The sequence below is a fragment of the Mus caroli genome, unplaced genomic scaffold, assembly GCF_978045245.1.
Source record: "Mus caroli unplaced genomic scaffold, Mus_caroli_1 scaffold_7, whole genome shotgun sequence".
Lineage (NCBI taxonomy): Eukaryota > Metazoa > Chordata > Mammalia > Rodentia > Muridae > Mus > Mus caroli.
The window spans coordinates 21,616,231-21,760,409 of NW_028227262.1; the positions used below are offsets into that span (position 1 = coordinate 21,616,231).

General features: G+C 45.4%; 1 protein-coding gene and 1 long non-coding RNA gene across 15 annotated transcripts; one reads left to right on the forward strand and one right to left on the reverse strand.

Annotated features, from left to right (window-relative positions):
* Positions 1–25,053: 25,053 nt before the first annotated feature.
* Parp11 (poly(ADP-ribose) polymerase family member 11) lies at positions 25,054–79,290 on the reverse strand. 11 transcript variants are annotated; one of them, XM_029478423.2, is made up of 10 exons: positions 77,044–77,161; positions 70,968–71,029; positions 56,469–56,589; positions 50,699–50,827; positions 49,962–50,082; positions 47,269–47,344; positions 43,633–43,705; positions 43,420–43,550; positions 29,643–29,794; positions 25,054–27,866 (listed from the first exon to the last, which is right to left on the reverse strand). In XM_029478423.2, the coding sequence occupies exons 4-10, from the start codon at positions 50,822–50,824 to the stop codon at positions 27,550–27,552; spliced, it is 996 nt and encodes a 331-aa protein (XP_029334283.1). In that variant the 5' UTR covers positions 50,825–50,827; positions 56,469–56,589; positions 70,968–71,029; positions 77,044–77,161; the 3' UTR covers positions 25,054–27,549. The 11 variants fall into 11 exon arrangements, with proteins under 11 accessions (XP_029334283.1, XP_021020244.1, XP_029334284.1 ...); XM_021164585.3 differs by lacking the exon at positions 77,044–77,161 and adding an exon at positions 72,373–72,563; XM_029478424.2 differs by lacking the exons at positions 70,968–71,029; positions 77,044–77,161 and adding an exon at positions 79,178–79,290.
* Positions 65,899–70,053, forward strand: LOC115031304 (uncharacterized). Of its 4 annotated transcripts, none has more exons than XR_003836922.2 (4): positions 65,899–66,214; positions 66,530–66,618; positions 67,110–68,360; positions 68,872–70,053. It is a non-coding gene; the product is annotated as an uncharacterized LOC115031304 (long non-coding RNA). The 4 variants fall into 4 exon arrangements; XR_015047561.1 differs by having other exon boundaries at positions 65,904–66,082; positions 66,164–66,214; positions 67,110–70,053; XR_015047560.1 differs by having other exon boundaries at positions 65,906–66,214; positions 68,267–70,053.
* Positions 79,291–144,179: the final 64,889 nt, after the last annotated feature.

Below are 144,179 nucleotides of genomic sequence, written 5' to 3' on the forward strand. Positions count from 1 at the left end.
TTGCCTGGTTACAGGATATGGCTGGTTCAGGCTCTGCATTCCCCATTATTATGTGTTTTTGCCCTAACAGATTCCCAGAGGTTTCCACTGCCCTAGGTGTCAATCTTGCCCCTGTAATGCCCCCCATCCCAGTCCTCTCTACCACTATTCTTTCCCTCCATCCTCCCCTCAACCTGATCCTTCCCATTCCTATCCCAACGTGCCCCTAGTCTATCCACAATATCTACTCTATTTCCCCTTCCCAGGGAGATTCATGTGCCCACCCCCCATAGAGCCCTCCTTGTTACTTAGCCTCTCTGGATCTGCAGATTGTAGCATGGTTATCCTTCACTTTACAGATAATATCCACTTATAAGTGAGCACAGACCATATTTGGCTTTCTGGGTCAGGGTTACCTTAGGATGACTTTTTTTCTAGTTCTATCCATTTGATAAATGGACATTCTGACCGCACTTATTGGCTATCTACTCAGTACGATTAGGAAAGAGGAGATTAAAGGTTGAAAGGGGAGCTGGGGAGATGACTTAGTGAGTGGCATGCTGGTCATGAAAGCATGAGAGCCTGACTCTGAATGCCCAGCTTCCGTGTAAGAGCAGGCATGACAGCACACATCTGCAGCTTCCGTGTAAGAGCAGACATGGCAGTACATGTCTGCAGCTCTGCTGTTGGATAGTGGAGACTGGTGGATCCTGGGAGCTCACTGGCCAGCCAGCCTACAGAAATGGCAAACCCCAGGTTCACTAGGAGAGCCTGTCTCAAAAAGGAAAAATGAAGTGTAGCAACAGAGGAAGACACCCAGTGTTGACCTCTGGTTTCCACATATGCAAAAGCAGTTAACCCCTCCACACACACACACACATACACATGCACACACCACACACAGAAGTTGAGAAACATTCTTCCTCTCCTAGAGGGCCTTGGGGGTGCAAGAAAGACTGTGCATAGATGAGAGGTAGCACAGCCACACGATTGTAAACTGAGATGGAACAACTTTTCTCCTTTTCTTTCTTGAACTTCCAGGCATTGAAGTGTGCCTGACATTGGGTGAATTAAATATTCTACACTTGATCTTAGTCAAAAGGCTGAGGAGTGATGAATTAAATATTCTAGACATGATAATTATAGAAAACAGAAGCTGAAAGCCCTGTGAAACAGGAGAAAATTTCATTGCATAGGGCAAAATGAATATGAACTTTTAAAAAAATGTTTGATCCCACAGGATACAATGATACATGCAGACACGTGATATTAGATACCCATTGAAGTGAAGATGTATAACATGTCTGATATACATGTTATCATATATATATATATGTGTGTGTGTGTGTGTGTGTGTGTGTGTGTGTATAGTCAACCATGTGATTCTTCTCTGATGACTACAGACTCAAGTTGTCTTGTGGATTCTATGTATTCACAGTCTGATATTAACACTTGTAATCACATGAGGAAGGACTTCAGTGTTAGATGTAGGCATAAGTAGATAACATGGGAGAGCATGAGTCACAGTTGAGATACTCAGCTATTAAATTCCCCAGAGGCAGGAGGAGCAAGCAAACCTGAAGGGTCTTGAGCTCAAGATATGGCCCTCTCAGAACTGAAGCAGCATGTGCCCTCTAGTGAGTGCAATGGTGTGCTTACAAATAGGATTAGCACATAGCGCCTGTGAGCCAGGATCTTCCCTATGCCCAACTCCTGGGTCTTTATCTCTTTAATACACAGGACTGTACTCAGAGATGCCTAAACAGGTTACCATTACAAGTATCGCACACAAAACACTCTATTCCTTCCTTCTTTGTCAATTCTTTGAACTATTTTCTTTTGGTCCCTTCTTTCAGCACTTCTGGTAAGAATGCTACAGTTGGGTTATTATTACGTGTTGTCCTCTATTCTGATACTCAGGGAGCCTGCCAGGCCCCAGACCTGGTGTTGAAACTATGTTGTGAGTCCTCTTTGCAGCTTTGGAGAAGACGTTTTTGACTGTTGAAGAAACTAGGGTGGAGAGAAGCCACCCAGGCAGCTATTGCAACAGATAAGACTGAAACCCAGGTTGCCTGGCTTTGGGTCCATACTCCCAACCTTAATGCCCAGAGCACAGGCCTTATCCTTAAAGATCGTCAATGTCGGATGAATATATGCCCAGAGTTGGTTATCTTTGCAAAGTGGGTGTTCTCTCCTGCCACATCAACCCTCAACCATGGGAGATGACAGGGGCAGTGCCAGTAAAGGTGAGAGAGACAGACCTACAGCCACCAGCAGCCTGAGGAGTTCCCTTCCCATCATGTCTCCAAGATGGCCCAGGGTGAAGCAGAGCCACTGCGTTTATTAAGCATTTAGACAGAAGTACCGGAGGGGCCCAAGCGTACTCTCCGATGGCTGTATGTGTTCCTGTGGCTTCCTGAGCTGCATTCCTTAAAGGGTATCATCTATAAGGTTGAAAGACGAAGCAAAATATAAAGCAAAACAATTTTTTAATGTAAAATATATGAAAAAATTGCTTTTTTTTTACTTTATGTGCATGGGTGTCTTGCCTGCATGTATGTTTGTGTACCACATTCATGCAGTGCCCAAGGAGACCAGAAGAAGAGGGTGTTAGATGCCCTGAAACTGGAATTACAGATGGTTGTGAGCCATGTAAATGTTGGAAGTCAAATCTGGATCCTCTGGAAGATCATTCAGTGCTCTTAACCCCTGAATCATTTCTCCAGCCTCTTCCTTTTTTTAATCTTTTTTTTTTTTTTAAGATTTATTTATTGATTATATCTGTCTTCAGACACACCAGAAGAGGGCGTCAGATCTCATTTCGGGTGGTTGTGAGCCACCATGTGGTTGCTGGGATTTGAACTCTGGACCTTCAGAAGAGCAGTCGGGTGCTCTTACCCACTGAGCCATCTCACCAGCCCCCCTTTTTTTTTAATCTTAAAAATGTCCTTTGTGAATGGAATTGTTAAGGTGGTTTTATGGGGCACACTGGATTTAGGCTAGAGAGAGGAGCACTAACATGGGAAGACACAAGATTACACACAGTCTGCCCACAGAAGCACAGGCCACTTGTTGTCTTCGGCATCCTTGCTTGAGATACTGTTATATAGACACATTAAAAATCACACGTCAGCTGGAGAGATGGCTCAGCAGTTAAGGGCACTCACTGACTGCTCTTCCAGAGGTCCTGAGTTCAATTCCCAGCTCACAACCATCTGTAATGGGATCCAATGCCCTCTTCTGGTGTGTCTGAAGACAGTATCAGTATACTCATATACATTAAATGAATAAATAAAATCTAAAAAAAAGAAAAAGAATTTTGAAAAAAAAATCACACGTTATCTCTGTGGGCAATTTTGGCTTTCTTAGTTGTGTTGAATACTCAGTAAGGCAGGCAAACTAGATCCCAGGGCAAGGGGCTTCTTTTCTATCTCATGTTCCCATAGTTTCTTTCTATTCTGCTACAGGGAAGGGATGAGTAGGAGCAAAATCAGCCTGCATTGCCATTTCCCCTCCCCACTGCCTACCCTGAGGAATAATGGGATAATATTCTCAGGCTTTGTCATACCAAACTTCAACTGAAGATTGCCTCAGTGTTATTGGAACCAAGAAAATGATACACAAATTACAGCCTCCTTTTCCAATGAAAGACACCACACCTTTAGGGAGAGAACTGACTACTTTCTATAAAAAGAAACCTCGTGTTTGGAGGAAGGCAGGAGATTCACGGGGAGAACTCATCACAGAAGGCCCTGGGCACCGTGCACTTAGAGTTGAAGTATTGCCAGTTCTGATATAGCATCTAAAAACCCTAGAGCCTTCGTCCTCTGTGACCCGGGTCTGATCGAAATCTCCCCACGAGGGGAGGAGGGGTTGGTTAATGATTTAAGGTAAGAACAAACAGAAATGGAAGAAGAGGAAATGTCTTGTCAGAGTGTGGTGATGACAGAGCGCTCCCACTCCCAGCTGCACATATCCCAGAAAGGGGATGAAAATTAACTCTTCAAACAGATGAAAAGCAGGGACCGAGTGCCACTGAAGCTTCTGGAACCCGGCAATGTGCACCCTAGTAGTCAATGGGGGACCACTTTGCACCCTGCAGGCTGCAAGCGGTAACCAGGAGACAGGCATGGGCTCCAGGATACCACAGCAGGTTTTTTTAGAAAGACACATTTGGGGTGTGTGTGTGTGTGTGTGTGTGTGTGTGTGTGTGTGCACCACAGAGAAGGTGTTGGATCCCCTTGTGCCTGGTGTGGGCACTGGAATGGAACTCTGGTCCCCTGCACTCTTCTAAGCACTGAGGTATCTCTCCAGCCCCGGGACTGAGTTCATTGTAGGAGGAATGCTCAGCTCTTCACACATCAATTTATGTCTCTTTTATTCTAGTTAGCAGAGCTTACAAGTCCCTTGGAGATTTATGTGCCTGGGTTCTTCTCTTACCACTCCTCATGTGTATAGATATTCCTGCATGAGAGCACACACAGGTGCTGGGCTCTGGGAAGAGGTAGATTTACATTATGATTAACTTGTTAACCTTGGACTTACCACATTCTCAGCTTTCGTTTGCTTGCTGTGACTGAGTGATGATGTTCATGCATGGCCAGGGTAAGGGGCGATCATTGGTGAGAGACGAGTGCTCACTATCCCATCAGTACAGAATTCATCTTCAGGTATGATTTTTAAAATATGCACTTCCACGGAAAAGCAACATGGTTTGACAACAGCATAAGGTGAGCAGGGAACGTCAATGTCTGAGCAGGCAGAGACCTTCTGGATTGCCCTAGGTAGGGAGGTGCTTAGAGGTGAGAAAAGGAAGGTGAGGTAGGAGGGCTCAGGTGGACAATACTCATCGGCTCATTCACTCTAAATAACCTTTGAGTCTACTATGTACAAAGTTACGGGCTTGTGAGGAAGAGAAGGTATGAAACCACCTTGAAGAAGTCTCTTGGAAAAGCTTACCTAAGGACAAGCACGGGTGTAACCGGGGGGGGGGGGGGGGGAGAGGAACAACAAGAGTGCCTTCTGCTGCACACGGCCCTGGCAGGCTGCCTCAGCACCAGCCTGCTTTTTTGCTGTTGAAGTTACCCAAGCGATTACAAGGTTTCCTGTGGCCATCAATTTTGGGTTTAAAGATACAGTAGGCATTTCTTTCTGGAGTCTAACTAAAACATCTTGTTTTGCAAAATGCTCTTCCATCGTCCATCATCTATGGTCCCCATGTTTTCCATAAGTGTAGTCAACTGCAGTATGGGAAATAGTAAGATGGGATATTGGAACTAGATAAAATATTTCACAAATAATTCATGAATTTTAAAGTGTCAACATCCCTGAGGTGGCCAAGGAAGCCTCACAATGTGCTGTTCTGCCTTGCCTGGGATGTGTGAGTGAATCCCCATCATATATACCACCTACACATAAGTCACCTGGTAATTGTCCTGATTATAAGATTGACTCACAGTATCACAGCATTTTTGTTTAAGCAGTTTTTTTCTTTATTGGTGTGTGTGTGTGTGTGTATGTGTGTGTGCATTTGTACATGTGTGCGTGTACTGTGTGTGTGCACCTGTGTGTGTGTGTGCATGTGTTCTCTATCTGTATGTGCATGTGTGTGTGCCCTCCACACACGCACATGTAGGTCTCATGTAGCCAGACCTGGTTTGAAACTTCCTATGTGGTTCAGGATGGCCTTGACCTCTCATCCTTCCATCTTTATCTCCCAGGTGCTGGGATTATATGTGTGCACTACCACATTGTTCAAAGGACTTTGATATTACAATAATAGTGACCCCAAAGTGCAGCCAACGAGAAGCTCTAAATGGCTTCAAGGAAAAGGTGGAAGGTTCCTGATGTGCCATGAGGAAGAGGGAAATGGTCACAGGTAAAGTGGACAGTAGGAATGAGACTCCTATCTATGGAACCATAAAGAAAGAAAAAGAAGTTTGAAGTAGAAATGTCTGGTTTCTTTGGAGACTCAGTTGCGTCACATGATGTTTTTCTGGAAACTTTATTATAAGATGTTTTTGCTGAAATCAACAAATGGAAGATGTTTTTCTGAGAACAGACATGTGGTGTTTTTCTGGAAGCTGCCTGGAAAATGGGCATGTGATCTTTTACTGGAGTGAATGCTTGAGAGAACATACGATGTTTGGAAAGGGTATAAGTGTAACCCAACAGAGAGTGGATGACACTGTGTAGTATTGGTTCACCTTGCCACTCTTTGCTGGTCATTGTTTGTGGTGACTCTGTAGAGAGAAATGCACTAAAGAACTTCTGGTGATGTTTTGGCAGCTTCTTGCCACTTCCACAGACTCAGGCCCATTGACAGAGCTTTGTGGTTTCTTCTGGATCAAATTGCTGTTGCAGATTTGTGTATGTTGTTTACAAGTGGATCTAGCTACCAACCCTGACTTGTATGGACTGACAACACAGATTGGATTCACCCCAAAGAACTATTTCTAAACAGGTCCACATCCTCCTTTGCCCTATTAACCTTTCCTTTCCACTACCTCTGATGGGTGGTGGGGCTAGAAGGGAGGTTAAAGCATTCATGTACACTTATTAAAGTAGGTTTTGAAAAATAAAACCCTACAAAAGTTCATGGTGTTGTTTCTCAATGACAAGCAACTGTCACAGTAATGCAGTATGTACAACAGAGGAGGAAAAGACATCAAGCTTGTAGGCTGCAGACATGAGCAAGAGACATGTTCCCACTGATGGTGGTCAGGTTGCCTTTGATCTGTCTCCGGAACCCACCAAGTGTCCCAGGACACGTACCCTGAGGGGAAGACCGTGGTTAATGGTGACTTCTCTAGTATTCTTGAATGTGGTCACCACTGGCCATCATTTTCTGTGTAATCACCTACTGTAAAGGACCCCAGGCCTTAGCACAACGGAAGCCATGTTAGAGACATGGAAGCAGACCTGAGAGTCCAGCACACAGACCCCCATTACCTGCCAAAATGAGAACAAAAACCTTATCCATCATAGTCCAAGATTCTGGGAAAGTCCTACATATACTAACCTTGTCTTTGGCTTCTGTAGCTCTGCTCATTGCTAACTGTTCTTGCTCATTGAAGTGTGCCTATCAGAATATGGGTTTTGTGCATAAAGAGCCAAGAACACAATTTGGGCAAGTTTCCTGGTAGTCCACTTATAAAAATCATTTTTCAATTTTAAGGTTTCTTTCTGGCCTTGGCTCCTGGAATGATGACTTTGAGACTACGTAGTTATTATGAAATGCCTAGGCTGTAAACTCTGGCTTATTTCCTGACTAGCTACCACTGGCTAGTCACTTCTCCTTCAGTCACTGCCTGCTCTTTTTTTCCTCATCTCCTCAGTGTCTCTAAATTTACCTCTGTCTCTTTGGTCATCTCCTGTCTCATCTCTCATCTTGTCACTTTTTTCTTTTATCTCTTACCATTTCCCAGAATTCTCACTCTTCCTGCCAATGTTCCACCTCCTGCCTCAGCTCATTGGTCATTGGCTTTTTTATTGACAGGTGGTGCTTATAAGAGATTCTTTCTACATCTACTGGCTAGTATATAAAGACTTCCTATTGTCTTTAAGAGTTCATGTGTTCCTTTGGAAATCAATTTGGCAGTTTCTCAGAAAGTTGAGAATAGTTCTACCTCAAGGCCCAGCTATACCACTCCTGGGCATATACCCAAAAGATGCTCCACCATACCACAAGGACACTTGCTCAACTATGTTCATAACAGCTTTACTCATAGTATCCAGAAACTGGAAACAACCTAGATGTCCCTCAACCAAAGAATGGATACAGAAAATGTGGCACATTTACAGAATTGAATACTACTCACCTCTTAAAGACAAAGACATCACAAAATTTGCAAACAAGTAGATGGAATTAGAAAATATCCTGAGTGAGGTAACCCAGCCCCAGAAAGACATTCATGGTGTGTACTCACTTATAAGCAGATATTAGCCATAAAGTATAGGATACTCAAGCTACAATCCATAAACCCAAAGAAGCTAAGCAAGGGCCCAAGGGAAGATGCTTGACTCTCACTCTGTAGGGGATATAAGACAGACATTGGAGGTGGATGGATTGAGGTAAACTGAGTGAGGTGGGGAGAGAAACATGAATGAAGATCAGGTGTGGGGAGAGCTGGGGCATGCGAGAGGGCTGGGAGAGAGAACAGAAATTGGTGGGGGGCATCTTTGGGACTAGCTGGAGACCTGGGATGGGGAAGGCTCCTAGGAATGTATGGGGGTGACTCTAGGGGGATATGGAGAATGAAGAGGCCACTTCATGTAATGAGATGGGACTTCCAGTGGAAGGAGGGGGACACCAACCCACCCATAAAACCTGCAACCCAAAATTTGTACTGCCTACAAGATGGGCAGGGATAAAGATGGAGCAGAGATTGAGGTCAAGCCATGACTGGCCCAACTTGAGACCTACCCCATGGGAGAGAGCCCAGCCCGCTACTATTAATGATACTCTACTTTGCTTGCAGTCAGAGCCTAGCATAACTGAGAGGTTTCATCCAGAAGCTGATGGGACATAGAGACACACAGCCAAACATTAGGCACAGTCAGGGAGACCTATGGAAGAGTGGGAGAAAGGACTGAGGGAACCAGAAGGGTCAAGGATAGCACAGCAAGACCTACAGAGTCAACTAACCTGGGCCCATGGGGGTCACAGAGACTAAACCACCAACCACGCCTTTTGTTTTCTATATTCAACAGTGCGTGGACATCCTGGCTTGCTGGCCAGAGAGACTGCCCTTCCCAAAGCTGATTCCTGGAAACACAAAGCTTCCCTGAACTTGCCTTCAAGAGCAAGCTGAGCAATGTCAGAGCCCCATTTCAGTTACCCCCTTTAACTGCCATTCAGTTAGACAACACCTCTCCTGTCCAAAACCATCACAGGACCAGAAGCCACTTTTCTACCCCAGAGCTTGAATAAAATTCAAACTACCCAATCTCATATTTGCACGAAGTCCTTTAGCTTGTCCTTCTCACCCGTACCATCCCTTCTGTCCCCAGAAGACTGCAATAAAGGCCACAAATTCACATGTATGGAATCTTCTCTTGACATGTGGTGATTTTTAAAACTTCTTTCAATGCCTTTGGCCCCTCTGAGTCTGACATATCAACATGCTGATAGAATCAGACTATGAGTTCTATGGTCTGCTGTGTACTGCTATAGCAAATGCCTGGGGCTGAGTGGGTTTTAAGTATAGGTCTTTGTTCTCCAGAGTCCCAAAGGCAAGATGTTAGCAAACTCTGATGGGGGTCTTTTTTGCTGTATCCTACCTCACATAAAGGAGAGCAGGAGGCGTGAACCCGTGGGGAGCAGGTGTGGCGGCAGTCCCAAAGGCGCCAGGGACTGCAGCTAAGTCGTATGACTTGCACCTGACTTCCTCATATTAACCACAAACATCGTGAGAGCTGCGCAGGTGTACCAGGTTACTGGCGAAGCCATTTTGGTGGAGATATGCCCCTGCTGCCCTGATTAGCTGAAGCTGCATACCTGGTGAGGTGATGTGGCCTGCTGTGAGTGGATGGGAACTGATAGTATATAAGAGTGAGAGGCCCAGGGCTCGGGGTCTTTCGCCTACACAGTCAATGCGCAGCCCAATAAACGTGTGCAGAAGGATCCTATTGTGGTGTCTTTCTTGCTGGCGAGTCAGGCGTCCCACATGAACCCATTCTCAAAAGGCCTTTTTAGGGGCATAGGGCTTTAACCTGGTGACCTGAATACCTCCCTTGAGGTGCCACCTCCCATCACTGTTGCAGATTAAGCTTTTGACACATGGACTTTAGAGGGAACAATCAAAATATAGAATTGAGTAAAATTTCACAGTGGTTTACTATCCCTTAAGTAATTTGAATACAATGTCTTGGGTGGTTGTCATTTTAATTTATAATATGTTGTCGGACAAGAGTACCAGTTGCTAGTGTTGTGATTATAAAAAGATAAAAGGGTATAAGAATACATTCTATGGGGGTGTGGTGAGGTGTAGGGGAAGGGGATGTCTTGGTGGGCCCATGCCAAGGCATCCCTTCCCCCTGAGGGACCAGCCACACAATAGTATAGCATAGAATAGAGTTTATTTAGGGCACGGGGAGGGGAGTTAAGAGAATAGTAGAGGCAGAGAAAGGCAGAGAGAGGGAGAAAGTAGAGAAGTAGAGGCTGGCCATGACCACGTGGAGAGAGGGGGGAAGGGAATGGAGAGAGCTGGGGCAAGTGGGAAACAAGAGTAAGAGAAACAAGAGAGACAAGAGAGGCAAAAGAGTAAGGAGGGAGGAGGGGCCAAGCAGCCCCTTTTATAGTGGGCCAGGCCTACCTGGCTGTTGCCAGGTAACTGTGGGGAGGAGCACACCTGACTGTGGCAGTGGAGTCCAGATAGAATACCAACAGCTAGGGGTAGTAATTTCAAGGCAAGAAACGCTTTGCTGTCAGACATAGTGGCACACACCTTTAATCCCAGTACCCAGGAGACAGAAGCAGGAGGATCTCTGAGTTCAAGGCCAGTCTGGTCTACACAGTGAGTTCTGGAACAACCAGGGCTACAAAGAGAAACTCTGAAGACAAAGAAAAAAAAAGAAAGAAAGAAAGAGGGGGGAGGGAGGGAGGGAGAAAGGAAGGAAGGAAGGAAGGAAGGAAGGAAGGAAGGAAGGAAGGAAGGAAGGAAGGAAGGAAGGAAGGGCAAAGAAAAGCTATGCCTTTAAAATATTTACCATTAAGCACCTTTACAGTCTAACGCATTCCCCTCCTGGAAGCCCTGTTTCATAGACTTTAGCCTTCAATCAGTATTAAGGTCACTGGCTTAGCTGTTCCTTGACAGATGCTACGCAGACATGTGGATATCTTCTGTCTTTAAGAACTCCATGAAAATAAATGGCTTGTTGAGAACAAAGAATGTTTACATGGCATGTAAACAGATCATTCTTTCGCTGTCATCAGCACAGAGGGTGTCTGCAGAGTCTGTGCATCTCTATTTGTCAAAAATCCCATCCTCCTCTTTCGCACGTCTTTCTTATTTTTCACATTGTGCTGTCGGAGCCTAATTCCCATCTGAGGCTCTCTCCAGGCACTTCGCTTGTAAGGTGAAAGAGCTTTACTCTAATCCCCTTGTCTTCTCTGGCAGCAGAATTCAAGAGTGTCTTGTTTGTACCACAGTTCTCTCCGGAGACCAAACAGACACTAGAACCCTCACAGAAAGTAAGTCCCATTTTGTAGATGTGGAGACAGTGACCCAGGTTACAGATCTTGGTTGAAATCATACGCTGGAGCACAGGCAAGTGATCAGAATCAGGGCAAAAATGCTCTTTATGGCCTAAATATTAGTGCCATTCCCAATTTTCTATGTTGAAAACCTACTTCCCCATGAGGCTGGGGAGGTCATGAGGTCATGAAAAGTATTCATGAGTGACATCAGTGCCCTTATAGGAGACAGAGGTTAGTTTGTCCTTCGTAGCAGGCACGCAATGGAGAATCTGGGTGCAGACTCTCACCAGACACTAGTCCTTACAGGACCATTTCTCAGCCTCCCGCACCAAGTCTATCAAATGGTGGAGAGACAGATGAATCTTTTTGGTTTGGGGATGACCATTGACTTTGAAGCCCCTGATGTGATTCCTAAAGAGGCTTTAGCCTGGGTGTCTTTCCAAATAATACACTGTAACAGAGTAGAATAATCACTCAATAACACTTTCAGGTAGTTCTGGGTTACTCTGACCCCAAACGCAGGGCATTCCCCAATGCCTATTTGTCCAATGGTACAATCACTTTTATGTCCTATTTGGTGTACCAATTTCTGGATGACACAAAGGCATGAAATATGGCTGATGGTAGAGCAATAGAATTAAGGTGAAAAAGTTCTTCAAGATGGAATCATGAGTTAATCCAACTCAGATAAAATTTAATAAGAACACTCTCTTCTCATGTGGAAGGAATTTGGACCTTCTCTTGCATATAGTAATTTGGACCTCATTTTCCCTAACATTCTACAACAAGCATACTGCCACTGAAAATGTCAACTCAGAGTATTTGGTCAGGGCATTCCATCAGACCCCTACCCTCCTGGAAGAGAACGGTATGAAGCCCTTAAGCACCCCTCCCCTCTGGAAGGGAGAGGCTTAATTACATTCCTCAGACCACTGGGGGGATGGACCACCATTTGCCACCTGTGGGTGGGGGTCGGGGAGGCCCAGAGTGCATAGACACATCCCATGATTGTTGGCCACCTGCAGACAAGGGAAGTCCTTGCTACCTCATTCCCTTAAGACCAATCAGTTTAAAAGTCACCCTGTTCTGCCAATCACATTGTGCCTAATGGCTGCTACTCTGAAAACTGCATAAATAATTGCCAAATGTGCTGCAATGGGGTCATTCTCTCTCATCTTCATGTGTAGGACTACTCCCACACGTTGGAACAATAAATTCCTCTTGCATTTTGCATTGATTCTCAGCTCCTCATCATTCACTCAGGGAGTCCCCAGTAAGCTAAGGCTCACCAGAGGCTTACACCATGACTTCAAATATTCCTCAGGAAGATGATTTTCATGAGACTGTGCCATATACGGATTATAAGATATTTAACATCTCCCTTTCTGGAGGCTAGTGAATCTCCAGGGACTTACCCATGTGCTGTGCTACAATAATCATTCTTTGTCTAAACAAAAATAAATTCAGTCCAATGTAAAAGCCTTTGTTTAGACTTAAAAATGCAAATTGGAGCTAGAGCGATGGTTCAGCAGTTAAGAGCACTGGAACTTTGGTTCCTAGTATATCTTGTAAGGTGGATCACAACTGCCTGTGACTCCTGCTTCTGGATATTTGCTACCTTTTCCAAGCCTCCACAGGTACACACACACACACACACACACACACACAATTTTAATTAAAAAATACAATGGTATAATTACATATTGTGTGTTTGTGGGTTTCCTTTTTCAATTTTTGAAGAAAATAAATCTGGGATTTTGTTGTTATTGTTTTCATGTGCAAGAGTGCCCAGCTGGGAAGCTAGTATTGTGCTCAGCTGAAGGGATGTTAGTCCCACACTGATCTCACACTGATCCTGGCTATTGCAGATCTGTAGCACAATGTCTGCACTAATGCCACCTTCCACAGGATAGGTAGATAGATCTTAGGACAGTTTCAAAAGCAAAAAGCTTGGCATTCATCAGATGATGGATGGCTGGTAAATGTGAGATTTCGCCCTGAAGAAGAGATTTAGACCTGAGGTCATGAGATTTTAGGTTCTAACCACAAGAAGGATTTCTGGGGGGACACGAAGCTGTGAGTGATGGCTGATAGCTGAGTAATAAAGATGGGACCATCCCTGAAAGCTTTATGAGGCAGATGGCTGACCTACAGCAGTTAGGACCCTTCACAGCTAGCAATGGTCCAGTGGGCTCCAATATACAACCTGCTTCTGGCTGGGAAGCATGAGGCTTGAAGGGCTGGAGTGATCACCAACTGCTCCCACCCCCTCTGTACACTCTTCGAAGCTGCTGTTCTTCACCTGGTCCTTGGTCTTTTACCACTTCTCCCTCCCTGTTTCCCTCTTTTCCTCCCTCCCTCCCCAACCCCCTCCTCCGACATTAGTGTTAAACACACTTGGTTATCCCATCCAATTTTATTTACTCTGAGTTTTCACACACATGTAGTGAATGTTGAACACACCCACCTGCCTTTGTTCACCACCCCACCCCCTTTTCTTCTTAGCTTCTTTTGAAGCTAAAGAGTTCTGGAGAGTTACGGTTCTACATCCATGTCATACATACATATTGAATATATATGTAAAACCTAAAACCAGAAACGAGAGAAAACATACACTATTGAGCCTTTCTGGCTTTTCTGTTCTATTCAATTATCAGGTTGAGGTGGAGGAGTTTTTAAAATGCAATATATCAAAGTCATAGCTCTCGTTCTGTTCTTTTGCTCGGGATTCTGGTTGAATGTGTCAGAGAACCAAACCAGCTAGCTTGGGCAAGAGAGTCTCAGTATGACTCTGAGGTTGCCCTAGAAATATGTAGCCCAGGTTAACCTTGAACTCATAAACCTCCTGTCTCAGCCTCTAGAGAGCTGGGATAACAGGCCTACTGCACAGCCCTCATCCTAGACAGAATAATGTATTGAGTCACTACTACCAGAACACTGCAAGGTTGACGCAGCCTCGGGAATACCTAGAACCAGCAAGAAGCAGGTCGCGGTGTGTCCCAGCGGGGAAGCAGAAGGTCACAGTGGGTCCCTTCCAGCTTCCCGACCAGCTCAGTTGCTGAGGCCAGCCTTTTGCACACGACCTTTTAATAATGATATCCTTGTCTCAGCCTCCCTCGCCTGTTTCCCAGGGACAATGATGGTGTCCCTAGGAGCCTAATATGGTATCCCCATGGCAGTTTCTTTTTTCCCCAGGAAACAATGTCAATTACAACTTCTGCTGTGTTGACCACACATTTAGGGACACTGTCTCAAAATCCAAATACCTTGGTGGCTGTTTTCTGCTTGTGGTCACCTAATCTTCCAGAGAGATAGCTCTCCATCATGGACACAGTGGGAGTAAGTGTGTGACAGTCCCCCCACCCCTTAATCCTTAGATTAGAATAGACTTCTTCAACTCATCTGGCAAGAGAGAGAACCTGTCTTCTCTAAGACCACCCAGAAGCCTACTCTGTAAGCTCTCCCCATCCCCATCGCCGAACCCTTTAGGCTTGTGTATTTTGTATGCTAGTGTTTTGACTGCTCTGCTTCTTTGCTGCCTGAGTCTGACCCTAAGCCAGAATGTCTATCAGCGATAGCCTCTTTGCAGAGTTAATATCTCATTCCCTCCATGAATCACCACAGGAGTCAAGAGGGAAGAAGCTATGTGTCAGAGAAACTTAGAGCTGTCTTAGAGGGACCGTGAAGCCTGCTCCTCATCTCACAGAGGTGGAACCAGGGCTCAGGCAAGGGTGTGAGCTGGCAGTTTGATAGAAGAGCTAGTATTAGATTCCAACTTGAGCAAAGTATTTGTAAAACTAACTGTGCAAGTGCTTGAGGCACTGGATAGTTGCCATAGAGAAACAGCCCAAGAGGATTTTCCAGAACGGTGACATCAAGGCCCTGACCTGGATGGTACGAGCATCTAGGTGCTGTGGGAAAAGGTGGTTTCCTGTCACTGCTGGCCATGTGAAGATGCAAAGGTTGTCCGTACTCCTCATATCTGTGACCTTGCCTGCCTGCTGTCTACTCTCTAGAATGGGTGAGATGCATGGATGCCGGATGCCAGAAGTGTGGACAGGACATCCACCAGACAGTTTCTGCTGCCTGGCCTTTCTCTAGCTTAGTGTTTCTCTCTTGTGTGCCCACATCCATACTGTCTTAAGGAATATATGGGTGGGAGATCTGAAACCACAGCTTCTCCAAACCATCTGGGCCTTTAACCATGACTCTACAGAGGCCCTGTTCTTGGACTAACCCAATGAGCAGCTAGCAAATATCAGACCCCATGCCATGGGTTTTGCACCCTCAAACACCCCCAGGATCTCCCTTGGCAATACTACAGAGTAAGGGAACAGCAGTTCTGAGAATCAGGTCAGCTTCTGCATGGCTGCTAAGTCATAAATCAGGGTAAGTAGGGTGGACATATGCCAGAAGCTGACTAGGGTACCTGGATTTTCTAACACAAAATTGTAATGAAGTGTAGCCACCATGGCTACAGAGCAAAGAAGATGCCACATACACGCAAGATCACAGCAAGAGAATGAAGATACAGGAAGGGGAGGGGAGAGACTGTGCTTGGTTCTGATATCGATATACCAGACACTCAGTTCTTCACTGTCCTTCATCATGGCAAATTACCTGACCTTGTCTCCATTTTGTAGGAACAATATACACATTACAGCTTTAAGTGCTTTAGCTTGCCCACCTTCAACAGCTCAGGCCTCAAGAGGAACTTTATGGGAAGCAGGGGAGGCTGACATGTCATAGGCTCCAGTTTTGAGGTAAAGAGCAGGTAAAGTTCCACCTGAGGGCCCAGGTGCTCTGAGTGCCCAGGTGCTCTGAGGGCCCAGGTACTCTGAGTTCCCAGGTGCTCTGAGCTACTGAGTCGGAAACTGAGACCTGGTTATCTAATTTGCACTAGGAGGATGGTAAAGCTTGCAGGCTCTTTAAGTGAAGGCCATATGTGCCAACCAGGGGTAGCAGATAGGCAGTGCTGGAAAGAAGATTAACAGATTAAGGTTAGGGGGTACAGGGAAATAAGGTTTCTTGGAGGGCAGGGGACTCACCGACAACAACCAGTGTTCACCAGCTCAGAGAGTGCCAGAAATATTTTTCTGGACTCAGTCACATCTCACCTGAGGAAAACACACAAGCGAACTCGTTATTTAGTATGTGAGGTGGTTTAAGAAAACTCTCCAGATTGACAACTATGAGGCTGGGTTATTATTAGGGCGGGCCTCAATTTCCCCAGTAATTGCTGTAAATGGAATAAATTCACAGCTTGGCCCAAACAAACAAGGCTTTGCATCTTGACGGCAGAAAATGGACTAGATGGTTTCTGGAGAGTTCGTTCATCTTCCCTAAAATTTAAGTATGAAAATGGACTTTTGCTGACCCAGTCCTCAAGTAAGATGCTGCCACCTAGTGGTTGCTGCTCCCATCCCACAGCTCTGTGAAGACCAGTGGTCCTCAACCTACTGGATGCTGTGACCCTTTAAAACTGTTCCTCACGTTGTAGTGACCCACAACTATAAAATTATTCCATTGCTACTTCGCAACTGTAATGTTGCAACTGTTATGAATCATACTGTAAATATCTGATATACAGGATAATTGATATGTGACCTCCTAAGGGGTTTTGACCCACAGGTAGAACACTGCTGGTGTAGACAGTGACCTGCAAGAAAGTGTCCCAGGATGCCTTCTTTAATGTTTCACATGGATAAAGTGAACCCAAACAGTAAAGCCAGCCAGAAAATGTAATCGTGTCAATTTGTGTGCCTAATTAAGATGTCCTTTTTGGGTTGGAGAGATGTCTCAGTGGTTAAGAGTCCTTGCTACTCTATAGGGGGAGCTATCAAATTGGGTAGTTCACAACCCCTGCAATTCCACCTCCAGCTGGTCAGATGGTCTCTTCTGGCCTGTGGAGCACCTGGATATGGATGGCATACACAAGCCCCATCTCTCTCTCTCTCTCTCTCTCTCTCTCTCTCTCTCTCTCTCTCTCTCTCTCTCTCTCTCACACACACACACACACACACACACACACACACACATACACACACACATACAGGCATGGGCACGTGTGCGTGTACACACACGTATATGCACAAAATTTAAAAAAAACTAATTGAAAAAATTTCTTTCTTGAAAAATAAAGGGTTCTTTTGAGAAGACAGTAACAAGAGTAGGCAAGATATCACAATTGGCCTCTGTCATCATGCTGGTTAGGGGCTTTGTTTTTATTAACAACACAAACTAGAGTCACCTGGGAAGAGGAAACGCCAATTGGAAAGTTGCTTCCATTACTTTGGCCTGTAGGCAAGTCAGTGGGACATTTTCTTGATAAATGGTGATTAGGAACCAGCCCATTGTGGGTATTGCCACCCACGGGCAGGTGGTCTAACCTTGGAACAAGCCAGTAAGCAGCACTCCTCCAAGGCCTCTGCTTCAATTCCTGCCTCCAGGTTCCTGCCTGCCTGCCTGCCTGCCTGCGTGCCTGGAGTTCCTAGCCTGACTTCTCTGTGATGGAGTATGACCAGAGACTTGTAAGATGAAACAAACCCTTTCCTCCCTGAGTTTCTTTTGAGCGATGTATTATCACAGTAACAGGAAGCAAAGGTGGACTTGGGTCTGAGCATTGAAACACACAAGGAAAGAGACTACAGATCCAGGAAGGGATCCGCTTTAACTACGCAGTGTGGTCCTCAGCAGGCAGGACCTTCTGTCCTGAGGAAAATCCAGACACAGGACTCTCTGTGGAAAGCCAAGCAAGGCATAGGAACTAGTGACTACACACCCTCTGATTCTTGCCTACTTTACTGGAGTTACTTCCAAGTAGAACTCCTACTGACGTGTTCTGTATTTCGTGCCGTATTAGTCTGTGGAAGATAGAGTGCTTTGTGGAATGAATGAACATACTCACTTAGGACTCCATGTCGGGAGAAAAACAGCTGAAATAAAAGATATGTAGGGAAAGAAAAACCAAGACAAAAACAAAAAATCCCTGACATTTGGACATGGCCTGGCCCTCATGGCTAAGCTCAACCAGACACCCTTAACCAAAAAGGACCCAGTCAGACAAGGTTACTGAGTCCATGAGGAGTGGGGACAAGGCAAGGCCACTATTTGACTTTGTCTAAGCAGACAAAAATGAGGTCACTGTGCCACCCACTGAATGCAGATATTAAATATCCACTCAACAATGACAGCTCATCTGGAGTCAGTCTTCAGAGATGATGTTTAAGGCATACCAAACCCTACTCTCTGATAGTATCCAATCTAACTCCAATCTCAGCTCCTCAGACCAGCCACAAATAACAGGACCCACGTACAAGACCCATCCCCAAAGCTTCAGCATTCTCTTCCCTGGAACAACCACAGTGCTCTTGCTGTGTGGCCTCTTTGCTGTGGTTACTAGGAAGACTGACTGGGTTGGCTTAGAGTCGATCCTGGTGGGATCTGGCAACAAGACACAAGACAAGCAAATGTGAAAGTGGGCATACAAAGCCTGCCCCTGACTCCAAGCACAGTCTGACTCCCATGGGAACCCTGGCTGTTGGAGGGCTGATGGAGGTGCAGCCCCCTTCCTGAAGAGGAGCGTCTATGACAATGTCTCCCAATGACATATCCTAAGCCCTTCCAAGTGCTGTGCCACCTCATTTGCCGAGCCACCCTCTGGGGTTAGCACTGCACATGCCACTGCCATGCTGCACAGAGACAGAAGCTCGGGAGGCTCAGTGTCCTCCCCAAGGCCAAGCAGCTGGAGGGTGGTACTGCCAGGAATCCACCTACGCATGACTCCTGAGTCTCGGCTTTGATAAACAGTTTGCAATGCAGAAGCAAGGCGTGTTTGTCGGAAGCAGAAAGGCATGACTGATGGCAGGAGACTGATCCCAGACTCATCATCATCTTGATAGATCCCTTCTGCTGTCCCCAGGTGCTCCTCAGTGCTCGTCCACCTTCCCTGGAGAGCGAGTCCCCAGGCCAGGTTCATGTTGCTTTTAACAAACTCTCAAACATTTGATTTTACTAATAAAGACTCAGATGGGTGGAAGCCTGCTAGCTAAGAGAGGCAGAAAAAGCACCCAGCTGACCTTCCTCCTCAGCCAACAAATGGAAAAGCAAGCCCTCCTCACTTTCTCAAAACTCCTTTAAGCTGAACGCCCCTCCACCTCTACTTCCTGTGTGTCAATCAGTCCTCCTGACTCTCTTGCTCTCTACGGTTTTTTCTTAATAATCCTATGTTTACTTCCTATCAACTGGTTGCTTGTTCTGCCTCTTGACCTATGGTTGTTGGCTTTGTTTAATCTTTTTTTTTTTTTTTGGCTTTATTTAATCTTGTTTACAATCAACAGAGAGCTCTGGGATTAAAGGTGTGCTAAGGCTGAACCACACCACAACTAGAACTAAGTTTTTCCAGTAAGTGACACAATCTCAGGGTTCACAGATCTCCTACAGGTTCAGAGCTTTGGGGTCAAGAAATGTTGAGGGTTTTGAGTCAAACACCTTCTGACTGCCTTCCCATCTCCACAGCCAAATGTCACTCCTCAGGGAGACTTTCTCTTACTCCCTGGGACTCAGCTTCTTAGAGCCTGTGGCTGTGACTCTAGATAGGGCTGCATGACTGAGTGTGAGGGTCGGGGCCGTATAAATGAATGTGACAGTCATGGAAAATTTGGTAGAAGGTTTCCAAACATGCAAGGACCAAAAAATAAGTTCAAAATCAGATGCATGACAAACCTGCTTTGGATGCTCTGGACAGTGCTCACCTGTGCTGAAACATCCGGTGTCACCGTATCTCCTGTCCTGCACACGCTGCACCATACTTTGTGACGTGCAATCAGATGTACTACGAAATGCTAGCGAGCGCTCACTGCCTGACGTACAGGCTCACACTTGAGGTATACATCACGGTGCTCTCTCTTTCTCTCTCCTTTTTAAGTGATGTCACCTGTATGGGGGTTGTGCCTGTGTATATGCATAGGTACCATGCGTGTGCTGGCGGCCTCAGAGGCCAGAGGCTGGAATTGAGAAAGCTGTGAGCTGCCATGTGAGTGCTGGAAACCAAACCCAGGTCCTCTGGAAGAGCACTCAGTGTTCTTACCGACAAAGCCATCTATCTCTCCAGCCCCCTTTTCGGGATCCCTTCTCCTCTCCCGTGGACCCCATTATGTCGCACAAAGCGTCCCCGTATTGTATTTACAGAACCATGAACTTTAAGTGTTTTCATACCGCCATTGTTCAGCACGTAGGGCTCAGAGTGCTGTGTCTCTGGATTGTGTTCTGTTGGAAGGCTTAATTTTAAATTTTGTTGTTTGAGTTACTGAGTTCATTAAAAGAAATCATTAAATGCATTTTGGCTTTGGATTCAGACAGAATTGCGAGCAGTTTCTGAAATGGTCCTAAACAGACTTCTGCCACTTTGTGCTACCCATCCATGAAAAGTGGAATTCCCAGCACTGATGCTTGTAAAATCAAAATTAAAATAGTGATCAACTGAATACTGCTGAAGGTGCTCCATAGCCTGTAGTATTTCGTATTCAGCCCAGATTCAGGTCCCTGTGAAGGAGTGAATGAATGAACAAATGAATGAATGAATGCATTTTGTTAGTATGTATATTTGTTTTGTCTTCAATTAGTGGTAAAACTGTATGTATACCACAGAATTACTTTAAAATAAATTTATGATTATCAGTACATGTTTGGTTTATCATATATCTAGATACTTGGGGTTGCCTAAAATTTTGGGGGTGGGTAAGAAAGAGAAGTGAGCAGACAGTTTTACAAGTCCTCCCCGGGGCTAGAGAGCTGGCTTGGCCTGGTGTTAGGAGCGTGTGCAGAGGACCTGGGCTCAGTTGCCAGCACCTGAGTCTGACTGTGTAATTCCAGCTCCAAGAGACCTGACACTGGCGCCACCTTCTGGTCTCATTGGGGAACCTTCACAGTTAACACACAATGTTTTTAAAAAGATCTCTCTGAGACAGGTTAAACACTACCTTTGTCCTAGGCTTTCTAGGTGGTCAGTGACTTTCCTCTTGATGCATGCTAACATGCATGCAGAAACCAGGTTCAACTGGTTCCCTGCCTGGCACTGCACAGGTAGGAACCCAGAGTTATGAACCTGAAGGGCATGGGAGGACTCTTGAGCGGCAGGTCTGAAATCAAGAGCCAGGGCACTCTCTCCTTCCTATTCCAGTACTTGTGGGAAATTCTGTCCCTATCCAAATCAAAATGCACTTAATGACTTTTGAATGAACCCAAGGCAGTAGCTCAAACCGCAGTATTTAAAACCAAGTATTCCTACCCTGCATGCTTCATGATGCCTCCAGCTGTAATATCTCCAGCTGGAAAACTCTCCTGTCAGAGAGACCGCACCTAGCCAAAGCCAGCTGTGGGCACAGATCCTTAGCCTTTTCCTGTTGGATTTTTCATTAAATTCACCTTGGCCCTCTGGTGAGTTCCCCAAGGTCACACTGAGTCAAACAGTAAAGCCAGAAATAAAATTCAGATCAGCTGGCTTCCCAAATGGTACCTGATCTAAGTGGAGGAAACGGCTTTGCTGCCAACTCTTAATCAAGTACAGGCTTATTATGTTTGTGGCTTCCCTGGTATTTAAGAGACAATACGGCATAATAAGACCCACAGGAAAAGGTATTTCTAAAAAGAGATGGAAAAATACAAGGCGTGCCATCTGGATATATAATTAACACTGCAAAGCAGCTTGAACTCAATTCTGGATTGGGACTCTCTTCAGTTACACCGCCACAGTGAAGTCAGCATAAACCAGGCAAGAAGCAGCCTGCTGTCTCATGGATCACAGAGGGCACGGCAGACCTCGGAAGCTGCAGGAAATACTAATGTCTTTGGCGTACAACCTGTGTTCTGCTCTCACGAGAAGCCACTTGAAAAGGAGCAAGACCAATGCTAAATTCCAAGTTACACACCGCACAGCAAGAGCTAACTGAAAGCCAAGTCCTTATCGCCTGCGGTGATGAAGAGCGAGAGCCAGACAATTAAAGCAGAGAGAAAGGATTGTGCAACCTTACAGCAGGAGACTTAGATCAGTCACAGGGAGAGGCTGCTGTTCGGTGTTAGGAAACCCTTAGGCACTTCCTACCTGGTGGAGCAAGCACAGGTCAGTAAGGAAAAGGCAGGGCAGAGGGAGAGACCCACTTAGAGTCCCCGGAGCTCTGAGACCTTCCAGCAGGTTGGGAGAGAAGGGAAACAAACTACGTTACGAAAAAGTAAAGATAAAAGACGACCTGTGAGATCCTAGCTGCCTCTACTACTCACAATAAAGCTGACCTGAGTTCAGTTCCCAGACCCCACATCAGGTGGCTCATTACTCCTGAAACCCCAAAGGAGTCTAATGCCCTCGTCTGGCCCCAAGGGCACCTGAATACATGTGGCATATATTCAACACAGGCACATAAGTAAAAATCTCTCTCTCTCTCTCTCTCTCTCTCTCTCTCTCTCTCTCTGTGTGTGTATGTGTGTGTCTGTCTCTGTCTCTCCATCTCTGTCTTTCCTTGTCTGTCTCTGTCTGTCTCTCTCTCTCTGTCTCTGTCTGTCTCTCTCTCTCTCTCTCTCTCTCTCTCTCTCTCTCTCTCTCTCTGACACACACACACACACACTACTAGTTTGCTGAAGTACCCACAAAAACTATTTTGGTCAGACATGGTGGTTGACACCTGGTCAACACTCAAAGAATGTTTTGCTTTCTTTTCTATCTTTCATGACCTTTCAAGTTTTCTCTAGCTAAAAGTATAATTTCACTAAGAAGTCACCACTGTATTAAGCAAAGTATTTGTGTGTGTGTGTGTGTGTGTGTGTGTGTGTGTGCATGTTAAGGTGTGCATGCACACACATGCATACAGCTGGAGGCCGGCCAGAGGCACACTTCATGGTGTTTTCCTCCATCGCTCTCCACTTTACTGTTTAAGACAGGGTCTCTTATTGAATGTAGTGCTCACTGACTCAGCCAAAGCAGCTGCCCAGTGTCAGGTCCAAAGGAAACTCAATTTCCCCAATTCTGGTAGTTAAGACAAAAGCCAGCATTCCTCAGGAAACTTGTGAAGCTGGTTTCCCTCTATCAAAAGGAGCCATGTCCCCTTCCTGGGCAAAAGGGACAAATAGCTACCTGCGGTGCCTATTAGCATACAAAATCACAGCTGACCTCCAGCATTGCAAGTACCCATTACCCATTTCAGAGCCATGCTGGCACTCTGGCCCTTCTCACCTCCTCCCCTACCCTGGAATCCTCCAGCTCTGGAGCCTCTCTCCCCACATCTCCTCATTCTCCTTCTAACCCTGCTAATCTGGCTAAGCTTCCTCTTTTGCCTGCACTGTCTTCATCTCTCAGTTTCCCCCAGTCCTGCATCTCCAGCTCTCTGCTCTGCTCTGCTCTGCTCTGCTCTCACGGCCAAGTTCAGTCCACTGCTTTCTCTCTCTGCTCTGGACTCTTCCAGATGCCTCTGGCTGTTCTCTCTCAGACCTACAGTAAAAGCCTTCCCCTTAACCATACCACGGAGTGGCCATGTTCTCAGTTTATAGAACCAGCAAATCCCAGGGATCCTCCTGCCTCTGCTTGCTCAGTACTGGGACCACAGGCATGGACCACCATGCCTGGCTTTTCATGTAGGTCCCAGGAGTCTAAATTCAGGTCTTCCTGGTTGTGCAGTGAGTACCTTATCAACTGAACCATCTCTGCAGTTCCCCAAAATATTTGATTTGTTTTTATTTTTATTGTGTGTGTGCATGCATGTGCTCACATGTGTGTGTGTGGGTGTGTGGGGGGGTTATGAATACAGAAGTACAGATGCCCATGGGTACCAACTGCTCTTGGAGCTGGAGCTACGATGGCTGTGAGCCACTCAGAGTTGGTGTGAGGACCCAAACTCAGGTCCTCTGGAAGACTCGTAGGGATTCTTAACCACGGAGCCATCTCTCCAGGCTCCCAAAAGTATTTTTAATATTAATAAAAAGCAGATTGGGCAAGGTGGCATATACTGTAATCTGACGACCTGCGAGTTAGCTAACTAGCCTGGGCTGTATACAAAGTTTGAGGCCTGCATAGATTATCTCAGAGACATTATCTCAAAAAACAAAAAAAAGAAAAAGAAAGAAAGAAAGAAACGAAATAAAGATGAGTGAGTTCCAGGACAGCCAGGACTATACAGAGAAACCCTGTCTCAAAAACAAAACAAAACAAAACAAAACAAAAACAAAAACAAACAAACAAAAAAAAAACGAAATAAAGATGAATAAGCAAGATCCGCTTTCTCCGAGGAGAGAAGGAAATGTGAAGAGAGGCACACCACCAGGGACAGAATAAGATCACTTCTCAGTTGATCTCAGAGGGTCCCTTCAGACCCACTGAGTCAGAAACACCCATGAAGATGGTACACTTAACTACCACCAACCAAAACTCAACGTAATTTTATCACGTGAAGCTTACTACCATTGAACATTCAGACAGACAGAGACACGCTCTTAGGGATGTCTGTCATGGTCACAGGCGAGGTCTATCATGCTGCCCTTTGCTCTGTTTAGCAAAGCTGATCTTAGACTGCTGGGAGTGCCAGCGAGTGGGAGTGGCTGGCATTCCCCTACAACTGATCCTCTGAGCCAGGAACCTTTAAGGGAAGGGCAATGTATCCACCAGGCCTGGATCTAGTCATAATTCCTGACAGAGCAGAGGACATATCTTCATCCCCAGGTTTCTTGATCAGCTATTGCTCACAACGACCAAAACTAAGACCAAGAAGTGCCCCCAGAGCAACGTCTACTGAGAACTCCCTGAGAGTCTAAGAAGTTTGAGAGGAAAATTCAGGTTGAAACCAAGACCCAGAAACCAGAAGCACACACATAGCACACACAGGCAGCCAAGACCTGATACAGAAAACTTTAATCAACAATTGTAGAAACAATACACTCAGACATTGAATATCAGAATTCACCATCACCACCTCCACCACCAGTCTAGAAATGAAATAATCCACTAATCTCAAACATTCCTGGTGGGAGATAAAAGATTCAGGAAAACATTTTCCCATAAACACATTTATTTTTACCCAAAGGCTAGACTCCCCGCAGAGAAAAGACAAGTTTGTACTCAATGGAGTTTATTCAGCCAGCCTGTGGCACAGCTCGCCACTCGGCATGAGCTCCCTTTGCTCTCCCTCCCACTCCGTGGGATGAGCAGAGGGAGCGATGTTCTTCTATACATGGAACAGACAAAACAGTACAACGTTAACACGAGTGACGTTTACGTTATTGTATTTTAAAACACGTACGGAGATCACTTGTTCCTTGTGGAGGGGGTTGGCAGTCTGTTTCAACAACAGCGGCACAATGCTTCCTTATGGTGGCCTCTCTGACACACACACCCCCCTCCCTCATGCAAGCCAGCACGGGAGAGTGAATGCACGCACTGCCTGCGTTCTCAGTCACCTTGACACAGACACACAAGTCTAGAAGGAAACAACCTCAACTACAACAGTCATTCCATTCAAGTATTGAGAGAAGTGTGCATGGAACTAAGGGGGGTCGGGGGGGGCAGAGGAGGGCGGGCAGACAGCCATGTAAGAGGGACTTTAACACATTGCATGCCAGTTCGGTCTACAGAGAGACAGCCAGGGCTACACAGAGAAACCCTGTCTGGAAAAACAAACAAACACGTACACACACACAAACAAACAAAAACAAAACCAGGAGAAAAGAACTAGAAGAGAGACTGTTCAGCCTAAACTCCCAATGCCTCTAACACTGATTCTTGAAAGCGGCCAGACAACCTAGCCGCTCTGCCTTCAGGCACTGCTGCAGGGACCACTGTTGGCTTTGAAATGTGTCCTTTCTAGCCTTTCTTAAACCAATGGTGGACCTCCACATTTGAGTCAGGGAATCATTCCTGCCACAGTGTGCCAAAGCACTGTGCATACGCTTTCCCGAGAGCCACTCTTGTACTTCCCACTGTGTGATAACACATTCTGGGCCATAAAGGAGAATCTGATGGTTTACAAAGCTGAATGAATTGCTATCCTTACAAAAGCCACTATCCATAATCCTGTTTCACACACATATTCTTTCTAGATGCTTCCCAATTTGAGTGACCGAAGAGAACAATACAGGCACCAGAAGCTAACCTGTGCTCATGTCCTCGCACCCAAAGCTGGATGGGGATAGCAGAGACAAGATTCAGTATTAAGAGTTAGGAAAAGGTTCTGGGTGATGTGACTGGAGGAATGACCTTCCCCACAAGGAATCATGGGAAAAGCAGCGCTGGGGGGGAGACAATCATACAGGCAGCTCCCTGCCTGACACTTGAACACTTAGCATCGTGCCTGAGTGCTATCTCATCTCTGCTAGAAAAACCACTGGGCAGTTAGCTGGTACAGATCACTTCCTCTTCGGGACAGAACAGCAGGCAAGCAGACAGGTACACAAAGCCACGAGCACAACTCTCAGTTGTACATAGCTGCTCGGGGGTTGGAAGTTGTCAATCACTACTCTAAAGAAGAAATCCGACTTCTTCCCAGCATCTCATGTTCTTCACAATCATTCAAAAAGAGAATGACACCAACTATTAACACGTGTGGTTCTTAGGAATCACCATGGAACTATGGTGTCTCAGGGGTTGTGGGAGGACCGATAAAGCCTCTGAGAAGTGATCACTGCAGGGCTTGGAAAACAAAGGAAATAAATAAGCTGGGGCAGGGACGACAGACTGCTGGAAGCTGAACTGTGAGCTAGTGACCCTTAGCAGCAGTGCTCAGCTCAACTGTGAGAGATGGGTGAGAATAGTGTGCACTGCTCTGGGGCTACAGACCACCTTCCTCCAGCAGTGGGAAGCAGGCTCTGCCCTGTCTCTCTTCTGCTGGCTTACCTACCAGCACAGCAGACAATGTCCTTGTTTCTTACTTCGCTGAGCACCAGGGGCTGTTTCGGGATTTTTAATTCCCTCTTCAGAAGACCAACAAAGTCACATGCTCATTGATGGATAATAATGCCAAAATTCAATTTATAAAGGTCCACTTCTCCTAATAGGGTACAAAAACTAAAATCATTTGACCTGGTCACATGCATGTGCACTCTGAAGGCTGTCTGATCATGGTAATGAGACTCAACCTATTCTGTTCTGAGAAGAGCTCTTTCTCCTGTATGTTAAGATGGCAACAGCATCGGTCTTTAACAAAACCGGAACAGACAGAAACAGAACAACATATAACCAACCTGACAGCCAGTACTTCTTTATAGACTGAGGCCGCTTTCTTTTCTGTATCTATTTCAAAAGAATCCAATATTTATATTAGTGGCTGGGAGACAGAGGACCAAATCCTCCTGTAATGAGAGAGCAACGCTCTGACCGCTGAGCCTGGGAGGCAGGGTCAGTGGAAGTCTATCAGGTACTCAGGGTAGATCTGGTTGGCATCAAAAACCACAAAGATCTTTGGGTTCCAGGTGTCATCCACACAGCTGTCATACAAATTCACATAGCTCCCGTCTTTGGAAGGAGGTCTCATGTATTTCGAGTCTCCATTTATGTAATCACCAATTAGCACTCGAGCAAGAAACATGGATTTATAGGTTCTGAACAGATGTCGCTGCTGCAAGCTGACCCCATGAATCTGGAATGTGTTCCCGTGCTTGATGTCATCTTTGCAGAAACGACTGGAGTACGCAGCATCTCTAGCGAAATAGGTTCCTTCAACAGAAAGGGCCAAGGTTACTTTGGGGGAAAACATGAAACTCGGGGAGGCAACATTCTGTTAGGGGAACAGCATTCTGACAAACATGAGTCACACCACAGGGGCAGATGTGGGACTTCCTCCTCTGCAAACTGAAGAAGAGGACATAATCTCCCCACCACCACCCCATGGAGGCAGCTGTGGGTGTACCAGGCCTCACCAGTGCCCTCCTGTGCCCCATGAGAAACAAGGTGCCACACTTGTGTTTCCAGAAGAGACCTTGCTAGGAAATCTAGTAAATAAGACAGAAAACCACTCCCTGGTGAGAAGCGTGGCGGTGAGAATGTCACCTGGCAGCCCTCTGCCTGAGCTGTGTCCTTCCTCAGCCCCTCTCCACACCCCTCACCCATCACCCAGCTAAGTTCTGTACAATGCCTCTCTACCCAAGAAGCCACTGGCTACGACATGGGGCAATCCAGAAGTAATTCTAGAACCGGGAGTCAACTGAAGAGTGAACTTCCGAGACCGTATAAAGCTACTGCTGTGGTTCGGATCTTCAGTCTCCCTGGGACCCACGGGTTAAAAGGGTTGGTTTTCTGGGATCATGGTGCTTAAGGGAGGTGTGGGGACTTTAAAAGATGGAGCCAAAAGAGGATATGCTCTTAAAGGGGGAATACAGATTACAGGCCTTCTACACAGTCTTTTCATGGTCCAGCTGCCAGGAGGCATGGCTCGTTCACCTTATACCACACACTCCCTGCTGTGATGGTCTGCTTCAAGACAGGCTCCACAGAGCCAGTGCAGCATGGGCTAAAACTTCTCAACTGTTTGTCAAAGTAAAGCTCTCCTATGCTGCCTCGGGTGTTTTGTTATATAACAGAAAGCTGGCAGGCACATGGATTCCTGCCCGAGCAATCAAGAACATTGTCAGTCATTGTCACAGACACACAAGAAAGCAGCCACCACTCTGAGAGTGACTGACAGGGTCAAGCAAGCACTTCATTCTAAGAAAAACAAAAAAACAAAAAAAAAAAACAAAACCTGGACATAAATTGCACAGCCTCATAACCACTCAATATTGATGGAACTGGTGTCAGACCAGCTTAAGTGAGCAGCTTTTCAGAACTTACTCTTAAATTAACTCACTGTTTCAAACCCTAATCCTATGTGGCAGTCAGCTCTTTCACTGAAGATAAGGCACAAAGGACAGGCTGGGGGAGCAAATGCCTGTCCCTTGCCCTTCTCACCCTTCCCCTATCTGCTTCAGTCATGGCCACAATGCAGAGAACTGAGATTTGCACTGTGCTAGAAAGAAGAGGGAGCTTCACCCACTCCCCGTGCACACTGGTATTCCCGCCCATTCCTCTTACCTATCGTCTTCTAACAAGCAAAGCCAACCGAAAAAAAAACTATCAAAACTGCTAGCAGCTATGCTAGAGTGTAATTAATGTGTTTCTATCACTCTATGCATTTACTGTAGAGTAGCTCAGTTGTAGGCTCATCCACGGGAAGGGCTGACTCAGCACTACAGATACTGTAAGGCTTCTCTAACACGTGGCACCCCACCTGGATGACTAGAGCTATTGAATATGGCAGATGTGCACCTCTCTCGCCCACCGTGTATGTGCAGCAAGTGCTTTTCTGTGGCTCAGAAATGCTGTTGTTTGTCTAGAACCCTTAGTCTGGTAACTTTTAGCTTCATTACTGGAAACTCTGAATCGTAAAGCAACCAATTTTCTCCAGAGAGGGAACTCTCCCCTCTGACTGAACCTGGACTGAGACTCGGATATTACCTTTTCCAAAGACAGCCCCGTGCACACCATTGATTCTCCAGTCAAAGTTGTGAATGCAAATTGCTTCCACAAATTCACTGCTGGTGCCATGAAATAGCATTTGCTCATTGATCTGAGGGACACCTCTCTTTTTCTTGAGCTGAGCCTTTTTCCTAAAATCATAAAACATCCAGATACAAAAGCACAGAAAATATACCAGTGAGCAATATTTATTTATGTAAAATGTTAAAGGCAAAGAGCAATAGAAAGGAAGAGACAAAAATATAAATCATATAAATGAGTGGACAGAGGAATTCTAGCAGAGAAACTATTTCAAATGCTCTTGGATACATAAAAACCATCTCACCAAATATGATAGCTATGAGCTAGGTATGGTACGTAATGCCTGCAATCCAAAGGTCCAAGATACAGAGACTGGAGGACCAAGAATTCAAAGCTATCTTTTGCTTTTAAAAAATGATTTTGAAGTTAGTCTAGGTTGCATGAGTTTTTAAAAATGTATAGCTAGCATTGTGATTGAAGGCTGAAACTTGTATTTAAAGAAGAGTGGGTATGGAGCTCAGTGGTAGAATGACTCTCTGGCATGTGGGAAAAGCCTGGGGCCATTCCTCGGCACTGTGGAACGAAGATGAAAAGAGGAAAGGGGAGGAAGAGAGGGAGGGGGGGACGGAGGGAGGGAGGGAGGGGGAGGAGGGAGGAAGGGAATTGATGGCCTAAAGTAGCTAGGCACTTCAGATGTCTGAAAACGAGGCTATAGGCGAATAACCCAGAGCTCCTAGGTCTTAGATGGAGAATTCTTTCTCAGAGCTGGAACTCCATCTTATCCTTCTCATCCCCGAGTCTGAGCAGCTGACTGGATTCAGAACCCTACAAAGCATCAAGCTCTAGTTCAGCATTGTTCTCTGCAAGCGCATCTCCAGTGCACAGAGATGGACGACTGGCCATAGCAATCTCAGAAAAGATAAAGCCAAAAGCCTAAAAGCCTTCCATAGAAGGATGCACGCTTTATCTATTTACATAGAAACAGTAGGAGCCAGGTATGCAGGAAGTTGTTTTAATTCCAGAACTTGGGAGATAGAAGCTTGAAAATCTTTGTGAATTTGAGGCCAGCCCGGTCTATGTAGTACGTTCCAGGCAAGCCATAGCTACATAGCGAGACCTTGACTCACAGAAACAAAAGTTAAAATAAACTATGTTCATGTGCACCGTAAATACAAAAGATAATAAGCCTAAGTAGAATGTGGGAAAAGTCAAAGTATTTTGCAAAATAACACAGTTCATTAATTATACAGATCTACATGCCCACCCCGGAAATAAAAACATACATTCTGCAGGCAAGAAAGCACCTCTGTTTGCAAGGAAACAAGAATGGGATGGGATGGAGGAAACCTGTTGCCTTTGCCTGACAGATGCGGGATGAAGACGACAGGTGATGGGCTGAGATGTCAAATCTGATGATGGGCATGCAGGGGTGTGCAAGCTGCCTGTGGCATTTGGGGTTTTGAAATACTTCACCAAAAAGATATTTACAATAGTGCACTCTCTGACTTCTCTGGTAGCTTACCTGAGCTGTGCTGAGCCTTTCCTTAAAAAAACATAATACATGTAAACACAAAAGCACACTCAGAATATACCAGTAAGTGATTTTTATAACCTTAAAGAGCAGGGTTCTATAGGAAGCCTGGGGCACAGAGCACTTCCGTAATATAACCATGGATGGGCAGGCAGCAGCCTCAATCCATTAGAATACTTCTGTAATATAACCATAACTGGGCAGGCAGCAGCTTCAATCCATTCCAGTGCCAAGGATGTGTGGCTGGAACACCCTGTGATCAGCTGGAACTCCAACAAAGTACACACCTCCCAACACTGCACTAGAACCCACCGCTTTGTTGTACAGACAACTACATAGATATCCCCCACCCCCAAAACTGTGAACAACCCCCTCAACTTTGTTCTCCAGGAAATACACACTATTCCCCTAGCTATTCCTCACACTTTAGCAAAGCTTCCAGACCCTTCTCCACAGCAAAACATCTTTACTTAACTAGACTTTGCTGGCTACCTCTTGGATTATATTCTTTGATAGGGACCAAACAGCCCAGCTCTCATCAACCCTGGTGTGACCAGAACCAGTGGACTGAGCTAAAGGTGCCATGAAATGGCTACCATACTATGTGAAGTCAAATACAATTCTCAAGATTTTTCGAATCAGACCTCTCCCAGCTAATCATACCTGAACAACTGACAGATAAATCTCATTCTTTAGAGTGGGAGATTTCAATACCCCACTCTCACCAATGGACAGGTCATTGAAACAGAAACTAAACAAAGACACCGTGAAACTAAGAAAGGTTATGAACCAAATGAATTTAACAGATATCTACTGAACATTTCACCCAAAAACAAAAGAATACACCTTCTCAGCACCTCTTGGTACCTTCTCCAAAATCCACCATATAATTGGTCACAAAACAACCCTCAACAGATACAAGAAGATTGAAATAATACTATGCATCCTGTCAGATCACCCTGGCCTAAGGCTGTTCTTCAATAACAGCAAAACCTACAGAAAGGTCGGGCGTGGTGGCGCACACCTTTAATCCCAGCACTCGGGAGGCAGAGGCAGGTGGATTTCTGAGTTCGAGGCCAACCTGGTCTACAAAGTGAGTTCCAGGACAGCCAGGGCTACTCAGAGAAACCCTGTCTTGAAAAAAAACCAAAAAAAAAAAAAAAAAAACCTACAGAAAGCCCACATACATTTGGAAACTGAACAGCTCTTTACTCAATGATAACTTGGCCAGGGAAGAAATAAAGAAAGAAATTAAAGACTTCCTGGAATTTAATGAAAATGTTGACACATCATACCCAAATTATTGGGACACAATGAAAGCAGTGCTAAAAGTTCATAGCACTAAATGCCCTGGTAAAGAAACTGGAGAGATCTTACACTAACAACTTAACAGCACACCTGAGAGCTCTAGAACAAAAGGAAGCAAACTCACCCAAGAGGAGTAGAAGGCAGGGAACAGTCAAACTCAGGGCAGAAATCAACCAAATAGAAACAAACAAACAAAAACACAATACAAAGAATCAGCAAAACCAAAAGCTGGTTCTTTGAAAGAATCAACAAGATAGATAAACCCCTAGCCAAACTAACTAAAGGGCTGAGAGCCAGTATCCAAATTAATAAAGTTAGAAAAGAAAAGGGAGAGGACAACAGAAACAGAGGGAATTCAAAAAATCATCAGATCCTACTATAAAACTCTATACTCAACAAAACTGGAAAATCTAGATGAAATGGATAGTTTTCTAGACAGATGCCACAATCCAAAGTTAAATCAAGAGCAGGTACACTATCTAAACAAGCCCATATGACACAAGGAAATGGGAGAAATCATTAGAAACCTCACAACAACAACAACAACAGCCCACAGCCAGATGCATTTAGTGCAGATTTCTACCAGACCTTCAAAGAAGTCCTGACACCAATTTTCCTCAGACTATTCCATAAACTAGAAACAGAATAAACACTACCTAACTCTTTCTATGAAGCTACAATTACTCTTATACCTAAACCACACAAGGACCCAACCAAAAAAGAAAACTTCAGACCAATCACACTTATGAATATCGATGCAAAAATACTCAATAAAATTCTTGCAAACTGAATCCAAGAACACATCAAAACCATCATTCACCATGACCAAGTAGGCCGCATCCCAAGGATGCAAGGTTGGTTTAATATATGAGAATACATTAATGTAATCCACTATATAAACAAACTCAAAGAAAAAAACACATGATCCTCTCCTTAGATGCAGAAAAAGCATTTGACAAAATACAACACCTCTTCATGTTAAAAGTATTGGAGAGAACAGGAATTCAAGGCCCATACCTAAACATAATAAAAAGACATTTACTGCAAACCAACAGCCAATAGCAAATTAAATGGAAATATACTTGAAGCAATCCTACTGAAATCAGGGACAAGACAAGGATGCCCACTCTCCCCATATCTACTCATCATATTACTCGAAGTGTTAGCTAGAACAATAGACAACAAAAAGAGATCAAGGGGATACAAATTGGTAAAGAAGAAATAAAGGTATCTCTATTTGCAGATGATATGATAGTATACATAAGCAACCTCAAAAAAATCTACCAGAGAGCTTCTCAGCTGATAAACAACTCCAGCAAAGTGGCTGGATATAAAATTCACTCAAATAAATCAGTAGCCTTCCTCTATACAAAGGATAAACAGACTGAGAAAGAAATTAGGGAAACAATTCCCTTCACAATAGCCACAAATAGTGTAAAATATCTTGGGGTAACTCTAACCAAATAAGTGAAAGGCCCGTATGACAATAACTTCAAGTTATTAGAGATCTCCCATGCTCGTGAATTAGCAGAATTAACATAGTAAATATGGCCATCCTACCAAAGGCAATCTATAGATTCAATGAAATCCCCATCCAAATCCCAACACAATTCTTCAAAGAGATGGAAAGAACAATTCTCAAATTCATCTGGAAAGGCAAAAAAAAAAAAAAAAACCTAGAATAGCAAAAACAATTCTTAACAATAAAAAACAAACAAACAAACAAACAAAAAACAAAAACAAAAAACAGCTGGTGGAATCACCATCCCCGACCTCAAGCTTTACTACAGAGCAATAGTGATAAAAACTGCATGGTATTGGTACAGAAACAGACACGTTGATCAATGGAATAGAATTGAAGACCCAGAAATAAAACCACACACATACGGTCACTTGATCTTTGACAAAGACACCAAAAATATACAATGGGAAAAAGAAAGCATCTTCAATAAATGGTGCTGGTCTAACTGGATGCTTGTATGTAGAATAATGAAAATAGACTCATATTTGTCATCTTGTACAAAGCTCAAGTCCAAGTGGATCAAGGATCTCAACATAAAACCAGACACTGAATGTAATAGAAGAGAAAGTGGGAAAGAACCTTGAACTCATTGGCACAGGGGGAAATTTCCTAAACAGAACTCCAATGGCTCGTGCTCTAAGATCAATAATTGATAAATGGGACCTCATGAAACTGGAAAGCTTCTGTAAGGCAAAGGACATAGTCAATAAGACAAATAGGCAGTCTACAGATTGGGAAAAAAATCTTCACTAACCCCACATCTGATAGAGGGCTAATGTAATCACCAGAAAACCAAACAATGCAATAAAAAAAAAATGGGGTATAGAACTAAATCGAGAACTCACAACTGAGGAATCTTGGATGGCTGGAAGCACCTAGAGAAATGTTCAAAGTCCTTAGCAATCAGAGAAATACAAATCAAAACGACACTGAGATTCCATCTTACACCAATCAGAATGGCTAACATCAAAACCTCAGGTGACAACACATGTTGGAGAGGATGTGGAGAAAGGGGAACACTCCTCCATTGCTGGTGGGATTGCAAACTGGTACAACCACTCTGGAAATCAATCTGGAGGTTTCTCAGAAAATCGGAAATAGATCTACCTGAAGACCCAGCTATACCAATCCTGGGAAAATACCCAAAAGATGGCCCACCATGCCACAGGCGAACATGTTCCACTATGTTCATAGGAGCCTTATTTGTGATAGCCAGAAGCTGGAAACAACCTACATGTCCCACGACAGAAGAATGGATACAGAAAATGTGGTTCATTTACACAATGGAATACTACTCAGCTATTAAGAATGAGGACATTCTTTAAAAATTGAGTTTTGCAGGCAAATGGATGGAAGTAGAAAATATCATCCTGAGTGAGGTAACCCAGACCCAAGAGGTCATGCATGGTATGCACTCAATAATAAGTGGATATTAGCCCCCAAAAACCAAACAAACAAAAAAACCACAAAAAAACCAACCAAACAAACAAAAATGTACAGAATACCCAAGATATAGTCCACAGAACTCAAAAACCTCAACAAGCCGAAGTGCCCAAGTGAGGATGCCTCAGTCCCACTTGGGAGAGAGAAGACAGCGATCACAAGTGGGGAGGGGGGGAGGGACCTGGGAGGGAAAGTGGATGGGGGGGGGCAATGGTGGGGGGAGAGGGAAACCTGATCTGGTATTGGATAAGGGAAAAGGACTGAAGCCCTGGGGCCAGAAGAAAGAATGCAAACAGCCAAACTCAGGAAAGAGGAGGTTGGGGGGACACCCCAGAATGTACCAGAGACCGGGAGGTAAGAGACTCCTAGGACTCAAAGGGAGTGAAGTTAGATGAAATGCCTGACAGTAGGGAGAGGGAACTTATAGAGCCCACCTCCAGCAGGAAGACAGGACATCAAGTGAGGGATGGGGTTGCCACCCCACAGTCACATCTCTGACTTATAATTGTTCCTGTCTGAAAGAATTACAGGGATGGAAATGGAGAGGAGGCTGAGGAAAAGAAGGTCCAGAGACAGGCCCAAAGTGGGATCCAGCTCAAGGGGAGGCTCGAAGGCCTGACACTATTACTGAGGCTGTGGAGTGCTCACTAAAAGGGATCTATCATGACTGTCCTCTGAAAGACCCAACACGCAGCTGAGTCAGATACATATATTTGCACTCAACCAACAGACAGAAGCAGCTGGCCCCTGGTTGAATTAGGGAAGGCTGAAAGAAGCTGAGGAGAAGAAGGGCAATCCTATAGGAGGACCAGCAGTATCAATTAATCTGTACCCCCAAGATCTCTCAAACACTGGACCACCAAACAGATAGCATACACCAGCTGATATGAGGCTCCCAACACACATACAGTAGAGGACTGCAGGGTCTGTGTTCATTCAGAGATGATGCATCTAACACTCAAGAGACTAGAGGCCCCAGAGAGTTTAGAGGTCAGGTGGGGTGAGGGTGGGGCATCCACATGGAGACAGGATGGGGTGGGGAGGAGGGGAGGGATGTGGAGCAGTCGGAGGGTGAAGGAGGGCGGGGGGAATGGAATATGGAGTGTAAAAAAATAAATTAAAAATTAAATTAAATTTTAAAAAAAGCATATTCTCGAGGCGTCACTGAGTGATACGAATCAAAATTCCAAATGTGGGCTTTGATAGAGAGAAACTGCCCTTCCAGACCACTGCTCGTATCAGAAAGGCATGCAACAAGCAATTCTCATTCACACAACAAAAGCGTGGTTTCCACTAAGAAATCCTACCAAGTTTTTTTTTTTTTTTCTGGGATTGTGTAAAGGAACTGTCTCATTGTTTTTGAACAGTGTGCATATATTCCCCTTTACCAGCTAATGGGAAGGAACACTTTTTAAAAATAAACTACTTGTTTAAGTCCATTCTCAACTTCCTGGGTCTTCTGGACTTGAAGTTCACTTAGAAGTCAAGTTACCAGTTCTGGTTTTGAATCTATCCTGAGTCTGACAAGCAAACCTCCATTTTCATCTCTGTCTGCTATGCTGAAAGACTCAAGAAGCAAGCAAGCTTGCCGTCTGTCTCTCAGCAAAGAGCTTCCGAGAGCCGATTACTCTTTCTTTTTGCACCACTGCCTGGGAAATATTGCTCCCATCATAAGAAACTTTCTCAGCCACTTTAGAGAGGCCCAGTTAAATTATCCAAAGGGCTTTCCCCACATATGATATATTATAATAATATATGAAGTTTGGCTTTCATTAGTCCATACCATGGTTGTTGCTTTGTTAAAGCAATCACGTGATTAATACATTCACTTCTAAGGTCGAGTTTTATGAGTTGTAATGACTAGATTCCACTCTAAGAGCCAAGGTATCTGGAGTTGAAGCAATGGCTCTGAGGCTAAAAGCACTGCTCCTGCAGAGGACTTGGGTCCCAGCACCTTATCAGATGGCTCATAATCACTGGTAACTCCAAGTCCAGGAGTTCTAAGGCCCTCCGGCCTCTGAGGGCTTCTCACACCTATGGTATGTATAAAGTCATCACACACACACACACACACACACACACATGCATGCACGCACGCACGCAAGCACGCACGCACACACACACACACACACACACACACACACACACACACGTTGTAAAAGGATGCTCACTTGCTATCACTTCCTGAAGTGAAGTTTGGCCAGGGCGACCAGCCACACGTCCTTGGCACTGCAATGTAATAACCCAAAGTGAATCTTGGTTTGGAATGTTCCTCTCATAGGTATTATACCACAGAGTAAAGAGTCTGGCACTGAGCATCAAACACTGAGTGGCTACTGGAATGGAGGGACCACAGATACCAGGCAGAAACAGAGAAGACAGGGTGTTTAAAGGTTGCACCCCTATTAATACACAAAGGAAAAGTGAGCTCACAGACCATGCTTTTGGTCTGTCAGAAACTTGAATAAACTTGCAAGGAAAGACCTAAGATTACCGTAAATGCTTCCCAACCTTGCCCAGTGGATCAGACCACATCTACTTATGAATCTACACAAAATACTTTGGTACCCAGCTCTCAAAGATATACCTCAGGGTCCCCTTCTTCTGAGGATCAATGTTCCAAAAGAGCCCAGTGTCTGGCTCACACACTCTCTCAGGGAAGCAGTGTCCCCATGCTCTGGACTGAGGGTGTTCATATGAGTTTAGAATCACTGCCTTCCATTTCAGACGAACACCAGAACCACCACAGAACTCTTTACAGATACAAATAGCAGAAGCGAGTTCTGAGCCAGTAGATCTGGATTGGGTGATGGACCCTCTACCTGTTAAAGAATCCCAAAGAGGGCTCTGATACGAAGCCAGGTCTGACATCTTCTGCTTGATCAAAACCCACATCCTCATCAGGACAGGGGTCCCACTGCTCTCATTTCCTGGCAGCTCTGACTGCTCCAGCCTTTTCCCCTTGCTGCTCTTCCAACTGTACCTCTAAGTCACATGTGACTTCCACAATACCCTCCAGATACTCACACGTTCCACGTTCACCTGTGGCTTAAGCCTCAGTGTAGGAACTCCTGTGGTTTGAGGCTCTTCTGCCCCACCCACTTCCTATGGTGGCCACTTAAGCTCCTCTTTTTTTCTTTCCCTTTATCCCCATCTCCAGTACTTCATTCTACGTAGGTGACTTCACTTCACCATAGAAACTGTGCTAGAGTGCTATAGGCTAGCCAGGCTCTCTCTCTGACATGTGTCTACCTCCTTTCTGGTCACATGGTCACTGAATCTCATCCCATCATGCTTCCTTGAGAGTTTAACCAATCAACTGCCCTCCCCCTTTACCTTCTCGCCTCTCCTTGTTTATAGGTTTCTTCTCATTATGTTAACCATTACAGAAATAAAACGAAACCACTCTTCTTCCTGCCCACTTTACTTATTTCTTCTCCACTCCCCAGTGCTGAACTTCCTACAGGAGTTGTCAATCTTTACTTATCCACATGACACAACAGCCAACATTACTTTCCCCTTCATCAAGGTTTGCTGCAAACCTGAAGACATGTCCAGTATTCATCTTCCCTGGCACTTCAGGATGTGGCCCTGAAGACAATCCTGGTTCCATTAGCTTCTGCAGCTCTCTGTTTTACTGCCTACTATTGCTCATTCTCTCCAGTCTGCTTGCTCTCTCTCTCCTCTCTCTCTCTCTCTCTCTCTCTCTCTCTCTCTCTCTCTCTCTCTCTCTCTCTCTCTCTCTCATACACACACACACACACACACACACACACACACACACACACAACCTTAGCATCCCTTGTTGCTAGTACCCTGTATGGTCTAGTCTTTGTCACTAGTCTAAATCAATTTCCAGAGGCAAGCATTGAGTATCCACTGCTGCTCCCTCCCATGATCTCAACAAAGACCAAGTCTCTCTTCTACTCAAACTTCTCTAGTCTAGTAAGGTGAAGAAACCAACATCTAGGAGTAGCCATGCCAGTCTCCCTCACTCACCCAGTGTACAAACAAAAATCACCCACCAAGCCCTATGATCTTACATCCTGAACACCTCCAAGCCATTGCCGTTGCTCCAACACTGCAGCCCCCACCTTGGTTGAGAGGCCACCCAAAGTCTCAGTGTAATTACAGAACCATTTCCTAAACTGGTCCCCTGGCTTCGAGCTGTGATTCCAGGGCTCACCACATTAGCAGAAATGCTATTTGGGGATAGATTTAGGTCTTTATTGTGGAGGCTGACCTGCCTATTACAGGATAGCTAGCATTCCTGGCCTCTATCCACCATGTGCCAATAGCTCCTACACTCTACCACAGGACAATTAAAAATGTCTCCTTGTGATCACATGTTCCTGGTAGGAACAATCACTCCCAGCTGAGAGCCACTACTTTAAAGCTTTTCCTACAGTATAAGCTGGTGAATTATCATTGTAAACATACATATATAATTCATTCATATTCTGTCTCTGTCCATCCCTCCCTCTCTCTCTCTAGCCTTTCCATTGTTTCAGGAAAAAAACCAACAAGCAGCAGCAGTAAAACATGACCAGTTTGGCTTATAAAGTGCTGCATGGAAGGACCTGTTCATTTTAATTTGTAGCCTAGATCAAGTTGGATCAAAGCTAAAGAGGGAAGTCGAACAGTCAGCCAGCGGCACTATTTGCTCCTACATACTCTACTTCTTGGCTAGGTTTTTAAGGCCATTCACCCTAATGTTCTTCTATTTGAAAGTCTCTGAAGTTTTTTGTGCCTATTTTTTATATAAATTTTGGGTTATGATATTCCCATGTCTAAGATGCTCTCCTGTCCCCAGGCTAGTGTCAATAAACAGCAGCTTTAGGACATTCTCCCTAGTACCCTCCCCCCACCTCCCATGTCATGTCACAACACAGAGTCTCCTTTTATGGGCAAGGGTAAACTGATGCCTTTTATGTTTCCATGATAACCTGTGCTCAACCATACATCTCAGGTTGGCAGTGGCCTGGTTCTTTGACCTACAGACCTATATAACATCAAATCCCAAGAACCTACAATACTACTACTAGTACAATACTACGATCATAAAACAGTAGATCTGATGACCTGTGGGGAAATGGAAGGAGGGAAGTAAGAAAGTAATGTCCAGTATGAATCAGAGTGGACTCACTCAGGGCCTGGCTATCCAGATGGTGAGTCATAGCTTCCACATCAATGAGACCAGTGAGGCTATTTTAGTTCTTCAGGGAGATATCAGAGTGACAGGCTGCCTCTACCATAAGCCTCAGTATTTTACACTGTCATGGCAGGTATCTATGGGTTGATAGTACAGAAGATCACAAAGGGCATAAATCAAGGAAAATTTCTAGTAAGCTCTTAGCATGAAATGCTGTTGGGCTCAGCACTACATTTACTACATGGTTTTATTGAGTTCTGACTATGAAGGAGATGCGTGTGAACTCCAGTTCATAGGCTTAACTGAGAACAATAAATAGGGGCTAGAGAAGTGGCTCAGTGGTTAAGAGCACTCACTGCTCTTCCAAAGGACCCAGGTTAAATTACACGTACACAACTGGCAGCTTACAACTGTAACTCCATGATCCCATGTCCTTACAGACATACATACAGGCCAAACACCAATGTATATAAGAAAAGAAAAGCAAATTATTTTTAAAAAGAAGATATAACAGGTACTGTAGAAATGGCTCAGTGGTTAAGGTTGCTTGTTGTTCTTGTAGAGAACCAGGTTCAGGGCCTAGAACCCACAATGTAGCTCACCATCACCTGGAACTCTAGTCCCAGGGGACCTGACACACTCTTTTAACATCCATGGGCACTCGGCATGCATGTGGTACACAATATATACATGCAGGCAAAAACTAAATACACATAAAATAAATAAATCTAATTATAAAAAATGAATACATAAAAGTTTCACCAACTCACTTTAGAATAACTTTTATTCTCTTATTCTTTCATTGAAGGAATAAAAACATGAAAGAATAAAAACACAGGGAGCAGAGGCTTCTGTCTTCCCCCAAACTGAATAAAGCCTTCTTTATTCAGGTAAAGTCAGTCACTATCAGAAACAAAAGGTGTTTGGTCAAATACTCAACACTATAAAAAGCACAAGCTGAAAACCCCACTGTTATTATAAATTCTTCCAAGAATTTCTGAAACAAACTGAGGCCCGGAGAGTTGGGCCCACAGAATCCCATATACCCCTACTGCCATGCTTAGTTCTGATCGTAGAATCACCTGGGGATGGAGTCTCGCTGAGGAATACCTTAGGTTATGCTGATCTGTGGGCATGTCTTTGAGGGATCTTCTTGATTAGGTTAACTGAGATGGTCCACTGCAGGTGGCACCATTCCCTAGGCCAGAGAACTTGAACTGGGTAAGAGTGGAGAAAGCAAGCTAAGCACTAGCATGCACGTGTTCATTTGTCACTTGGCTGTGGGTGTAATGTGACAGGCTGCTTCAACATCCTTACCTTCCTTATCACTTGACTTTCCTAAAACGATGGACTGTAATTTGGAACTGTAAGCCAAATCAACTTTCGCCTTTATCTGTTTCGGTCCAGATATCTTACCATAGCAACAGGAAACAAAACTATAACAATCACTAAAAGAAAGTCAGTCTAATTCTCAAGTACACGCAAATGAGATGGGTGACAACCTGGGAATTGCTTTAAATATTTTTCAGTAACAAAACAACCAATTATGTGGTTAATCTTAGTGTATTTTTGACGAATGTTTGTTTGATTGTCTCTTTGAAATAGGGTCTCACTATGTAATAGTGTGAGCTGGCCCCAAAATTGCTCTGTAGCCCTTGAACTCAATCCTCCTGTCTTATCTTTCTGTGTGCTGGGATAGCTGGGTATGCCTCCTCACCTGACTTATAGGGCAAGCCTTAACAAATACTGAACAAGATCACAAGTACAATGGTGCTTATGACGGTAGAATCCTACTTCTGTGCTCATTTGAAATTTTTCAGAATAAATCATTGAAAGCTTATAATAAAAATACCAGAAATCAAATCACATCTACAAATGTTTATTTAAAATATTTCAGAGAACCACTTATTTTAAATAATATTTATTATAAAAGTACAACACAGTTAGTTTGGGCAACAAATTAAATTTTATATAATGAGCTTTATTTTTAGGTTAGAGGCACATTGAGAATTCTAACAGTCATTTCTAACTTAGATTTAGTAATGAATAGAGATTTAAAAACCCACAGCACAAATTCTGAATGAAGCAAGAAATTTGAAGGTAAATTACAAAGTGTTCCTTCAAACAAAAGCAAAACGCTACAGGAAGACTAGTATAACTCCTTGTTCTTTGTTTTTTAAGTCAGTGTTTCTAATTTGAGTCAAAGATTCCTAATTCAATCTAAGGGCTGAAGCAAGCAAGCCACAGAAAAGCTACAGAGCTTCACTTCAACCAAGATGCAATTCTGGACCTAGCAAAGAAGACGCTTCTCCCACTGCACAGGCTGAACTCTACTGAGAAAAGCTCTCTTCTACTCTCCAAGGATGGAGGGGGGCTGAGAGGCCAGCAAGGGGCTGCAGAGATGGCTCCATGCTTAAGAGTACTTAGTGCTCTTGCAGGACCCACAGAGTGGCTCATAACTGCCTGTAACTCCAGGACCAGGACATAGAATGCTTCTCGGACTTCCTCAGGCACCATGCATGCACGTGGTGCACAGACATACATGGAGGCAAAATAGTTATATACATAAAATAAGATAAATAAATGTAGAGTAAAATTACGGCATGGCAAGAGAAGAGCAGCTTTCAAACAAAACAAGCAAAAAGCTATATGAAGAATAGTCTAACTCTTGGTTTGTTGTTTGTTTTTTAAGGCAGTACAGCTAACCTCTGTGTGTGGCCATCTCTAACTTAGAAGAATGAGAGGAGAGAGAGCAAGGAGGGATGAGAAAGTGGCTTACCTGCAAAAGAACTCCCATAAGTCTAAGTTTTGGATCCTTTGAATCCTTTTAATTCGGTTCCGATCCATTGTTTTCCCAAAAAGACTGGCCACTTCATTATACTCGTGCGTCTGGTTCTGCAGGGAAACCAGCTGGGAGAGGAAGACGACAGTTTAGCAGGCCTTGTCCACCGACGGCCCAGGACCGCCTGTCCTACAGTCCACCTGCTCCTACCTGGTAGGGAACGTCAGGGTTCACGTTCTCCCAGTGGGTTGGCATGGGGATGGCCTCATTTTCACAGATGTAACTTCAAACAGCAAAAGACAGAGCAGAGCGTCAGAAGCAGGTTAGAATCATGTCGGGGTTTAGCCTTTCCTCCACAGCTGAGGTTTCTGTTTGCAAGGCATTATGACAAATGCGATTAAGTTTAACCCTTGGCTTCACTTAAAAATATTTACTGAATGACTGTTTCCTAATTTTAACATGCTGAATTATAAAGTATGATGAGAATATACAAATCTACACAGCTTCAACATTTCAAAAACAGGCAATTCAATTTATTTTGTTGAAATTTCTATAAAATGTGAAGAATGTTTCAGTCAAAGAAAAGGGATTTCTAAGAAAAATTAGGATGACTTTTTTTAAAAAAAATCAAAGTGTTTCTTCATATTCCTACTGAATGAAACTGAGAATTCTAGCAGCCACTGCTGTCCTCCAGGACAGCTCAGCCTCCCCTTCCTCTGTCCCACAAGACCTGATCCAGCCCTCCCTTCTCTGCGACTATTTCTGCAGACAGTACATCCTGACTTGCCCAGCAGCAAATCTTAAAAGCCATCAGATACAGTCATGCCACAGGACACAGACAGAGAGAGAGGATGGTGAGAGATTTCACTAGCGAACAGTCAACAGGCATACCAACCTTCCTTGGAAACCAAAAGTTAGTGGAAGAAACTTACAAACTTACAAACTTTAGCTCCCTTTTGTCAAATTTCATAAAATTTTTAGAAAAAATCCCAATACCATATATATATATATTTTTTAAGACTTTATTTGTATGTGTGTGTATCTGTGTATGAGTGTGCTACGTGGGTGTGGGTGGCTGCAGAAGGCAGAGGAGGTATCCAATCCCCTGGAGCTGCAGTCACAGTCAGTTGTGAGGTACAGGTGTGGGTGCTGGGAACCATTCAAAGAATGTCCCATGGGCTGGAGAGATGGATCAGCTGTTAAAGGCTAGGTTCACAACCAAAAATATAAGAATGTTCCAAATGTGGCAAGAAGGGCAGAGTGGGACCCTCTCTCCAGCTCCAGCCACTGTTCTGTCAGTTCTTACACTTCACTCCATCTCCACACACACACTGTTTCTGCTTTCGTTTGCTTATTTGCTTGACACAGGTTTCTCTGTGTATCCCTGGCTATCCTGGAACTTGCTCTGTAGACCAGGCTAGCTTCAAACTCACAGAGATCCACCTGCATCTGCCTCCCCTGTGCTGGGACTAAAGGCGTACACAAGTCATTGTTTCTAGATCCAGATGTCCTTTCAGAGCCTCCTCAGTTCAGAAAGCCAATTTTTAGCCAACACAAATGGCATCACAAAACACCCATTTTTTTTTGTTGTTGTTCATTTAATCAATTCTTATCAAGCTCTTTATCAGTATGTACCCAGTCTCCTCTTCTCATGGCCAAAGGGAAGTGCAGCACATGGCTGGCACTTAATCAACACTCAATGAGTAAAGGCCTGCTCTGCTGCAGACACACACAATTCCACCCATCTATGCACGGCCAGAGGGAGCGTAAAAGAAGATATGCATCCCAGACCAGGGGAAGGGGGACTCAAGAGCTTCTGCTGTGGTGTGTCTTCCTCGGGGCTTGGTGTGTCATCTACAGACTGCCCAGTGTGGCTCTGCATTGGTGCAGGGAAAAGTGGGCAGTTCCCGAGGATTTGGGGTCCAAATTACAGGAGAGCTTGGTTGCAGAACCATCACGGATTTAACTGCATTGCTCCTGGTGCTACTCAGCTTGCTTCAACTTCTGCTACTCCAGTCAGAGTGCTGCAAAGACCAAAGCTACCCATTTGTTATTTCATGTGCCCAAGAAGGACGTCTCTAAAGTGGGACTCCAGAGTCAAAGGATGTACTGACTGACAACTATGATGCATGGATGCCCAAATGGAGCCTTGGAACATTGCACTTATTGACCTTCTCACCAGGAACGTGGAGGGTACCTATCATCCGTCCAGCAACATCTCCAGGAAAATATGTTAGCCCACTTTGGCATTTCAGTCAGTCTGCTAACAAAGGAGCCTGGCATAAACTCATATTTTCTTCATTATGAGCATGATAGGAGGAACATTCAAATTTTCTTAAGGGAGTTCTAGAAGATCTTCAAATACTACAGGAGTTATTATTTAAATTAATTTCAACACTGAGTTGTTTTTTGAAAGGTCTCCCACTCCCCCCCCCCCCCCAACACACACGCACTTTGTTCAATGTGTCTTCCAGCTGTATGGAAAGGTTTAAAAAACGTGTATGTACCTATGGACTTCACAGGGCACACATTCGCCAGGCTTTAAGGAGTGCCCAGCATCATCCTGCATCCGCCCGCTAACCTTTCTGCATCAGCACCTCCTGACTGCTATCCCCTGGAGCTTCCCTACTTAACTCCTCCCCTGTCATTATTGCCTCAATTGTTGTCCTCAGCTCCGGTCACACCATAACACACACACACCCCACCCCCTAGTCAGCCCTTTCTGTCTCTGTTGTGCAGTTTGTATAGTCTGAGACAGAAGGAAATGGCTCAGCATGTATATAACATCATACCTACTAATACCTTCCATTATTGTGTCTCATCCCCCTACTACACACTACAGAGGATAACGCTTGCTGTATCCTATTCCTGCCCATGAGGAATGCATACATGGTGCAGCAGGTAGAAACATTCTCTGTGTTCCACAGACCCAGGAAAACCATCATTATCTTTTAAATTATGATGTTAGAATGCAAGTCAAACATCTTGATAAAGAAAAAGTGTTTATTTTCTTTCTAGTTTCTTCAACCCTTTTCTTGGCTCTACTTTTCCTAGAACGCCCTGGAAGGAGCAAGGCGACTCCTTACAACTCACACGCTCGCTCAGATAATGTTTCTGAGCTGCGTCCTAAGTTCTCCAAATAGAAAAAGAAAATCAATATTTGCTTGAGTGGTCGTTCTAGAAAATAGGAGATACACTCTGAAATGTTTTCACTTGATTTCCCTTCCCATGTGCAACAAATAAAGTATTTATTACATCTGGCTCTTAGCAATTCTTTTTCAGTCTATAGATGGCAAAGGGAACCAAAAGGAAATCGTGCACCCCAGGTGCTTCAGGGAAGATGCTGCACTGCTGTCCACAGTGGATGTGCTGCCCCAGGTTTTTGGTCACCTTGGACTGGCGTTATATACATGAGACACAGATGTACAAGTAGATACCCAATGGGAATCTACATTAGTGCAGGGGCACACCAAATGGGCAGTTCTCTAAGATTTATGGTCAAATTTCTGGAAAATTCTGTGACCATATGTCCAGTTTAAATTCAAACATAAGCTCAATAGCCTATTTTAAGCAAAAAACATATGGCACCTTGTAATTATCATGCATGTCTAAGAATTGAAGAAAATTACACATGACAAACAAGAATGAAAGGAAACAGTGACAGAAGATAACGATGACTCCATCAGTGAACACAAGGTTTAATAAATACTGCAAAGGTTATTCCATGGAATGTCAGTCTACCTAGGTTTCTGCCAAAGAGTAAGAAAGAGCAGGGGGAGGGCAGCCCCGTCTGACTGCCCGACTGCCCGCCCACCCACCCACCCTCCGTGGGACCCGTTATAGTACCTGAAGGCACTGATGGAGAAAGGGGCCCTCTTTATTAGGCGCTGTTTCCCAGTGACGAGATTCATCTGCTTCATTTCTGAAGACAAAGATAGACACATCCGGTTAGCCACAGCAGCATACAGTGCAGAATAGTGCCACAATACATGAAGGTTACACAGCTTTGGAGAGAGCTGACAGCTGGTATGTGACTTTTTATCATGTTGCAAAGGTGCCAGGCAGCACCTTCCTTCAGTGCTTGATCTAAGGCCCACACCAAGATGCTTATCTCACAAGGTGTTGTTCCTCTGTGTGTTAAACTGACACCAAAATACAAGAATTCTAAAGGCAGGAAAGTTAAGAGTATAGAACAAAATCATCTAAAATCTTTTACTGGATTTGTTACATGTAGAAGTACACTCTGGTTTCCCTAATAATTTGAAAATCAGAAAGAGGCTGTTTTCATATAAAATCTGCACAATGAACAGCATTTCAAAAATGTACATGTTTCTTTACTCCTCTTTAAACTGAAGACCTAAATCAAAGGCAGGGAGGGAGAGACGAGAGGGGAGAGGGGAGAGGGGAGAGGGGAGAGGGGAGAGGGGAGAGGGGAGAGGGGAGAGGGGAGAGGGGAGAGGGGAGAGGGGAGAGGGGAGAAGGAGAGCCTGGCCATAGATCTCAGTAACAGAAGACCACTATCTGGTCAGCTCCTTCTGTCCACACCTCAGTTATAGCACTATCTACTGGGTCCATTTTATCACCTCCCAACCAGGCTGTGAATCTTAGCATAATACTAGTCAGGTTGCACACCTGATGCCACTGCACTTGTCAAATGCTGGTGCTGAGTGTGCTCTGCCACTCCTGTACTCACCAGAGCACTGTCACAATTCTCATCTCAAACCTGTGGCGTCACTGTCACAGCTGTCTCCATCTGAACTTACTTTCCATGACTTTCACAGGGAAAAGCTGGTCAGTGGTAGGGTGACTGGGGTTAACCCTGAAAACATGTGGAAAACTGTACCATTCATTCGCTGGCTGCCACATACTGCTGGGATACTTTAGCAAGGAATTTTTTTATTTGTTTTTTTTTTTATATATATATGGGGTCTCATGTCCACAAAGATGGCCTAGAACTCATTATGCAGCTAAGACTGGCCTTGAATTTCTGATCCTCCTGCCTCCCTATCCTGAGTTCTGGGATTACAGGCATGTACTAGCAAGCCTGGTTTATGCTCTGCTAGGGTTCCATTCGTGCTAGGCAAGTATTCTACCAACTGAAATACATTCTGAGTGTCTAAAAAGACATTCTGGATAAGTTCTATTTCCTGGTGGAATCTCCCAAGGAGTATAGCTCACTAGTGACTACTCTTAGACACAGTGGCCTGCTGAACACCTACCATACACTTTAACAAGTGGCAGCCCCTTTCTGAAGCCTGACGTCTGTGTATATCACACTGTGTCTGTTTTCCCTCCCAAACTGTGCTTGTACACACTAGTAAAGAACTCTGGTAACATCTGCCAAGCACCTTCTGCCTGCCTAGAACAGAAACATCAATGCCGGTGTTCCCCCATGGGCGGCCTGTTTCCTAACGCTAGTTTTTAAAGTCAGGATTGGTTGAAGGTAAAAATATGGTGGTTTTCATTCTTTTTAAATTTAATTTATCTATCTATTCTTTGATTTATTCTTGATAATGAGCAACTGCAAGGAAAGCAGGTTTGTAGGATGGCATTTTGGGCCAAACCCTTTCCACTTCTGGAAAAGCATTTCGGGCCTTCTGCTCCATTCTCAGCACATCAGCACTACCATGGTTGGAAAGACACAGCTCAGTAACTGGAGAAGAATAGCTAGAAGGCTGAGGTGTAGAGCCACTAGATGTACAGTGATTGAGACACTGGCCCACTCACACCTCCTTCACATCAAAGACATAAACAGTGTGAAGGCAGCCTGGGACTTACGGGCTGAATTCAATAGTGCTTTCCTGAGACACCTGATAACATGGCCCTGCATGGGGGTGAAAGACAGGGTGGCATGCGTCCAAACTGAGGCTGATCTGCACATCAGCTGGGCTCATCCGTGAAAGAACCAGGGAAATGAGGAACCACCCCAAGAGCAGCCACTGAAGAGGCAGCCATTTGACCTAAGTAGCAGCAGAAAGGTCACATGGCTTCACTTTGCCTTGAGATAGTCACCAGCCAACAGTGACTTCCTCTTTTATTATCAGCTTGATCTGTAAGATAAAAAGGTTCCCAATTCAAAGCAATCTCCAGCCTGCTGGGGTGCAGAGTAAATTAAAAGCTGTAAGACAGGCATAGCATTACAGACCTGCAATCCAGCTACTCCAAGGGCTGAGGCAGGAGGATTGTGAGTTTAAGACCAGCCCAACAATACAGGGAGACCTCACCTCAAAAAACAAAAAAACAAAAACAAAAACAAAACAAAAAGCAAAGACAAAACCAAAAGTTATAAAGAGCTTTATATGAACTCAAGACACATGGCCAACAGCACATATGTTAACAGACAAGAACACAGAAACATGCTTTTATCAATGGCAGGGCTGCTCAAGAGTCGACAGTGCAGTTTTGATTGAGCAGAGAACAGGAGAATTTACTTCATGCTTCAGACATCTGGGCTAATCCTGCACTTCAGAGCTGCAGACTGCACTGTGCTGAGAGTCTAGGAATATTCTAGAAACACACGACTAGGCGGGGAAACATACCTGCAAAGTCTATCTTGTAGCTGAATTTGGAAGTAGTAAAGGAAATGGAGCCACAAGGGTTTGTTTTGAAGCTTTTTTCGATATCTTCACTGCTAACTGAACATTGAATGTTGGTATCCGGCTTTAAGACAAACCAGAAAGTTGCATTTACCAGCTGTTCACAGTGATGGGTTGGCCGCAGAAGTGGAGCTGAGGTCCCAGGGACAGAGAATGAGGGATCCTACTGCCTGTTGCTCTCCCTCCCACAAACACAGGGAAAGGCACGCCAAGACTGCTCGTGGGAAGTTATTAATGACTCCGGGGGAAGCGGCTACTGGGACAAGGGTCTCTGTCACAGCCTTTTCACAAGGTCCTCAGGATTACTCCACGGGGCTCACAGTAAACCTTTCACCAGCCTGGGAACCATAAGATGGGAGGAAAAAAACAAATCCCCAAACTACAAGTTCCTCTGTGGGCACTCAAGACGCATAAAGTACCTAACATGATACCCAGAGCAGGTGCTGAACACGGATAGCCACTCTTCCCTCCCTGTTTCCACCAGATCCGGCCGGAGTCCATCACCCAGGCATGCTCCCTGTCTAAGCTCGCCACTGTTTCTGAGAGGTTACAGCCAGGGGAGGACACAGGCTCCTAGCTACTCTGCTTCCCATTAGGAAAGAGCTGGTTCTTTCCAGTTTTCCATGAGCATGACTCGACACACCAGCGAGCCCTGGCCTGTGAAGCTCAGGGCAGGGTACCTGAAACATGTGCCACTTCCCACATTCCGCCAGGTAGAACCAGCCCCACTGTGTGTCCGATGTGTCCATGTCGTCCACATCACTGTCTGTCTTCTTGGGAAAGAACTCCTCTGTCTTGTGAAACATCTTCTGGAAAGCCAGTGAGAGGTGGAGAAGGAAATACCCATTAATGACCAATGTTCTTTATGGAATATTCTATTTCATTACCAAGAGCCAGATTCCAACGTCTTTCCCACTGTGCCACATGACACCTATCTGCATCCTGGCCCTGAAGCAGCTTAACAAACACACCAGGCTGATGATCCTCCTTAGGTGGCATATGTCAGAGCCCATGCAGCCCAGGAAGGAGGTCATTATTTGCCCATGGTCTTGTTAGGAGCCCCTGCACCAAAACTGCTTAAGACCAGATGCATCCTCTTTGCTACTTCAAACAGTCATCTCATTTAATGGCATGAAGAGACATTTCTAAAATGTGACATGAAGAATAAAAAAGGCTATAAAAGTAAAGAATAATACAATAATGTTTTAGTTAAAATATATCTATACTTGCTTTCATAAACACATGGATATATGCGTGAGTGTGTCCAAGCGTTCATGTACCCAGGAAAGTTTGAATAGATATGATAACCTGTCCCAGTGTCTTCTAAGCATCAAGGTGACCAGAGTGTAAGTGCAGCAGTGGTGACAATCTCTAATTCTTACATGGTCCTGACTATGTGTCAAGTGATCACCTAAGAACTGTAGAGGTGACTTCTTTCAGCTTAACAACAACCTCTATGAGACAGGCACTCCTAGTATAAATGGTCGCGCAGCAGGGAGCTCGGCTCAGGCAGACTGGCCACAGGATCTAGACACGGAAGCGACACACTATGCTGCTTTATGCTGCATGAGCAATGGGTGTGTACAGTGCTGACTAGAGCATTAATTGATGCATACTTAATCTTTGAAAGGAAAAAAAAAAGCTGACATTCTTGGATAGAAACTGTGATGAAGTCATCAGAAAAGGGACCCAGTGACTGATAAAAATGATTTAACTTCATTTGGAATTTGACTTACTATCATCATCTTTAAACTATTCATTTAAATTGGAATAGTCTAACTCTGGCTGTACCACCCTGAATGGGCCTGATCTCCGTAGCTGAGCAGGGTCAAGCCTGGTGAGTACTTGGATGTCGACATCCCAGTCTAGATGATGAGAGACAAGCTCTGTAGCTTCTTAGAAACAGAGATGTAGAAACATCAAAACAAAGCTCTGGGCCTCGTGGTGCATGCCTTCAGTCCCAGCACTGAGGAGCCAGCAGCAAGTGAATCTCTTTGAGTTTGATGCCAGAGTGGTTTACTTACAGAGTTCCAGGGCAGCCAAAGCTACATAGAAGATTCTCTTTCAAAAACCCAGTAAGTAAACCAGTACATTTAACAAATAAACAAACAAATTAATGTGCGTGAGCAACATGGCATTCTCCTTGCAGGAACTTAGAGTACTTCCGCTGCAGCATGCCTGCCCATTACTAGAGTACTTCCGCTGCAGCGTGCCTGCCCATTACTAGAGTACTTCCGCTGCAGCGTGCCTGCCCATTACTAGAGTACTTCCGCTGCAGCGTGCCTGCCCATTACTAGAGTACTTCTGCTGCAGCGTGCCTGCCCATCACACTTTGATCCCTGCCATTCTCTTACCTTCCTTTCCCAGTGACCCAATGCTATCACTTCATAATGGATCTCTCAGAGGTGGGTGTGTTTGTGTGTAATCTTGTATAAAAACATCAATACTGGCATATGCCAAAATATGATCCCCTATACCTTTGGTTGTTTTTAACAAAGAATCTGTATTGCTTGATAAGCTGAAAAATATTCTTATGCCATTAGATAAAATGCAGAAGCGGTGTAGCCCAGGAGAGGGTCTCCTTACTTGGTTTTGGTCACATTGTCCACACGAAGCAGAAGCTGAAGCTCCTTGCTCACTGTGCTCACTGTGCTGCTCACTGTGCTGCTCACTGTGCTCACTGTGCTGTTCACTGTGCTGTTCACTGTGCTGCTCACTGTGCTGCTCACTGTGCTGACTGTACTGCTCACTGTGCCGCTCACTGTGCTGCTCACTGTGCTGCTCACTGTGCTGACTGTGCTACTCACTGTGCTGCTCACTGTGCTGCTCACTGTGCTGCTCACTGTGCTGCTCACTGTGCTGACTGTACTGCTCACTGTGCCGCTCACTGTGCTGCTCACTGTGCTGCTCACTGTGCTGACTGTACTGCTCACTGTGCCGCTCACTGTGCTGCTCACTGTGCTGCTCACTGTGCTGCTCACTGTGCTGACTGTACTGCTCACTGTGCCGCTCACTGTGCTGCTCACTGTGCTGCTCACTGTGCTGACTGTACTGCTCACTGTGCCGCTCACTGTGCTGCTCACTGTGCTGCTCACTGTGCTGCTCACTGTGCTGACTGTACTGCTCACTGTGCCGCTCACTGTGCTGCTCACTGTGCTGCTCACTGTGCTGCTCACTGTGCTGCTCACTGCGCTGCTCACTGCGCTGCTCACTGTGCTGCTCACTGTGCTGCTCACTGTGCTGCTCACTGTGCTGCTCACTGTGCTGCTCACTGTGCTCACTGTGCCGCTCACTGTGCTGCTCACTGTGCTCACTGTGCTGCTCACTGTGCTCACTGTGCTGCTCACTGTGCTCACTGTGCCGCTCACTGTGCTGCTCACTGTGCTCACTGTGCTGCTCACTGTGCTCAGTATGCTGCTCACTGTGCTGCTCACTGTGCTGTTCACTGTACTGCTCACTGTGCTGCTCACTGTGCTCACTGTGCTGCTCACTGTGCTGCTCACTGTGCTGACTGTACTGCTCACTGTGCCGCTCACTGTGCTGCTCACTGTGCTCACTGTGCTGCTCACTGTGCTCACTGTACTGCTCACTGTGCCGCTCACTGTGCTGCTCACTGTGCTGCTCACTGTGCTCACTGTGCTGCTCACTGTGCTGACTGTACTGCTCACTGTGCCGCTCACTGTGCTGCTCACTGTGCTCACTGTGCTGCTCACTGTGCTGCTCACTGTGCTGCTCACTGTGCTCACTGTGCTGCTCACTGTGCTGCTCACTGTGCTGACTGTACTGCTCACTGTGCTGCTCACTGTGCTGCTCACTGTGCTGCTCACTGTGCTCACTGTGCTGCTCACTGTGCTCACTGTGCTGCTCACTGTGCTGACTGTACTGCTCACTGTGCCGCTCACTGTGCTGCTCACTGTGCTCACTGTGCTGCTCACTGTGCTGACTGTACTGCTCACTGTGCCGCTCACTGTGCTGCTCACTGTGCTGCTCACTGTGCTCACTGTGCTGCTCACTGTGCTCACTGTACTGCTCACTGTGCCGCTCACTGTGCTGCTCACTGTGCTGCTCACTGTGCTCACTGTGCTGCTCACTGTGCTCACTGTGCTGCTCACTGTGCTGCTCACTGTGCTGACTGTACTGCTCACTGTACTGCTCACTGTGCCGCTCACTGTGCTGCTCACTGTGCTCACTGTGCTGCTCACTGTGCTGACTGTACTGCTCACTGTGCCGCTCACTGTGCTGCTCACTGTGCTGCTCACTGTGCTGACTGTACTGCTCACTGTGCTGCTCACTGTGCCGCTCACTGTGCTGCTCACTGTGCTCACTGTGCTGCTCACTGTGCCGCTCACTGTGCTGCTCACTGTGCTGACTGTACTGCTCACTGTGCTGCTCACTGTGCCGCTCACTGTGCTGCTCACTGTGCTCACTGTGCTGCTCACTGTGCTGACTGTACTGCTCACTGTGCCGCTCACTGTGCTGCTCACTGTGCTGCTCACTGTGCTCACTGTGCTGCTCACTGTGCTCACTGTACTGCTCACTGTGCCGCTCACTGTGCTGCTCACTGTGCTCACTGTGCTGCTCACTGTGCTGCTCACTGTGCTCACTGTGCTGCTCACTGTGCTGACTGTACTGCTCACTGTGCTCACTGTGCTGCTCACTGTGCCGCTCACTGTGCTGCTCACTGTGCTGCTCACTGTGCTCACTGTGCTGCTCACTGTGCTCACTGTGCTGCTCACTGTGCTGCTCACTGTGCTCACTGTGCTGCTCACTGTGCTCACTGTGCTGCTCACTGTGCTGCTCACTGTGCTGCTCACTGTGCTGCTCACTGTGCTGCTCACTGTGCTCACTGTGCTGCTCACTGTGCTGCTCACTGTGCTGCTCACTGTGCTCCTCACTGTGCTGCTCACTGTGCTGCTCACTGTGCTGCTCACTGTGCTCACTGTGCTGCTCACTGTGCTGACTGTACTGCTCACTGTGCCGCTCACTGTGCTGCTCACTGTGCTCACTGTGCTGCTCACTGTGCTCACTGTGCTGCTCACTGTGCTGCTCACTGTGCTCACTGTGCTGCTCACTGTGCTGCTCACTGTACTGCTCACTGTGCTGCTCACTGTGCTGCTCACTGTGCTGCTCACTGTGCCGCTCACTGTGCTGCTCACTGTGCCGCTCACTGTGCTGCTCACTGTGCTGCTCACTGTGCTCACTGTGCTGCTCACTGTGCTCACTGTACTGCTCACTGTGCCGCTCACTGTGCTCACTGTGCTGCTCACTGTGCTGCTCACTGTGCTGCTCACTGTGCTGCTCACTGTGCTGCTCACTGTGCTGACTGTGCTGCTCACTGTGCTGCTCACTGTGCTGACTGTACTGCTCACTGTGCCGCTCACTGTGCTGCTCACTGTGCTCACTGTGCTGCTCACTGTGCTGCTCACTGTGCTGCTCACTGTGCTGCTCACTGTGCTGCTCACTGTGCTGCTCACTGTGCCGCTCACTGTGCTCACTGTGCTGCTCACTGTGCTGCTCACTGTGCTGACTGTACTGCTCACTGTGCCGCTCACTGTGCTGCTCACTGTGCTCACTGTGCTGCTCACTGTGCTCACTGTGCTGCTCACTGTGCTGCTCACTGTGCTCACTGTGCTGCTCACTGTGCTGCTCACTGTGCTCACTGTGCTGCTCACTGTGCTGCTCACTGTGCTGCTCACTGTGCTGCTCACTGTGCCGCTCTCTGTGCTGCTCACTGTGCTCACTGTGCTGCTCACTGTGCTGTTCACTGTGCTGCTCACTGTGCTGCTCACTGTGCTGCTCACTGTACTGCTCACTGTGCTCACTGTGCTGCTCACTGTGCTGCTCACTGTGCTCACTGTGCTGCTCACTGTGCTGCTCACTGTGCTGTTCACTGTGCTCCTCACTGTGCTGCTCACTGTGCTGCTCACTGTGCTGCTCACTGTGCTGCTCACTGTGCTGTTCACTGTGCTCCTCACTGTGCTGCTCACTGTGCTGCTCACTGTGCTGTTCACTGTGCTCCTCACTGTGCTGCTCACTGTGCTGCTCACTGTACTGCTCACTGTGCTCACTGTGCTGCTCACTGTGCTGCTCACTGTGCTGCTCACTGTGCTGCTCACTGTGCTCACTGTGCTCCTCACTGTGCTGCTCACTGTGCTGCTCACTGTGCTGCTCACTGTGCTGTTCACTGTGCTGCTCACTGTGCTGCTCACTGTGCTGCTCACTGTGCTCAATGTGCTGCTCATTGTGCTGCTTACTGTGAGTCCCTGGGCTCTTGGAAGGGGGCTCGTTTAGTTTAATTTTTTTATTCATGCCTAGAAATACTCCAAGATCACTTTTCTGATTATGTCCTTGTTGTCACTCCTTAGTGACTTCAAAGTTGATCAGCTGCTAAGAAATGAAAACACAGAATGGCCTGGGATTGGGGGCTTCAGGTTAGAATGAACCATTTACCTTATGTGTCTTGGCCAGATAATAAAGACAATGACCTAAACTGTGAACTCCACTCTCCCGTTAGCTATTGCACACTTCTGCTTTCTTCTTCCAGCACTGTTCACCCCGTTTGGCCATTTCACTGCAGGAGATGGAGAAAGAAAGCCAGGGGTGGGGGCTGGTTTAGTTTGTGTTTAGAAATTACTCTGAAAACCTGGAAACACAAGCTAGAAGCAAATAGCTAAGATCATACTGGGCTACAGGTTCAGTATTTTCTCTATGAGAAAAGGGACAGGGTTAACAGAAAGGTTCCCTCCCGTGGCTACAACACAGTGTGTGCTCTGCCCTATGACTCTGTGCCTGAACTGTCATGGCAGGCCGGTCTACAAGCCAGCCACCGTAGCCCATGTCCCAGCTATTGAGGCTGGGGTAAGACATGAGTCCAGGAGTTCAAGGTTAACCTGAGGAACATACTGAAACAGGAGGGGGAGAGAGGGAGGGAGGGAGGGAGAGAGGGGCGGACGGACAGACGGAGGGACAAAGGGAAGGGAACTCCCTGCCATAAATAGCTTTGACTGGCTAGGCCAATTCTTGGTTACAATTCTACTACATTCTCCTCCACAGCCATATGTATAGGAGAGAGAGGTCATTATTTTCCAATTAAAATCAGGGAAAGTACAAAGCAGAAAATAATATGATTATTTTGTCTAGAATCACAGAGTGTACAGTACATTGAAGATTAAAGAAGCCTTTGAGGCCTGATAGAATTCTGTCTCCCTCCAGGTGCCTACCCCATGGTCTCATTTCCACCAACAGCTAGTCCTTGACTCCTCTGCTGCCAAGCTTCACATATGTGTTAGCTTTCTTTCAAATAATTCACTTCATCCCATAAAACCCTTAGCATCTTTTATAGTGAGTTTCCTCTACAAAGGAATGGCTATTCTGTATAATTTGGCTTAAATAAAATAATTTAGAATGCTGTCACCATAGTAACAACAGCTCTAGTTAGGACATGTCTACAGGTAATCAAAAGAACATATGCAAACCATCCAACACAAAGGCGGCACTTAATGCATGATAGATGAATGGGCCAGTTCAATTACAATGCCACATCTGGCCTGATTTTCCTGTTCCTAACTGTGAGAAAATGACACTTCCTGTGCAGAAGGCTGCAAAGAAGAAACAGCTATCATCACGTGGCAAAGCATCTTTCCCATTTTCAAATGTGCAAACTGGTGGAGCCTGTCTCCAAGGCCACCCATCTGTATTCATAGCACCTGGGTACACGCCATCTGAATCAAGCAACTGAAAAGCAACAGGGCGATGAGTTCAAGTCAAATCCTGGTCCATCTCCCGGGACATAATGTTGCATTCTGGCCTGATTACTTCTAATATGAATGTTACTACAAATGCGAGTTGTTTTAGCAACATGAGCATCCTTAAGGAAGCCACACTTGGCAATAACAGCATTTTTGCCTCTCTATAAAGAAGAATCAGCACTTGGTATCATGGGGCTCACAGCACAATTCCCAGGATTTGTGGGGCTAACACAGGAAAAGACAAGTTCAAGGCAAGTGTGTTGGGAGACACTGTCTCAAAACAGACACACTTCTGTGTACATACACAAAGTAACATTTGTTTACTTATTGCATATATGTAGGCATTCATGAATCACAGCACACACATGCCATGGCACATGTGTGGAGGTCATTAGACAACTTGTGGACATCAGTTCTCTGTTTTCACCATGTGGGTCTCAGGAATGGAACTCAGGTCATCAAGACAGAGACAGACAGACACACAAACAGACAGAGATAGAGACAGAGACAGAGACAGAGACAGAGACAGAGACAGAGACAGAGACAGAGACAGAGACAGAGAAAGCAAGCATGCATATGCATGTGTCTCCAAAAACTGCTACTAAACGCTGCTAAGGGGTGGTAAGGACCTCTGGAAGGGGATCCTTTCCCAAAAGATCAGCTTTTCAACTAGTATGTTTTCAAACTCATTTAACTCTGAGTATGCTCAGGAGGTTCCACAAGTGATGGAATACACACAAGAAAATGAACGTCCATCTGTCCTGCTGGCTCCTCTGTGCTCAGCCAACGATGGGGCCTCTGTCCCTCCAGACTGAGGAAGGGCGGTTTGGGTTGTCAGTGCTAGTCATCTCCCCAGTCCATGAGACAGCTCTATTTCAGAGAGACAACAAAAGAAAAACTCCCTCTCCTAGTTCACACAAATGGTGCAAGATCTGTTTAAATGAGGGACCCAGAGACACTGTACCCTGACCATCACCAGTCCAATTGGCTCCCTGGGTAAAGTTCCATGCCAAGAAGAGGAAGCCAGAATGGTGAGAAGCTGCTAGCTCTCTCACCTACTGCCTTCTCAAGGACTACAATGTCACTATTAGAAAAGAGGCTTCCCCACTCAGCTGCAGGCGAAATGACATGGGAACCCTTCCCAAGGGCAAATGAACACAAGGACAGAAGTCTACATCTCTGCCTGAAGGAGCAGCTATATGTGAAAGAAAGAGCAGAAGACTCCAAGACTAAGGGCATTCTGAGAAACTGAACAGCTTCATGAAAACCAAAGAAAGCGAGGTGTGGAAGAAGCACAACGGTAGACTCATCAGATCTGACAGAGGAGAGGAGAGAGCAGGACAGGGCCCTCTTAGAGCAGTCACTGATGGAGACAGAAGGACTTTAAGAGTTCCAGGCTTGTACTCATCTAGGAAAGAATGGAGCAAGATACTGGACAGACCTGAAGATGCGCCTACGTGGTATCTATGCCCATCTACAAAGGAGGAAACACAAGTAGGCAAAGGGCTTCATCATCACTTGGATAAACACTGAGTACAAAGGAAGCTGTTCTGACCCATGGGCAAAGCTGTGCAGCAGGGGTTGATTGTTCTTTTGTTGTTGTTGCTATTTACGTAGTATGTGCTATGCACGTATCTGTGTGCCCTGCCTGCACTTGTGTGTCATGTCTCATGTGTGGATGTCAGAGGACAATTTTCAAGAGCCATTTCTCTCCTTCCACCATGTGGATCCCAGCAATCCAACTCAGATCACCAAGCTTGGCAGCAGGGCTCTTGAGGCCACTTCATCATCCCCAAGGGTTAACTTTACAAGTTAGCTTACAAACCAATGGGTTTTGTTACGCCATTTTCATACAACAATTAAACATGTAGCTCAGTCACCCTCAGCATTGTGGAAGACTGAATACCCAGGGTTTATACACACACAAACACACACACACACACACACACACACACACAGAGTAATCCCAGGACTAGGGCCTCTTGGGAGTAATCCAAAAGGAAACCTCATGAAACTACTTCCTGGGTAAACAGTAATATAGCACCCCACACACAGCCCACAAAATCCTCACTCAACCACAAGACCAGTCTCCCGGCCACACACAACCAAAGTAAGGAGTAAACACCCGACTGCCTAGGGGACTTGAGCCAAGCTCAACCTGCAATGCTGGCTCAGCAAGGACAGTATGAGGGAAGCTGCACTCATACAGTAAGTTCAGCCAAGTATCTAAGCCACACACGGTGATGGGGCCCAAACTCCAGCGGCCACTAGGAGAGGTCAGAACTAATCGAATACAACAGGGTTCAGACGTGAGGTTATTTGCCTGTGATCCCGATACTCAGGAGGCGGAGGCAGGAGGATCATGAGCTCAAGGCCAGCCCTGGTTGCATAGGGAGGCTCTGTCTCAAAATAAACCATTTAATTACTTTCACTGAATACCCAGGACTACACTAACACACACTCTCACACATTCACACACATGCACAAGAATGTATAAGACATGTAACTAGAAATAGGGCAATTAATGATGAAAATGTCTTACCAAACAGGGACTACCCCTAAAGAGATGGTGACTATACATGGTGGCAAGTCTCTGAGCCCAAGGCACAAAGTTGGAAAGTTTAAGGCCAACCTGGGCTACAAAGCACATTCCAGGTTAGCCTGGACTACAAAAAGAGACTTTGTCTATTACCTATGTAAAGTTAAAGAAAAGACATAAGTGCAACAGTAGCCCTTTCTTTGGGGATTGCCCTTTGCAGGGTCATGTCCTCTCCCTTGTCTACCATTCTAAATTCTGAAGAAAAGTCACACCTAAGCAACTAAAACAGTAACACTGCCTTGGGATTTATGGAACCCCAAACATCTGGTGGCCTTTAGAGAACATCTGGGCATGCGCTGACACAAAGCATGTAAACTGCCCTGCTTTTTAAATGGCAGGAAATAGTGTTTGTCTGAGGAGTTACTGGAACCGGTCCTGAGGGTGAAGGCTGACTGACTGTCAGGATCCGGCCAGAGCAAAGAACAAAGCCGCTTGAGCCTTTCCCCTCCTGATAACCATCTGCTCGTGTAACTGAAGGGTCGTCCCCCATGAGCCCTTTTCCCTCCTTATAACCATCTGCTCATATAACTCAAGGGTCAGCCCCTCTTCTCAGGGCCCTGGCCTTGAATAAAGCTGATCCTTTTCCCAATGACTCGGCTCTCAAGTACTCTGGAGTGGCACGCAGATACAACGACAACGACAATGGGGACTATGAGAACTAGAGATTCTGGATTTGAAAGGTGTTAATAGCCAACATGGGAAACTTCCTAGAGGGACTGACTCACAGAGTGAAGCCACCAGGAAGAGCAGCCAGCACAGCTGAAGACACCTGGCAGGCACGGCAGGTACGCTGCAGTGAGTTAACAGAGGTACTGCCTCACAACGGGGCCCAGGCTGAGAAAGGCACGTGAGGGCTTTACTTCCTTCTCCTAGCACGGGGGCACCTCTTCCTTTGCCTGTCTTGCTTTCTTACCTTAGAACTTCTAACGTAATTCCCAAGCAGGAAAGGGCACCGCACTCTGTTCTTGACCTTAAGGAGAAGCGCTGTGTCTTTCACTGAGATGTACATCCGCACCCACACACTGTAGCACTTCCCTGTAATTTCAGCATTAGGGATACTGGAAGGAGGAGGAGGATTAGCTCAGAGTCAGCCTGGGCTACACAGCTGGATCTTGTTTTCAGATGTCTCCTGCATCTCTGAGGCATTCCTGTTTTAGGGTCAATGATTTTCTAGGACTCAGAAGTTGTTGAAGTTACAGGTGTAAGTCTAGACAAAAGCATATGCGAGCTTCAGTGTCCCTTCCCAGAACACAGCACACAGTTGCTTCTCAGAAAACACTCCAGCCATGCAGTCACCAGAGCTGAGGAGGCAGGACTTCTGCTGAGAATCACTGGATCCCAGTGCCCATGTGGCTGACCTTTGTGAAGCTCCACGTCTCCAGGGAAAGCAGACAATACAGCCCAGGCATAAATATCTGGAAAAACGGGTGTAAGGAGGCGCACACCTCGGACCTGCTCCTGTGCTTCTCTCAAGGCAGACACTGCAAAGCTCACTTCCTCAAGTTCCAGACCATGACAGAGACAAGCTGAAATCACCTCTCTTGCATACAGTGAGTTCTCTTTCAGTGGCATATAGAGCTTAAAAGAACCCCAACCTACAACTTCAAGGACCAAATACTCCATTTTAAAAGACAGGATCTTATGCAGTTCAGACTAGCTTTAAACTCACTATATTGTAAAAGGACAACCGTGGGCTTCTGATCCTTCTGCCTCCACCCCGCCAGCCCGAGAACTACAGGCATGTAGCACCATGTCCAGTTTATGTAGTTTTAGAGACTCGGGGCCTTGTGACTCTCAGGCAAGTTCTCTACCAGTGAGCTCCACGTCCAGACCCCCAATACTCCAATGCTGAGACGAGACTGGTTTTTCAGACCCTACCCCAGTTTTCACTTTTTCCTGGCACTGAGGCAGCCAAAAGATGACTGAAGAACCCATCTGCTCCTGTGCTCAAAGCACAGCCAGAGCTGTTTAATACTGTAAGACTGTTTGGTTTGACAGAGCACTAGAAAGAGTCTTCAGGGAAAAATCTTCCCACGGCATCTCAAGCTGTGTTTGATCTTCAGTCCAAAAAACCTCACAGAGCAAGCAAATATAAGTCTCAACAACTGGCACTAAGGGCATGGTACTTTTTAAATTTAGTAAAATACTCAGTAGGAGGAAAAAATCAAAGCATCTGAGTCTAACCTATACCTCGAGCTTAGATACAGAGACGTTATAAGAGTCTGCAAAAATGCCTTTTTCAATCATGAAAATATTAAGTGAATTTTATTATCTAAAATGTAAAAATGCTAATCTAGACCAAATAGAATACAACACATATGTAAACACAGAACTTGAGAAACTGAAACAGGAGGATTGCCACAGGTCTGAGGCCAGCCCGGGCTCCAGAGATCCTTTCTCAAAACAAAGCCAAATGGCAATAATAACAACACATCCACATGCATAATGCTGGTATTTGCAGGAGTGCAAACATTTACAGAACGCTTTTCCCAGGAGCTTAGGGGCTAAAACTTCTATTTCAATTTCCAGCTCCCTTCGTGACTTTAGTACTTGATGCCACATGGGCACATATAACTGACTGGCTACAAGCTCAGGGTTCAGAAGGTTCAATGGCACAGTGCCTCTTGGCTCATGGTGGTGGCAGGTGACAATGATGAAAGCACCTCCAAGAACAAGCAAGCATCCCAACGAGAAGCAGAAAGGACAGGTAGAATCAGGCTTGATCCTTTCTTGCAAGACCTCAAGGGGCTTGTGGGAACTTCTCCATACCCACAGTGATCTAAGAAACGCCTACTAAGCTCTGCCTCTTAAAGTACCACTATGTCCCAATAGCATTAAGGGGCTAGGAGGCGGACTCCTTAAATGGGCAGACATGTAGGTAGAGGAACCATAACAATGTAATAAAGATGGAGAATTTCCAAGATGGCAACTTCTTTCTCACCCTCGCTTAAGACAAGGCCTTGTTGGTTTTACTCCCACCCATGGCTCCTGGTGAGGGACTGATTCAACAAGTTCAAGGCCAGCAGGACACGGTACACACTGTTGTAGGCCATTCAGCCACCATGTCTCTCTTCAAATTTTATGAACCCCAAATTAGAGAAGACTCTTCAAGGTCTTTAACAGCCCAGCCCTAAGCAACAGGCTCTGGCTTCCTGAGGACCCCTCTACTTTGTGGGGTCTGTGTGCTGGCTGCACGTGTGTTTCTGCACCACTAATTAAAGTTTTCTTTACCACTGATTGTGTCTGCTCCTTTCTGCTGTGTCAGACTTTCCCTTGTACTACATGTTGAACTCCAGGTTCTTCTTGGCTTTTAATTCTTTAACTGGCAGAGAAAATCCAATCAATCCCTAGACCTTTCCCAATGCTGCAACCCGTTAGTATAGTTCCTCATGTTGTAGTGACCTCCAACCATAAAATTTTGCTGTTACTTCATAACTATAATTAGCTATGAATAATAATATAAATGTCTGATATTCAGGCTATTTGATATGTGATCTCCAAAGGGGTCCTGACCCACAGGTTGAAAACCACTGTCCTAGACAGTGATAGCTTCACCTAGGGGACCAAGCTTTTAATACATGAACCTTTGAGGAACACAGTATGACTTAATCCAAATCATATTAAAACTCCTGGGCTGAAGACACAGCTCAGTGGTACAGCACTGGCCTTGGATTCAATTCCTAGCATACATCATACAAAGTATAGCTTGAATCCCTCCATTTCTCTTTCTGTCATCCCAACACCACCTACCTAGTACAAAACATTTTCTCCTCTACTCTGCTCCCTGGGAGAGTCTCTAAAACTCTGCCTTGTGGTAGAGCCTCTGACACTATGCTCCACAGTAAAGCCTCTGGTTCTCTACCCTGTGGTAGAACTTCTGATACTCTGCCCCGTGGTAGAGCCTCTGATACTCTGCCCTGTGGTAGAGCCTCTGAACCGTCTTTAACAGCCTCTTGGCTCTTCCCTGTTCATGTTCTGCTGTTCCTGGGAAAGCTTAATACAAGCTTCATGGCTTAAAACAAGATTCTTCAACTTAAGAAGCTAAGCCAACAGCCTTGGCTTGCTGCGCCTCCCTTTCCTCCTTAGCCAGCACTGTGCCTCCTTGACTCTGCCTTGTTCCTTGTCCCAGCGCTTCTTTGCTCCCGTCCTGAACTTAGAAGGGCCCTTATGATTACGTCAGGCCACACCTGGATTGAACAAGCCACCTCTCCCTATTTGTCCCAGTTTGGTTTCTATACTTCAATAAACACCACGATCAAAAGCAACTTGGGGAGCAAAGGGTTTGTTCACCTCACAGCTTACAGTCCATCACTGAGGGAAGACAAGGCAAGAGCCTGAAGCAGAAATGATGGAAGAATGGCTGACTTGCTCCCAGGCTCCCAGCCCAGGCCCACCTGCCTAGGGACAGTATAGTCCACAGTGGACTGATCCTCTATCAATTAGCAATCAAAAAGTGCCCCACAGATCAATCTGATGGAAGAGGTCCCCTCTTCCCAGGTATGTCAAACTAATAACCAAGATGATAAATAGAACTACCATTTTACCTCAGGGAAAACTGATTAGCTGTTTCATTTTTGTTCAACATGAAGTTGAAAGTTCCAATCACATTCCACAGAGCCAGGTACAGCGTGGCTTCCTCTTACTGGGCCCCCTTCCTGTTTCCCTGTGTTCCAGCCTCAGAGACTTAACTGGTTCTCAAGGGTCCTCTTCCATTCAGCCTCAAGGGCTTCTCATGTGCTCTCTCCACTGCTCTACCTCCCAGGCAACCTTCATCTGATCAGCTCTTGATCAGTGTCTCTAAAAGTCACCACACTCACAGGATACCCTCCCTGATTCCCCAGCCTACCCCTGAGCTTTTTCCACCCTGTCATTCTTTTTCCTTCACAGCTGGACTTAGGGTTTATCTGTGAATATTTATGTTAGGTCTGTCTTTCTCCATCACACTGAAAACCCATAAGGCATAATCATAAACCCTCACAATCATCAACGGGTTGCTGGATCAAAAGATAAGCAAATGCTAACAAAGGTTATTGGAACAGAAGATTTAGATGTGGAGTATGAATTGCATAAACCAAAGATTTTAGCATTAGCCTTTCAGACTCAGTGGGTCAGACTCAGCCAGTTGGCCACTCATTGCTTCAAATCTCTATCACCCACCAAGTCTTCTGCCTGCAGCCTAAATCTGTCACCCTTCCTACACCGAGGACTGTTAGGCTCTTTGGTGTTGTTCTGAATCTGTCATACTAATCCTGCAGACAGACACATCACATGATCATGTGACAGATCACTAGAAAAATGTTCTAGAAACATGAGTGTTGTACCACTTGTAAGTCTGGGGTTGTTTATAAATGAGGAATTCTTCCTTAACCCCTGACTTCCAGGGTCTTTCCTCACAGGTCCTTTTCCACTCAATAATATCCTATATTCTGGAACCAGTCAATGTTCTAGAACTAGAAAGTTCTAGATTTCAAACATGGGCTTGTACTTGGAAATTTTACTGAGCTTTGAACCTTAGTATAATGATGCACATAGATCAGGATAATTATTTAACAATTCTTGCAAAACCAAAGTACTAGATAATCCAAGTGCAACCCTATTCAGCAAGGCACCAGCCACACAATGTCACTGCGTATGTTCTTCTGCTGTTGTTTTGGTGCTCCTGATCCAGGGCTTCTGTTTCGTAACAACTACTTTGTTCTGAGTCTCAGCAAGTCCAGGTTAGCCTCTAAGCTTAACTAAATAACATAAGAATAATTATAAGAATGTCAAGACTACAGAGACAGCTGTGTTATTCCTAGGATCCTGGAGACCAAGCTACACCATTCAGGACACCCATCTTCACACAACCTGTGAGTATTTGTGTAAAATGTTCTTTCTGACTCAGGGGAAATAGCCCACATGTTTGTGCCAATGCCCACCCATCCCTTGCCATGGCTTAAACAAAAATGGCCCCCACAGGCTCATATACTTGGTCACTTTGTCACCAGGGAGTGTACTGTTTGAAAGAATTAGATGGACTAGGAGTATGGCCTAGCTGGAGTAGGTATGGCCTTGTTGAAGGAAGTACATCACTGGGGGTGGGCTTTGAAGTTTCTAAAGCCCATTGCCAAGTCTGCTTCTGTCTCTCTCTCCCTTCTAGAACTTCCCTCTGTTTCTGCCTACAGATCAGGATGTAAAACTCTCAACCACTGCTCCAGCACTTGCCTGCATGCTGCCATGTTCCCCACCTGATAATGGACTAACCTCTGAAAGTGTAAGCAAGCCCCAATGAATTGCTTTCTTTTATGAATTGAATTGGTCATGGTGACTCTTTACAGCAGCAGAACAGTGACCAAGACAGAAGTTGGTGCTGGGAGTTGGGTATTGTGGCAAAAGCATTGACCATGCTTATTGTTATGGGGATGTAGATTTGGGGGATTTGGATTAAAAGAGCAGCTGAATGCTTTAATTGAGACTTAATGAGCCATCCTAGTAGGAGCATTGAGGAGAATAGTGCTGAAAGCAATGTGGGCCTAGCTCAAGAGGTTTCAAGGTGAAGAACATTAGTAAATGTCCTAGAGACTACTGTGGTACTTTGGCAATTTGGATACTTACCGAATATTTTGCTGTGTGCCCTCATCTTTAAAAAAATATCTGCCTGAGGCTAACCTGAAGAGTTTTGGATTAATGGTGTTGGCAGAGAAGATTTTAAGATACCCTAGTAGTGACTGTGATGTATGGTTATTAGTAATCACTTCTCCACAGATCTATAACGAAAAGGAGCAAGCAGGACAAGAGAAGCCTAAAATGTAGTTTGAGGAGAAAAGGAGCAGCAGGGAATGTTTTGTTGGAGCCAAGTCCAGTGTTCATGGTGATAAAAAGCTTAAAGAAAAGCTTGATGCTACACCGATGAAAAGGAATGGTGCCCTCTGGGAATAACCCCACCCAGCTAAGATTCCAATTTGTGAAAAGGAGTGAAAGATTAAGCAATGAAGGCATCCATCGATTACAGAAAGCTGATGCAAATATAACTGAAGGAGTGGGGCCAAGTACCAGCCTCACTAAGCAGCAGAACTTGAGGTTCAGCCATGTGGTTCTAGCTTTAGAGTCGAGAATTCAGAAAGGGCTTGTGGAACCTCCCTCCTCAGCTAAGGAAAGCCCCTGAGGCCAGGTGTGTGTCAAGGCTATCTCTTCATGAAGTCACGGAGTGAAGCTGTGAAAGTGAAGTTGGCATTTCACTGGAGACACTTAGATGTTGAAGATGCCAGAATCATGGGACACCTGCCAAGAGCAGCTACAGACCGAGGGTGGAACTAGCCAAAGACAGAAAAGTGTGATGTAGTCAACAAAGCTGAAAGGTACTGGAGACCTAAGAGCCCTTTGACCTCAGATGTAGTGATGGAGAATTTGGAGTTTGCTCTGCTGGCTTTCAATCTTGCTTTGGTCCAGCATTTCCTCACGATGCTCTGTTTCCTCCTTTTTGGAACAGTAACATATATCCTACGTCACTGTATATTCAAAGTATGTGGTCTCCTTTTTTACTTTGATTTTACAAGGGGTTACAATTAAGAGAATGCCATGAGTCTCAAAAGAGACTCAGAACTTTTACACTGTGTTAAGACTGGTATAGACTATGGGGACTGCTGATGTTGGGTTGACTGCATTTTTGCATTATGATGTGACTACAAACCTATGGGGGCCGAGAATAGAATGCAGTGGTTTGAACAAGAATGACCCCTCTAGGCTCCTGTATTTGGCTGCTTAGTTACTAGGGAGTGGAACTGTTTGAAAGGATTGGGGTCTTGTTGGAGGAAGTGTGTCACTGGGGGTGGACTTTGAGGTTTCTAAAGCCCAAGCCAGGTCAGTTGGTCTCTCGGTCTTTCTCTCTCTGTCTCTCTCCCTCCCTTTTTCCCTCCCTACAGATCAGGATTTAAAACTCTCAGCTACTGCTCCAGCACCTGCCTGCATGCTACCATGTTCCCTACCATGATGATAATGGATTAAACCTCTGAAACTGTAAGCAAGTCCCCAAGTAATTGCTTCCTTTTGTAAGAGCTGTCTTGGTCATGGTGTCTCCTCACAGCAATAAAACAGAAACTATGACAACCCCCCCCCCCCTCTTTGGTCTTGAAAGCACTTTCTCTGTACCTGGCATTGACTTTCCTTTTCTTGAGTTTGGGTCATTTTGCTTGTTTTGGCTTTCTCACATGATCCCATCTTGAATGATTTAGTCAAGTGTAACTTAGTTCAACAGGTCTTCCCAGCAGCCCAGACTCCCTCAGACATCACTTTATTCCCACAAATCAAACTGCATACCCTGAAGGTCCTCACGGGGCAGGCTCTGATTTAATTCACGACTGTACTCCCTTCTTCAAGTGTCAGAATCACGTTTATTCAATATGTAGGGAACACTTCCTGATGACATGCTGGGTGAAATGAACTAATGACCAAGGGTTCAATATCATCAGAGGGACATGAAGCTAGAGAACTCATGTCTAAAGATGACCCTTAGCAGGCTTGTTCACAGGAGAACCGTGGGGCTTCCCAAGAAAAGGATGTGCTGAGGAAATACAAACAACCAACAACAGAGATGGGATGTTTCAGGAGGCCATGAAGCTTACCCCAGAACTGCAACTGAGAAACAAGTGTCATCATGAAGAAATTCAGAAGGCAAGATGGCTCAGCCACTAAAGGCACTTGCCACCAAGTCTGACAACCTGAGTTGGATCCCCGGAAGCCACACGCAGGGTGCAAGGAGAGAATGGACTTCCACGAGCTGTCCTGACATTTTCCTGTGCCATGGTATGAATGTGCAAACACCCATACACAATAAACAAACAATAAACAAATAAATAAAATGCAAAAAATAGAAAGGGGGAAACAGAAGAACCCCAAGTTTCAGGAAACTTTCAGTTTCAGGAAAATGAAGAGGAAGGTTCAGGGGGAATATGTAATCGGCATCCAAGACCCTGACAAACTCAATCAGCCAACCCGCAGGAATGGACTATGGCTAAAAATGACAGGTATATGATCAATCTTTCAAGCAGCCTGATAGAATGAGAGACAAAAATCACAGCTCCAATGAAATGGGAAGTGGCTGAGAATATAAAATAGTGAAAAGGTGGGGTTCTGCAGACAAAGCGGGGGACTAACACCTCAAAGTCATCACTGCTCCAAGGATCAACAGGGAGCAGAGAGAGGACTATGAAGAAGCCTGTGATGTGTGAGTCTGGGACATCTATCTTCTAGCTCAGATTAATTGTATGAGTCAATAAACAGAAATGACTTTTAGAAGAATTTAACAATTTCTATAAAGATGTGGTCAGTGTAATAAACAGTGTGTACCCTTGTGGTTTGAATGAAAATGGCCTCCAGAGGCTCACAGGGCACAACACTATTAGGAGGGTGGCCTTGTTAGAGTAGGTGTGGCTCCGTGGGAAGAAGTATGTCACTGGTGGTAGGTTTTGAGGTTTCATAAGCTCAAGCCAGACCCAGTTCATCTCTCTCTCTTCTGCTGCCTACCAATCTGGATGTAGAACTCTCAGCTCCCTCTCCCGCACCATGTCTGCCTGTGTACTGGCATGCCTTCCCCCAAGATAACAATGGACTAAAACCCCATAAGCCAGCACCAATTTAAACACTTTCCTTTAGAAGTGTTGCCATGGTTCTGATGTCTCTCCACAGCAGTAAAACCCTAAGTAAGACAATTCTTAAATGTCTGTTACTTTTCAAGTCTCATTGTCTATGTTTTATATATACCAAAACTTTTTGTTACACACACACACACACAACCAGATCTACAAGGGAAAACTAGATAAAAATCATTTAACAAAACCTTCTCTCATAACAAAAATAATCTGATCAGGAATGCGAATGTTATTTAAATGATATTTAAATGATATTTAAAGTACACCGTGCTTAGGGTTTGCTTTGCTTTATCTACTTGGATTTTACATTTTCCCAGATGTTCATGGCTTACGATGGCAATTTTATTCCTTGGGCAGAACTAGACAAGCTTTGCAGGTGCCCCGTCCATCAAAAGAAACTCACAGATTATTAGTGAACGCCATGAATGCCAAGTTTATTAAAAAAAAAATGAAGAAAGTCAAATCAAAACTAAGCTGTGGAGGCTGGAGAGAGAGTTCCACGGTTAAGGTCTTCCAGAAGACCAGGGTTTGAGTCCCACCACCCGCATGGCAGCTAACTCCAATGCCAGGGAAGGTAATGCCCTCTCTGGCATCCGAGGGCACTGCATGAATGTGGTACCCAAACATACAGGCAATCAAAACACCCATAAACATATGAGATTTTTTTTTTCAAAAACTAAGCTGTGTTTATTGGCAACATTCTGGTGCTCACAGGAGAAGAAAAGGTAAACAATCAAAGCCAAAACCAAAATAAAAAAAAAAAAAAAAAAAACAAACCAATACCAACAGAACTCAGCCACATGAGGATCAGGGGATAGAAAACACACGGCTGTGTGTTCATTAGTAGTAGTAACAAAAGTCAGCTTGCTTAGCAAAACTTAAGTCTTACCTATGATTTCACAGAAGAGTGCTCCCTCCCCCCCTTTTTTTTCCAAGAAAATAGTTTTATAATAAACCAAATACATGAAACACTCACTAGATCCTTTGTAATTCTCACCAGCGTATAAATGGCCCAACAGTACAGACAGAAGTGTGATCCTGAAGGAAAGAGGAACAGAGTGAGCTGAGAACCTTTAGTGCATTCCAGTCACTGTCAAGAATTCAACAAGCATTTCTTGTGCAACAGGATCTGTTCTCTACTTGAACACACAATTCAGAGGATTTGAAGTATGTGACCTTGAACAGAATATATACACTCCTGACGTACGTTGTGGGGAAATCAACACAAAGGGGCGGCTGGTAAAAACCAACTCCATATTCACATATACACATGTAAGAGATGGATACTGATGATGACGCTTAATGGTTAACAGTGAACAGAGTGTATGTATGAACAGCTATCCCAATTTTGCTAAAATCACATCCAAACCTATACTTTCCTCTGCCCTGATCTGATGACAGTATTAGTGTATGAATCAAAACTAGCTGGTAACTGTCATGATGGAATGGAACTACAATGTGGACCGAATCCCAATCCATGGGCTCATTTCTAATCAGGTACAAGCTTTTGGATGTGGGGAAATTTACTGATAGACTTAACTGATAATACACTTAAGTAGGAAGTAGGTTACTGGTTTTGTGAGGGAAAGCAAAAGGGTTACTTCAAGTATTGACTTAAGAGGGTTATTGAAGTCAAATTAGTGGTTAACTCAGATTCTGAGGTAGTTTCACAAACTAAGTCCACAAATTTCTTGAAATGCGATTCTGCCCATCAACTCCGAAGTTTTAACTTCAGCGTACATTTTTCTCACTATTACATTCCCATAACAAGATCTGAATACTCTTGACAAATAGATCTGAATCCTCATTCATGGCAGGTAGAATGAACGAATGAATGAATGAACGAACGAACAAATGAATGAAGGCAAGTATTAAAAAAAATTCCTGCAGTCATAAGACCTACTGAAGGCAAACAAAGGATTCCAGATTCTAACCACGAAAAGAAAACATTTAAGAATGTCATCCCCTGAAACTCATAAAGAGGATCCTCCATGCTCTGTAGCTCCAAAAAGAAGAAGGAGCAATGAGGGTGCGGGGGTCGAAAGGAACTAGCAGGTTCGGAAGCCAGTAACTTCAACTGGAAAGCAGAATACAAAATATAAAATAATGAGAAAAAAAAAGCGAAGACAGAGAAGCCCCCGGAAGTAAAATCAACAATCGGGAAAGGAAAGCAACAGCGTAGAAGCGGCCACCGAACGCTCCCACGGCTCAAAGCTGCGAGTCCGCGGCCCGCAGGAGGCCCCTGCGACGCGGGACAGCCACGACCCCGGAACGCAAACCCCCAGCCTGAGGCACCGCGGGGGCGAGTTCCCGGGAACGCCTCCCCGCCCTTCTCAGGCAACCCCGCCCACTGGGCCCGCCCCGTCCCGCCGGCTACTCACCGGATTCGCTTCCCACATAACGGTGCGAAATCGAGCGGAGAGAGCCTGGGGGAGGGGCTAGGCGTGGGGTCGATATGGTGGGCTTTTTCCGAGGGTCCCCGGGAGCGAAAGGACCGAAAGGCACCCTTTACGGAAGCCTTCCTTCTCCCCCTCCCCGTCACAAGCTGGCGTCTTCGGACCATCGAACCTCCCCACTTCCGCCTGGATCCAGCCAATCAGTGGCGGTCCCGCCCACCGCAAACTCGCTCCGCCTCTATGGCGCCCTTGGAACTTCCGCGCGTGCTGTCGCGGGCCGCCTTTACCTGTGTGGTAAAGCTGTTTGAAGCCGGCCCTCATACCCACCACGTGATCGTCAAACGTGGCAGGCTGCGTTTCCTCCATGCAGAACCTACGTTTATTAAAGATCACCTTATACCGAATTTAGTGGCCAACCAAGTACTAGGCCTGAGAAGCACAACTCGACCAATGGCTTAAAGGTTAAAGCTTCAAACCTCTTTGTTGTTTCCAACTCCCTCGAATTGGAGGTGATGGTAGTTCTACCTGAGGGTGTAAATGAGCTTGCTGAAATCAAATGCTTAGGTGTTTGCAATCTAGAAAATAATAAATAAATAAAGGGAGCTATTGGCCACGTGTCACTGGGCTTGGAAGTGAACACTGACCTATATGTTGTCCCTGTCCTCGTGGATTTTAGAATCGACAGAAGAAAGCAAAAAGTAATTTGGAAACGCAAGAACGTAAAAACGTGAAGTTTTTGACAGCATGACAAATATGGCGGTTTTCAAACAGGTTTACCTGAGTGCCTTGAAAGCTAAGGCCTCAAATAGGTTCTTACACCAGTCACAAAAGAGGTACGATGGAAGAATATTCTTAAAGGCAAAGAAGTAGTGTGAGAACATAGGTGTATTTTTAAAAATAGGTCAAAGAATGACCACAGATTCAGAACCTAATTTTTTTTTTTACATTTTAATGATATTTTTCCATTCCCATGTGTATGAATCTATTTCTTCAGACTATAGCATTCCATAGTTTACATGTTACACACATATCTTAAATAATCTACTGTGAGAGACACAAGTTACTATGAAACAAAAATTAATATAATCACTATTTTTGTTCAGACATTCATTAACCTCTTTGGAACTAATTCTTAGAAATGATACTGTTCAATAAGAAATTCTAAAAATCGTTGCCAAATGGTTAACCAGTTGCCCAAATATTTATTGCATAGCATAATTATTTTTACTTACTACTTTGAAGTACATTTGCTAAATTTGCGTGCATATGCATATATACATATATTCCTGAATATTCTTACCTGCTAATCCTCTGCTTATTCCTATGCTTTGCCATGCTATTATAATGTATAGATTCCTAATGTACTTGCTCTTTGATAAGAAATATCTCCTAATCTTTTTCAGTTTTTTCAAAATAATGCGTTCTCATCCAGAACACACTTCTTCCTGTATTTCAGGCCATGTGTCGGGAGTTGGGGTGGGCTGGGTATATGAACCCAGAACCTCACACATGCTGAACACCTCTTCCACCACTGAGTTATGCCCCTCCTGCCTAAGTCTCTGATATCTTTAAGTACACTAAAGCTATTTTTACAACAATCTTTATGTGTTTGATTTGGCTATTTTATAGGGTTTTTTTCCAAGTGAAACAGTTTTCATTGCTCTAATTTAGGAAAGCTGTTGACTTTTGTAAACTTACCGTGTCATATCACCTTGCTAACTCTTAAGGCTTCAAGGAAAATGAAGTATAACTCTCAACCCACAAAAGATTCTGTCCTAACTTCCCTGGTTAACTTGCCTTGTCGAGACCCACCCGGCCTTTGAAAAGGACTAGCACACAATTGCTTCAATTGCTACTGCTCCCTTCTCAAGGCTAGCTACCATCATCCTGCTACTACAGCTGATTAAAAGTAATCAGGATCTATTCGTGTAGCTCAAGGTCATCTCAAATGTTCCATCACCCAAAGGCTGAGATTACGGTCATGTGCCATCACACCCAGTATAAATTTTAATCATAAGTAAAAGATAAACTAAGCTAAGAAAGTCTTATAAAACTAACACACTATGACAAGTATAGTTAATTTCAGGAGTGTAAGGGCAGATAGAAGAATAGTCAATCTTTTCATGTCATTCGTCGTATTGATGACCCAGATTGAAACAGATACAGCAATGAGATAGAAGAAGCAACTGATAGCATCTGAGAGCCTTTCATATACTAAACTCGGGATAGAAAGAAACCCATTTACAAATAATAGTGCATTTCAAGAGTGTGGAGAATCACCTAGAGACCCTTCTTACTGCATTAAAGCTGATTGAATATTATCTTGTTCTATACTTTCTCAAAATTTCCCAAGGTTTTAGAACATCTTATTTGCAGGCAACATTATTGTATGATTAAAGTGCACAGATCGGCTCTCCTTCTCACTGGACCTGCCTGGGCCCTTCCAGGTGTTTGGAGTTGTAAGTCAGGATAACTTAACATCTTACTTGGCTAAAGAATGAAATGAATCTTAGACTCTCTAAAATATTCCTAAATAGTTTCTAATATATTCTAAAATAAAATAATATGACTTCATTACCATCTCCCAGTTTCTGAGGTGGTGGTGGGTGCTAATCATTGGGGGTCACTCTTTCGAAGCTTTCCCAGGAACCGCCTTCTATGTATAATCTGTGCAGTGTCCTTCTTATGTAGTAGCACAACACCCAGCAGGGGACCACCTCTCTGTTTCAGTGGATTGTGGGCCCAGAGCCAGAGCGCTGGCAACCCTGTGTGCGGATCACATGGTTCTAAAGAAGACTAGATTGGTTTTTTTCTCTCTCTCAGGTTCCAGTGTTTGTGGAGATATCATAAGCCAACCCTGAGCCAGCCTAGGGATTACTGGGTGACTGGAAGATGTTTTAGGTCTTTGAATGACAGGGGAGGGTAGGAGAAAGTGCAGAATGGGAAACGTTAGATCAGAGATAAAGAGTAGGGATGAGGCCCATGAGAGAACCTGAAAATTATCAGATGCCCTGATGAACACGCAGGCTCTGGTTGAAGTTACGAGGGTGGGGGGGGGGTACATTTCCCCTAACCCAACACAGAGAAAAGAGAACCAAGCGAATGGTAAGATACAGGATGCAACATTGCATATCATTTTAATATTATTACCATAGTTGTCACTCCTTTCTTTTCCCTCCCTTCTTTCCATTTTTCCAAATCTAGGCATTAGCCATCCCCATCTTCAGACTTTTTGCCTCCTACCTGAGTGAGCCTTCCTACCTTTGAATCTCAGAATGCTTTTTTAATTGGATAGCATTAAAGAGAAACATTATTGATCATGCTATCCAGGACTCCCATCCAACGGTTGCGTTTCTCCATGTTAACGCCATGGCTTTGGTACACACATTAGCTGGATCATTTCCCACATGCCTGAAGCATACTTTGATTAGATTCCGTCTATTCCCATCTCCCCTCCCCCTGATTGCTTTTCTAACGACCACATTCATAGCCAGAACTCGAGGGGCACCAGGAGAGGAGGAGAGGGACAGATTCCTGTATCAGACAGGAGAAGAGGGGCCTGGAAGAAGGCTCAAAGGGAGAGAGGAGGGGCCAAAGGAGGGAGGGAATGCTGGAGAAAGCGCATTTGCACTTACTGAATGTAAAGACCAGCCTCAGTCTGAGGAGAAGCCAACAATGGGGCCAGGCCCCAGAGTCTGCCCTGCTGTTGAAATCTGACAGTTAACAACCCCAACAGGAATTAAGAGGTGAAAGAAGCAGGTGAAACATTTGCAGAAGCCGAGATAAGCATTCCTGGGAAGGAATTCTCTTTTAAAAACATCAAAATGCAATCCCCACAGATTTTAATTAGGAAACATGACAAGGAATTAAATTCGACCTTTAAGAGAAAAAAAAAAAAATGAAGTGCTAAGTAACTCCCCACACTCACTGGAAGGACTCTATTGAAAATACCAGCGGTTATTAGCTTTAGCTGCTGGGGGAAATTATCCGAGCACAAAGATGGGCATCAGCATTCAGCTCACAGCATCAGGCAAAAGCAGCAGCTGAGATGTGTGTCTATCCTAATTAGAGGATGCAGGGTCTGAAAAGGCCCTGGAGCCGCCGCAGCCACATTCCTGGCTGGGGCTTTCCTTCCAGGAATGCCACATTCAGGTTTTGGTCATCACCACGTCCATTTTTTTTTTTTGACTTAAAAGGAAAAGACTAGAGCAGGGATAGTAGGAAGGACTCAGGAAAGGGTGCCTGAAGCTTTGATATGGAAAACAGAAAGCTTACAAACACAAAACTAGCCAGAGAAGGGATCTAGAAAAGTATGTGAGGAGAAGGTGAGGGAAAGAAAACTTTGAAGAAAAGAGCAGGTGGAGGGTGGACTGCCCACACTTAGTCTACTCCAGATCCATGGGCTAGCTTGTCCCCTAGGAGCTCACCCAGGGACGTCGAGAAATCACAGTCAATTATCTTGTTTGAATTATTCCTCAATTCTTCATTCTTCATTTATGGGGTGCCTTCCATGTCTGAGGCGCTCTCTCTCTCTCTCTCTCTCTCTCTCTCTCTCTCTCTCTCTCTCTCTCTCTCTCAGGTCAGTAAGTAGTAAGACCCCAAAACAAACAAACAAACAAACAAACAAACAAAAAACCCTACCTTTGTGCTACTTACATTCTAGGCTTCAGAAGGTATCACAACATGTGTGAAAAATAGTCCGTTACAGAGTTCAGGGTAAATAGCATTGTGACCACCCAGGATTGGCCTGGGAAAGGGAACATTTGGGAACAGCTCAGAGAAGATAGGAGTTAATGATTTAATAGAGATCTTAACAATGTGTTCCAAGCAGGGCAGGCAGTCAATGCAAAACTCCTACACAGCAACAATGCAGAGAGAGGGGAGAGAGAAAGAGGAGAGAGAGAGAGAGAGAGAGAGAGATCGCTTTGGGAATAGTGTGTGTGGTGTGTGTGTGTGTGTGTGTGTGTGTGTATCCATGAATTTATACCTGTATATATGGGTAAGGCCCAACAATCTCATGAAATAGCACCTGTTCTTCTTGCAAGGGAACCAAGGTACAAAAAAGTTATTGTGCTCAAGTGCAAGGAAGCTTAACCTTGGCAATTCACTCCAGAGCCCCAAACTCTTGGTACTTCACTCCAGGGCCCTTACATGAGTTCTCAGTGTGAATTTAAGCCACCTTCTTCTGACTGTTCAACCCCAAATGGATTCAGGTTTCCTCCCAAGAATGGCATGTGCTATTCTTTCTTAAAGGAAACCGTGCCACTTGCTGTGGTACTGCCGGTGAATGACCTTTACCCTAGCTCTTTGCTCCTCTTCCTGACTCTCAACTCCAGAGGCACCCGTTCCTGCTAGCTAGTCCTTAGCAGCCAAGGTCTCCATTTGCCAAGTCAAGCACACGTCTGTGGGAGGAGTTTTGGCCTCCCCACCACCACCACCAGTCAATGGGGTTGATGGGGGTGCCTCTGTTGGTTAATAATGCCAACAGGTCAGAGGCAAGAAAGCATGACCTGCATTTAAGACTGTATCTTCCTGTTACCCCTACTATAAAGGATACCGCAAGGAGAGGTGCAGTGCCTCCACCCCAGCTTTTGGCTTTCAGTGCTCTTTAACCTTTCCTCTCAAGGCTGAGTACCTTCATACTAGAAGTTAGCAAACTGAGCACTGTGAACGGGCATGTTGTATGGTGAATGAGTTATCCATCAAAAAATCCAAACAGTTTCTTTTTAAAAGCTAGAATCTTGTTTCTTCTCCTCCTACTCGTCCTTCCCCTGGTTCTCTTCTTACTTCTCAGGGCTTCCAGGAGTCCAGAGCCCCACTCTGAAAACTGCCCACTATTCTCAGAACCCAGGTACTTTGCCCATAGTTACAACTCTGTGTTGACCTTAGTGTTGTTAGCATTGTGCTGGTGGGTGGGGATAGGAGTTTTTTCATTACACTTTCAGTTCCCATTTTCTTTGTTAGAAAAACTATCTAACCTTTCATGTTTAAATAAACCTGTTTTTATGACACAAAAGGCCACATTCACCTCCTACTTTGAAACTCTTTCTTTCATGTGACTAGGTGCTTCAGGGGAAGTGAAGGAAAAACTTGGGATGCATTGTTAGTGAATAAAAAGAGCCAGGAGCCTCCAGCAGTTCGGGCCTGCCCAACAGCATGATATTCAGCCAACCCAATTCTACTTTGGAGCCTCCATCTCTGTCTAAAATGAATGGTTTGGTCTTGACCGTCATCAAGATTACTGGCAATTCCTTAAGTCTGTAGTAAGATACAATCAGATGTGAGGCTCAGACACATCCTTACCAAGGCTCCCACAGGTGTGCAAAAGTCCTTATCCTTGTCTTTGAGGAGTTTTCCACAGACAGAAGACTCAAATGTTCCCACACAAATGGCTTACAAGGGCACAAGCCAAACAAGACAGAAGACAAGAAGCTGTAGGAATGAATGGGCAGATCTCTGGTCCAGACCAGCGTAGCTTGGTGCCAGTAGTGACCTGGAGACTCTTACCCCACCACCTGCTGGATCCTTTGGGCCAGGTCACCATAACATACCTCAAGGATGGCCCCGACTCACATAGAAAGCATCTTGGAAGTCACCCCATGGCCCACCTAAGTGTAAGTTTTGGCATAACTCCTAATATATTATTTCTAATAAACAATTCTTGACATTATTCCAGACCCTGAATAGAACCAAAGCTGCCACAGAAATGCATATAATTGTGTACCCTGCAAAATCCAATAAGATGAATATGATTTGGAATCGTTTGGCAAGGCATTGGAACAAGACCTACCTGACAACCAGTTCTCAAAAAGCGATGTGCTGAGGGACAACCAGTTCTCAAAAAGCGATGTGCTGAGGGGTAACCCAAACCCTTAGCCTCTCTCTACTGTAGAGTATTTGATGCAGCTTATGGTCTCATCCTTGCATCGTCTCCAGTCTTGCCCTACAGGGCAATGTCTGAGTTCTTCCAAAGGCCTCTAGTCACACTTTCCTGTCTGAACATGCCAGGGGTTCTAAGAAATTGAAACTAAAAGGAAAAAAAAATCCGCTATGATCTCTCACACTGAATGCTTTCATTTCCACTCATCTGGAGGGTGTTTCCCATTGCTCTAGTTATCTGGTCTTCTACTCAGAGAGAGGACAAACAGCACCCATGTTTGAAAAAGGACGTTGTATAAGTCTTGCCTAGACGACTTAGGGCATACAATATTTGATTTGGAGTTTCTTTCTATCTGCATTTTCACTGGGTACAGAGTGCGTAGTCTCCTTTGCTCCGTGGCTGGAAAGCTTGCTAATTTCCAACACAAGATGGCGCTAGCACACAGGCAACAGTTTTCCTGATAGGAAGAGGAGGCCAAGTCACAGGCACAAACTTTCTTATAAGCCAGAGAATTCCTACAGTTTTGGATGGACAGGCCTAGCCTTTGTGAAGGCTATGTTCAAAGGACCCTGCTGTCCATGTTGCTTTATCCAGGTTGGTGGGAATAATAATTCTAATGTGTACTTAAGAGTAAAGCTTTAACAGCTTAAACTAGAAGTCCCTTAATAACAGTTAGGTGGACAGAAACAATCTGTCAAAATCAGAGGTAGGTGGTCAGGAGCATTTGCTGGGCTATTATGATCAAAGGTGATGAGTCTTGTATCCTGACATAGGATGTCAATAGACTTGGGTAGTAAGATTAATGTACAATGGAGTTATTTGGAGGTTCTTTGATAGATGGTTCACTGTTTGATCTATGACCGCCAACCAAGTTCTGATACCTTAACATCTGAGGAGAAAGCTGGGATTAGAAAGGAGTTTGCCAGTCCTCAGTCTCCTTCCCTGAACCTACGTGAATCTCCTCATTACAAGTCTCCCCCGCCGCCACCACAATTCAATCTGTTTAAACTCTTTCAGACATTAAAACTGCCCACTGGGAGAAGCAAGTGGTCCACTGAGTTTCTAGATGTCTCCAAGAGCCAGAATGTTCTTCCTTAGAGCCAAAGTGTGCCTGCTTTACCATAAAATGTTACGGCCTTGCCAACATTTTATGTTTCTAAGACTGGGGCCACACTCTGATTAGCTTTCATGATTATGCCACACTGATTTTTCTTTGGAACTGTTGGTCAGCTAAAACTCCGATGTCATTCATGTGACTGTCCTGTCAAGAACTGTTCTCATTGTTGTATATGAAATCCACTGGAAGTGTGTGTGTGTGTGTGTGTGTGTGTGTGTGTGTGTGTGTGTGTGTGCGTGTGTGCGCTCGCCTGCATGAGTGCATTCACACACATGCGCAAGTGTGAAATGTCCATTGTGGGTGAGTGTGCGTGTGTGTGGAGGCCAGAGGTCAGTATTGGGTATATTTCTCTATTGTTCCCTAGTTTATTTTTTGGGAACAGGGTTTCTAATTAAGCCTGGAGTTCACAGATTCAGCTACGTTGGCTGGCCAGTGAGTTTCAGAGTCACCATCTTCTGCCTCCGAGGGCTTGGGTTATGACCTGTGCCACCATTCAAGTGCTGGGGAGCCACACTCAGAGTCTCATGCTTACGCAGTATGCCTTTTCCCCACTCAGTCGTTTCGAAACCCATACGATTCACTTCAAAAACCAAAATACAGGACTTAAGCCTGATGTTATCATAAGGTTTTAAGTTGTGGAACTTACTGAGAACTGTGTGGTCCTGTGTCAGCTCCCAGATATTCCGGGATACAAAAATCGTTCTTTCCCTCACACACCTGCCCTGTTTGTGGTCTTGAACAAAAGACTTAATTACTTCAAGCTTTCCCTAAAGTGGAGAGAGTTAGTATTGCTCCCTTCTTGGCAGGTTGGTTACAAGTTATATGTGATAATTATTTAGAAAAAAAAATCTATTTCCCACAATTCATAGCACCTAATAAGTGATCGATAACCATTTGTTACTGTCATTAGTTATTTGCTTAGCCCTCATGGTGGCCATTCTCCTTTGTGTCATAAGAAAATCTAATAATTATCTTCTCTAAAACAAAAATATATATATATATATTCTCCTGAAAGCATCAAAGAGAATTCACGCTCCCACCAGCTTCCCTTCAGGCTGCGCCACCCACTAATGAGCACTCTGCAGGTGTAAGTCCCAACCCAGCCTTGCCTGTCCCCATGGCCAGCAGCCAGTTCCTGTCTTATCACACTGCAATTATGATGGGTCTTGCCAAAGGCCAGGCTGAAAGCTAGGATAGTTTTGATGTCTCTTCTCTCTACCAATCTAATATCCCTATCAAAAAAGGAATAAATGAAGACATGTTTTGTTTCAAAGATTTGGGGTTGGCTCGGAGTGATCTCTGCTTTTCTAAAGACGTACAAAGAGTCTACTTAATGGTCTGTTCAGTTGATGGGTTAAACGTGGTGAAATTGTGGGTTATTTCCCCTTCGTTTCTATTATTATAATAATGTTTGTGGAGTAAATAGCTTTTTAAAATTCTGTTCTAGAATTCTGCCAGGAGTAATTGTTGGGCTGACTGGCTTATAGTTTTTATAATATGCCCCTTCCCCCCTTTTGAAAACGGGGACAACTTTGTCCTTCTCTTGTCTGCTAACAGTCCCCCATTCTCCATGCTTTTTCAAAGGTTATTGACAATGGTTCTGGGAGTTCTTTGAACAACCTGGGACGTGATTTGTCTAAGTCTGGAGATTTGAATTTATTAAGGGGGGTGAAAAGCCCGCCACACTGGTTTCCAGCCCTGGCTTTGCCATTTGCTAGCCCAGAGAGCACAGGCAGCTTTTGATTTTGTTTTAGTCTGCTTTGGCCCCATCTGTGAAATAAGGCTTTTGGAGCAGATGAGGTGGAAGGTCATATCAAGGTCTAATGGCTTCTATGTCCTGAGTCAGCAAACAGTTTCCTACTAACTTTTCTTACTTATCTTGGCTCTCAATGTCCTCTCAATAGAATTTTTTCTCTCCTCTTTTATTCTGAGCACCCATTATTTTACAGTCATTCATTTATTTATTTTGTACTTGTATGTGTGTGTGTGCTAACATGCCACACAGCAAGGCTGTGGAGGTTGGATGACAACTTGTGAAAGTCGGTCTTTCCTTCTACCATGTGAGTTCAGGGACTGAACTTAGTCAGTCAAGCTTGGTGGCAAGCTCCTGTGACCCTTCTCAACAACCCCGCACACCATTTGGTTTAGAATCCAGATAACTTACTTGGCACTTGGGGACCATATAATTTGGACACCGTGATTCATTGCAATTGTATCTTCTATTACTCTGGAGGACAAAATCCTGCATCACTCTCTGGATATGAGTGTCCTATGCATGGTACTCTGGGGTCCTTTTGCTAAGTTCAACTCGCTAAGGTGGCCTATCTCCGCAGATATGTCCTCTCAGCCAGATACCAACCCTGTGCTCAGGCCCCACTGAGTTCTAATCCCCCTAAAGGAGGTGTTTTGTAGACATCCTGAGCTGCAGCAATCTCCTTACCCCACATATCCGTGTTCCGTGCACATCCCTGATAACTCATCGTAATACCTTGTGCAATTTGGGTGTGGATGCTCTACAGGATTTTCCCCTTATGGATTCACACGCTTGACACCTGTCCTTCTGTCCTTCTGTCCTTCTGCCCTTCCCCTACTCAGAGAGGATCAGTGTTCTGGGTGACAATAAATTCTTGGAGGAACATGGTGTGAATTTGAAGGCAATATCAAGATTTCCCCTCCTAATTGGAATGTTTGAGTAATTAACGCATAGAAGTTTTTGGGCTTTTGTTTTTGTTTTTGTTTTCATCTTAGGGTTAGAGCCATTGCCAGATGAGTTAAAACTAAAACAAAACAAACCAAACAAAATCGTTTTATTTGAAGACAAGGAAAGCATTTTAGTATACAGGGGAAAACAAATATTGAATCGGGTCACTGCCCTCCCTATGAGAGGGACTGGAGAAGCATTCCAGAAGATGCAGGACTATGAGCAGGCTCAGGATTGAGTCTAACTCACTGGGATCTCACTCAGCTCGGCCTTCCTGTAGGGTCAAAGCAGCGTAATGGATGATCTTCTCCCCACCCACCCCCTTCTTCTCAGAGCTGGGCGTCAAACTTGAACCTTACACACAATAAGCAAGCACTGTCTCCGCTGTGCTGAATGCCTAGCATCAAAGTAGCTTCAGTCTGTAGACTGGAGGCCAAACGTGTATTTTACTTTCTGAGTGGTGTTTTAGTTGGTTGTTTATATTTTACATAGTGAGCAGTGTTTTAGTTAGCTAGTTATATTTTACTTAGTGAGTGGTGTTTTAGTTAGTTATATTCTACTTAGTGAGTGGTGTTTCAGTGAGTTATTTGATGCAGGGTCTCGCGTGCATCTCAGTCTTCCCATGAATTCGCTGCCGTGTAGCCAAGGATGCCCTTGTAACCTAGTGCTCCCCCTACCTCTCTCGTGCTGGGATTGCAGGCGTGTGCCGTCACCACCGGTGTTATACAGCGCTGCAGATTTAACCAAGGCTTTGTGTATTCGGAAGCAGCAGCCTATCACATGAGCTTACCCCCAACCCCTACTTACAATTACTCATAAGGAGAAATGACTTTCCTATATTATACCATGTATAACTCCCAGCAAACATGGAACGTATACATGTATTAATGCACAGAAAGGGGAAATTACCACTGCCTCCACAATATTCATAAAGTTATAACTTAGGATAAGTCAGCTTTCATTTTTTTTTAATTTTTAAAATTTTCTCTTTTGAGTGCTTGGCATGCACACAGGCTTGCATGCGCATTAGGTATGCATGCAGTGCTTGCTTGAGAAGTTCAGAAGACTTGAAACCGGAGCTACAGATGGTTGTATGCTACCATGCAGGTGCTGGGGGGCCAAACCTGGGTACTCTACAAGAGCAACAAATACTCTTAAAAGCTGAGCCGTCTCTTCAGCCCCTGTGAATACTCTGAACAGAGCATTTAGGTTCCTGCCACGGCTGTAACTTTCCATGGGAAATGATGGTCGGGAGACTTTAGCACGTGGGGGGAGGGGTGCAGCTGGTCGAGTTGCTCCGTGGCAGGGTGCTTGTCTGACTCACTCTGTGAGGCCCAGAGTCCAGCTCCCAGAACCAGAAAAAGAAGATTCTCAAGGACAAGAAAATTAAAGTCTTTCCAAAAAATTCAACTATAGGGGACTCAGTGGTAGGGACAGCTGCTGATCTTGCCAAGGATCTAAGTCTGATTCCCAGCATCTACCATCACAACCATATATAACTCAGTTTCAGGGAATCTAATGCCCTATGTGCAGGCAAAACAGCCATTACACATAAAATAATGCGTTTTTTCTAATTCAGCTAAAAAACAAAACAAAACAAACAAAAACCCCCAAAACAGAAAACAAAACAAACAAAAAAAAAAAAGAAGAAGAAAGGAAGGAAGGAAGGAAGGAAGGAAGGAAGGAAGGAAGGAGGGAAGGAGGGAGGAAAGAAAGAAAGAAAGAAAGAAAGAAAGAAAGAAAGAAAGAAAGAAAGAAAGAAAGAAAGAAAGAAAGAGAAAAGACCCTGTAAATATCCAGACTTCGACACAAAACATTGGCAGCATAAGGGAAAAGACAGCTAAACAGGTAAGACGTTTCTGGAGGCTTTTGCATCCTTTACGACCAGGGCTGGCTGCCACTAAAATGTAAGAAAAAAAAAATGATTTGTTACTGTGAGGTGTACCCTACCCAGCTTCTTTTTATTCCAGAAACTTGCACCCTCCTACAAAAATAGAGAATAGATATGGGAATAGCCTTCAGGGCATGTCTCCAGTGACCCCTAGCGCCAGCAGCGGAGGACCAAGGGCTCAAATACAGACTTATCGAGGACATTTTATACTCAGCCATAGAGCAGCAGAGCTATTGAGAGGTGATGGAACCTTCAAGGAGTGGCCTAGTAAGAGGTTTTTAGATCCAGGGGGCTTGAGGGAGGTTGGGGCTGAACCCTGAAGAGAGGTGGAGGAGCCCCAGCTGTGTGAAGGTTGGCGCGCGCAGTGAACTGAGGTTTTAGTCTGTTACATGTTCTTCCGCAGTGTGCCGTCACAGGTCCAAAGCACCAGGGCACCCATCAGGAACCAGCATCCCCAGAACTGTGAGCCAAAACGAACCTCCTTTCTTTTGAGTTCTCGTTTTCTCAGGTGTCTGTGATAGGGACTGAAAGCTGAGCCGCTGCACAGCAACCTCATTATCGCAGCAGACACTTTCATCTCCATAGCAACAGGCATCTGACAGTAGGATTCGGACTAAGCCAGTGCCGCTTTCCAGCTCTGGGTCTCTCTCCAGTCTATGACTATTTCTAAGGCTTCATTTCTATATCTTTAAAATCTAGCTGATAAATGCTTACTAATTTGTCTTAAACAGTAACGAGGATAAGCCATGCCAAGCATGTGGGGTGATGACTGGCACAGGTCAGGCGTTGAACAATATCTGTTTTATGACACAAAATGATCTTTTCCCTAAGTGAATGTCTGATTTTTAAAATTCCATTTCCTCCACCTTAAGCATGAATCAATACATCTACAAATAAGTAACTAAAATGTATATATCCTTTAATAGAAGGGGAAAATGGAATGAAGGCTGTCCCGCTTTCGTGGTGCAGGGTGCAGGCACCCCTAGAATGGACAAATACATGATGGAGAAATGGGAAAGGCAGAAAAGCCATGGGGGTATGCACATGTACTATGGAGAGAGGTGGAATGGAAGTCGAGACAGGGTGTAACAGTGGTGAGAACCAGGCTGGTGTGAGTGGCCTGCACTGTCATCTAAGGCCATGGTGATGTCTGGATCTGTGCTGCCACCAAGGGCCAGGCCTGAGGCTGAGACCCAGGGTCTGTGTTGATGTCTATGGCTCATGCTACCACCAAAGGCCATGTGGATGTTGTGGTTTGCACTGGCCCCCTTAAAAAGCCATTTTGAACTTCTTTAGCACTGCTACTGCTGGAGGCTATATTGATGTGGGTGGCCCACGTTGCCACTGGAGGCCATGTCAGTGATGCCCGTCTGTGCTATTACTGAGTGCCAACTCTGGGTCTGGGATCCAGCTACAACCTGGCTCTGTGTTGATAGCCATAGCTTTTGCTGTCACTAAAGGCCATGAGGATATCCCTGATTAATGCTGAAGCCTGAAGCCGTTTTTGCTGTATGTGGGCTGTATGCTGCAAGGAGCCATACTGATGTGAGTAGCTTGTGCTGCCACTTGAGGCCATGGCAATGTTTGATAGTCTTCTTTGGAGCCATGGACCACCTGCAGCCGGGGCCATGTTCGTGGTCTGTGCTGTAGACAGAAACTATAAGGGAGCTCAGGACCCATGCTCCCCCTGACCACAAAGAGCAAGGAAGCTCCATTTGCAGTGATCTTGAGAGGGAGGGACATGGAAGGCTTCTGTGACAACCCCCTACTACTCCACCCCACCCCCACCCCAAAATAGCAACCTCAACAGGAAGCCATTAAAGGGAACTAATATAAAGTGTGATAAGGTTGCTCTTACCTTATCTGAGATGTGATAACAAAGTGAGCTCTCCACAATGGATGGCTTCTGGTGAGACTGTGGAGGGGGATGGTTCAGCTCTATTTAAGTGGATGGCTAGAGAGTTTGACCATGCTTCCAAGAATATACAGATGACACAAATTGGACATGTTTTTTTCTTTTGTTTTGTTTTAAATTTTTCGTTTTTGGGGGGGAGGTGAGAGGCCACAAATGTCAGGGCAGATATGGAAGGGCTGGGAAATTAGCGTGATGGGGTGCATGATATGAAATCCCCAAAGAATCAGTACAAATATTATGCTTTTTAAAGATGGAAGTTTCCCCCCTCCCCCCGAGTTAAAAACAAAATAAACAAACAAAAAAAGCCATGTTACTGGTATTGTAGCTCTGAGAGCTTCATAGACCTTGTCTAAGGCTATACAAGAGATCAACGGTAGGAAAAGTAGGAAAATATGCTTTTCCTACTAAAAGCAGATAGGGTAAAGATTTGGCCTCTGAGGGTTCAAACAGGTTTTTATTTGGTGGATCCAAGGGAATGTTTCTGAACCCAGACACAGTGACCTGTTACTCTTCAATACATCAGGACATCCCTGAAGTCACCAACACCAGAAGACTCAAGTATCTCATACCAACTAGGTCGATGCCAGCTGGTCTCAGAGAAACATGTGCATCCAGACTTTGTGGACCTCAGAAAAGTTCATAAGAAGTAAAGGATACAAAGAAGATTTGATGGCTACATTTCCCTTCAGTGTGAGGATTTTTAAGATACAATGTCTCAGCTTCCTATTCCTTGCTGTACAAAGTCTTTCAAGGAGTCAACTGAACAAATGAAAGCTCTAGAAACATCCTGTGCTTCTAGGAAAATCTGGACAGAAGACCCAAGAACAGGTTCATTGCTACCCCCAAGCTCTTGCCCATTCCTCTCTGTGGACCTTTTTCTGAAAGCATCCTGGACTTCCTTAGGATTATTTGATTGTTTCTTAGGATCACTGAATGTTTTTCTTTCGTGCCATGGGAACACAACGGAAACACGGAAGACCTTATACCCACTTCCTGTCCTTACTTCCTTCCATCACATCTCAAGCCTCCAGGATTAGACCTCTGCTCCAAATCTTCCACTGCTCCTGTTCTCTGCAAATCAGGGATCTTTCTCTAAATCTCATGATGTAGAACTCTAAGCCTCATTCCCCACTTGGCCTCTCTAGACAGATGGCTTTTTACCATATTTTGTTTCTGGATTTTTTTTTATTTAATTTTGATCTTATGTGTATTGTTTGAATGTTTGACTATGCAGCATGCAATGCCTCCTGGGACCAGAAGAGGGTATCAGATTGTCTAGGACTGGAGTTACAGATGGTTGTGAGCCATCATGTTGGTACTGGGATTTGAACCTGGGTGCCTTCCAAAAGGAGAGAATGCTTTTAAACACTGAGCTATATCTCTCCAGCCATAGGTGTTGGGATCTGAACTCCTACCCTCTGATAAAGCAGTAAGTGCTCTTCAGCCCTGAGCCGTCTCTCCTGCTCTCTGTCCATGGCTTTGTCCTCTGGAACACACTCTGTACCCCATTCTTCCACACAGGTACAGTTGTCTTCACTTCTTTGTGGGACACAAAGGGGTAGGGACTCACACATCCAATGCCTTATTTCTGTCTTTACTGCCCCTTTCGCTCCTACGAGTACGTGCTTGTAAGTGTGCATGTGCACACATGACCACACACATGCACACACAACACAAACATGCTCACACACCAGGTGGGGGCGGGGGAGGTGTTACTATGAACAACACTTAACAAAAGCAACAAAAGGATTCATATCTTTGTTTTGTCCAGTGGTTTCAGAGACTTCAGTTCATCATGGCGGGAAGCGCTACTTGAACAGTTGTGTCAGTGGGAGCATGTGTGGGGGCTCGTCCATTGAATTTCCCAAGGAAGAAAGCCAGAACCAGAAATACATAACCTTCAAAGGCTCACCTCTAGTGGTCTACTTTTGCCAGTCAGGCCCCACCTTCTTCTTTTTATTTATTTGGTTTTATTTTTGTAGTGTGTGTGTGTGTGTGTGTGCGTGTGCGCGCCTGTGTGTATGTGTACACCTATCTGAGTTTCTGTGTATCGAATTCATGCCCATGGAAGCCAGAAGATGGTGTCATACCCCCTAGGTATGAAGTTACAGGTAGTTGTGAGATGCCAGATGTAGGTTCTGGGAACCAAACCCATATCCTCTGCTAGACCAGTAGGTGCTCTGAACCACTGTCACCACATCAGTTCCCACCCCCACCCCCACCCCCACACTTCTATAGGCTCCATAATCCTTAAAAGACCATTACAACTGTTTGCTGAGCATGAAAAACACAAGCCTGTTGAAAACATCTCAGTTCAAACCATTACATTCCACTCCTGACCCTCTGAGACCCACAGGCCTCGGGTAGTTTAAAATGAATGCACTTAGTTCATCTTCAAGAGTGGCAGACATCTTCCCAGTTCCAACCTTGTTAAAAAGCCCAGAGACGGGCTGGAGAGATAGCTCGGCGGTTAAGAGCACTGACTGTTCTTCCTAGAGGTCCTGAGTTCAATTCCCAGCAACCACAGGGTGGCTCACAACCATCTGTAATGGGGATCCGATGCCCTCTTCCAGTGTGTCTGAAGACAGCAACAGTGTACTCACATACGTAAAATAAATAATTTAATCTTAAAAATAAATAAATAAATAAATAGCCAAGAAACTGTACTGAATGTCCCATGAATGTCCCCAGATCCTTTCCTAACAGAGTCCCTGTCCCATCTGAAACCTTAAGAACAGTCTTTACTGCCCAGATTTCTGTTGGTACTCTCATCTGCTGAAGTCCACCAGAACCACCTAGGAAACCTCAGCACAGCATCCTTACCCTCATCCCAGCCTACTCTTTCAGTCTCTTTACCAACACACAAGTCTGCCTGTCCTCTTCATGCTACGGAGTCTCATTTATCTTACATCCTCAAGAGTCCACAAGAAATGCTCCCTTCCCTGACACCCTGCCATCCCAGAACCCACTTTTAGAGGTTCTGCAGTCTCCGGGGCTGTTCTCATTAGACTCTGTGGCCTGAGGACACAGTGCTGAAAGTGGGCATGTCTTTGCAAATGAAGGGGCCAGAGATGAGCTGAAGAAATGAAGCCCAGTCATTTCAGAACCTCTCAAGTTTCTGGGCAGCCATTATCCAGGGGGAATAACAACACTAACCTCAGTGTAGCGGTCATATAGTTGACTTTTGCTGTCCTTGTTTTCTTCTTTTCCATAAGGCTTGGAAACCAGGGAACAAGTCTTCCATGGGAAGCAGGGAAGCAGCACTCGAAACTCAGATGTCTATCAAGACCCAGTAGAGAATGTAAATAAACAAAGTTGTTGGGGAATGTGAGCAGCTAGAGAGAGCCCACTCTCTGAAGGGATTGAGCACGATGTTAAAGGTTTTGCTACCAAGCAAAAAACATGGCTCCCGAAATGTTCAAAAGAAGCTACCAATCTAGAATTTGATGGAGAATCTGAATTCTTTTTTTTTTTTTTTTTTGGTGTTTTTTTTTGGGGGGGGGGGCGGGAGGGTTCGAGACAGAGTTTCTCTGTGTAGCCCTGGCTGTCCTGGAACTCACTCTGGCCTCGAACTAAGAAATCAGCCTGCCTCTGCCTCCCAAGTGCTGGGATTAAAGGTGTGCACCACCACGCCCGGCTTGAGAATCTGAATTCTTAAATGATCACAGTGATCCACGTTTCTGGGCTGAGTGGTCCCATAAGCTGCCTGTTAGTCACCTGTGAGAGTGAACGGTCCAATCGTGCCGCCTGGGCCCAACTCCTGGCTCTAGGTCCTGTGTTATGAGAGAAGTTATCAAAAGTCACTTGACCTGTGCTTCGCTCCCTCCCTTTAAACTCATCTGAAGATGATGCAGCTGGAAACCTAGTTCCAGTCTCCTTCTTCTTCTGGTCTCTCCCCTGTTCCCTCTTTCTCTTTGCACAATACACCGAAACTAACCCTTCTTCTACATCCTTGCTTAAGGCAACTAAGAATTACTTTAAAAAAAATCACTTGTCACGCAGTTTTCCGAGGAAGACTTAGCATGCTCATCCTGCAAATACAAAGCTGGACCGGCTGCTCACCTGACTCTACTTGGTGCTGTCGTATGATGCAAACCTAAAGAGTTTCTTTCTGCCTTCTTACTGATGTGTTCTCCGAAGAGCATGGTAGCCAGATTAAAGCCACGACATATCCCAAATTAAATTCTGGCAATGTATTCACCAGTGGTCTTGACTAGAAAGTGACAAGAAGCTCCCCAGAGCCCACTCTCGGGTTTTCAAAGGGGAAAGAGGGAAACATAACCAAAGGAAAAGGGGAGGTGCCCCGGTCCTGTACCACTACAAGGCTGGAGTTCAAAACAAGCCTGAGGCTTGCAGAAACTGCCCAGTGACAGCAAGATCAACTTTGTGCAAGTGCACTGGGAACAGGAAGAAGCAGGAAGATCCAGGGCCAGTGCTTGGAGCAGATGGTGTAATGTTAGCAGATGACAGACAGCCAGAGTTACCCAAGACCTACCTAGCTTCCATCAACTCTGTCTCCAAGGGGAATGTTCCAAGGGGAAAGGGTGGTATAAAGATGGGGAAGAAGAAATTGCAGTCCTGAGTGTGAAGCTTCGTGCAAAACGAGTACCCACCTTGAATCTAAAGCAGATTCCTGGGGATAGAACGAACCTGGAGATTTAATCACAGAGCCATCGTCAGGAGTCTTGATATTCATGCCAAAGGATTAATGATGGGCAACTCTCCGAGTGTTGAAAGCTAGGAATGTGTAGGTTAATGAAATGCTGCATGGCACAGCTTAGCTTAGCTTAGCTTTGATCCACAGCAAACTATAACCTGCATTATTAAAGAGATTGTAATCACTTAGCAAAGGAAGTGGTGATCTCCAGCAGCCAGGGCAAGCAACGTAGAACAAACCACACCATGCTATCACCGTCTCATGATTTTCTCCTTTGAAAGATATCCAAACCTCACAAGGTTGTTTTTAGTGAGTCTCTCAGCAAGGCTGTGGACAACGCATTTTATAAGCTGGATAGCTAGATTGAAGGACCTACTGGTTGAAGGTGTCGTGGGACCAACCACTGCATCCAGAAAGCCAATAAAGTCTCATTAACTCAAGGAAGGAATGAACAGGATGCCACCAGCCCTTGTTTGGGCCCAGTGACACAAGCGGTTTGTCAGATTGCACATGTAAACTGACACAAAACTAAAAGAGTAACTAACGCGGTGCCATGTGTCAGAGGCAACAAGAAGCCAAAAGAAACACAGTGAGGTGGATTGGAGGAAAACAAAGGTTCTTTATTGCGGTTTAAAAAATAAAAGAAAAAGAAAAAAGAAAAAATCTCAGTCCTTTGAAGCACTAAAGTAGAACAACATGAAAAAAAAAAAAACTCAAGAATTTTATTAAGAAAATTTTGGCGTGACCAAAGAAACAATTCTTGGTCCAGATGCAAGAAAAATGAACAGACAACAACAAAAAAATGAACAAACCTTGGACTGATATAGCTGTCTCCTGAGAGACTCTGTCATTGCCTGACAAATACAGAGATGGATGCTCCAGCCAACCATTGGACTGAGCATCAGGTTCCCAATGGAGAAGCTTGAGAAAGGACTGAAGGGGCTGAAGGAGCTTGCAGCCCCATAGGAGGAACAACAATATAAACTAACCAGTACCCCCAGAGCTCCCAGGGACTAAACTATCACCAAAGAGGACACATGGAGGAACCCATGGCTCCAGCTGCATATGTAGCAGAGGATGGCCTTGTTGGGCATCAATGGAAGGAGAGGTCCTTGGTCCTGAGAAGGCTTGATGCCCCAGTGTAGGGGAATGCCAAGGTGGGGGGCAGGAGTGGGTGGGTTGGTGGGCAGGGGGAGGGGGATGGGATAGGGGTTTTCGGAGGGGAAACCAGGAAAGGGGATAACATTTGAAACGTAAATAAAGAAAATATCTAATAAAAAAAAATAAACAAATCATAAGGCTTGCTAAGAATTTGTTCAGAGCGAGGGTGGTGAAACCAGGGCTGTTGTTGGCCTTGTTGGCACTTGAGCATTGTGGCTTGTTATGGGTATCATGGTTCTCCTGCACTGTCAAATCTGTCATTTTTTTAAATTATGAAAGGAAAATACAGTCATCACCACAAAGGGCAAAGATAGAAGAGAAAAGTTACTGCCCCTTTACCATGTAAACAACCGTTGACTTCTTGCTGAAAGTTTGGTTGGTTGGTTGTTTTTTTTGTTGTTGTTGGTTCATCATTTTTTATTTTGCATGTCCCAAGGAGCTACATGGAAAGAGCTGTCTAAAGTGAGGTATATACACTTACATTCTGCACTCATGAACCTGGCACTGGGGCTGGAGATAGAGCGCAGAAGTAAACAGGCTGCCTAGAACAGGCAAGGCCCTAAAGTTGATTTTCCTTTGCATTGTAGCATAAATCATTTCCTCATTAGAGAATGGCCATCTCCCTCATGTCACTATATCAAATGCCTCCCTCTTGAACATTTACACTTTCTCTGTTTAGAAGGGGAGGTGGTAGAGCCAGGCACGGTGGCATACATCTTTAATCCCAGAACTTGGGAGGCAGAGGCAGGCAGATTTCTGAGTTCTAGGCCAGCCTGGTCTACAGAGTGAGTTCCAGGACAGCCAGGGCTATACAGAGAAACCCTGTCTCAAAAAAAAAAAAAACAAAAATAAGTGGAGGTGTCAAGGTAGCACCGTCATCTTAAAGAGGATACTGATGAAGTAGTGGAAGAACCAGGAAGGACACTGGGTTAGTGAATTGTCCCAGAAACCATGTCACAAGAGGGGCAGTTCCAACACCTGTGAATCTAATACGATGGAGGAACCCTGACAACTGTCTGTCAACTCCCACAACACTATCAAATGGGAAAGGGAGTGAGTTCATTCTGTGTGGCTCTAACAGGTCAAACTATGGGCAGAGGTGAGGTGGGAAGGAATCTGACGTCATCCCCACGGATAACGAAGTCCTGCAGCCCAGCAGCAGACTAAGGAACCTTACAATGGAGAAGTGGAGCAGTTCTGGAAAGTGCACAGTTGGAGACAAGACGACCCCGTGGATGAAGAATGTGTCCTGTGTTCCTTCCAGCAAGAAGACTGGCTGCTTCTTCCTTACTTGTAAAGGGGTCATGAAGAACATGTGACTGACACGTGGCAAAGAAGCCAATACTATTCATTTTACTGGTGGTACAAGTAAGCATTCTAGCTCAGAGATCCAAGACACATCACTTAATTCTTAGAACAGCTTTGGGAGCTAGGAAAGGACATTATGCCACTCTTATAGGTAAGATTTCCAGTTCGAGGATGGCATGAAGGTTCAGCAGGTAGAGTCTCTTGCTGTGCAATCCTTACTAGCTGAGTTTGATCCCTGAAACCCACATAAAATACTGGGTCCAGTGGTGTGCGTCTATAATCCTAGGGATGCTCTAGGGAGGCAGGAGACAGAATCACCTGGAACCTCAGAAGCCAGCCAGCCTGGAGCACGTCACTCTGAGGGAACAAGAGAGATCCTGCCTCGACAAGATGGGAGGAAGAATCAGATTTCTAGAACTTGTTCTTTGATCTCCACACATGCTGTGGCATGTACACACACACACACACACACACACACACACACACCAAATATTGAGCTCTAGAGTGCTAGTAAATTGGCCAAGTCCTGTCCTCAGCTCCTCCCTAGCAGCTTCCATGAAGCAAGTCCTTCTGCTCCCTCTCCGAGTCCCCAGGCTTTTCTTTTGCGAGGCAGCAAGCACGGCTTCTTGTTCTTCTTACTGGATGTATTCAGAATCCATTCAGGTAGGTTTTTCAGCCCTTGAGGGTAGGATTATCTGTTATTTTGCTTTTGTATCCTATCCTCTTGTGGCCCAACAATCAGTATAAAAGACAGATCTGGTCCTGCCAGCATTCTGGTTTGAATTCTTTGTAACTTCTCCATCCTTCCCACAGTGACTCTTAACCCAGTTGAATGGGAACTGGGAACAAGAGATTGGTGTCCATTTCCAAATCCTGGGAGGAAATGAAATATGGGTTGAAGCAGCAGAAGCAATGTGTTATTCATCGAAAGGAAAGCTTGAAGTAGCTGCTTCCAAAAATGCATTTTCTTTCTGGCAGGGGTCTGAGGCAGTCCTAGAACTCACGGCCCGTGGGAGAAGACAGTATTTTGAAGTTTGGGAAGAGTGCATGAGATTTTCATTCTGATCAGTGGAGTCAAAGGTTTGGCTATTGTGTTTCTTTGCGAAACTCTCCCAGTTAGCTTTCTGTTGCAATGGTAAAACACAAACCAAAACAATGTGGGGAGGAGAAGGGTTTGTCTCCTCTTAGAGATTTCAGCCTATTCTGAAGGGAAGCCAAGGCTTATGGCAGGAGCTGGAAACAGTAAATATGGAGAAACACTGCTTCCTGGTTGTTCCTCGATTTACATTCCGAGACTTTCTATAGCCCAGGCCAAAACGCCTAAGGATGGCACTGCCCGTGGTGGGCTAAATGCTTCTACATCAAATAGCAATCAAGAAAATTCCCTACAGTTATGTCCACAGGGCCACGTGGTAGAGGGAATTCTTCAGCTGAGGTTTCCCTTTCCCAGGTGTGTCAAACTGACAAGCAGGATTAACCATCACAGAAACGTTGACCTAAGGAATAAGATAATGCCACCTCTGTCACAAGCCAACTTTCAAATATTCGTGGCTCTGTGCCTGTTGTGTTCTGCTCAAAAGCCCTACCGTGAACCAGCAGGGCTCTTCAAGATGTTTGATCTCCTATAGATCAAGTGCCCCTCATTTCCCCCCTATAGAACTGTCTTAGCTATTCTTGGCCCTTTGTTCTCATATGTTATTTTTACTATAAACATCTTTGAGGAAATCCCATTCCACCTACTGGCTGCAATTAGACTTGAGTCATAGATTACAGAGAGTTGACAGTGACAATGAGTCCTTCATCTCTTATTTGCAGGGTCTGGGGATTGTCTACCCCATAGCAACCACTCCACTCTGCCCTTTTCTTACTGGCAGGAAACTCTTCTCTCTGAATAGATAATGTGCAGGTCTGAGGCACTCCTCAATGCCTCTTGATGACAGACTCAAACCAGGGCAGTGAGACACTAGGAGAGTTTCATAGGAAACGCTTGAATTTGAGTGGCTGCATGACAATAGCATCCATGTGATGAGGACTCCACATGAAGTCCAACCTACCCGGAGCACAGGTGAGAGCCACCACACTCAGATTACCTTGCTTTTTCAATTGATGGCAAATGCAGAACCTTGTCTTTCATACAATTAAGTTTTATATATCTTAACTGTGAATCTATTTCTGTTTTTGAAGACATAGTTTTCTTTCATGTTTTGTTTTACTTGCTTTTAAAACTCCCCATTTTGTTTGTAGATATTTAAGTAAGTGTACGATGCCCAAAATGTGTGTGATATAAATTATCAAGAAAAGACAATCTTATGAATGTATCAATATGAAACTTTTATGACCTTAATGTGTTCCATACAGGAGTCTAATAAATAAAGTTATGATTACTTTCTTCAAAAATTATAGATTATTGGGCTCATATTTTCTGGTTGAGAAATGCCAAGGATATTTTTATAAATTTATTAATTTATTATATCATTAAGAATTTATTGTTACAGCTGGGCAGTGGTGGTGCATGCCTTTAACCCCAGCACTAGAGAAGCAGAGGCAGGTGGATCTCTGTGAGTTCAAGGCCAGCCTGGACTACAGAATGAGGTCCAGGACAGTCAAGACTACCTAGTAAGAGCCTGTCTTGAAAAGCCAAAAATAAAGAATTGCAATATCCTGACTGCTTCCTTTGCTTAGAGGATCTTTTGTTTTATTACCTGATGTTTCTCTTTTTCTCTGTCCTTTTAGCTAAGTTAACATTTTTATTAAATATGAATGTTGCTGCTCAACATTCTTTTGGGGATTGCAATTTGTTTTTCTCATCCTTGATCTTAAAGCTTTAGCTTCACGCTGACCCAGTGGGCAGTTCTGGTCTGGTCTGATACCTGGTTGGATTTTGCTCACCATGTTTGATGATCCCAGCCTTGATCGTTAGCAGGTGCTCTTCCTGATCTTGTGTGATTTGCCACAAATTCATCCCATCCTTACCTGTGCATCCTTTGCAATGTGACTGCCATATTCTTCATTCGTGTGTGTGTGTGTGTGTGTGTGTGTATAAAATCTGCCTCTCTCTACTTTATTCTAGTCTTGTCTGTAAAACTTTCTTTGGCCAGTGAACATTGTTAGATAGAATTTCAGCAGAGGCCTGATCATTGTACTTGAGTACTTGAGTATTTATATTCTCTCTCTCTCTCTCTCTCTCTCTCTCTCTCTCTCTCTCTCTCTCTCTCTCTCTCTGTCTCCCTCCCTCTCTATCTCCTTCTATCAGCAGCCTGAGAATGTTATTGCATTGTACTTGTGCTGAACATACACATGTACTTTCTATTTTTAAATCTTTAAAATATTTTTATGTGTATTTTGCCTGTATATATACCACATGTGTGCTTGGTACCCACAGAGGTCAGAAGAGGGCATTGGCTCTCCAGAAATAAAGTTAGAGATAGTTGTAAACTACTACAAGGGTACTGGGAATCGAACCCAGATCCACAAGTGCAAGATCAACAGGTGCTCTTAGCCTCTGAGCCATCCATCGCTCCAGCCCCCACACATTTTTCTCATCTTGATTCACAGAGCAATGCAGGTGATGGTTACTTCCAGCAGCATCCCCACAGTACCATTCACAGTCTAGAGATGATTTAATGTGTTCTGTAAAACAGTACACTGGTTTACAGAAGGAACTAGAGTACCCGTCATAGGTCTTGGTATCTGCAGAAGCGCCTAGCAGCCACCCCATGGACGGACACTGAGGGATGACTGTCTGCATGCGCTGTCTCCTCTACCAGACAGCTCTCGTACTGTACCTTTAATCTTCAAGCCCTTCATCTGAAGTCATCTCAGCAGGGAAGCTGGCTCCCTAGCCTACATATAAACGTGCTTATTTTATCCCAGGGCACGTACTATTGTATACTACCATATAGCACCTTTTCTAGTCTACTGTTGTTAATTTTTCCCATTCCTTATGTCAACAAGCTCTAAGTTTTTGTTCTTAACATCCCCCCAGTTGGGCTGAGTGCTTCCTGAAGTCAAATGCTGTTCAAGCCATAGCCACATGATCGGAGGTCAGTAAAGGGCTTAGTACAAGTTAGACACTCTGTGTAAATGTACTGAGTGAGTAAGTGAGTGAGTGAGCGAGTGAGCGAGCAAGCAACAAGGCAGAAGTACATGGAAAACAGAGGAGACATGTGCTTTCTTGCTGTGCTGTTGTCTCTGCAGTAACCATCACTATGCTTCTGCTAAGAGGCTGTCCTCACGCACTGCACTTAGAAATAAGAGCACAAAGCAGATCATGGGTTTGCCTGGTAGAACTTCTCTTACCCTCTGGACAGTCAACAGATGGCGCAAAGCCGTTGTGTTCCCCTAAGAAACCCCTCATAGAAGTTCAGTGTTTGCAGCTGTTGGGACACAAGAGCAAACAATCACACTTCCTTCCTCAGGCTCACGGTGCTGTGTGCTTTATGGAAGAACAGACAGATGTCAGCACCGACTCTTATTTTCAGAGAGCTCAAAATATGATAGAAAGCACTTAGCTGCTTCAGGCTCCAGTGTGTTTAATGGCTTTGATATTTATAAAATCCCATTGTGTCTCTCCATAGATTAGAGTTTGATCTCAGGTGAGGGGTACTTTTTAGTCCATTTTTGACAGGAGAAGGTCAGTTGTCAAGGACAATGGTATGCAGTGCTATAGTGTGTAGGCAGTTGCCCAACTTTTCCTGAATTGTTCCGGCACTTTTTCCCCCACAGCAAAAGAAGCAAAAGTGGTGGCCTGGGACAAACAGAAGAGTTCTCATTCTCATCTGGTCACAGAGAGTGACCAGAGTCACCTTCCCCCGCCCCCCAGCTCAGTCGCAAGTCATGGTCAAGTCAACAGAGTCGGATTTTTGCTCTAAAAATCACCACCACCACCATCATCATCATCATCTTAATTTCATCTCAAATCTGTGAGTCTTCTGGGGAGAGAAATTTAATACATTCAAAAAAGTAATTAAACAAAGAAGCAGCTCCCCTAAAACCCCAGCGTCTATCTGGTGCCTGTCGGCATCCCTCCTGAAGGCTCCTCCTAGAGTGTCCTGGCCAGCAGTTCTCCTCCAGCACTCCCACCAGGCCCAGAGGTCTTACTGGGAGAGCATGCCCTGGGCAAAGCAAGGGATGCACCAGGCAGAGCCTCCATGCTGGAAGCTTGGACAGAAGATTAATGTGCTATTCATTCTCATCCCTTCGCTTCAACTTCGCTCACTCCTGGCTTCCAGGAGCCCACTTTTCTGAAAACCTGGATTTAACTCATGAGATCCTGTCTCCCTCTCTGACGATCTAACAAATCCAGAATTAAAGTTCTCTAATTTGCTATTTCTGCACATGTCTAATTAAAACCCCCAGCTTTATTTCACATTACCACATTTAACGGATGATTATTAATAACTTGCTCCCCCAATCAATGTTTTACTTCCAAGAGACAGATTTCGAATCCATGGTTATGTCACTGGGGATGATTTAGAGTTTAGCTTAAGACCACTTAGAATGTGGAGACCCAATCTCTACATTCTACATAATGCATACTGTATGTAACTCCAGCTTAACACCAAAGTCAGCAAGCTGCCTTTTCTCTGAGGCTGGCCATCTGCCCTGCTGAGCTGGAAATACCCAGAGTATGGAGCAGGAGGAAGAGGGAAAAAACCTTAGGCTCTAAGAAAAAAAAAACTTGGAAATGCTTTGGGCTTACCATTTTGATCTTTAATACTAAGCAACTGTACATGTTTGAAACAGAGAACAATGGGCAGTGGTGGCTCACACCTTTAATCTCAGCACTCGAGGCAGAGGCAGAGGGGCAGAGGGGCAGAGGGGCAGAGGGGCAGAGGGGCAGAGGGGCAGAGGGGCAGAGGGGCAGAGGGGCAGAGGGGCAGAGGGGCAGAGGGGCAGAGGGGCAGAGGGGCAGAGGGGCAGAGGGGCAGAGGGGCAGAGGGGCAGAGGGGCAGAGGGGCAGAGGGGCAGAGGGGCAGAGGGGCAGAGGCAGAGGCAGGGGGGATCTCGGAGTTCAAGGCCAGCCTGGTCAATTTAGAGAGGAGAAAAAGAGAGGGGAGGAAGGAGGAAGAGAGAGAGAGAGAGAGAGAGAGAGAGAATAAAAAGGGACAGAATAATAACCACTAATGAAAGACTATAGCTTTAAGGAAAGGCACCAATCACAGCTCCACATGCAAACCATTGACATTTAGCTTCATTTCACATCGTGCTTAGTCATTCCACCATGCACTAGGAGTAGAGTTAAGTTCTAAAGCAGCCACGTTCATCTCAAATACATGCAGAATAGCTGTGTGACTTTAGTTTCTATTGCTTCATTAAAAATTATATATAGGGGGCTGGAGATGGCTCAAGAGGTTAAGAGCACTGACTGTTCTTCTAAAGGTCCTGAGTTCAAATCACAGCAACCACATGGTGGATCACAACCATCCATAATGAGATCTGACACCCTCTTTCAATGTGTCTGAAGACAGCTACAGTCTACTTACCTATAACAATAAATAAATCTTTTAAAAATATATATATATTTAATGCATAGAAAGAAAGAGTTAGGCCAGAGCATAGTTCAGCACTAGAGCCTATGCTTTCTAAAGAGGATGACCACCCCTAGTACCAGCTAATAATTTTTAAAAGAAAACATATGAAACTAATATACATGTTTGTAGCTGACCCATTACAACCAAAATGTTAATACATTATCATTTCAATGTGTAATGTACAAGCTTATTTATTTTATTCCCAAGGTATCTTCAAGATGTGTGTGTGTTGTGGTATGTGTGTGTATGCACACATGTATGCTTGTTTGTTTTTTCGGTCATTTGAAACAGTATCTTACTCTGGAGCCTGGGATAGTTGGTCTGGAGCTCACTCTGTAGCCCAGACTAGTCTCAAACTTTTGGCTGCTCTACTGCCTCAGTTCCTCCCTCCCCCTAAATGCTGGGATGAAGGCATGCATCATCACACCCAGTTTATTGGATGCTATATACGATGCAGCTTAAGTTGTTTTAACCCAGAGTCAGAGATTCAGGAGCCAGCTGCATCTCTGGCTACCATACTGGACACCCAGCACCAGAGTTACCATTAGCACCAGCACTGCCAGTTGCAATCTCTTACGGACTCCCATCTAAGAACCAGAGCCTTAAGGAAAGAGTGGGGACTCTATAGGATGACGACATAGGTGTGGAAGCACAGGTGTCCATGTTACAGGATTCACTCAAGGGAATGACTTATCACCCACCATAATGGCAGCCATCTTGCCTGAGGTCGACGGGGACCCGGGCTTTTAGAGCAGCTGCCCAGCCCAGATCCTACATCCCAACACTGGGGCAGTGAACAGGGATCCATGATGCTCCAATTTCCATCTTGTTGGAAGCCTTGATCTCATGGATAACATGCCATGCAAGAAGCAAAACATGAACTTTGTCAAAAAAAAAAAAAAGAGGGGGGAGGGGTGGTTGGCAACAATGGAGGACGATTCATGGAAAAAAAAAGTAACTGGATATTCTTTTTAAATTGTTTTGCTTTGTAAAGAGTCATGTTTTGTATTCCAGAGTGTTTTCTATTCCAGAGTGACCTTAAACTTCCTTTGTATCCCAGGCTGGCCTTGAACTTGTTTCAGCTTCCGAACTGCTAGCATTATAAAGATGTACCGTCACTCCCAGCTTCAGAAAGTCCATCCTCTACATATCACATTGTAGTAAATGTCTCACTCACAGGTTTCTACTTGCTAGATGGGAGGACAGGGCAGCCTTTACTTCCATTAATACCATAGTACACGAAGACATCAGACATCACAGAACATGGTTTTCCCAATCCCCACATCCCACAGTGATGTTTTGCCTGGCAAGGGCAGAGGGTTCACATTCACAGGGACCACACACAACTTTTATGCATCACAGAGCATTCTCAGACTTATGAATCGCCCAGCTCAGAACCCTTCCCATACACCTTAGACTACCTGTCCATCCTTGGTTGTTTGTCTGTTTCTTTTTCCAACGCCAACCCCTCTCTGCCACCTGCTCATAGGCCTGAGCTGGTAGAAACTTCAGGGTCGGGCTTCGAGACTCAGGAATATGAAAGTCAGGTAGAGATACCCCAGGAAGTAGTGAACTCCAGAAAAGAAATCTCTGGAGCTGTACTACACCTGTGTCTCCTTTCTCAGGTTTAAGGTGGATCTGAGACTTGTCAAATAGTATTTTCTCCTTCTCCTTTACTATGACCGTTGTTTCTGTGACATCTGGTGGCCTGCTAACTAACTCTGCTTCTATGGGTGATACTGCTACTATGTGCATGCTTCTTGCTCTCTTTCTCACATCGCTGTCACCAAAATCTGGCACAAACAGCAAAGGTTTCCTTTGGCTCACAGTTTCAAATGTTTTCAGTCCACCATGGTGGGACAGCTCAGTTCACAGGGCATGGAAGAAGTTTCTCAGAGCACGGTGGACCAGGAAGCAGAGAGAGACTGTGTCACAAGAGGTTGGCTGAGAGAGCAGACTCCCAGAGACAAAACTCCCAACAGCTTAGCTGAAGCAGCTAGCTCTCACCTCCTATTGGTTCTGCAGCCTTCCCAGACATCCCCACCAGCCATGGAAACAAGAGCTCAGAATGAGAGGGGACCAGTTCAGACTCAAACAGTAACACTCCGTGTCTTCTTCTCTGCTAAATCTTTTGTCACCATCATTTGGCAATCTATAGTGTGTTGATCGCTTATAGAAGCTCACCTCTCAGTACCCAGGTGTGCCTGCCCTTCACAGAGCCAACTTCTGGGACAGTGGCCTCTAGAACAACAGGACTGACATTGCAGATGACACCTGAAGCCAAGGCTGTGAGTACGACTGGAAAGTCACTGTCACACTACTCTTCCAAGATCCACCCCAGAGCCACATCTTCCTAGAAAAAAGCAGGCCTCCCTCCTCTCCCTCTCATACCCGTTTTTGCAGGCAGGACCTTGTACTGTCTTTGTATATGTCCTGTGTACAATGGGATATGCACACCTATGGTAAGTCCTAGATCCGGATTCTGAGGCTTCCTCGGAGGACTAGAAAGAGAACGAACAAGCAAATATTTTTGGTAGAATCTTATTTTCTGCCCATGGTGGATCATCTCTTTCATGGACTGCTCACTGGTGTTCAGGTGCCGTTTTCCTGACAATGGGAAATTGCAGCTTTTGGCCTTGGGTTCTCTCAAGGGTGACCCCAAGATCCAGGAGGGGGCAGTCACTCCAGGTTTAGGAGGCCATCTGGGGACAGGCATCTATAACAAAGCCATTAGAGATCTTGCCCTGATGCTACCAAACCACCCTCCCAAGGACACCACTCTGTAAACAAAACACTCACTAAAAACATCATCACTAGAAAGCATCTAGAATACTCTCACTTCCTCTTCCCATAGGCCAGTTATAATTTAGAAGATGTTTTAGTATATACTATATGACAGAAAACAATAAACAAATAAACACAAAAAACTTGTACATCCTTTAGCTCACATCATGAAAAAAGTCACACCAATGCCTCTCTTCCTGGTAAACCACTCTCAGCCTTGGGGTCCAATTGAACTCACTCAGGATTCGAATCCCTCTCCCTCTCCCTCTCCCTCTCCCTCTCCCTCTCCCTCTCCCTCTCCCTCTCCCTCTCCCTCTCCCTCTCCCTCTCCCTCTCCCTCTCCCTCTCCCTCTCCCTCTCCCTCTCCCTCTCCCTCTCCCTCTCCCTCTCCCTCTCCCTCTCCCTCTCCCTCTCCCTCTCCCTCTCCCTCTCCCTCTCCCTCTCCCTCCCCCTCTCCCTCTCCCTCCCCCTCCCCCTCCCCCTCTCCCTCCCCCTCCCCCTCCCCCTTCCCCTGCCCCTCTCCCTCTCCCCTCCTCTTCCCCCTCCCCTTCCCTCCCCTTCCTACCCCTCCTCCCCTCCCCCTCCTCCCTCTCCCCCCTCCTCCTTCCCCCTCCCTCTCCCTTTCTCTTCCCTCTCCCTCCCCTTCTCCCTACCCCCGCTTCTCTGTGTAGTGTAAGAGTGTTTGTCTGCGGGCAGTGGTGGCGCATGCCTTTGATCCCAGCACTTGGGAGGCAGAGGCAGGCGGATTTCTGAGTTCGAGGCCAGCCTGGTCTACAGAGTGAGTTCCAGGACAGCCAGGGCTATACAGAAAAACCCTGTCTCGAAAAAAAAACAAAAAAAAACCAAACAAACAAAACAAAACAAAAAAAAGAGTGTTTGTCTGCATGTATGTCTGTGCAACATACGTGTCTGGTACCCTTGGCCACCAGAAGAGAGGGTTAAATCCATTGGAACTGGAGTCACAAAGAGTTGTGAGCCTCCACCTGCATGCTGGGTATTGAACCTGGGTCCTCTGCAGAGGCAGCTAATATCTTAATCACTGAGCCATCTCTCCAGCCCCAGCTGCTGCTCAGGAATCTTAAAAGTCCTGCCATCTTGTTCTACCTTTTATTTTGAGTGAGCCATTCTCCAGGGCTTTCCCTCAGCTGCTTCCAAGGCCCGAACAAAGGATGCTATAGTCACACCCTCATTCCATCTTTGGACAAGGTTCTCTTCGTCATCCTCCAGGTTTAATCTTGTCCAGAGTCATTTGCTCATCCATCTTACTTCTATCTGGACGGACAGAAGGTTTTCAAACTCTGGAAAACCTGCTTCCTTTGTATTTACAATATTTAGTTTGAGCTATCCCCCTGCCTCAAGTTCTACTACATCAAGGAGCAGCCAGAGCCCCATGTAACCCCAGAGATCTTCTTATCTACATCACCTTGTCTGCTAGAGGCAGTTTCTATTTTCCACACGACTGCAGGAAAGGTTGTTGCCAAACTTGCTGCCACCCCATACCGGATCTTCCTCTTTCTAAGTCCCAGAAACATCTTCTTCACACGTTTCTTCAGTGTGTGGTAGACAGTCATCTTAACACATCAGATATCTGCCAACAGTCTCTGTGAGCCTGCTCCAGTCCGGGTGTGAAATATGTCCCCACAGGCTCATGGGTTTGAAAACCTGGTTCTCAGCTGGTGGTGTGTTGGGGGGAGTTGTGGGGTCAGGCTGGTGGAAGTAGGCCACTGGGTGGCGGGCCTTTGGGGGTTATCACCTTGTCTAGCTTCTGGCCTCATGTTCTCCAATCTTCCACCCAAATGTGAACTTGCTCAGCTGCAACTCCCACTGCTATGGATGAAGCTGACCCTGCCTCCATTCTTTCCTGATATGATGAACTTTGAAACTGAAACTGTCAGCCACATCAAGCCTTCCTCCCTTCAGTTGCTTCAGTTGAGCACTTTGTCACCATGACAAGAAACGTGGCTGATACAGAGCATTATGTATTTCCACTAATATTTCCTCACAGATTCTGCCAACACTGCTCCAAAGGTGCTGCTGTTATCTTTAGACTATGATGGCAGCACCCCATTTGCCCCTCAGTTCCTGCACCCCTTACTTTAGACTGCACCCCTTTACATCTCCAGTGACTGACAGCCAAACCTGCTTTTGGTCTCAGCTCACAACTTTTACCTCATCTTTATCCCTTTGAAGCTACCCCATATGCTTGGGCTTGCTTCTGAATTAACACTGTTCGCACCAGGGTGTCATTCCCAACTGAAGAAAGAAACCAGCTCTGGAAGAGAGATCCTATTAATTAGCATCTGGCATACCTTATACAGTTTCTGTAAGGAAGATGTGGGAAGGGAATCCATAGGATGGTTGGGAAGATGAATGGGTGGGTAGGTAGGTGGGTGGATGGATGGATGGATGGATGGATGGATAGATGGATGGTGGATTGGTGGGTGGATAGGTGGCTAAATGGATGGGTGTGTGGGTGCCCTCCTAGTGTCAAGCAAAAGACCACCAGGAAGGATCCAGTGAGGGAGAAGAGTTTGATACAAATGTAGGGCATGATAAAATACAGAAATGAGAAGAAAGCAAAGTTGCAAAGTATTTGGTTCAAAGAAATGTTCACCTGGGCTAGGATCGGTGCCTTCCGTTTCATGGAGAAACACACAGAGCTCCTGATGCTATATCTGAGAAAAACGGGGAGGGAGGGAGGGAGGGCGGGAGGGCGGGCATGACAGCATCTTTAAGGACTCATTCACCTCCCCCTCCAGGACAACATACCTGGACCTCAGATGTCTCACTTTCACACCCTCTACTGCATCCCTAAATCTTCTTAACAGGGATCTGTTCCCAAGATTTCTCTCTTGCCTTCCCATCTCCTCTTCCTTACCTACTTCTGCTTCACCATATTTTATAACAGCCACCCATCTTCCCATGTCCACATGTCCATATCCTAGAGATATATGTTATTTACTCCCTTGTCCAGATCCCCCATTAAAGGTGCATTACCCCTCCCTTTCTGTGTGTGTAGTGGGGGAGGGGCAGGGCAGAGGTAGCTGTGAGAGCTCTTGCTTCACATGCATGAAACCCTGGCTTCTAACCACAGCACTGCCTAGAATCCCAACATTTGGGAGAATGAAGCAGAAGGATAAGGGGTTCAAGGTCATCTTTGACCACATATTGAGTGAGGCCAGCCTGGGCTACATGAAATCCTGTGTCAACAAACAGATAAACAAACAAAACCCTAGGTTGTGAATTGCATGTCCCCTGACTACCCATAGGACTCAAACCCTCTAGTGTCACATCCTGAAGCTCCTGTGTGGTCAGCATATGCTCTGGGGAGGATCTTATCCATACAGACAGAGAGAATGGTGTAGAGAACCCAGCCAATGCCCCCATTCTCCCTCGGCAGCCGCTGCCTCTAGGCTCCCTCAGAATAGACAGCATCCTCAGAGCTGGAAGGCACCATCAAGGATTTCATCTGTTTATTTGCAATTAAAAAGCACAAGGCCTCCCTTTGGATGAACTGGTTAGAGAGGTTCAATGCCTTATAGATACCTTAATGCCTTCATCGGCCTCTACTCTGGACAAGGTGACTGCCTAGCTACGAAAGGGTTATATTTATTTTTGTAGAATGGAAAACTCATTGCTGGACATGGAGTTCCTCGTTTTGATTTGTTTTCTTTGGAAGTGGCGGTGGCAGTGGCGGCAGAGCCCCAAGCTGGGTCATTAACATGGCATCGACAGCAACAAAGACCTTCACAGCCACTGCCTGTAAACCGTGGATCAAGTTCAAGCATTTATTCTGTTTGAGGCCTCCCAGTGTCTATAAAAGCCCAGCACGATTATATGATCAGTGTCAAGACCCACTTTCCCCTCTTTGTGCTCTGGGATGCGTTTCCTTTGCCCTGTCCCTCTGTGTTGCCACCGCAGCTGCTGTGGCTTTAATAGCAACCCAAGGCACAGACTATTGGAGTGTTCCTTGGGCTTTGTTTTAAACATGGTTTTTGCTTGTGTTAACTACCGCCTGGCTCTCTGACACCCGTGAATGGGGCTATGCAGGGCTGTCAATCAACAACAATAATAATGCCATCTGGGTTTGAATAATACTAATGAGAAGAAGACGAAGAAGGGTACTGAGCATTTACATAGCACCTTTGTCCCAGAAGCTCAGAGGGCGTTCAAGATAATCATTTATTCAATGCTCCCAGCTCTGCTGGGCGGTAGATATTATGATCCCACCACAGGAGACTGAGACACAGAGAGGGCAAGTGGCTGGCCTCAAGGTCACACAGTAAGTCAGAGACGACACACTTCTTAGTCATTGTGAGCCTCTGAGCATTGGTCCTATGGTGTCACATTGCACTGTAATTTTCTGTGTGTCTGTTTTGTGAAATGACCTGTTTGATTTTATAGTGTGGAAAAGAAAAAAAATGTTCTGGGGTGAAGGGCAAGCTCAAAGATCCTTAGTATAACAGAAAAGTCTATCTAAGTTGGGGACAAGAAAGCTGTGTCACCCCAAGAGGTGTATATGCCGTAAAGAGGATGGGAATAAAGTCAAAACCATTAACATTAGGAGAGAGAGAGTCCAGTAATGTAGGAGAGAACCAGGCTAATCACAGACCCAAAATGCTCGGGGAAGGCAATTCAGAAGAACTTGTCCTGCAATTTTACTCAGAATGTTCTTGTTTGTTGTAAAAACTCCATGCTGTCGTTTGCAGATTGTCTCTTCATTCTCAACAACCACCACCATCGTCATTATCATACAACCATCACCATCATCGCCATCATCACCATCATCACCATTGCCACTACGATCTCCATCATCATTGCTATCATCCTTCCCACCACCATCATCCTCTCTACCCATCATCACATGATCATCCTCCAACACACCATCATCACATCCCTACATCATCACTATCTTCACTGTCATCGTCATCATTATTATTACCACCATCATCCCCACAGTGGTTATCAGCATCGACATCATTATATTTATCTCTGTCACCATCACTATGGCTGTCATCATCACTGCCATCCTCCAAACCACCATAATCACTGTTGTCCTAGTTTGTTCTAGTTTGCTGTTTATCACTACAGGTGGCAGGGGAGCAGTCCCCAGGAAGTCAAATAAGGATATGTAATTAAAATTCCTGGGACCTCTATCGTGCTCATGATGCTGTTAGTAGCTACATTTATTCTTGCTTGCTCGGTGCCCGGATTTCATTTCTCTACTCATTCTAAACAATTGCACACGGTAATGCATCCAACTGTCCTTCCACAGCACCGGATAGGAACCTCTCTACAGAAGATAAACTCTATTTTACATATTTTCTTGAACAAAATATTTTCCATATTTTATTGAAATAACATTTGGGGCAAGGGGATCCACAGATGTGTTTGGAAAGACCCTCATTCTGTCAGAACATGAGTATTTTATAGACAAGCTAGTCCCTGTTGGAATAAATCTCCAACCTCAGGACAGGGCAATTGTCCTGGATTGCTTGTTAAAGTAGAACAAGTTAAGATGACCTTGAATGCCCATCTTGTTCCAGAAAGATCCACCTTAGAAACCTGCAGAGGACAGATAAGACAGATTGAAGTCTGAAGATTCTGTTAGAAGTAGTTCTAACAGACTAGATAAGTGTTGAGCTGAACCACCAGTAAATGGATTGACATTGAAGTCTCCCAAAGCTTTCCAGCAGCTCATTACATTCTGGGTTTCTCCCTTACAGAGAGCCTCTAAATGCTTTGGTTGACACCATCTGTCCTGTAAGTTCATTATTTATGGTGTTGCCTATCCTTTGCCTTTGTCCCTGACCCAGTTTAGAGACACTTCATCACCAGGTCTGAGTCTTGAGTTTCTTTAGTTTCCAAGGCAAAACTCCTTTGCCAATGAACAAATAATTTATAAACTCCAGGCCTTCAATGGGAAAGCTCTAGATAGAGTGCCCTCTCCATTTCCCAGAACTTCACAAGGCTTCTTACTCCTCTTTGATAGTGGGCCCCTGTCTCCTATTTCCTAGTACACTCAGCACTTCCTAAGAACAGAGTCCATTCTGGGCTCCATGTTGAATAGAATACACAATGGAAACTGAAGGGGCTGTCATGGAGTAAGTGCTTGAGAAACGACTACTGCAAAATAGCAATGACAAATTTGTTTAAAAGCCTCTAATATTGTAAATGTATTCAACCATGCAACACCATGGCACATGCTTGCAACACTTCTCCCTCAGATGGGACTCGCTATACCTACATAGGAAGGCATACATGTATGGTCCACCTTCAGAAACAGAGATGACGCAGCAGTTAAGAGCACCTAATGCTCTTACAGACAACCAGGTCTGATTCCCAATACCCACCTCAGGAGGCTCACAACTGTCTGTAACTCCAGTACGAGGAGATCAGAGAACTTCTGACCTCACAGGACAACTGCACACATGTGGCACACATAAACACACTCTCTCTCTCTCTCTCTCACACACACACACACACACACACACACACACAGAGAGAGAGAGTAATAAGTCATTAGAAAAATAAGAAATCATCTCATATGATATCATTTTCAAGGAAATCCTCCCTTTTTATTCCCTCTGTTTCTTTCCTCCCTCCCTCCCTCTTTCCTTCCTTCTTCCCTCTTTCATATCATCTATTAGTTCTTCCTAGCCTTTCCTTTCCTACTTCCTTCATCTTTCTCTCCCTCATTTCCTTCTTTTCTACTTTAGTTTCTTTTCTGGTTGCTGTGATTAAACACCCGATGGGAAAGAACTTAATTGAGAAAAGGGTTATCTTGGCTCAAGTTTCAAAGGGCTCACAGTCCATAGGTCCCATGGTCCAAAGGGCGCACGATTCAAAGGTTGCAGTCCATCATGGTGAGAAAATCCTGGCAGCAGGAACTTGAAACAGCTCACCCTCACAGCCAGGAAGCCGGGGGAGATGGAGCCTAACACTTAGTTGGCTCTTCTTTCTCCCCACAGCCTATGGGATGGGTGCAGCTTACATTCAGGGTTGGTTTTCCCACCTTGTTAAGATTCTCTGGAAAAACCCTCAAGAACGAACCCAAAAGGTATGCTTCATTATGCCCCATTTCTTAACCCAATTTAGTTGACATTAGAAATTAACATCACTGGTAGATGAGGGATATGACTCAGTAGCAAATGTTTGCAGATGGTCTCAAATTCCAGTACCATCATCCACTTGAAAAAAAATCTGGGCTTGGTGGTGCATGCCAACTAGACAGTCTAACCTAATTGGTGAGTTCCAGATCAGTGAGTGATCTTGTCCCCCGAAAAGTAGACAGCATCTGAGAAATGATACCTGAGGATGTCTTGTCCTCTGGCTTCCACATACAGACATACGGGGGAGGGCTAGTTTCCTCCCACCTTCCCTTCCTCCTTCCTTTCCCTTTCCTGATCTCCAAGGGACAATCCAGTCACTCATAATTTAATTTGATAAGCTTCACAACTGAACTTTATTTTCTTTTCAAACCTACAATAGTAGGATGTGGGTGTGCAGAGATAAAGCAAAGAGTGTGTGAGATAAAGCCATGGTGTGGAGGAATTATTAGCTGGAGGTAGGAGCTGAGTCTTCAATAGACAGAGGAAGGAAGTGGACAAACTGGATGGTGTGAAGTGCTGGCTCTGTGCACTGTTGCTGGCAGAGGAACTACAGTAAGACTGATGGAGGTCGACGTGGATCTTGACCAGACAGAGTATGGACACTGGATTCTACTCAGAGGCAAAGGATGGAGACAGAAGCTTCTAGAACAGTGACCATAAATCCATGTGTAGTCTGCACAAGCATTATGAGCCACAGTAGCCGGCCATCCTTTACCCTGTGGCTTAAGGTTCTGTGTGCTTTCTGTACCCCTTTAACCAAGATGGCAGCTGTAAGCAGCATAGTGGGCACTTCCCTCTGTAACCTTGCATACTGAGCTTAGACAGGTCTGTCAGAGATGGGCAGGTTCTTCCACAGAGGTTCCCTTAAGAAAAGGATAGTCTCTGAACGTCCCTGCTCCCTCCTGCTACCCACCCAAGATACAGTCTTTCTTCTATTCAGCTGAGATGAAGCTCCGAGGCCTGGGACACCTCTGGTTTCCACAGAGAGTTGACCACCACATAGTACAAAGAGGCTCAGAGCACTGGCCCTACCTCTGGCCGACTTGGCAGCCTGTTCCTCACATGTCAGGGGTTTTCCTGGAAGCCGGACTGGCCAGTTTGAAAAACTTCCATTCTGTCTGCACAGACAGAGCCTGGAGCCTCTGGGAAGAGCTCCTATCCACCAGGAGGCCCAACAGACCTCCTGCTCAGGGTCAATTGAACAGGAGAGAGATTGTTATTCTCCCCTTTACACACTGAGGTACTGTGGGGCTGAGGTATTGTGGGTGTGGCTTGAAACCCCTAGATCTCTCATCGCCCTTCTGCATTGTACATGATGGCTTCTGGTGACCCTGCTTTCCCAGACAGCCTGAGCAGCCCTGGTGACCTGCAGCTCCCGAGTCTAAGAATAAAGCCCTGCTCCTGTACCCCTCTCTTTTCCCTTGAATTGCTGTCCATGAGCTTAACAACCTGCCCTGAATTCTCCTTTTCCTATCTTGCTGTCCCATCTTTAGGAGCATGTGGCTGTCTTCCAATCCCCTTTTCTCTGTGCTGTGCTATGTGTATCCTCAGAATTCTGCCATGGGGTGTATTATGGAGTTTTTGTTTAAAGACCACTCTAAGTAGACATCCTGAGATGCTCAAAGATAGTGTGCTAGCTATTTTGTATTGTCATCGAGACATAATAGTCCTATAGTCACCTGGGACGAGGAAACCTCAATTGAAGAGATGCCAAGATCAGATTGGTCAGTGGGAGTGTTTATAGGACATTGTCTTGATCGATGATCAACATGGGATGCCTGGTCCACTATGGGCAGCACTATTCCTAGGAAGTCAGCTCTATGAGAAAACTGGCTAAGTATGAGCCAGCAAGTAAGACAGCAAGCAGCATTCCTCTATAGTTTCTATCTATTTCAAATTACTGGTCCCAGTTCCCTAGTTCACTATGACCTGAAAGTGTGAGGCAAACAAACATTTTCCTTTACACATAGCTTTTGATCTTAGGGTTTTGTCATAGCAACAGAGACCAGACTAAAACAGGGAAGGCTGAGGAGGGCCTTAGGGGACAGTTGTACTGATTGCCTGGCCCAACTCTATGAAGCAGAACTTACAATGTAGTCTTGATACATCCTTCACAACCGTAAGTTTTAGGAACATTAAACCTTGTTATTAAGCAGGTGTGGAAACACAACGGAAACCTTTTTATCTCGTAGGAGGCAACTGCCTTTATTTTTTCTCTTTTTGTCCTGGTTACCTAAGAAGGAAGAAATTGTAGCTAACTCAATGACTTTACATTCCCTTTGGAGGTTGGATGTGACTCTAGATCAAGTAGAGAGCTTAAGAGGTTCCCCCTCAAGGTTGTTGGTATAGCTCAGTTGGCAAGTTGCTTGCCTGGTGTGGACAAGTCCCTGGGCTTTACTACCAGCACTGTACAAACTGGATATAGCGGTGCATGCATACAAGCACGCATGGACAAGCATCAGAAGCTGAAGGTCATTCCCAGACATCTTCAGGGTTAGAATACAGCCTGGGTTACAGGAGTCCCTGAGACAAAAGCGGTGACTACAAATAAGTTTCTCTAGCCCCAGCATGCCCCAGGAGGCCACCAGGTTCATGCTCCAAATTCTTTTTTTTTTTTTAATAAAAAAAAATTGTATTTACTTAGAAGCATTCAGAATGTCAACAAAACAGCCACACAATTTTTTTTTTGCAATTACAGAGTGGTATTCAGTTAACAGAACAACAATTATCTTCGTATAAGCTGCATCAGAGACAACCGAAGATGAAAAAAAATAAAACCCCAAAATAAAACCAAAAGAAAAAAAAACAAACTACTGTCCCCCTATATAACTAATTTGTGCTGTGCACCAACAAGAACCTGCTTTAAATTTCCATGACAATTTACAACCCCCAGACTGTACCAGGCAAGGTTAGTGGCTATTGAAAATACCACCAGGACAGGGCTATCTAAAGACACATTCGGTAGTGTGTTAACTATACAAAAAAAGACACTGTACAGTTTAAAAACAAATCTTACACAGCGTTACATTTCAATTTTTTTCTTTAAAAGGAGTGAGTTGTGTACAGGGGGGTTAAATACTTTATAGACAAGAAAAAAACTGCGCTAGAACCAACTTATTCATCATCTTCTTCTTTCTCCTCATCTTCCTCCTCTTCCTCATCCTCTTCATCCTCCTCATCATCTTCCTCTTCCTTCTTTTTCTTGCTCTTTTCATCCTTGACCACCACCCCCTTTTCGTTGCATCAGGGTTTCCTTTAGATCTGTAGGCAGCAATATCCTTCTCGTACTTCTCCTTCAGCTTGGCAGCTTTCTTCTCATAGGGCTGCTTGTCATCTGCTGCAGTGTTATTCCACATCTCTCCTAGTTTCTTTGCAACATCACCAATGGATAAGCCAGGATGCTCGCCTTTGATTTTGGGGCGGTACTCAGAACAGAACAAGAAGGCCGAAGGAGGCCTCTTGGGTGCATTGGAGTCCTTGAACTTCTTTTTGGTCTCCCCTTTGGGGAGAATGTAGGTTTTCATTTCTCTTTCATAACGAGCCTTGTCAGCCTTTGCCATATCTTCAAATTTCCCCTTTTCTTTAGCAGACATGGTCCTCCACCTCTCTGAGCACTTCTTGGAGAACTCTGAGAAGTTGACAGAAGCATCCGGTGCTTCTTCTTGTGCTCCTCCCTGCAAGTTTGCACAAAGAATGCATATGAGGACATTTTGCCTCTCAGCTTCTTAGGATCTCCTTTGCCCATGTTTAGTTGATTTTCCTCTGCGAGGCACAGAGTCACCCAGTGCCCGTCCAGCTCATGCTTGCCCCGGCACTGTCTCTATGGAGCTCAATGTACTGCAATGGCTGTCCATGCTCCAAATTCTTAGCTGCCAAGCCCTGAGCCAGGATAGTGGATGGTGAAGGAGTCTCTGACCATGGCAGAGCCCTAGTATGAGAGAAGAAAACCTCATATGAACACAACAAACAAGGCTGCCATCCTCTGGGCTCTGGACATGGTGCTTTGGCTAGACCCCAGTGGTAGGCAGGGCATCCGACAGGAGGAGTTCTATCCATCCCTGTCCTGGGATCTCAGGATGCCACAAACATTGTGACCCGCTATAATTATACCTTTGATTCTCAACTGTGTAATGAAACCTCTTTCTTTTAGCATTTTGGAGGGATAACACTGAAGGTATCGGGATGTTTATGAATTGGGTTTCCTGAGACCCCTTCGCAGTTACCTAACAATCCGTAGCACTCAGTATCCTACCAGAATATATATTTGCTTTGCTTTGCTCTGGATTTATTCTGATACAGGGAAAAGGCGAAATGGCAGGAACACAGAGGCAAGAACAGTGGTCACACAGTGAGCGCAGGTTCAGCCTGTGTCCGTACTAGATGACCGACTGGATGGATCCCTATCCCTGGCTCTGGAATTCAAAACTATTCAGCCTGGGGTCCGCTGGTGGTCAGCAGTGGTGTGCTGACCTTGGGCAAACTGCTTGAGCTGACTGACTCCGCCTTCCCTGGTGGAGCATAGGCCCTGACACTACCTGCACTGGCCTTGCAGAAGTGAGACGGGAATTTAGAAATATGAAGTTCTGGCTAGAGGGAGTCTGACTCATGTGGCATCTCTGTTGTCTCTACAAGGATTACCCCCACTTCTCGGGCCTTGACTGTTTTTTCAATGCTTGAGAATGGGAGAAAGTGAACAGAGGTGATAGGACAGAAACACCTGAGGTCAGCTTCAGGGCGCAGCATGAACAAACATGGCTCCCATTGACTACACCAGCTCTTCCCAAACCCCTCTTATTGTGCTAGATATTGTGTTCAGTGTGAGAGTAAGATCCTGGAGAATGCTCATCCACCTCTTCCTGCAGTCACACATACTAAGGAGACAGTTCTTCCACCTAGCAGTGCTGACTCCTATGGTGAAAACCATTCTCTGCTTCACAGCCCGCAAAACTCCTATGCATGCCACAATGCCCAGAGCAGCTGTCACCTTCTCTGAAACTTGTCTCAATATTTCTTGGCCTCTGAGGAAGATTTAAAAACACTTTCTTGAGAGTTGTTTGATTGATTGGTTTTGCCTGTATTTTACAGTAGACTTTCTGACATTCTATTTTTGTTGTTTCCTATGCCCTGAATACGGGACACCCAAATTTAGCTACAAATTCTAGGAGACTACACATAGTTGGCATTCAATACATTTTTGTTGTTGTGTTGTTGTTGTTGTTGTGTTGTTGTTGTTGTGTTGTTGTTGTTGTTGTGATGTTGTTGTTGTTGTTGTTGTTGTGGGACTGAAGAGAATACTCCGTGGCTAAGGACACTTATTGCTATACACCTGGTTTCTGTCTCAGGTGCCCACGTCAGGTAGCTCACAATTGCCTATAACTCCAGTACCAGGAGACTCCAACTCCCTCTTCCGGCCTCCATGAGCATCTGCTCAGATGTGGTGCACACAAACTCATGCAGGGGCACACACACATACATCTAAATAAAAAAAAAAACACACAAATTAATCTTTCTAAAAGCAAGTGAGAATTCTTGGTGGCCTGGACATCCAGAACTTAGAGATTTGCTTTTCAACTGTGAATTCCTGGCTGCCTACAGAAGCAGATATGAGCAAATATCGATTGGCCATTAGGGCAATTCAACCATTGAGCAACTTTCTAAGACTCTGGAATCCATCCTGGAATGCTGTCCAGTCTCCTGAGGCCTGACGATGCTTCTGCAGCCACTGGCCATTCACTGGGGCTCATGGGAGCATGATGAGCCGGCTCTACTCACTGCCTCTCCCTCGTGCCACTGTGCTGAGACAAGCAAAGGATACCTAGCTCTTGCCCTCCCCCCAGTCCAGTTGTGTCCCCCACCAGCCAACTCTAGCATGCTTCTTTTTCACAGAGCCTCTGGCCAGCCTAGTCCAAAAGAAACTTGCTCTCCTTGGGGTTTGAGGACACTCACCAGGACCCCAGATAATTCTAGAGCAAATGATTATCTGACTTCTCCGTAACAGTCTTTTTTAAATTTATTTTTTTATTAGATATTTTCTTTATATACATTTCAAATGTTATCCCGAAAGTTCCCTATACCCTCCCTCCATCCTGCTCCCCTACCCATCCACTCCCGCTTCTTGGCCCTGGCATTCCCCTGTACTGGGGCATATAATGTATGCAATACCAAGGGGCCTCTCTTACCAGTGATGGCTGACTAGGCCATCTTCTGTTACATATGCAGTTAGAGACACGAGCTCTGGGGGGGGTACTGGTTAGTTCATATTGTTGTTCCACCTATAGGGTTGCAGACCCCTTCAGCTCCTTGGGTGTTTTCTCTAGCTTCTCCATTGGGGGCCCTGTGTTCCATCTTATAGATGACTGTGAGCATCCACTTCTGTATTTGCCAGGCACTGGCATAGCCTCATACGAGACAACTATAACAGGGTCCCTTCAGTAAATCTTTCTGGCATATGCAATAGTGTCTGGGTTTGGTGGCTGACTATGGGATGGATCCCCCGGTGGGGTAGTCTCTGGATAGTCCATCCTTTCGTCTTAGCACCAAACTTTGTCAACAGAGTCTTTTGAAAGCTAAATAAATAAACAAAATTTTAAAAAATTCACCTATTCACTGGTGGCTAAGCCCAGTTTGAGACACTGTGTGTGTGTGTGTGTGTGTGTGTGTGTGTGTGTGTGTGTGTGTGTGTGTGTGTTGATATGCCAGAGTGACATATGTGTCCAAATTGGAGCTCCTGGTTTAATACATCTGGAACAAAATAAACTCTCTAATGACATCTTCTACCCTGTGTGGCATGTGTGTCTCAAATAGCAAGCCTACCCCCAACCCCACCCCAGAAACCAACCAATGCTCAAACAGCATGGAGAGCTGGCATTCTTTCCCGGCCTGCCTGTCTCCTCCTGCACACCTCCCCGAGGGCAGCTGGGGACTTTCAGGGGCAAAGAATCTTGCACAGCTGTTGGTAGAGATCACACAGACTTCCTCACATCTGTTAGCAAATGGTGAGCTCATGTCGCTGGGAGAGGGAAGCAACCTGTGTGGTCCGCCACCAGAACAGAGCCTGCCTTGGCAGGGACAGAAGAGAAATGGCCCTGGGTGGGAGGGGGGCTTCCTCCTGTCAGAAATCCTTTGGAGACAGCTATAGGGAGAGTGGTCCTGCAAAGTCTTTCCTGTATTGAGACAGTTTCTGTCTGGAAAAGCCCTGGAGCTTGTGATAGTTAAAGCGAGAGGCTACCTTTCTGACAAATGTTTTCAAATGGAAATGTATTGTGGAAATAAGAAAAAAAAATAAACCTATTTTTTTTTACATGTTCCTATCCATTTTCTCTAATGTAATTATTAGTAATTCATTTTTATTGATTTTACATACGGGCACATAAAATAATAGGTTTATTATTGTTTCATACCCAGTATCAGTATAACTCGCTCATATTTGTGCCTCCTCACCATTTCCTGCCCCTCCATACCCCCTGGTCTCATTCATTCCCCAAGCTAGTCCCTGTTCTGTGTGTGTGTGTGTGTGTGTGTGTGTGTGTGTGTGTGTACATGTGTGTGCATGTACATGTATATGTGTATGTGCATGTGTGCACAGATATATGTGAGCATGTATGTGTGCACATGCCTGTGTGTGCCTGTATGTGTGTGCACATATGTGTGCATATGTGTGTGAGCATGTGTGTATGTGTGTGTCCATATCCAGATTCTGCATATGGGAGAAAATGTGGGCTAGCTTGTCTTTCTCGTCCCATTAACTCGTCTCGTTCCCTCCTACTTCCTCTATAATCTTCCTTCTCCCTCACAGTCCCCTTTCTGTTTTCAGTGACCACTGTTTGTTTTGTTTGTTTTTTAGCTAAAAGGGTGGTGAGTAGTCCAACCTAGCCTTCCAGCTTGATATGCAGCTAAGGGTAGCCGTGAACTCCTGATCCTTCCTACCCTTCCAAAGTGCAAGCAGTTCAGGTGTGTCCCACTGCCTGGCTGACAACTGATTTTTTAAAAGATCCCTGGTCTCCCTCAAATCCTCCTCCTTTCCTCCCAAAGTCTCAGTTCAAGGAGCAGTTGCTGATGTAGATACCCCTATAAAGAAGTTCATGGGCAGTTGCAGCCCTGCCCCAACCCCATCAAGCCTTTGAATGTTTTTTTAAAAAAGTCTAGCTTTGACAGTGTTCAATTATGTACTAAGAGCCTTTGGTGGCATTGGACCCTCAAGTGGCCCTGTGGGAGAAGCAGGTGAGTTACTGCTGGAGTTATGGCTGAGGCCCCTGCCCTCCCTTTAGTCCTGGTTTCTCAAATCCCAGGTTTATGGTTTGGGGAAGAGGTTTGTTCAGAAATTGTTCAGGTTCACTAGTGCCAACCTGCAACCCCAGGCACTTTCCCTTCCCGGAAACCACGAAGGACAATGCTGTTTCTCGCAAGACAGCAGTTCATGGAATACACTCCCTCTTCCTTCTCCCACTCCTTGGAGCTCCAGACTCATGGAACCAAGCCTGGGATTTAGTTGGGTTTTGGCTCTAGACCCGGGCAAAGCAGCAGTAGGGTAACCCAGAAGAAATACTTGAACCCCTTTCAGAATCTCATCTGGATGGACAAGGATGGTACCCAGGATAGTATGAGACCAGGAAATGGGAGCTACATGCAGGAAGCACCTGCTGGCCAGGTCTGCCAAGTCAGCCCTCTACCCCAGGCCTCAGTCTTCTCACCTGTCAAATGGGAGAAGCTGGCTGGCATGGAGAACTGTAATGCAATAACACTATGCATTGATGGCAGACAGGCCATCTGTGGATGGGGACGTTCCCTTGAGTAACTGTGCCCCAAAGCCTGGCCTCTACCCTCACTCCTTGCATGCTGTTAGCCCAAGCTAGATTGACCCTGACCAGCCTGGAGACATCCTGGTGCAGCATCAAGGGAAGGCTTGGGTGAGGGCCGGCTGGGGCCAGCAGGGGTGGGGGGGGGACCCACTGGGGTATTTTTTTTCACATGCATATGTCCCCTCTCAGGCAGCCCTTTCAGAGCGCTGGACAATGTGCTCTTTTTGTCCCCAAGCCTTTCAGCCGCCTGTTCATTCTCTTTGCATCTGCTGTCACACAGGACATCCCGGCTGGCAAGCGACCATGGGGACACATTGTGCTGCCTTAATGAAGCATGGGGCTGGTGATACGGGGGTGGCTGGGGCCTGCAGAGGCTGGAGTGAGCAGAACAGCACCCCACGTTTCTACATCAGACTCCTTCTTGAGGGCAGGACTGTTACCTTCCTCTCCCTTTGCTTTTCAATGTACCTGTAAGGGAGAAATTGAAGCTGTGGTAATTGGAACAGAGAGGTCTCACTGTGACCTTGGGAGCTCAGCATCTGAGACATCCCAAGAGAAGATACATTACCACGACAGAGAGGATCCGTACACCTCCAGCAAGGTCACTGGAGAGTTCTAGTGCTTCTTTAAAAACCACCTGGTGGTGGGGTCAAGAGAGCCAGTGAGATGGCCTCTTGAAGACCCTTCAAGCCCTCACAAGATGCAGTTGGGATTGAAGAGAAAAAGACAGCAGAGTCTACTGGTTCATGTCATGGTCAGAGACACAGCATGTCATGTCAGCAGCCAGGCAAGTGGTGAGCTCACGGGCTACACAGCCTCATGCCAAGTGGTCATGGGAAACACCTTTGCATTCTTCCACCACACACACACTAGTAAAGGAACATGGCGGTGGGGTCTGGGTCAGGGTTGGGAGCTTTCCTCCCTGGCTGATTTGTGACGAATCTCTGATCTTTGCTCTGGAAGAAAAAGCTACCACTTCAGATGCCTCTCTGAGCTGTAGGTGTGGCTAGAAGCCCCCAGCACGGAGCCAGTGGGGAAGGCAGCTCTGGTGGTTTTACTTGGGGCTCTTCATTATAGCATGGGCACCCCTGCAACTCTCAGGACTCCCCTTTACCCTCAGCCCTTTCCAGCCAGCCAGAGTTACCTAGAAGCAGCCCAGGGTTCACCACAAGGATCTGGCATGGGATTCTTCCTACCACTTGAGGTTTGTCTTTCTGGTCTATTTACTGCACACATGCACCCCTCCTGCCCACCCCTTACCCTTCCTGGCCTGCTTACCCGCCCACCACCCAAAGAAAAAAGCCTGGGTCTTGTCCAACAAGGCCCCCTGTCCCCTTTAACAAGCAAAGTGTGCTGGCATTGCAATTGGTGGTCTCCTCCCTGAAGGTCGTTAATCAGTGTAGAATGTAGACCGCGTAGTCTTGCCAGCCCCGTGAAAACGCAGCTGGCAGGTAGCCGAGACGGGGAATTCGTCATAGGTTGGATGGGCCCAGGCTCTAAGGGAGAGTGTGCAGCTTATGCAAATAGTTTTGCTTAGCATGGATCCTGTGTTCTTATTCCCTCTCTTCCTCCCCCCCCCCCACCTCGAACTTTTTTTTCCACTCAAGGGTGGGGAGAGAGTAGGGGAGCAGGGGAAGTGGGGGAAAACAAGCCCTTCGCTGCCAGATCTTGTTCTCAATCAGAAAGGAGCAAATTGCTTTTCCTAAAAAAGAAAAAACAGGCGTGCAGGGGGCTGGGGGGGGGGTACAAAACACCCATCCCTTGCTCTGTGCAGCAAAGCGTTTGAAAGCTGAACTGCTCAATGAGAAAGGCCAGCACTGAGTGTTTTTGGAGGGACTATTATCCCTACCAAGGCCCATTCCCTCTTTCTGGGAGGCCTGTCAAGCACCTGGGTGGGGGCTTGGGCCTCAGGGTTCCCAGTCCTTCCTTTGCCCTGATGGTCCACCCATAATCTTGCCTCACTTTTCCAATTCTGGCAGACCCTGAGTATTAGGCACAGAACAATGGAGCACCCCCAAGTCCCCAGCAAAGGAAACAGTTGTGGTGGCTTCTCTTGGCTCATGTAGGAGTCACCGACATCATTTAAAGAACAGCAGCCACCAAGTTGAACTGGGAATGTCACTTAACTTTTCTGAGCTTCAGAGCAGAGTTGAGTATAAAAGCCAAGGCTAGCGGCCCCTGACCCCGACGCTGCAGGTACACAGTGTACCTGGATCATCAGCGAGACTTGGTTAATGCCTGCTGAGAAGGGATGAATCCAGACAATGGGAGGAAGCAGCCAGCACGAGACCTGATGGGCAGTAAACATTGTAAAGCACTAAGCACTCATGGTATGATCACTGAAGGAATCCAGTGAAAAGCTAAATTCAAAGGGTACAGTGTTGAAAGCATCAACCAGTTCAACGTTGAAGTCAGGGGATAGGGAGCTGGACTGGAATTGGAGGCTGTTTCCCACGTGCCTCAAGGTTAACCTTGGATGAGTTGTAACCATGCGGCATTGAGATTGGGGCACAGAGCCATTCTCGGGGAGGGGGTGCCCATAGGTAGGGTGGTAAGCAGCACCCTGTGTATACTGGATGCCGGGAGGCACCTCTGCATTTGTGATTTTTTTTTTTTAGAAAAAAAGTCTTCAGACATTTCCATCTGTTTCCTGGTAGGTAATATCTCTCCCTGAGTTAAAACTAGCCTCTGGAGGTTTACACACTGTGGGCTTCCCTCTCAGCCCCTGCCAACACTGGGGTCAAAACAGCAGTCACCACATGAAGGGCTACCATGTAGGGCAAAGCAGAACTTAGGGTTTGGGGTAGGTTACCCTAGACACCCTTCTGGTTTCCTGTGTAGTGCTTAAGAAGTACACAAATGGGCTGGAGAGATGGCTCAGTAGTTAAGAGCACTGACTGCTCTTCTGAAGGTCCTGAGTTCAAATCCCAGCAACCACATGGTGGCTCACAACCATCCGTAATGAGATCTGATGCTTTCTGAAGACAGCTACAGTGTAGGTACATATAATAAATAAATAAATCTTTTTAAAAAAAAGTACACAAACTACTATTTGATCCACAAGGGTGGGGGGGGGGAGAGAATGAAACAACGAATGAACTGAAAACCTGCTTCTTCCATTGGAGAAGTGAGGTCACAGAGTAAGTAAAGGCTGATCCCAAGATGGCAGAAGAAGACTGCCAAACATGGGAAACAACAGAAATGGAATAGCAGAAACCACTGGAGGCACCAGAGCCAGCAGCTAGCAGACACCAGCAGGCAGGGTGTGCAGGAACTGTGGGGACCAATCTGAGTTCAAGTCAAGTGTGTCCCCATTGTGGGGCTGCCATATTTTCCTGGCTTTGATCTCAGGAACTCTTCCTGGCTACTGCAGGGATGACCAGAGTGTCCTCATCAAGGCCAGCCCTGGGGTTTGATGAGGACCTGATTCTCCTTTTGTTTTTATGGTGAAAATCTGTTTTTTCTTCCTTTAGTAGAAAGGAATTTCTCCTTTACCTTTCCCTGGCCTGGGAGAAGAGAAATACTCAACACCTGCTTTTTCTCACTATCTTGTCCCTTCCAGAAGGGACTGGAGGCCTGAGAAGCCCTGGTGGAACTCACAGTCAAGATACAAGCTCACCAAACCACTGAGATCTAATCCCAGTGTGGCTTGCTCATCTCCCCCTCCCCACCCATGCTCTCCAGAGGCCTTCGGATTGCCCTTTCACCCACTGCCCCATGTCCATCTCTAGGGCAAAGGCACAGTGAAGGGCTAAAGGCAGAGAGCATCTGAGCCAGACTCAGATATGAAAGGACTTTAAAACAACAGATTCATATTCAAGGATGGAAAGAAGGAAGGAAGGAAGGAAGGAAGGAAGGAAGGAAGGAAGGAAGGAAGGAAGGGAAGGAGGGAGGGAGGGAGGGAGGGAGGGAGGGAGGGAGGGAGGGAGGGAGGGAGGAAGGAGACAGCTCCCTGGAACAGATGGGCCTTGTGAACAGAGATGGACATTGTAAGCAGCAAATGATCCAAAGGAAGCACAAGGGGTTAAACGCCAGCCCATGAGCCCATGAAGATTGCCTTTGATGGACTCATTAGCACACTGAGTGGGGGCGATGAAATAATCCCTAAGGGTGAGTGTATGTCATCAGGAACTTTCAGTGTGGAAAATCAAAAAGAAAAAGGATTGGGAAGAAAAATAAAGACAAGAGAAATCCAAGAAGAAAAAGGCATAAAGTTGTGTGAGAGAATGAGAAAGAACTAAGAAAGGTGGGATGGGAGCAGAGCTTCTGGGAGAACATTGGTTTAGCATGCAGCAGTCTTTTGGGTCAGCTGTAGCCCCACAGCAAACACACACACACACACACACACACACACACACACACACACGCCCCAGGGGCAGGGAGCTGTTTGAACATATAATGACTGGGAATTTCCCCAAATTGGGTTTGGTCAGACACCAAAAACCACAGTTGCAGAAAGTACAGAGAATACAAGTGAGATAAATGTCCTAAATAAACAGAACTCCCTGCATCCGTGGGTAGCACACTCAGAAAGTAAAGGGGAAATCTTGGAAGAGGCCAAGAACGAGAATGTCTTACCTGTAGTGGAGGAAAGACAAAAATTAAATCCAAATTCTCACCAAAGGAAGCATGCAAGGAAATAGGGAACTGATGAAATGTTTCTGAAGAAAAACCTGGGCAGTCTGGAATTTCGTAACCTTCAAAAATAAGAGGTAAAGATTTGTTTGTTTGTTTGCTTGCTTGCTTGCTTGTTTTAGACAAGGTTTCTATACACAGCCCTGGCTGATCTGGATCTTGCTAGGTTGACCAGGCTGGCCTCAAATTCACAGAGATCAACCTGCCTCTGTGTTCTGAGTACTGGCATTAAAGGTAGTGCCACCATGTCTGGCAGGATTGTTATCATTGGAATTTTAAAAGACATCTAGTCCCTATAGATATTCCTTCTTTAGCCAGGCTAAGTCACTACAAAGCACGCCTGTGATTCCAATGCTCTGGAGGCTGAAGCAAGAGGGTCATGAGTTGAGGGCAGCCTGGACTACCCAGTAAGATCTGGCCCAAAAAAGATGGGGGGGGGAGTGCAGAAAGGAGGAAGGGGAGATGAGGGGAGGAGAAGGAGGCTGGAGAGATAGGTGGCTCCGTGATTAAGAGCACTTGTTTTTGCCAAGGATCCAAGTTCAGTTTTCAGCAGCCCCACCCACATCCCACAATTCCCTGTAAGTCCAGTTCCGGGGGAATCTCATGACCTCTTCTGCAGGCAAAACACTCATAGACATTAAAAGATAGTAATATAAAACCAATAGGCAATTATTTAATTTTTATAAAGTAGGGAAGACCATGGGAGGGAAGGAAAAGAAGTCAGCAGCTCAGAGTCAATCCCCAGTGTCCAGTCCCCAGCATGGCAAAAATACTCAAGAAAGAAAAGGAAAAACGAAAAACAAAGGGAGGAAGAAAAGAAAGGGAAGGGAAGGGACACAGAAGGGAGAGGAGAGAAAAGGATCCCCTGGATAAGCACTGTGCGTGTGTCTACTACCTCAAGACACCCGAAGCCGTCAAATGCTATTCAAGGTGTTTCTGTCTGGAGAAGGCGTTTGAACCTGTGGAGAACCAGACACAGTGGACAAAACACAACACCAAAAGCACCACCCATAGAAACACCCACGACGGGCCACTAAAATGTCAAACTTTTGCTCTCCAGAAGATACGGTTGAAAGAATGAGCTGAAACCACAGGCTGTGTCTGGGTAGATGGCTCAGCCCACAAGGGCATCAGCACTGGTATAGCCTGTGTTCAGTCCCCAGAGCACAGGCAGACATGGTAGTTCAATATGGAACGTGGATACATAGGGAGACGCTAAGCTTGGAGACTGGCAATTGTCTTCATTTTCAAGAAATAAAAAATCCTAACAGGATAACACAGTAGTGAGCGTGCAAGAGGCTTTCCCAGACATTTTCCAGGATTGTATCCAGGTCTCCTAGAGGGCCAGGAGAGTCTATCAGAGCCCCTGGCTGAAACTACAGGCTGCGGTGAGATGTCTGGTGTAGGTGCCAGGAGCTGAACTCAGGTCCTCCGGAAAAGCAACCAGGACTCCTAACTGTCCAGCCGTCTCTCCAGCATGGGGACACTCTTTGTAAGAGCAGCACATTTTGTTTTCCCAAGTAAACTATTACATAGCAACCTGTCAAATAAAACAGCTGGAAAGGATTGATCCATTGACTCTGTCATGCTAGCCCGTAGCTCCTCAGAGAACTTTGGCTCCCATGAAGCAAAGCTCGGAAAACATCAGCCAGAGGTCCAGGATGGAGCTCCCTGCTCTACATACACAGCCCTTCAACTTGGATCTCATGATCTGATTCCCAGCATCCTACTGGTTGCAGGCCCCGACCCTCCCTTAACGTACACGTGTACAAACATCTCTGTGAGTTCTCAACTTTCAAATGGGCATATTTAAAACTCACAACTGTGGTGAAAATTAATGAATCAATACACGATGAAGCTCAGTATACGCTCGGGACACCAGCAGAAAGGACTTGGGACAGTCCGCAGCACCCAGGAAATGCTCAGTACTTTTTCACCTCTGCTGTTTTGTAGATTAGTTTGTGACAGCCTAACATAAAAACTTAATAGCTTCTGAGTGGTGTTCTTAAACAACCATGGAGGGTTTGGTTGTTTGTTTTGTTTGTTTGTTTAGATGGTTGGTTGGTTAGTTAGTTTTGTTTTGTTGGCATGTTTGTAGCTATCTGCCTTTCATGCTCAAAGACAACAGAAGGCATGACACTGGGGGCTGCAGCTGAAAAGAGGCCACCATGTTAGCTCATAGATTAGGATCCACCAACAAGCCACACGTGGTACTATAACTCACTGCCTTCCTCTTGGAGCATGCTGTTTTGGATACCCTGTGGCCACGTTTCCCCTGACAGTCACTTTCCATATGTAACCTTGTCTTGGAACTGTCTAGATTCTTTGTCCACAAAACCTACTTCCTCAGCACCCCGTCTTCTCTGAGCCTTTGAGAGAACCCATGCAGAGGGAAGTTTAAAGACTGTCAGACAGGCAGTCAGGACAAGGGTAGATCTTTCTCAGCAGTTGACACTGACACCCCTACACCTGGGCATGTGTTCAATTCACCCTTGCAGGAAGTCCTGCTGCAGAAAAATTTAGAACAGTTGTCCCAAGGGAACATCATTTCTCTGTATCCTTGCTTCTAGGAAAGATGTATATGACTGTTTAGATGTTGATCACGTGGTTACTTTCCAGTTACGTCTGCGCTAGAATCCAGCTGTAAATTCTGTTCAGAAATGTCTGTTTCACAGATGCTTCTACACAGTCTCTGAACAAGAGCAGAGTAAAGTCAGCAGTGGGCTCATGGTCACTGGCTTGCTCCTACCCTCAAATGCCTCTCAAATGTTCTCTCCAACTCTTATAAAGGTAAACGTTTCACTGGGGCTGCTTACAGTTTCAGAGGTTTGCTCCATTAGTGTCCTGGAGGAAGACATGGTGGCATGCAGGCAGCCATGGTGCTAGAGAAGGAGCTGAGAGTTCTACATCAGAAGTAAAGACAGCCACCAGACCTGGTCTGAGTTTCTGAGCAAAGCCCAACCCAAAGCGACACACTTCCTCCAACAGAATCACACCTCCTCCAACAAGGTCATACCTCCTCCAACAGGACCACACCTACTCCAACAAGACCACACCTCCTAACAGTGCACTCCCTATGCACTTAAAATGGGCCATTTTTGTCCAAACCACCACAGGCTGTTCATTTCTTCTGGAGCTTGTCTTTGGATTCCCTGTAAGCTGACAGTCTCAAATATTGTTGTGGTCCTTTACTTGCCTTGACAGCAATCACTGAAGCCATTGCTCCACCACAGTGCCTCAAAGCCCCACTTCTAGATCATCAGGCCAGTGAAACCCCCATTCTGAGTGAATTTATACACTGGGTTCCTCCTCCTCTTTATCCTTTATTCCTTCCTCCTCCTCCTCCTCCTCTTCTTCCTTCTCCTCCTTCTTTTCCTTCTCTTTTCCTAAAGTGTCTTATTCTGTGGGCCAGGCTGGTCTCAATCCAATCCCCCTGCCTCAGCCTCCTGAATGCTGGGGTTATAGGCATGATCCAACACACTCAACAATTCATCCTGACTGTCATTTTGGCCTGCTTGTTTGTTTTCTACTTCAAAAGCTGTGGTTGGGTTTTCCATATTTTACAATGAAAGTCTTGTTGTTCCCGGTCACACATAATTGATTTGTGATCGGCGATACAAAACAATTCTTCCATGACCTTGGACAGAACATCAATGGTGTGGTCAGGATTTTTTTTTATGAAGAGTGAGCAAACATTTTTAAATGACTAATAAATAACCAATGTCATACAGGGTTTCTGGATAGACAGAGGGGCTTTTGTAGTTCTGTAGAAGTCTTTATTTCAACTCACAGTCTGTTTTCTCCAGAAGTGAAATAGTTCAATGCAGTTGGATGCCTGAGAGGAGGGCCGGGAGAGACCAAGGCTGGGATAAAGGGCATAAAGCAGGCAGACCGAGTCCTCAGGCCTCAGCCCTAGGTGCACTGCTTCTTCAGGGAGAGGCTGGCAGCAGCTGGCTTGAGGTTAAGGTCTCAGGACAGAGAGGTGGACAGTTAAAGTCCTCCACTCCATTGATTCTGAGCTTTTGCTTAGGCAGAAGCATGTGGCATGAGGCTCACCTCATGGGTGGCAGGAAACAAAGAGACACAGCTCACCATCAGCAATCCTCTGCCTTCAGGCAATCGCACCCACAAGCTGGGGGTCAAGCTCAGAACAATGAGTCATTTAATGGGCCACTTCGCAGCTAAGCCATGACTTGAAGGAAAGTTGGAGGTACTAAGAGGAAGTGGGAGGGGACATCTCAGGGAGCAGGGGTGCATGGACTCTGAGCATGAATGGTGGGAAGCATGCAAGATTGCCCATGTGCCTAAGCATTTATATAATGCATGTATTACCCTTCTGTCTGGCATACCCAAACTAACATGTTTAGTTTCTTAACCAACATTGTTAGGCCTACGTGTATCTGAGTGAACTCTACCTAACTCAAAGGTACAGGCAATCGTTTAGGAGCATGAATTTGCTACCACAAAGGGATGAAAAGACATAAAATGTCATCTTAAAAATTTAGTAAGGACAATACTTAATAAAAGGCATATACAGTCTTCCATTGAATCAGATACAGAATCCTAACTGGCATTAGCCAATCAAATCCAATGATGTGATACAACGTTTCAGGTCATGACCCATGACCCAAAATGTATCAAACCTCAGTGAAAGCTGAAACAGAATTTTAAGACTATCCTTCAAAAATGATTTTACACTTAATCTAACAGAATAAATGCAGGCAAGATATATATATATATATATATATATATATATATATATATATATATATATAATAACAATGACACCACAGGAACCTCTTTATAATCAGGAACCAGGTCTGGTAACTAATTGTTTAATTATTTTCTTAACTTTTATTACATGTATTTATTTATTCATGTGTGTGTGTGTGTGTGTGTGTGTGTGTGTATGTGTGTGTGCACACGTGCCGATGCGCAGGTACTCACATGCTATGGTGCCCTATGTGGACATCAGAGGACAACTTATGGAAACTAGTTCTTTTCTTCTCCATGTAGATCCTGGGGATAAAATTCAGGTCATTCGGCTTACTGAGACCAGTGCCTCTATCTGCTGACCATTCTTGCCAGTCCTGATTGGCTTATTTGAAAAATTAATATTACACAGTAGAAAACTACAGGCCAGAAGAGAGGGCTGAGAATTTCCTCCTTGTAGATGCACAAGATGATGTTTTTATGTGGATATTTAGATTGTAAATCCAGTGTGGGATCCTGCCTAAAAACTACCCGGGAAAGAGATACCAAGTTGCTAAATTAAAAAAAAAATTGCTTGATTCTAAGTTGCTTGATACTAACTTGATTGATTGATTGATTGTAAAAAGAAAATTAGATGAATTTAACCGAAGTGAGGTAGAATGGACAGGCAGGAGGGAGACAGAAGTAAAAGATGCCTTTGAAGAGGATGACCCCAGAGGACAGCTAGGTTAATGATGCTGGACAGACACGTCTCTGAGGGATGCAAGGTTTGGGGTGTCCTCTCTTTGCTCAAATCTTATCTGGGGTTGTTGATTTAACCTTTTCCACAAGCTGAATCTCATTAGCCCTGCGACTCCACCATGCTTATATATTCTAACCATATCCAGTCAGCTTTCTTGCCCCAACCCCCTATCCCCATCTCCTCTGAAGTTTCCCCATCTGGCAGGGACAGAGCCTCTGGCTGTTGCTGAGGTCCAGTTATCTGGACAGTAGGTTTTTTTTTTCAGTCATGTGCAGAATCATCTTCAAGTTTCAGGTCAAAACCAGAGACAAAAGCTCACCGGATAAGAGAAGCCAAATGTTGCCTACGCGGTTGTAAACTGGGTGCTCGGCATCAGGCAGGATTTAAAGGAGCCATTTACCCTGTGCCATCACCCCAGCCTCAGACTCCAGGTAACTCTCCACATATGTTGTGGCTCAGGCTGATAAGAAACTGCTTTGTTCTTAGCCAGGACAGCACTGGAGAAATAACAGACTTCCTGAAGAACTGACTGAGAGAATGATCCAAATGCTTTCACCCCAATCTAGCCATGTGCTTAATTTAGCATCTTCAGGCTGCAATGGAGGACCATAGTCCAAGGGGCCAGAGGTGAGCTGCATTTTCTGCACTGTATGGGGTGTGGGAGGGAACAGCTTCCTTCCCACTCGGTCACCCTTGGAAACGCAGCTCAATGACCTTGCATCCTAGGAATCTGCCCAGTGTGCTTTGAGGAGGCCAGGGGAGCCTGCACTTCAGCGGGGCAGCTAGATGCTTCTCTGAAATGCTAATGAGAGGGGTCTTCGGACTTGAAATGACCTGAAGCACACAGCAAGACAATACTGCCCTCCCTGGAAGACTTCTAGGCAAAGCAGTATCCAGTGCGCCTCTACTCTCAGCAGCCAGTGGGTTCTGTTTCCCTTAGCCTGTCTCTCTCTGGCCAAATTAACCTCGTTTATCTGTTCTCTGCCTTTTACAAAATACGTGTCCACATACACACTGGCCCTCGTGCAATCCTCTCTTTTTGGAGAAAGGATGAAAGGGAGAGCAGATGTCGCTAGGTAAGGAAGACACAAGGACTGACATTTAGTAAGTGCCACTACCATAGGTCTGGTTGTTTGACCAGTGTGGTAAAGCTAAGGAAACGGAGGCTTGGAAAGATGGGTGCCCTGCCAGGTCACCTTCTTACCCATACTGAACTATCCCAGGAGTGAGAGGGACTAGCTGTAGTATTTGTCATGATTTTCAGCAAATCAAATACCTGGACTGAACCTGGTTTCACAGTAACTAAATAAAGACCTGTGTGTGTGTGTGTGGTGTGTGGTGTGTGGTGTGTATGCACACACACATAGCACACACATACATGGGCATGCAGACCCTTTGTAAATGTTGTTCCTGGACCTACACCACTCCTTTCCAGGCATCTAAGCTTTGACTTCTGCCCACCTGAGTTTCAGAAGTTACCACTCCCTCCTGTGACGCCGCCCACCTACCTGAGTTGGTCAGGTATTTGCTCTCAGAGCACTGATTACCACAGACATTCTCTGACTCAGCCTCCACTTAACTGACACTCCAGATTTGGCAACAGCATTGGCTTTCTGATACCGTAACAAAATATCTGAGACAGTCAAATTAAGAAGGTAACAGGTTTTTGTGGGATCCACTTTGGAGATTTCAATTCATGGCTACGTTGGCCTTGCTGCCTTTGGGCTTATGCAGACACATTAGGGTGGAAGCACACATAAAGCTGTTTATTTCACAGTCAGGATACAAACAAAGTGGGAGGAAAGTGTGTCCCATGGCCTCTTTTAGGACACACCCTAAAATGGGTTACAAAAGCCCTGTAACACACAAGCCTAGCATCTGTTGCTATGATAAAGCACTCTGACCAAAAGCAACATGGGAGGGAAAGATTTATTTAGCTTAGCATTCAGTCACTGAGGGAAACTAGAGCAAGGACTCAAGGCAAGAACCTGGAGGCAGGAACTGTGGAGGAACACTGCTTACTGGCATGTTTCCTGACTTACTGCCAGGCTCATACCTACCTAGCCCAGAACCACCTGCATAGGAATGGTGCCACCCACAGTGGATTGGTGTTCCGGCATTGGTTAATATCCCCGCTGGTGAACTGCACATAGGCCAATCTGATCTAAGCAATTCCTCCACGATGGTCTCCTCATAGGCGACTCTAATCTGTGTCAACTTAATAACTAGCTAAGTAGGTCAGGGGACCAATGACCCAAGCTACCAACATTCCCACTTCTCCATGAGACAGATTAGTGCTCACGGCACTCTGCATGCTGCGGCCACCTGTCCATACTGTAAAATGACGATATAACTCTATTCCTCTCTTGTATCCTTATGCTTCGTCATTTCTCTTTCCTCCCAAGTCTGCCCATGCTAGCCATGTAAGGTGGATCCGGTGTCACAGAAACAAGTCAATGTGAGCAAGAAAGATAAGCATTTATCTGGAAACTGAATTGAGTAATCCAGAAAGAGAAAGACTTGCTAACGGTGGAGAGTCCCCTTCAGCAGCCAGTGGAACAACCAGAAAGACCGGAAAGAGGATGTCTACAAAGCTACAAGAGTCTGCAGCCAGATCCTTCTCCAGTGTGCCTTTAAATTCTCCCTCCGCTTTAGAAAAGAAAAACGGGAAATCGGTCCCTAAGGGCAGTGTATACAGACATCACAAAAGAGTCTGTGCCCTGCATCAAGACACACATGTGCGCCAGGCCTGGTGGCACACACCTGTGATTCCAGTACTTGGGAGGTGGAAGCAGAAGGATTGGGAATTTAAAGCCATCCTTGGCTACGTAGTGAACGTGCGACCAGCCTGGGATCTGTGGAAACCTGTATCACAAAACCAAAATAATAATAATAAAATTTCATGTGGATATGTGTGTGTGTATACATAAGTCATCGGGGTTAAAATAAATGCTTATCTTGTGCCGGGCGTGGTGGGGCACGCCTTTAATCCCAGCACTTGGGAGGCAGAGGCAGGAGAATTTCTGAATTTGAGGCCAGCCTGGTCTACAGAGTGAGTTCCAGGTCAGCCAGGGATACACAGAGAAACCCTGTCTCGGAAAATAAATAAATAAATAAATAAATAAATAATAAATAAATAAATGCTCATCTTTTTCAGTGATTCTTTGTTCAGTGACAAAACCTTCACGAAGGGAACAACACCATCGTATTCCCCCAAGGAGATGCCACAGAATGTGGGGCTCAGTGTAGAACAGAAAGACAGGGCTACTTCTAAATATCTTAGGCATGTCAAGACAGTGATGGCAGAGCTTTAGGGCACATGAACACTGTGCTGTTCCGGGGCTATGTGGGTAGAGGCCTGCCACACAGGTGAGGGGTCCTTCTAGGCTTGGTGCCCTGAGATGCTCCACAGTCCCACCCATAGAGCAGCACAGACTGCACCCTCCTAGCACAGACCTCATTAAGTTCTGGGTGCTACACTGACAGGCTCTCTGCTGAGGGCCTGTTAGTGTCAGGCTGTTTTCTAGACTCTGAAAGTGCAGTCCCGAGAGAAACACACAGATCCTGACCCTTGTGCAGCTTAGTTTCCACTGAGATGTGAAGAACCGCAACTTCAGTCCCAGGCACCTAATGCCCTCTTTTGACCTGCACAGGCACCAGGCACCACATGTATTACACATGCATACATACATACATACATACATACATACTTACATACATGCAGACCAACACTCATACACATACCATTAAAATAAAAATTTTAAAGAAAAAGAAAACCAGATTCGGGGGAAAACCCAGCACATGAATAAAATGAAAACCTTGGGTGTGGTTAAGTGCTGTTCAAGCTTCAGTTTTGTTCTGAGCTTTCTGGTAACCAAAACAAAGCATACATGCACACATGCACAGGTTTTCATACATATGTGCACACACACACACACATACATGCCGTTTCAACTCTTATTATCAAAAGAAATGGGTACCTGTGTCCTAGGAGCAAAAATGGAGGCCACAGTGGATCCACTTCCTTTGAGAATAAATGAGATTGAAGCTTCAGGGAAAACTATAAGCATAAGACACCTTGGTGTGCGAGCCCTTAGCATCCATGCTCTTTTACAGAGGAGCAGAATTGTATTGTAAAGTCGTTCTTCCCCCTGGAGACAGCTAAACTAATCTGTCTCTGCAGGCAGATAGGCTAACACGTTAAAACAGAAATCACTTGAGCCCACAGAAAATGCCACCCAGTTGGTGCCGGCACCACTAACGGTCCCTTCCTGACCCTAGCAGGTAGAGTACAGACACTGCCGTGCAGCCAGGCAGAATGCTGGGTAGGCTCTCCTTGCCTCCCTCCTCCCCTCCAGCCCCACACCAAGTGAGGCCAAAGCTGCCAGGATCTTTTCTGCCTCTCAGTCCTCGCAACGCTAAGGTCCCAAAAAGGCACAGACTGGGGAAATCAAGGGGGTCCACTTTCAGGGACTCAGACATGTCCACAAATACCAGAATCCCAGAAACAGCTGGGAGATGCAGCAACAGCAACAGCAACAGCAACAGCAGCAGCAGCGACAACAAAGCAACAAAGTGTGTTTGTGTGTACATTTGGGTGTATGCATACATATCTGTCTCTGTGTATGAATGTGAGTCTGTGCGTATGCGAGTCTGTGCGTATGCATACATGCATGTGTGTATGTATGTGTATCTGTGTGTATGTGTGTGTGTGAGTCAATGAGCATTGCATCTATATATGCATATTTTCTATGCTGGTGATAAATCTGCAGCCTCTGGAATGCTAGGCAAGTGAGCTACATACACAGCCACAGAACTTGCTAATAAGCATTATTTTATTTCATCTTTGTCTGGGACAAAATCTCACTATGTATCTGAGGCTGGCCCTGAACTTGCAATCTTCCTGGTTCAGCCTCCCAAGGGAAGTGTGGATTACAGGCCTGAATCCCCTTTCCCAGGAAGCATCATTTAAACAATGAGCCAGTCTCCTGTTCCAGGTTCTTCTGGCCCAGTTGTCACCTGTAGAGACTGTTATTCAGAGGAGGAGAAACTGAGTGTCTTTAATGAGGAGATTTTTGCTAAATGTGGCTCTATGCCACCTCCTAGAGAAAGGGCATGGCAGAGAGCTCCCCATAAGTTCTGCTTGGGGCATTAACTGCTGTGAGCCCCTCACAGACTGACCCCTGCTTGGAATCACCATTAGTGAGAGAAGAGCTAGAGCCCTGCTTTCTAGGTGCCAGACTGTAAATAGAACAGATGGGATCTAGACTGAGTTCAAACACAGCAGCATCTATCAAAAGCCTGCTTTAAATGTGGTCCCTGAGATGCTGAGCTGTAGCCTGTGAGGTTTTATCTTTTTCTTTCCACCTCGAGTAACTGGAAACTGCTCTACAGTGTCTTGCGTCATATTCATGTGAACAGGTTAAGCATCTGGGGCCTGCTCACTCACACCCACACTATCTGATAAGTGATAAAGAATTCTCTCTCTCTCTCTCTCTCTCTCTCTCTGTCTCTCTCTGTCTCTCTCTCTCACACACACACATACACAATCTCTCTCTTTCTCTTCACCTTCTCCCTCCTTCTCCCTCTTTTTCTCTCTCTCCTCCTCCCCCTTACCCACCTCTCTCGTGTGTGTGTGTGTGTGTGTGTGTGTGTGTGTGTGTGTGCATTCTAGCCTTCCCATCTTCCTGAACACGGCCTTAAGCTCATCTCCTCCTTTGGGAACCACGGCAGCTCAGGCAGTTTCTTTGAACTGTAGGAGTCAACACCACATTGCTGGTGACGTGTCCCATGGGGCTTCTGCCCATGAAGATCACTCAAGGGCAGCCCTGAGGTCTTCTGTAACTGATCAACTCCTCTGTCAACATTGCATTTTCTCTAGGGCGGCCCTAGAGTCTTCTCCTGTCTCACCATCTTTTCCCTCCCTTATTCCCAAACCTCGGTAGCTTTGCCCGGCATCTTTCTTTCCTTCTGTTCCTTTCATCTTTCCTGCATCCCAAGTCTTCCTGGTTGTCCATCTGACTGACTGATAACCCTGTTAACTCTCTGTGCTACCTGCCGCTCTCTCTTCTGTTCTACCTCACTCTTCCCCAATGCTTTCTTCTTCTCTTCTAATGATGTAGTTCCTCATCTTATGATGGGTGGTATCCCTCCAGTCCATAAAAAGTTGAAATCAACACAAATCAAAAATATCTTTTCCATGCCTAGCCATTTACACATTAGAGCATTCCTGTGAGGTACAGTTGAGCAAAACCATCTAACCCAGATCCCATTTTATAAGAAGGGGTTGATTATCTCATGGAATTTACTGAATAGCTATATCTGGGGGAAATACCTTCAATGTAATACTCATTAGGTTAAAATTAATACTGTTTACCCTTGTGACCACAGGCCAGAGTGGGAGTCTTAGCTCAGGCCTACAGTCCATCCACATCTTGAGAGAGTTTCATACTGCATGCATTCTGGCTTGAGAAAATCAAAACTCAAAATGTAGTTTCTACCTTATGTGTATTGCTTCCAGGCCACTAGTGCTGAAAGATCGTAAGTGGAACCATTGGATGTTGGCATCCACCCAAATATTTATAATTCAAACATTTTGTCTAAGTCAGGACATTTTAATCTCAGCACCCCTGGGGCCAGGCCACTGTCACCAGGGAGAACTGTCCAATGTGTTGTAGGAATTGCTCCAGTATTCTATGTACTACATACTGGCCACCCACAGTTGGGACATTCGGAAAGGCTTCCACACCTTGCTAAACACCCCCTGGGAACCCCTGAGAATAGTTGCTCTTTATGTGTTGTGGCCTTCGGTCTTTATTGAGTCGAGATTTAAATTTTTGTTCTCTCTAAATATTTACTGATTTCTACAGGTTTTCTTTGGCCCAATAAATTAATTTGAAATGCATTGAACTTCAAATGTAATGTTTTCTTGTTTGAATGTAATGTTGTGTGGTGGTGCGCATGTGTGCCCGTGCATGTGCGTGCGTGCGTGCGCGCGCTCGTGTGTGTGTGTGTGTGTGTGTGTGTGTGTGTGTGTGTGTATGTGTGTGTGTTGCAGTATGTGTGGAAGCAAGCATGTACCATGGCGCATGAAGACAACTCCCAGGCATTAGTTCTTTATTAATAACATTATTGTTAAATGTTGGTTGTATCAGGTACAAGTGAGTGCCACCTTGTCTCAGCACTTGGCCCACGCTCCTTGTGCACTTCCACTACACTGAGACTGCATTTAAAGGCCTGTCATCAGCAGCCTCATTGCTACTCTTACTGACGAAATCCACACTTTCCTCTCATCGCTTTTCCCTCTCCCCTGGTTACTTTTGAGATCTCTTGAAGGGATTGTTGATTTTGTTTTGCCCTTTACAAGATTGTCTATGATGGTACTTAATACTAATTTCACTTTTATTTATAAGCCTGAGACTCACTGCCTACCTCTGAAGGCTCATTGCTATCATAAGTTCTGGAAAATTCCCAGACATTTTCTCTCTGGTTACCCTCCCTCCCCTGCCCTGGCCCCATTCTCTCAATGTTCTTTGTCTGCGATTCCTTTTGGTTGTATGTTTACCTCTGTTCTGGCCTCTGTACCCTTCTATCTTGTTTTTTTATACTGTTTCCTGTCTCTGAATTGTACGTTGGGTACTTTCTTCAAGTCTACTGGTCTGTAACTCTGAATTCAGTTCTGTCAGCTCTCACATGGTACTTTTTGTTTGTTTGTTTTGTTTTTTGTTTTTTGTTTTGTTTTCGAGACAGGGTTTCTCTGTGTAGCCCTGGCTGTCCTGGAACTCACTCTGTAGACCAGGCTGGCCTCGAACTCAGAAATCCACCTGCCTCTGCCTCACATGGTACTTTTTAAAACCTGTGTTTTTTGTTCAAATCTGCCTGGCCTTTCCCCCTGTCTTACTCCCTTTTCTTCTTATGATATTTTCATATTATATATTTAATATATATATACCTATTATATATAATAGAAATATATGTGAAAGGGATAGATATACAGGGATACAGAAATAATTATTTCTTTATATACATCTTTATTTACTTATATATCTTTAATTATTTCTTTTTTAAAAATATTAATTTGTAATACCTCTCCATTCACTATGCTGTTTAAAGATGTTTGATGGTCTTCATCTACCAAGGAATTTGTGGTTGTTGGCAAGTGGTTACAGTAAGATTGTAACTTGAGAATTGAGACATCTCTTGTTTGGTCATCCTAAAGAACTATATTGAGCTGTATTCCACCAGACCACTTCATGGGTCTGCCTTGCTCACCCACTGCATAGCTCTGACTTGCTCATCCACTTCAGGGTCTGCCTTCCTCACCCATTGCATGGATCTGTCTTCCTCATCCACTGCATGGGTCCATCTTCCTCACCTAATGCATGGCTCTGTCTTCCTCGCCCACTGCATGGCTCTGCCTTGCCCATCCACTGCATGGCTCTGCCTTTCTCACCCACTGCATGGGTCTGCCTTGCTCATCCACTGCATGGCTCTGCCTTCCTCATCCACTGCAGGGTCTGCCTTGCCCATCCACTGCATGGCTCTGCCTTCCTCATCCACTGCAGGGTCTTCCTTGCTCATCCACTGCATGGCTCTGCCTTCCTCATCCACTGCAGGGTCTTCCTTGCTCATCCACTGCATGGCTCTGCCTTCCTCATCCACTGCATGGGTCTCTCTTCCTCATCCACTGCATGGGTCTGTCTTCCTCATCCACTGCATGGCTCTACCTTCCTCATCCACTGCAGGGTCTTCCTTGTTCATCCACTGCATGGGTCTGCCTTGCTCATCCTTCTGCTCAGTGCCCCAGTAATTTATCCCTCCACAGTATCTCCCATTGTACTAACATCAGACACCCCGGATCACTCAGGCAAGGTCACTGCAAACCACTGGCAGACAGGAATGAGGGTTTAGGGATCTTTTTACTCATAGCCAGCCTCAACACAGAGGCATCTTTGGTGTCTCCCTTAGTGGATAAAAAGAGAGTTTCCTTCTAAACCTTTGCCTGGCTTCATGTGAAGGCTTAAACCACAGCTATCTGCCTCACATAGATCCAAGACCTCACATTAACTACCCTTGTGGATTAGTCACCTCAATCTGGTATTGGAATACAATTTGTCTACTGTGTGTGAGGCCATGGTCTCCATCCCGGTGCTGCAAACAAAACATGCCTCCAGAAACCCTATTGGAATTTCATAATTGTAAAACCCTAAAAACCTAAAATCTCAACCCTATTAGTTCTCCCCTGAAACTCTAAGTTGCCTTGCTAAGCTGCCTCTAAGTCACTTCATTCTCTGGCCAGTCATGTTTCAATTCCTTGAGAAGTCTTTGTTAGGTGCTTATGAGGCAACATTTGGATTTAGGGGGAAAAAGAAATGTGTGTGTGTGTGTGTGTGTGTGTGTGTGTGTGTGTGTGTTGCAGATTGTTCTGCACTTACTAGGACAGTTTCAGGTTGCCTGACTTGACAAACTGCAGGAAATGGGGGCCTCCACTCAGACATAAGTATATGAGCACTCATGCCTGGGTGCCTTGTTACCTGAGCATTCAAAAATAAGGCCTTCTCTGGATGGAGCTGGGATGAGGCTCAGTGACAAAGAGTTTGCCTGGAATGCAGGAGGCTTTGGGTTTGATCCTTAGCATACCAAGAACAAATAAAAGCAACAAGCCCGAGTGATGCCTGTCCACCTGTCCCACTTCCATCTGTCCACCCTGCACACCCCACATTCTCACCACACAGATAACTTATACTTACCAACTTCTGCAGTCTCACAGACTCAGGCTACACAGAGCCCTTTGCCAATCGGGTCCTTATTTGCACAAACTTCCATTCTCCAACCAAAGCAAATGTCAAATGTTGGCTTTTCTGTGAAACCATTTTCAGCATCCTTAAATACAATGAAGCAAGCCCATGCTCGTGAGTTTGAACAGAACTTATGGAAAGCATTTGCCACAGAATATAGTCTTTGCTTTTAGACTTTCCCTAGACTTAATCTTTGCACAGACAGAAGCAAGGTTCCATTCATTGCCTCCTGCAGTGTCTCTCTGGCACATTACAGTTCATAAATGCTATGGTGATTGCCTGGAATTGTGAGGCCACTCAATTCTGACCCAGAGAAATGCAGCTTGAGAGCACACCTTTGCATTGCATATTACGAGCAGTCAAACTGCTCATGGATTTCACAAAGCTTCGGACAGTGGTTCCAGTTTAGTCACAGATCAAAGAGACTGATGGGTGGCAGTTTTCATTTGACCATAGTCTTGGTTTATAACAACATTCCGTTTCTGTATCTCACCAAGGAGCTTATGATTTAAAACAGACAGCAATGGTTTGCTGGATGTGTGGCTGATGAGCAGGTGATGGATGGATGGATGGGTGGATGGATGGATGGATGGATGGATGGATGGATCGACAGATAGATGGACAAATAGATGGACAGTTAGAAACACCAACACACAGAATAACTATCTCACTGGTGGTCACCCCATAACATGGTAACTAACATGGAGCAACTTCCCAGTTGACTTCTGAGTGAGCACAACCCAACAGTTGGAGTAGAATCTGGATTATATTGGACTCATTTTTACTTGATCTCTAATCATATCCAGTAAGTGATAGCGAATGAATGAATGTAAGTATGTGGAGACTAAACACATAATAAAATCTCAGCTATATGTCAAGGAAAGCTGGCATCATAGTACATGTCTTTAATACCTGCACTCAGAAGGCAGAGACAGAAAGATCTCTGTGAGTTCAAGGCCAGACTGGTCAGCCTGGTGAGACAGTGTCTCAAAAACAAAATATAGTCAGAAAAAAAAATAAATCAAAGGGTATCATTTGGGATGAAGATGAAAATTTTATTATTTTAAGTACTTTATGTTTTATCTTGTTTGTACACTTTACCTATCTATCCATCCATCCATCTTTTCATCCATTCACTCATTCATTTATCCAACTGACTCATCTATCAGCCATCCAGCCATCCTTCCATTCATCCATCTATACATACATGTACACATATGGACATACATATATTTCTTATTCATTTGATCAAGATAAACTTCCTAACCATCTATCTGAGCCAAGCCCTATGCTTTGTGTTTAAGAAAATTCCTGTGATTCTCCAAGTGTATAATGATATCGCTGATGTGCTGGGAGCTGGTATCTCTCAGACCTTTTATTCTGTGATTTGTTCATTCATTCATTCATTCATTCAGCATATACCTCTGAGCTTCGAGATACCATTTATTCATTTCTTCTCCCCCCTACTCCTACCGCCATAGGTTGATATACAGCTTTAAACCAATGTGACTTTTTAATGCATCATTTCTCAAGAAAATTGGTATACATGATAGAAATACAGATATAGCACTACTACAGAGTTCATGACTACGTCATTGCTTCTCTTAATTAATTTATTTATTTATGTATCCATTCATTAATAGACATTCTTAACAGAGATGACGCATAGGTAGGGTGTCTGCTCTCAAAGCCTCTAGGTGAGGATAATGGTAGGGTCCAGGCAATAGACATGTCAAGATAACAAATTTAAAAATTATGTAATGATGAGACACAAATGGAGGTGGTCAGGGATGAGACGGCAGATGCCTTCTCTATGCTGAAAGAGAGAGAGAGAGGAGCTTTCACCTCCCACAGGCAGGGAAAGTCTAAGTAACTAGGGTCTGACCTGAGCAACTGTTCCATACCTGAGGTCTTTCAACATGAGTGTGTGACCTGGCCTGAGGGCAATGGCGCAGGGGTCTTGGAGAGAACAGAGCCAGAAGGATGAACCTATACCCCCAACCTGACACCTCCCTGGCTTTTCACAGAATGTCAGCAGGATGTAGTTTCCTACCTTGTGGCCCAATCTGGCCTGCCTGAGCTGGCTTCTGGGAGGGCAAGTATCTGCCTCTAAGCCACTCAAAGGTAACACCTGCCCTGCCTCCATTGGTTGGAAACTTTGACTCACTGGTGACCTGGTTTTGAACTAGTGACCTGGAGGTGAATGGCTCCATATCTCATTACTAATTCCCCATAGCCAACTGCTTCTTCCCCCGCATCAGAAGCAAAGAGATCTGCTAAGGGCAAAGACAGAAGTCCAGCCAGCGCCTCTGAACCCATCAGTAGAGCACCTGCCCCAGATTTAGCTTTGCCATCTGGCCTCCTGACATCCCCTCAACCTTTAGTCCAGCTTGGCCGAACAGGTTTTGGAAGAGGCCAAGGTCACCAGAGGGCTGACCCCCACAGATGGATTCAGAGATTCCACCCATGGTCCATTTTAGACATGAATTCTCAGGATCCATGTGTGCACTCCTCCTCAACAGAGAACATAAGCTGGAGGATCTAGACCTCAGGCAGGTGGGATCTAAGTAAATCTAGAAATTGTAACACACACACACTGATACACATAGACACACTGACACACACACATATACAGAGACACATAGACAGAGACACACACAGACAGACAGACATACACAGAGACACACAGACACATACAGACACACACACATAGACACACACACACACTGTACCTTGACTCTCCCTTTTCTCTACTCTGTCCCCTTCTGTACCCTGGTTTTCTTGATGTCTAGTCTTGTGTCCTGGTACCCTTCTCCCTCAAGAGACAATTACCACACCTCTGAGATTTCTGTTCAGCTGATACATCTACCCAAGAATCAGGACAAATCCTGGGAGGAAACAGATATTTAGCAACACTCCATGAGCTGTGTTCTCTCTCCCTTTCCTAGCTAGGAATGGTCAAATGTGCCTATCCAACAAGTGCAGCATGCCAAATCCCAGAACCACCAGCGAAGCCTAAATCTCTGATAAAACCTGGCCTTTCTGAGCCACAAACCCCAAGAAAAACAGACTGGATCTGTTGGAAGGTGTGTGGCAATAGTTATAACACCAATAAACTGAATTTGGACTTTGAATTTGGGGATTTGGTCTCTGGGGATTGAAGCAGCCCTTGTACACACAGCAATAGGCAAGGACTCCACAGTCACAGACATTACAGTCTTACTCTATGGAGTCCAAGCACTCTGTGCCAGGTATTGCTACCTCAAGTTGGCATGGAAGATGTTTCCTTTCCAAAGAAATGGCCTTATAGCACAGGGTGTGAACATGGCTCGTCTTAGCAGTTTCACCTCATGTGTGTTTCTATGTATGAGTACCTCACTTTTGCACACAAATAGGACCGCATCCTCCTTGACCCCTTGAATTCCTTCAAGATGGAGACCCCCCCCATGCGTTACACTTGCTCATCAATGATCGGATGTCATCTGTGTGTCAAGAGCCTGAAGAGCTAACCTTCACTTCATGTCTCTTTGGGTTTGGTGCAGAATTAATAGCAATGAGTTCGAGTAAGACGAGACACATGGGGGCACAGAAATCTGGCACAAACATTAAAAATCAGAGTTTACTGCCAGTCATAACGGTATCCAACTGTAAATCTGACTACTCTACTGACTGAGACAGGAGAATCAAAAGTTCTAGACCTGCCTGGACAACTCAGCAACTTCAAGAACAACCTGGGCAACTTAATAAGAGCTTGTCTCAAAACAAAAATAAGAAATGAGTACTAGGTTACTAGGCACAGTGACTCACATCTGTAATTCCACATTTGGGAGGCTGAGGCAGAAGAATTGCCATGAGTTTGACATCAGCCTAGATTATAGAATAAGACCCTCCCTCAAAAAAAAAAGACATTAGAATAAAAATAGGAAAGCTGAGAGATGTATTACTGTGGCAGAACACTTGCCACTTGTACAAAGCTTTAGGTCTAATATCCAGCACCAGTTTTTCAATTTTTACCAAAATGGCCCACTAAGGAGTGATATTCTGGTGGTGGTGGTGGTGGTGGTGGTGGTGGTGGTGAGGGGTGTCTAAGAGCTCAAGTTTGAGGCTGGCTTAGATGGTTTATCCATCACAGCATGCTTTGCCCTCCTGAGCTAGTGACTTTACCTTCTGGAGCCTCAAAGTCCCCATCTTTAAAATGAGGGCTAACCACAGTATCTACTCTCAAGGGAGTTTGTTTTGTTTTGTTTGTTTTAAAGTGAAGTGTGTGGTATGGCATCTAGCATGTCATAAATACCCATGAAGCACTGTGATCAAAATTAGGACCAGGTCCCCTGCATAGTCCTCAGTGGAATGACTTTCAGTATGTGAACATTCTCCACTGGCAGCCAGGATGCTTCAGGATATGGAAACAGCATCAGTGGGCAGTCACCAAGCCCAGTCACCCTTGTGCCTTGAGTGAGTGTGCGTAGCCTGGTCAGAGGAGGAAAGCCCACAGGGAGTGAGGCGGGACACGTGGGAAGAAGAGGCTCTGTTCAGCTGCCACTTGGTGTAGACTTGAGGAGTGGAGACTTTGTGACAGTTGGGACGCCATTTTGGCCACTAGAGGTCAGTGGAACGTTTTCTAAACCCAGCAGGTCCTTGGAGGAAAGGTACCAACTGTAGAAAGAATAGTCTGCTGCATCTGCCCCAACTGTGTCCCTTGGAGGATCCAAGTTCGTTTTGCTTTGTTCAGGAACCCAAGTTATCCACACTCCTCTGGACCCTTCTCTTAGGTGGTAGCATTTGCAAGGCAATGATCTAGGCTAGTGATAAGGAGACGCCCCTTTTCCCCAAAGCTGACTGATTTTGATGTTCAAGACTATTCAAGATCCTTTTTTGTTTGTAATAAAAATATTAACATCCTTATGTTCTACTAACTTGCAGCTTCCCATCTCCCAGTGTCCTATGGTTTAAGCCTCTATACCCCCCTCTGCTCCTCATTGCACACAGATCTGAGAGACTCTCCCCAGTTTTCCAAGGTCCACTCTGAGCACCATAGTGGAATTCTA

Bases quoted from the DNA above. Each gene is read 5' to 3' on its own strand.
- Parp11 (XM_029478424.2), bottom strand. From the start codon at position 50,824: ATGTTTCACAAGACAGAGGAGTTCTTTCCCAAGAAGACAGACAGTGAT. The intron at 50,083-50,698 runs GTACCCTGCCCT...TTTGTCTTAAAG, and splicing joins GGAAGTGGCACATGTTTCAG to CCGGATACCAACATTCAATG. The intron at 27,867-29,642 runs GTAATATCCGAG...TTTCTGTTGAAG, and splicing joins CGGGGCTGTCTTTGGAAAAG to GAACCTATTTCGCTAGAGAT.